Source organism: Haematobia irritans, chromosome 1 (assembly GCF_050003625.1).
Source record: "Haematobia irritans isolate KBUSLIRL chromosome 1, ASM5000362v1, whole genome shotgun sequence".
Lineage (NCBI taxonomy): Eukaryota > Metazoa > Arthropoda > Insecta > Diptera > Muscidae > Haematobia > Haematobia irritans.
Genome location: NC_134397.1, coordinates 270,853,383 through 270,997,561, shown reverse-complemented (window position 1 = coordinate 270,997,561; position 144,179 = coordinate 270,853,383). Strand labels below are relative to the sequence as shown.

At 34.0% G+C, this 144,179-nt stretch overlaps 10 protein-coding genes across 10 annotated transcripts; 5 read left to right on the top strand and 5 right to left on the bottom strand.

Annotated features, from left to right (window-relative positions):
• Window positions 1-12,525: 12,525 nt before the first annotated feature.
• LOC142224103 (uncharacterized) lies at window positions 12,526-13,915 on the bottom strand. Its single transcript, XM_075293907.1, has 3 exons — window positions 13,156-13,915; window positions 12,855-13,090; window positions 12,526-12,786 (listed from the first exon to the last, which is right to left on the bottom strand). Exons 1-3 carry the CDS (start codon window positions 13,691-13,693, stop codon window positions 12,589-12,591), a joined length of 972 nt encoding a protein of 323 aa, XP_075150022.1. The 5' UTR covers window positions 13,694-13,915; the 3' UTR covers window positions 12,526-12,588.
• Window positions 13,916-34,955: 21,040 nt separating this feature from the next.
• Window positions 34,956-35,847, bottom strand: apn (apnoia). Its single transcript, XM_075293921.1, has 2 exons — window positions 35,629-35,847; window positions 34,956-35,550 (listed from the first exon to the last, which is right to left on the bottom strand). The coding sequence occupies exons 1-2, from the start codon at window positions 35,744-35,746 to the stop codon at window positions 35,267-35,269; spliced, it is 402 nt and encodes a 133-aa protein (XP_075150036.1). The 5' UTR covers window positions 35,747-35,847; the 3' UTR covers window positions 34,956-35,266.
• A 16,084-nt stretch (window positions 35,848-51,931) lies between these two features.
• On the top strand, window positions 51,932-53,356 carry Osi22 (Osiris 22). The gene is made up of 2 exons (XM_075293890.1): window positions 51,932-52,908; window positions 52,979-53,356. The coding sequence occupies exons 1-2, from the start codon at window positions 52,152-52,154 to the stop codon at window positions 53,299-53,301; spliced, it is 1,080 nt and encodes a 359-aa protein (XP_075150005.1). The 5' UTR covers window positions 51,932-52,151; the 3' UTR covers window positions 53,302-53,356.
• Window positions 53,357-58,599: 5,243 nt separating this feature from the next.
• LOC142236528 (wnt inhibitor of Dorsal protein-like) lies at window positions 58,600-59,535 on the top strand. The gene has a single exon (XM_075307763.1). The coding sequence runs from the start codon at window positions 58,600-58,602 to the stop codon at window positions 59,533-59,535; it is 936 nt and encodes a 311-aa protein (XP_075163878.1).
• A 2,722-nt stretch (window positions 59,536-62,257) lies between these two features.
• On the bottom strand, window positions 62,258-63,284 carry LOC142224091 (wnt inhibitor of Dorsal protein-like). The gene has a single exon (XM_075293897.1). It carries the CDS (start codon window positions 63,251-63,253, stop codon window positions 62,270-62,272), a length of 984 nt encoding a protein of 327 aa, XP_075150012.1. The 5' UTR covers window positions 63,254-63,284; the 3' UTR covers window positions 62,258-62,269.
• Window positions 63,285-69,499: 6,215 nt separating this feature from the next.
• On the top strand, window positions 69,500-70,468 carry LOC142236518 (wnt inhibitor of Dorsal protein-like). The gene has a single exon (XM_075307752.1). It carries the CDS (start codon window positions 69,500-69,502, stop codon window positions 70,466-70,468), a length of 969 nt encoding a protein of 322 aa, XP_075163867.1.
• Window positions 70,469-72,385: 1,917 nt separating this feature from the next.
• Window positions 72,386-106,614, top strand: LOC142236513 (uncharacterized). The gene is made up of 23 exons (XM_075307740.1): window positions 72,386-72,514; window positions 72,583-72,875; window positions 76,057-76,427; window positions 76,622-76,769; window positions 76,960-77,224; window positions 82,122-82,390; window positions 82,451-82,887; window positions 82,959-83,044; window positions 83,117-83,244; window positions 86,863-87,140; window positions 87,209-87,487; window positions 87,712-88,102; window positions 96,439-96,723; window positions 97,353-97,723; window positions 101,393-101,540; window positions 101,608-101,869; window positions 102,524-102,694; window positions 102,758-102,855; window positions 104,396-104,685; window positions 104,762-104,908; window positions 105,285-105,779; window positions 105,848-106,129; window positions 106,202-106,614. Exons 2-23 carry the CDS (start codon window positions 72,612-72,614, stop codon window positions 106,563-106,565), a joined length of 5,829 nt encoding a protein of 1,942 aa, XP_075163855.1. The 5' UTR covers window positions 72,386-72,514; window positions 72,583-72,611; the 3' UTR covers window positions 106,566-106,614.
• A 4,455-nt stretch (window positions 106,615-111,069) lies between these two features.
• On the top strand, window positions 111,070-129,943 carry LOC142224016 (glutamyl aminopeptidase). The gene is made up of 11 exons (XM_075293831.1): window positions 111,070-111,227; window positions 116,555-116,916; window positions 124,073-124,220; window positions 124,292-124,553; window positions 125,299-125,469; window positions 125,525-125,622; window positions 125,685-125,974; window positions 126,039-126,185; window positions 128,550-129,044; window positions 129,112-129,393; window positions 129,451-129,943. Exons 1-11 carry the CDS (start codon window positions 111,120-111,122, stop codon window positions 129,812-129,814), a joined length of 2,727 nt encoding a protein of 908 aa, XP_075149946.1. The 5' UTR covers window positions 111,070-111,119; the 3' UTR covers window positions 129,815-129,943.
• A 1,992-nt stretch (window positions 129,944-131,935) lies between these two features.
• Window positions 131,936-138,237, bottom strand: LOC142224069 (uncharacterized). The gene is made up of 2 exons (XM_075293881.1): window positions 137,746-138,237; window positions 131,936-133,405 (listed from the first exon to the last, which is right to left on the bottom strand). The coding sequence occupies exon 2, from the start codon at window positions 133,169-133,171 to the stop codon at window positions 132,005-132,007; it is 1,167 nt and encodes a 388-aa protein (XP_075149996.1). The 5' UTR covers window positions 133,172-133,405; window positions 137,746-138,237; the 3' UTR covers window positions 131,936-132,004.
• Window positions 133,620-137,125, bottom strand: LOC142236512 (uncharacterized). The gene is made up of 3 exons (XM_075307728.1): window positions 135,188-137,125; window positions 133,899-135,139; window positions 133,620-133,680 (listed from the first exon to the last, which is right to left on the bottom strand). Exons 1-3 carry the CDS (start codon window positions 137,123-137,125, stop codon window positions 133,620-133,622), a joined length of 3,240 nt encoding a protein of 1,079 aa, XP_075163843.1.
• Window positions 138,238-144,179: the final 5,942 nt, after the last annotated feature.

Here is a 144,179-nt window from a genome sequence, read left to right as displayed (position 1 = left end):
TTTCAGCAGTGGTTTATAGTAATGCTGCACTGAAAAAAAATATTGAAATATTTCATGTCTTTAAAATACAAATGCAAATTTTGCTTAGCATAGAAGAAATTTGTTGTCTTTTTGCATCTTGACTACAAAGTAAGAAATCGTTCAAAAATAGGACATGTTTTTCAAAAATTTATTTTAAAGACGTTTTTTACTTGAAACATAGCATAATTTCTACTGGAAGACGAGTCCTAATTTGGAAAATAAAGTTGTCGTTAATTCGTTTTTAAAGGACTTTGATAGCATATGAAGAAAAAAATCAGAAGAAGCGAAAAATTAAAATTTGCTTCCTAGAAGCAAATACACAAAACCCACATTTAAAAGAGAATTGTGTCTTAAAAGTATCCTTACTTGTATTCTCCGCTTCTTTGGCTCGAAATCAATAGCAAAATTTTTAAAGTAAAGACAACATCTTTGGAACCGGACATGATTTTTTTAGTGTGCTGTCATTTCTGAGTGTACCAAAGCTTCTGATATATCGGGTTGCCACTATATCGAACCTATGATATGAGTGAAATTATAGACTTTTACTTTTTTAAGATGTCGTTTCTTTAAAATAGACATTCTAGGGTACGAACTAGTTTTGATCTAGGCTATACACTGAAAAAACAGTGAACCACGAGGAAGAAAACTTTTAGTTTAGAACATTTTGAATATTGTTAAAAAATTTTATCACGATATCATAAAAACAAGTATATACAGCAGTAAGTTCGGCCGGGCCGAATCTTAAATACCATGAATCAAATATAATAGTTTACTTTGAAAACTCTTCGTCGTAGCGGGTTTCTTGATAATATATACAATTTTAGGAGGTTTGATGACTAATTTTCTCCCAAGCAAATCAGTTCAACCAGATTCTACCTATGAAGGCTAGATCAGATTCTGGCTTTATGAGAACCAATTGTGTTTGAGTTTTAGAGAAATCATAAACATATCGTGTATATGATGAAATAACGCCTAGATTTGAAATCCTAAATCTGTAGATTTTTTCCGCCATTATTTAAAGGAATACGATGAGTAAAATCTGGAAATTTTACTTTCAGTTTCAAGCAATTTTCATGATCAGTGCGCCTGTTATACCCTGAAACAAGTGTTTTCTTTTCTGAGGAACGAAATTTTAGACAAGCAAAGTTTTCTTTTGACACAGATTTTAGAAACAATCGCTTATCAAAAAATCGGATTAGTTTGCTCTGAACGAAAATACTTTATACGAAAGGGGAATTTTGTTTGTCTAAAATTTCATTCCGGAAGAAAATATTTTTTCTTTGGGTGTATCCTCAAGAAGTTAAATCGGTCTATATCGATGCCTTACCAAACGGACCGGTAAAAACAAATGCGATACAGATTTTTGAGGATTAAAATTCCAGTATATTTACATTTTTGTGCAAATCGGATAAAAACTACGGTTTCTAGAAGCCCAAAGAGTTAAATCTGGAGATCGGTCTATGTGGAGGCTATACTAAAACATGGGTCGACACACACCATATTCGGCTGACCTATTTGTGGTCAGCCGAATTCCAGAAGTCCTAGAAATAAATTCGGGAGTTAGGTCTATATGGGGGCTATACCAAAACATGGACCAATACTCACCACCTCTTAATGTTCCGCAAATACCTCTAGAATTCCACTTTCAGGGCTATACCAAAACATGAACCGATACGGACCATTTTCGACACACCTCTTTATGGTCCTAAAATAGCTCTAGACTTCTAATTTCCGGCAAATTGGATAAAAACTACGGATTCTAGAAGCCCCAGAAATAAAGTCGGGAAATAGGTCTATATGGGGGTTATACCGAAATGGACCGATACACCTCAATTTCGGTTGTGGTCCTAAAATACCTCTAGATTTCCAATTTTAGACAAATCGGATAGAAAATACAGTTTCTAGACGCCCAAGAGCAAAATCGGGCGATTGGTCTATATGGGGGCTATACCAAAACATGGACCGATACGGACCATTTTCGACACACCTTTTTATGGTCCCAAAATACATCTAGATTTCCAATTGTTAGCTATCGATAAATTTCTATTCCTTTTTTTTGTACTTTTATATACCCTTTTGATACAACTGTGTTCATTCAGTCTTGTCATTATTATTAGAGTTTTGAGTAGCTAAGCAGCGTACTACTTTATATTTTGTTAACACTTATTATTACTAATTATATTTAATAAATTACTTTGAATATAATCGCGTCCGCGTTTTAATCCTGACAACAGAGAGAGGTCATCACTTATGGGAAACCATAAGTAACAAATCAGGAGTGAGATAATTCTACCAAGTGGTAATAACTTGTGTTAACAACAAGGAGTCATAAGAAAAATCAGAGGAGACGTGAAAGGCAGATTGCTAGATTTGGTGTGGTGTTGTCTGGAGCAGATCGCCAAGAGGGTGATTAAAGATTTCATCATACAGGAGTGATCCAAGAGTGGTTGCCTAGCTTGTCAGAGAGTATATTCCTTGCTGTTGTTGTTGTGTGCAAAATATGTCTTGCTGTTGCTGTTAGCGTTGTTGCCAACTTTGCTGTGTTGTTGTTGCTGTCACTCACACTATCATAGTCAGAAGAATTTGAATTTTCAACGGCCAAAATTTTGTATGAGCCTGCAAATGAGAAGAATTGACGCCGTCAGAAATAAAAGTTGTGCCGAATTACGAGGAACTAACGAAGTTTACGATTCTGATGAAGAAACTTCTTTTTTGGAAGACGAGTTGGATTCGACTATAGTACCATCTTACACTGAGAGTGAAATACGAGAAATAATTGGAGTTGAAATGGCAACTAATAATATAAGTGAGCAAACGGGAGAAGATGCAGAGTCGAACAATATGATTTCAAAATTATTGGAACAGAATGCCGCATTAATAAGAGCACTTACATTAAATAGAGAAACCCCTAAATATAACGTTGTGCCCGATTTGCAGAATACGATTAAGAAATTTAGTGGTAAAGGTTCTGAGGACGATGCAATGAAATGGATTGAATCGATTAAAGGAATGGGAGACTTGCATAACTGGTCCGATTCATTTAGGTTGGAACTGGCGCGTTCAAATCTAATTGATGGTGCTTCAGATTGGTTTCATTCCTTGCAATTGACATCATGGGCAGATTTTGAAAAGCAGTTTCGTGAAACATTTATTGGCATTGCAAGTTTAGCAGATATGTGGTCGTTAATGTTAAATTACCGACAAGGCAAAAACGACGATGTGAACGATTACTATTTCAGAAAACGCCGCATGTGTGAGGATTTGAAAATGTCTTTTGCAGAGTCAAAACTGGAAATCGTCCAAGGGTTGCACGATCGGGAATTGAAAGCATTTCTATTGTGTAAATCGCACACTGAATCAAATTCCTTACTGGCCGATATACGGAATTTTTATCGAACAATGGGTACGCCATCGAAAGAGCCACAAGCATTTAAGTTTAAAAAAGAAAAGGAAGAATTAGATAAACATGCAAATACACATATGAGAAGGAAGACTGAAGGCGAATTGATCTGTTTCAAGTGCAATGCGAAGGGACATGTTAAGCAAAATTGTACTTCGCCAGTAATATGTCTGAAATGTGGTAAACCAGGTCATATTCGAAAGGATTGTACTTCGAAGCCCAATGAAGCGAAATCTCAAAAGACAACAAATTGTGCATTAATGAGCGATGAAAAATTGTGTGCTTCACCAAACCAGAAATATTGTTTTGATGTTGATGTGGATGGAAGGTTAATAAAATCATATGTCGATTTTGGTAGTCAATGCATAATGATGAAATCGTCAACATTAGCAGAGTGTGGTTTTGAAATGTATCCTGTTCCCAGTGATGTTGTTATTAAAGGCGTAGGTGGAGGAAAAATTACACCCTTAGGAATTTTTGATGCAAAGATAAAAATTGACCAAGGTTCTGCAGATGTTAAAATATATGTCGTGGCAGATAGTGCAATTGATATTCCTATGATTATTGGACAGCCGTTTACCGAGCAGGAACACATCGTGTATTACAAGAGAGGTGATCAATTGAGAATTTTTGAGCAATTTGTGCTAAATGAAAATGATCAAGGTCAAATTGAAATTCCGGCCTTACCAGAATTGAAAACCGGCTTATGGGTTAAAGAGGCTATTGTCTTGCCGCCTAACCATGTTTGTTTTGTTGCTGTAAGGACAGACGAAAATTTGAGTGGTGCTCAAGAAATTTATATTGATTCAGCTACAAATAGAATGGGGTCGATAATACCGGCTTGTGTGATTGATTCAACAAACGATGGATTAGCTGTGCCGATTATTAATATGTCTTCTGCCGACATTATTTTTGAGGAAGGTGAGCGAATAACGAAAGGTGAGCTATGTATTTTAGATGATGAGGCTGAAAAATTTGATTTTGGAAAAGATGAGACTGCGATTGATTTTATTGATATGATTGATATTAATCCGGAGATAAATGAGGATTATCGGAAGAGACTATTGAGTGTGATTACTGACTATAGAGATTGTTTCGCCTTGACTTTGAGCGAACTAGGATGTACTACGGATACCGAGTTTTCTATTGAATTGAATGATAGTACACCCGTTACATACAAACCATATCGACTTAGCGAGTCTGAAAGACAATTTGTACGTGACGAGATGGACAAATTGAAAAGCGCCGGCATAATTGTAGACTCAAATTCTGAATACGCTAGTCCGATATTAATTGTGAAAAAGAGAAATGGCGAAAAGAGAATTTGTATAGACTATAGATCTCTCAATCGAGTAACGAAGAAGATGAAATACCCTCTACCAATGATTTCTGATCAGATTGATCGGCTGAATGGAATGAAATATTTCAACATGCTTGATATGAGAAGTGGGTACTATCAAGTGAAAATGGCAGAGAATTCGCGACATTTGACAGCTTTCGTCACGCCGGACGGGCATTATGAATTTCTGCGAATGCCTTTTGGTGTTTCAAATGGCCCTGCAGTTTTTCAGAAATTAATCAATTCAGCGTTAGGACCATTACGATTTACTATTGCGATGGGATATTTTGATGATGTCCTTATACCTGCGAAGAATATTGATGAATGCATTGATAATTTGAAAATGGTGTTGGAAGTTTTTCGAAGATCGAATTTGAAATTGAATATTAGGAAATGCAAATTTCTGATGACGAAGATTGAATATTTAGGTTATGAAATTTCAAGTGGTATGATATCACCGAGTCAGCATAAATTGAGGGCAGTTTCGGAGTTTAGACGTCCAACAAACGTACATGAGGTGCGACAATTTATAGGCCTAACGAGCTACTTCAGGAAGTTCATCGAGAAATATTCATTAATAGCCAAACCGTTAACCAGATTGACCAAAACTGAGACTAATTGGATGTGGGGTGAAGAAGAAGAAAATGCTTTTCTTAAACTGAGAGTTATTTTAACTGAGAAACCAGTCTTGGGTATTTTCTGTAAAGATGCTGAAACTGAAGTGCATACTGATGCATGCAAAGACGGATTGTCTGGAGTTTTATTACAACGACAAATTGATGGACAACTCAAACCGATAGCTTACGCTAGTCGTCAAACTACACGAGAAGAGTCACGATATCACTCAACCGAATTGGAAACATTAGCTGTTGTTTGGGTACTAGAGCGATTTCGTAATTATTTGATTGGAATTCAATTTACGATTAAAACTGATTGTAACGCCGTAAGAAGTGCTATGACTAAAAAGAATATTTTGCCCAGAATAGGGAGATGGTGGTTAAAGTTATCCGAGTTCAATTTTGATATAAAGCATACACCAGGCAAAGAAAACAGACATGCTGATGCCTTGAGCCGAAACCCTTATGAGTTACCAGAAGAGACCGAAACAGTGGCAGAGGTTTGCGCGCTTCATTCAAGTCTTGGAACTACTGACTGGATAGTACTCTTGCAGAAGACCGATGACAGAATAATTCGAATAAAGGATTCTATTGAGAGAAAGAAAGAGTTAACAAAGGACGATATGCGGATTAAATCTGAATTTAAAATAAAAGATGGTCGAGTGTACAAAGTTGAAGAGAAAAATGATCTTTTATATATACCAGATTCTGCGAGATACCGAGTGGTGCAAATGAATCATGATGAAATTGGACATACTGGATTAGACAAGACTATTGCAAAGATTAAAGAGAAATACTGGTTCCCGAAGCTACGAAACTATGTGAAGAGATATATAGGCGCTTGTTTCGAATGCTTGTACCACAAGAAACCTGCTGGCAGAAAACAAGGATATCTACATTCTATAGATAAAATAGGTGTTCCATTTCACACTATTCATGCTGATCACTTAGGACCATTTGTTCGAGGAAAATATGGAAATCTTTACATACTCGTAATTATTGATGGATTTACGAAGTTTTGTATATTGAAACCTGTAAGAAGTGTGAAAAGTGTCACAACCGTTAGAGCGATGGAGGACGTTATGACAACTTTTGGTGTTCCAAACCGTATCATAACAGACAGAGGAACAGCTTTTACTGGATCTAACTTTCAGAGTATGTGCAAAGAGAAGTCAATAGTACATGTGTTAAATGCAATTGCTACCCCAAGAGCTAATGGGCAATGCGAACGACTGAACCGTACAATAACACCTATGCTAGCGACATTGTGCAAGAAGCAAAACGGAAGCGATTGGGATCAACATATTGGTTTAGTCCAATGGAGTATAAATAATACGATCCATACTGTTTTGAAGACTACACCGTTCAAGCTACTTTTTAATTACGATCCGAGACGACTTGTGCCGAACAAATTGGATGATGCTATTGATATTGATGGCAATGAAGAAATTATGGATTTGAGGTCAAAAGCCATTGAACGTATAAGAGCTGACCAGGAAAAACAACGTTCACAGTTTAACAAGAAGCGATGTCATGCAAACACTTATTTACCAGGAGATTCTGTGATGATTCGACGTGAGCCTGTAAATACTGGAGAGTCAACTAAACTGTTAGCGCATTATAAGGGTCCATATTCTGTAACCGAAGTCTTGCCTAATGACCGATACCGAGTTTCCGACTACCCCGAGCTTCAACGAAGTCAAAGATGTTACGAGGGAGTAGTTTCTGCTGAAGATATGAAGCGAGTAGAACGACCTCCAGATACGATAGATGATTGTGAGACTACCGATGATTCCGATTCCACAGAAATGACGATGACCGATGTTCCCCGAAGATCAAGCCGAAGGAAGACTATGCCTAGTTATCTTAAGGACTATACCCCGAAGTAGGATCGAGGACGATCCTTGAGAAGGATGGCCGAATGTTAGCTATCGATAAATTTCTATTCCTTTTTTTTGTACTTTTATATACCCTTTTGATACAACTGTGTTCATTCAGTCTTGTCATTATTATTAGAGTTTTGAGTAGCTAAGCAGCGTACTACTTTATATTTTGTTAACACTTATTATTACTAATTATATTTAATAAATTACTTTGAATATAATCGCGTCCGCGTTTTAATCCTGACAACAGAGAGAGGTCATCACTTATGGGAAACCATAAGTAACACAATTTTAGGCAAATCGGATAGTAAATACAGTTTCTAGAAGCCCAAGAAATAAAATCGGGAGATCGGTCTATACACTCAAAAAAAATTGAACTCTCTATTTCACTAAAGCCAATTTAACTTTATTTTAGTTCATGGAATTATTATGTTTGGAGGAAGTTTCCTTTACTCTCATAATTTTTTGTGCACGTTAGTTAAATTAACTATAACCGAGGAAAAAATATACTCAAATAAAGCATAACGATTAACTAAATTCCTGCCTTCCACAAAATAGTTCAGAATTTCTTTAAATTTGTAAACTTTACCAAAAATGCGTCCATCATGAACTTCGTATGTCACTAAAGACATTCTTGCAATTTTGAACTCCACGTTTTTCCTTCAAACTACAAAATTTTCCTTAACAAGTGAAAAAACTTAGTTATGTCTAATAAATTTTCTTGAATTTGTCGACAAATATTTACTTATTTGTATGACATCGACGTGATACCAACGTTTGTAATACTGTTTAGTTAAAATTTTCTACAAATATTCAAAATTTTCTAAAATTAACCCAAAGTTTTCTTCCTGGTGGGTTCACTGTTTTTTCAGTGTATGGAGGCTATACCAAAACATGGACCGATATACCCCATTTTCGACACACCAAAAAGGTCCAAAAATACTTCCAGATTTTAAATTTCAGGAAATTGGATAAAAACTACGGTTTTTATCAGCCCAAGACCCCAAATCGGGAAGTGGGTTTATATGGGCACTATATCAAAACTTGGACCGAAATAGCCCATCTTCGAACTTGACCTGCCTGCAAACAAAAAACGAATCAGGACGATAGCGCCATTATTGAAGGCTGTATCGTGATTACAACAGACAGACGGACATGCTTATATCGTCTTAGAATTTCTCCCTGATCAAGAATATATATACTTTATATCGGAAATCGATATTTCGATGTGTTACACAAGGAATGCCAAACTTATTATACCCCCATCACCATTCTATGGTGGTGTGTATAATAAGTAAATATTTTTCGACAAATTCAAGAAAATTTATTAGACATAAATAATTTTTATTCACTTGTTAAATAAAATTTGGTAGTTTGAAGGAAAATGTAGAGTTCAAAATCGCAAGAATATCTTTAGTGACATACGAAGTTCATGATGAGCGCATTTGTAGTAAAATTTACAAATTTAAAGAAATAATGAACTATTTTGTGAGATATACGAATTTAGTAAATCTTTATGATTAATTTGTGCATATTTTTCCATTTTTTAGTCCATTTAACTAACGCACGCAAAAAATTATTAGAGTAAGGGAAAGTTTCTCCAAACATAATAATTCCATGAACTAAAATAAAGTTAAATTGGCTTTAGTGAAATAGAGAGTTCATTTTTTTGAGTGTATAAATGTAAAATTAGGATTAGGATCCAGGCAACAACAATGCCTACCCAGCAAAAATTGGGTAACCGGTGATCAAAAACTTACTACTTGCAGTATTACCGGGGATTTAAAAGTAATAACTTACCTGTGTAGACCAAAAGTGATTAATTTTATTAGTACCAGTAATTAAAATTATATCATGAGATCAGGGTTCGAATTCTGAAGAAAACCCCAAATTTTTTAAATTATTGTTTATTTTTTATTCTTATTAAATATTTTGGAATCCTTCAGAAAATATGTTTTCTAAATTAATTTTTTCTTGAAAACATTTTATACTCTACTAAATCTCATTTTAGAAAAAATGGTAACATATAATTGACATGATGCCAATAAAACATACCCTTGTTTCTTATGTTGTATAATACATGATTTATATTGCAAAATTACCTCATTGAATAGATCCATGTCGTGGAGTAGGGTATAGTGTGTCAGACTTTTAAAATACAAATTGTACAATTAACAGAAGGGGAAATAAAATCTATAAATAGAAATGCTCACGCTTTTTTTATATATATTTGTGGTAAAACTATTATTTTTGAAGAGATGGTATGTTGGCAACGAAGTACTTATTTTTCGACTGCAACGAAGCATTTTCCTCTAATAACATGCCCGTGTAAAATTTATATTGTGGGCATACCTATGACGAAGTGGTAACCGAATTTTGCGCAGGTATACATGTACTCATTAATGTCTAGTGATGAATTTGCTAAGCTATGGCAACAAAATCCCATTAAAACAAATATTTCATAGGCAAAAAACAAAAACTAAATAAACAAACGTTGCAAAATCCTCAAAATAAGTATTAGCCTACTTTTGAATTTTTTTATCTTTAATACAAAGATTCAATATCCTAGTTAATTTAATAATTATTTCTACAAATCAAAAATGTTTTTCTTTCCTTTAAGGAAATTTGTCTAAATTTAAAGACATACAACTTTAATTTAATATATGTTACGACCCCACACGGATCTCGTAATTTATATTCTAGTTAACATATTTTTTTATACCCTCCACCATAGGATGGGGGGTATATTAACTTTGTCATTCCGTTTGTAACACATCGAAATATTGTTCTAAGACCCCATAAAGAATATATATTCTGGGTCGTGGTGAAATTCTGAGTCGATATGACCATGTCCGTCGGCCCGTCCGTCCGTCTGTTGAAATCACGCTAACTTCCGAACGAAACAAGCTATCGACTTGAAATTTGGCACAAGTAGTTGTTATTGATGTAGGTCGGATGGTATTGAAACTGGGCCATATCGGACCACTTTTACGTATAGCCCCCATATAAACCGACGCTCAGATTTGGCTTGCGGAGCCTCTTGGAGGAGCAAAATCCAGCCGATCCGGTTGAAATTTGGTACATAGTGCTAGTATATGGTCTTTAACAAACATGCAAAAATTGGTCCACATCGGTCCACAATTATATATAGCCCCCCTATGAACCGATCCCCAGATTTGGCTTGCGGAGCCTCTAAGAGAAGCAAATTTTATCCGATCCGGCTAAAATTTGGTACATAGTGCTAGTATAAAGGGTGACACGGTCAAAATTTGATCAAGGAAAACGCATGTAAATCGGTGAAATCGTTTATTTAAAAAATCAAATTAAATTTCTTTTTCAAGTTCAATTAGTATAAAATTCAGGAAAAATATTCAGTTAGGCTTTCGCTTTTCCAAATCCGAATTGCCGGGCCTCACACTTGACACCTGCCATCAGATTTTGTACAGCCACCTTGTCCACCTTCTTCGCCGCAGAAAGCCAGTTTGCCTTGAACTGCTGCTCGTCCTTAGCAGTTTTTTGGTCTTCTTTAGGTTCCGCTTGACAATATCCCAGTATTTCTTAATTGGGCGGAGCTCTGGCGTGTTGGGAGGGTTCTTGTCCTTGGGAACCACCTGCACGTTGTTGGCGGCGTACCACTCCATGGCCTTTTTAACGTAATAGCAAGATGCCAAATCCGGCCAAAACAGTACGGAACAACCGTGTTTCTTCAGGAAAGGCAGCAGACGTTTATTCAAACACTCTTTCACGTAAATTTCTTGGCTTGCCAAACCAGATATTTCTTTGCGATCTTTGACAGTTTTATGTGCTTGAAAATATCTGCTACCTTTCCCCTTCCTTTTGCCGTATAAAACTCCTGTCCCGGAAGCTGCTTGTAGTCGGCTTTGACGTAGGTTTCGTCGTCCATTACCACGCAGTCAAACTTCTTCAGCATCGTCGTGTACAGCCTCCGGGATCGCGCTTTGGCCGTCGTATTTTGTTTATCATCGCGATTTGGAGTCACTACCTTCTTGTAAGTCGATAGTCCGGCTCGTTTTTTTGCTCGATGCACGGTTGTAGACGTCTCAGCGGCTTCCGGTTTTCGATTTCCCCCCGATCCAGACTTCCTGGCTGTCGACAAACGTTCCCCAAACACTTTAATTACATTTGTAACGGTTGATTTGGCAACTTTTAGCGATTTTGCCAGCTTTGCGTGCGAGTAGCTCGGATTTTCGCGATGCGCGAGCAAAATTTTGATACGCTGCTCTTCTTGCTTGCTCCACATCGGTCCATAATTATATATAGCCCCCATATAAACCGATCCCAAGATTTGGCTTGCGGAGCCTCTAAGAGAAGCGAATTTCATTCGATCCGGCTGAAATTTGGTTCATGGTGTAAGTATATGGTCTCTAACAACCATGCAAAAATTGGTCCATATCGGTCCTTAATTATACATAGCCCCCATATAAACCGTTCCCAAGATTTGATCTCTGGAGCCTCTTGGACAAGCAAAATTCATCCGATCCGGTTGAAATTTGGAACGTGGTGTTAGTATATGGCCGCTAATAACCATGCCAAAATTGGTCCATATCACACAAAAATTGGTACATATCGGTTCATAATCATGGTTGCCATTCCAGCCAAAAATAATCTACCAAAATTTTATTTCTATAGAAAATTTTGTCAAAATTTTATTTCTATAGAAAATTTTGTCAAAATTTTATTTCTATAGAAAATTTTGTCAAAATTTTATTTCTATAGAAAATTTTGTCAAAATTTTATTTCTATAGAAAATTTTGTCAAAATTTTATTTCTATAGAAAATTTTGTCAAAATTTATTTCTATAGAAAATTTTGTCAAAATTTTATTTTTTAGATAATTTTGTCAAAATTTTATTTCTATAAAAAATGTTGTCAAAATTTTATTTCTATAGAAAATTTTGTCAACATTTTATTTTGTCAAAATTTTATTTCTATAGAAACTTTGTCAAGATTTTATTTCTATAAAAAATTTTGTCAAACTTAATTATATACGTATTTAATCGGCCTTTTTTAGTTTAATATGTACTACGTATTTTAAGATGCCTTGCCATCGGCAAGTGTTACCGCAACCCAAGTAATTCGATTGTGGATGACAGTTTGCGGTAGAAGTTTCTACGCAATCCATGGTGGAGGGTACATAAGCTTCGGCCTGGCCGAACTTACGGCCGTATATACTTGTTTTAAATTAATTTACTCCAAAATATCGATAAAAATTGGCAAAGTTCCCCCAAAAGTTAAACAACGAATATTGTATTAATTTTTTTTATTTCTCATAATTAAACATTTTGATATGGCTCCAAATCCCAAGATATTAATGATAACCCATTGGATGACCACCATAGCTATAGTTAATAGGTTGTTCCTGTTGGGAATTCACATGCGTACGAGCAGCATAAATTAAGGCAGCCATGAAAGCTGTATTGTTCATTATCATTGTGGTAAGTGTGGCCATTTTCAAAACGGGCAAAATGAAAGGTAGGAAAGTTCCCATGAGAATGGCAGGCATCATCTGGAAAAGAACAGAAAAAATCGGCTAGCATTTATTACCCAATAATGGAAATTTGAAGCTTCAATTACCATAACCGGTACAGCCATTTGCAATATGGTAGATTTGTAGGAATGCTTATCCTTTTTAATCTTTTTATTCTTGGAACCTTTTTTCGATTTTCCATCTCCGTCTTCTTCCTCCAAACTACTAATGGCATGTGTTTCTACACTATTATCTAGGAGACCTTTATCTTTCAAGACACCTGAGAGACCAGAGGAATCGTGCCCTCGAGCCTCATTATGATGGTGATGATGGTATTTGCTTTCTGGAAATACAATTTATCATTGAGATGATAAATTCAATTCATATCACTCTAAGGGGTGGACTTACTTTTTTTTAATGACAATTTAACTTTGTTTTCCTTGCTGGGTATGATCTTCACCAATAGCCCGGGTAGAAATTGCAAACGTATATCACGATCTTTAAAGAAACGTTGTAAATTCACTACTAGCTTCTTATTTAAATCCTTGTCGGAAAGTTTACGAAAACGTTCTGTTATTAAACTGCCCATATGATCTTCCTCGCCAAAGAATTGATTAAGAAAATCTTTGGTTAAATTGCCCGTATTGGTCCAATTTTTACGCTCCAATTTTTGTAGAACGAATAATTTTGTACAACGCATTGTCGGGTAATCCCTTAAACACTCATAAATCCTCATGGGTACCGAAGAACGAAATTGTGCTACAGTCATTAACGGCTTTGAATTTCGTGATTCACCGCTAGAGGCGCTGTTGTTATAACTTCCGGTTTCGCTGTCATTTGGTAGAGTGGGTTGTGGTTCTTGCTGCTTTTCATGTTCGAATTGGTTTGAGGGCATGATTAGCAGACATGATATAATGAAAACAAGTTCCACATATGTTCTTCTCATGATAGCAAAGACGTTGGTGTTGTATTGTTTCACTAATTTTTGGTAATTGTACTTGCTAAATATGAAGAATTTGTACTAAAGGTAGGTCTCTTGCGAGTTGTGTTCGATGTTCTAATTTTTTTGCTTTCGACAATCGAAAGTCCTTATTTACGAGGCAAATGCTTTGTGCGCTTGTAACAACTGCTATACGGACGTCTTAGACGTTACTAAACGCTAACGTCCAAGATGCAACAATTTTTCTCTCGTTTGATTTCATTTGGAATAACTTTCTTTTCTTGGTGCTGCAAACCTGAGCCGAGGCGAGTTTTCAATGATGCTTTTGGCATTCTTCTGTGTTCTTTTCTATTCGTATCTTCTTCCAATGCAATCCAATTTCTTGATATTGCCATTCAAATAAGTAGGTATACTGCATTCCATGTAAAATATGTAACGTTATACAAATCACTTTAGAGATAAATGTGTCCAAAAATGTATAACGCTGTAATCTTACAAAGATATATACCGAAAATCCTATATTCTCAGATTTAAGTCGGTCATCATTGAAATGGTAACCTTTGCGTAAAAGAAATTCCCAATGTGGGAGAAATGTGTTATTTTTTAAGAACAGCTTCTAGCCAAAATCGTTCAATTAGATTTTGGCGAATGTCATCATGCGAGTACAGTCAGGCTTTCGTTCGTTGTTGTTGTAACAGTTTTTAATGTACACTCAAAAAAAAGTGAACTCTCTATTTCACTAAAGCCAATTTAACTTTATTTTAGCTCATGGAATTATTATGTTTGGAGAAAGTTTCCTTTACTCTAATAATTTTTTATGTACGTTAGTTAAATTAACTAAAACCGAGGAAAAAATATACTCAAATGAAGCATAAAGATTAACTAAAGGGTGGATAAAATTTCAAGGGCCGATGTTGATTTTGAATAAAACACAAACTATTTAGGAAATTATTGTAATTTTATTTTATTATGATATATTGGTATTACTCAATTATGTATGGAACAAAATATCGGCCAAATGGGCGCCGCGACCTCGGTGGCACACCTTCATCCGATGGTCCAAATTTTCGATGACGCTGAGGCATAATGGAGGCTCTATGCCATTAATGGGCCGAATTATCTCATCCTTTAGCTCTTGAATTTTGCTGGCTTATCGACGTAAACCTTTTCTTTCAAATAACCCAAAAAAAAAAAAGTGGCACCGTCCTGCTGAAACCACATGTCGTCCACATCCATATCTTCCAATTCGGGCCATAAAAAGTTCGTTATCATCTCACGATAGCGAACACCATTCACAGCCATTCACTGCCATTCACTGCCTGACCGGCCTCATTTTGGAAAAAATACGGCCCGATGATGCCGCCAGCCCATAAACCGCACCAAACAGTCACTCTTTGTGGGTGCATTGGTTTTTCGACAATCACTCTTGGATTCTCATTCGCCCAAATGCGGCAATTCTGTTTATTGACGAATCCACTGAGGTGAAAATGTGTCTCATAACTGAAGATGATTTTCTTCGAAAATTGATCATCCACTGTTGCCATTTCTTAGAACCAATTAACACGTTGTTGGATTGTGTATCTCTCCATGGTTCAAATTGAGTAAGTCTGAAATAGAGAAGTGTCAAATAAAATTCGAAAAAAAAACTTGGCGTTTAGGTGTGGTTCACATTCAACATCGGCCCTTACAATTTAACCACCCTTTAAATTCGTGTCTTCCACAAAATAGTTCAGAATTTCTTTAAATTTGTAAATTTTTCCAAAAATGCGTCCATCATGAACTTCTTATGTCACTAAAGACATTCTTGCATGTGTGAACTCCAAGTTTTTCCTTCAAACTACAAAATTTTCTTTAACAAGTGAAAAAACTTAGTTATGTCTAATAAATTTTTTTGAATTTGTTGAAAAATATTTACTTATTTTTAGGACATCGTCGTGATGCCAACGTTTGTAATACTGTTTAGTTAAAATTTTTTACAAATATTCAAAATTTTCTAAAATTAACCGAAAGTTTTCTTCACTGGTGGATTCACTCATCCATTTGGTTCTACACCCAGAAAGAAGTGTCTTCGAAACTAAAGGAAAAAATGTTCATCAATTTACGAGGGCAGTTCGGAAACTTCTTAGCCTAGCACAAAAAGCGCGGTATAAGCAGAAAAAAGTTAAGTGTTTTGGGAACATCCATATCTGTTATGAACACATGTTAAATTTTGTTTCGATCTGGCAACACCTTCATATAGAAACAGGTGTTCAAAAAAGACGCATCCGCAATTTTTTTACAATGGAAAAATTAGAAATGCGTGCTGTCATTAAATATTTACATAAAAAAGGTTTATCGGGACAAGAAATTCATAATGATATGGTGAATGTGTTAGGTGAAAGTGCTCCTTCATATGCAACAGTAAAAAATTGGGTTGCTGAATTTAAACGTGGTCGTACAAGCATTGAAGATGAACCACGTAGTGGACGTCCAAAAACAACAAACAACAACAGAAATTGTGGCCAAAGTGCATGATGTGATATTAAATCGACGAATAAAAGTGCGTGAAATTACCAATATCATGGGCTTCTCAAATGATCGAGTCCATTTAATTTTGCATAAAGAACTACAGATGAAAGAGCTTTCTGCAATATGGGTGCCGCATTTGTTAACAGTCGATCAAAAACGCATAAGAATGCAAATGGGTAAAACAATAAATGCAGAGTACTATTGCAACTTTTGGATTAATTAAATGTACAAATTCGAGAAAAACGTCCTGGCTTACAACACAAAAAAATAATTTTTCATTAAGACAACGCACCAGCGCACAAGAGTGTTTTAACAATGGCTAAAATCAACGAATTAAAGTACGAGTTGCTTGACCACCCCTTATTCTCCTGATTTAGCTCCCAGTGACTTTTACTTGTTCCCAAATCTAAAAAAATTACTTGCTGGCAAGCGTTTTACCTCAAATGAAGATGTAATTACAGTTGTAAACCCCTATTTTGAAGACCTTGAGGAAAACTATTTTAGTCAAGGGATAGAATTGCTAGAAAAGCGTTGGACTAAGTGTATTGAAGTTTCCGAACCGCCCTCGTAGTTTAGCCATTTTATATCCGTTAAGTTAATTTTTTGTTTGAAATAATAAAATTTACTTGTTTCAGTAAAAAAAATCCTAAAATGAAAGCAGTTAGGAATAGTTCATTAACTAGAGTTAGGCATGGAATTTTACTAATACTGTTTTCTTCGCTGGGTATAAGAATTTACTACTGAACAAGAAAATTTTATTCAGTGATAACAAAGCATTCGTAAAAATAAACAAAAACCGAACTAAACCCAAGTTTACTCAAATTTAGTAAAATTTCTTATAAAATGATAATTCTGACTTCCTTTATTATAGAAAGCTTATCATACATACTAATAACACTTGGCATAGAAAAATATTTTAGTTCATTCATACTAAGAATTATTCAATCCTTTCCAAACTTAAGGAAACACATTTGTTAGAATATAGGAGTTTTTCCTACATTTCTTTTGTTTATCTTTAGTCGATAGAATCGCGTTGTTATGATATACGGAGAGATTGTTAAAAAATAATATACTACATAACAAATAGTATATATAAAATATTTTAAATTAGTGAGTAAATTTTTCGTTTTTTGAAAATTATTAAACATAAATAACAAACAATAAGTCTATCAATGCTCGTGATGGTGTACAAAGATAGAAAACACCAACATAATAACAACCCCTTCATTCATCAGGTAACATTCAGGACGCTAACCTTTTGTGAAAAAATTGGTTTATGATTTTTTATATTTGTAGGTATTGAAATTGTAAAAGGAGAGCAAAATCGTTAGGAAGCAACATTACATGGAAATTGGAAATAGTGGAATAATAAACTAATATTTCGATGATGTTGATTCTTAATAAATATATTTAATATATTAATAAAACATGTCTTTTATTGAAGAAAAAGTTGCCTATATAAATAAATAAAATTGTATTTAAAACCGAAGATAAGCAGTTCTAATTTTGAAATAAGAGGTTTACACAAATATGTAAGATTTGTCCAAATGAATGAAAAAGTTCAATAAAATCATTCCATATATTCAAATAAGTTAAATTTTTTCATTCTGTAGTATAGTGGTACGTAAATATAGGAAAATGTTAACTAATATATGGGATGCATTCTACCTAATTTCTACCAAAATCACATCGTTCAAACAAATAAAAATGTCTTTGGCGCTATACGAAGTTCAACTTTCTTCACAATGAGTTCATTTTAACTTAAAGAAGGGGTCACTTTTTTCTGGGTGTATGCTTTGGTATTTCATTTAGTATCCAGATCAAGGAACTCTGCGACAACGATGGGTTATTTGTCCAGAGTGATCTGGTGGTGAGACGGGTAGGCTTAGCTGGGCAAGCGAAAATGTGACGATTGTCATATGGCCCTTAATTACTGATGGGACATACGTCAGCTACACTGCTATCAATAACTGCTAGGTAGGAACTGTGGGAGATCACTCTCCTACGGTTTATATGGGCGGTGGTCGAGCTCCGAGAACAGGATTAACCTTGTAACTTCTCATCCTCATGAATCCTATTCAGACCTGTCTGGTGTGCTGCCTGACCTAGAGGCTCCCTTTTATAACGCTGGATCTTGCAATCTAGAAGGTGAAGATCAACCCTTACATTCCTGGGTGGAGGTTGGTTATCCCCAAGTTGGTGATTTAGATGACAACTCCGATAGAAAACCAAGAAGTACTGCTTTGACAACATGTAATTGTGTCGACTCACTGGGATGATCTTGGTCTCCGCATGAAGGTGATCCAGGGGTATACTGCGGAGACATCTTGTCGCAGTTCTAAGGGCAGCGTTCTGACAGGTCTGTATGTTATTCCACTGCGTGTCGCTCGTTTGAGGTGTCCGCACTGGCGCTGCATAGTTTACCACTGACAAGGTTTCTTTGTCCGCAACCCAAGTGCTGCTGGCAAGCGACTTGATGACCTTGTGTCTACCGCAGAGCTTATTACAAATTTCAGTAATGGGCAGACGACTTAAAAAGGCTGTCGAATGTGATCCCGAGAATCTTGGGGTAATTTGTGGTCGGAATTATTTCGCCGTCGAAGTACGCAGACATTCAACTTCTTGCCAACCCACAAACAGGACGCGGCAAATCCTACAGTGGAAATCCAGCGACAAAACAATAGCAAAAACGCTGAAGAAACAAGAGAAGTGGCAGGTGGACACATCGGTTTATAACAGTTATTCAAATATGGCGACACAGAAAGTACGGTCAAGTAAACGATTTCATAAATCAGATACTATCTGGCGACAGCTATTCTCGGAAATATTTGACTATATGGGGAATTGAAGTACGAATACGTGCATATACGAGGAAAAACAAATTGTTGATGATGCTGAACATACTGTAGCCGATGGACAAAACGACGAAGAGAACTGGAGAAGGAGGTCAATTGTATCTCCCCCCGAAATGTAGTCAGCATGATAGTATTGAATAAGGGGTACTGGGAGGTTGTTGTAATGCGTTCTTCGCAACAAAAAGACCGACATGTATTTGGCGATATGATGAATGAAAGCGGCAGTCTGGACGCAGACTAAGAAGAAAAAGGGAATTGCTTTAGCCAATTGGACTGTTGTTTCTTCAATCCAGCTTCGAATCGGCCGAAAAATCGTCGTAGCATAGCCCTACAATCGTTTTACTCTTCTACTGTAGTTGCCAAGGTTTCTCTTTGGATTGCGCTCCGAATTAGTCTCACGGTGTGCAGAGGCATAAAACGTAGTTCGATAATATTTCGGCAGTTCACGAATATGTTTTACACGATACTAAAATGCTTTTTGCGTTACTCTTTCAAAAGAAGGTGCAAATTGGACTGAAGTTCTTGCGGAACGTGGGAAATAAATTTTCACCATTCGAAAAATCGACTCTGGCAGTACAACAATAATAAGGTTTTTTTCCTACGGCAAAAATTAAAAAAAAAAAAACATTTTTTTGGAGTTAAAAATTGTAGGATATCATATAGTCGGCTCCGCCCGAAGCTAACTCTTTCTTACCTGTTTCCTATATGATGAATGTCAATTAATGTTTATACACATGTGTTCGTTTCTTTTTTATCCCAGCTAATATAATTTCTCATTGATGTTGAGGTCTTTGCTTTGATTTTCTGCAACTGGTTTTCCTTGATTTGTCTTTCCTTCATCATGGTGAATAAAATGGTCCATGCAGTAGCCATATGGAACAAAGCTTCAGTATAAGCTAAACCAATAGTCTTTAGAAGCTAGTGAGAAAACATTATAGCAGATTGTGGCTTCAGCACCAGGAAAACTTGCTGAAAAACTATGTGGCGCACTTACTGACCCAGTTCCAGTTTTCGGCTGAACCGGCCGAAAAAGTCGTCCAGTCGTCTATGAGTGTGGCTAAGTGACTAGTAAGTGTTTTATCCGGTGTGAAATGTTTCTGGTTTTTTCCTCCTAGTCAATGTTAGATGTTTCAAGTTCATTGTTTGTATAAATGCCAATACACGCAAAGAAACAAAAGAAGTGGTATTTAAAGCATATGAACACCAGACACTATCCTATTATTGCCTCTCGAAAATCATAACTTCCCTCACCGATTCTAATGAATCAAAACATGATGAGTACTTACCGCATTGCAATGCTGCAGAGGAGCGAATATTGTAGAAATAAAATATTAACGATTTTTGGTATACCTTCATTAAATGTTGAGATATTTTTATTAAAAATAAATTATTTAACTTGAACTTAGGAAATTAAAATTTTTCTAGTGAATAACTGTTGAAAATTACAGTACCACTGAGGTGTATTGCAAGCAATTTCAGGTTGCTATAATTTTTAAACCGCTCATTTGACAATTAATGACTTCATTTCATCACAAGTTTACAAGCTTACAAAAGCATTTTGATCTTTTGCGTTCGGAAATAAAGATATGCGTGATGGAATTCAAACTATCATGTTTGTTAAAGCCCTCTAGCAATTAAATGCAAATAAATCCTTTGTTTCTTGTGTCATTGCTCTTTACCTTGATACTGACAGTGTTGTATTGCGTCCAAAAAGTAGACGAAATAAACAGTAAGAACACCAGAAATGATCACAAAAAGTGCGAAATTTTCGTGGCAAAAATACTTTTCAACAAGCTAGCCTCACAAAATTTGGTGAGTAGACTAGTAGTTACAAAAGAAAAGTATTTTTTGAAAAATGGCGGGACATGCCCGCTTTTTTCAAAGTAATGGTTATAAATTCACCAAAATATTTATGCGGACTTCTACTGAGAAAAATCTACATGAGAAAACTGGGTATGACCTATTCCTAGCTTTATTAAATTGCTTTCATACTTGTCAGCGTTTAATAAAAAAATGTCTATAATTTTCTTCCAAACTTACTTCCCTATAGCGGAAAATGATAAACGACGATTGATGATTGATTTCCCAAAATTTCGTTTAAGAGAAAAGAATTAATTTATTTTTACATGTTAAGGGTGATACGGTCAAAATTTGGTCAAGGGAAAACGCGTGTAAATCGGTGAAATCGTTTATTTAAAAAATCAAATTAAATTTCTTTTTCAAATTCAGGAAAAATATTCAGTTAGGCTTTCGCTTTTCCAAATCCGAATTGCCGGCCTCACGCTTGACACCATCCATCAGATTTTGTACAGCCACCTTGTCCACCTTCTTCACCGCAGAAAGCCAGTATGCCTTGAACTGCTGCTCGTCCTTAGCAGTTTTTTTGGTCTTCTTTAGGTTCCGCTTGACAATAGCCCAGTATTTCTCAATTGGGCGGAGCTCTGGCGTGTTGGGAGGGTTCTTTTTACCGTAATGGCAAGATGCCAAATCCGGCCAAAACAGTACGGAACAACCGTGTTTCATCAGGGAAGGCAGCAGACGTTTATTCAAACACTCTTTCACGTAAATTTCTTGGTTGACAGTCCCGGAAGCTATGAAAATGCTGCTTTTCAAGCCATAGGTACAGATGGTTTGCCAAACCAGATATTTCTTTGCGAACTTTGACAGCTTTATGTGCTTGAAAATATCTGCTACCTTTCCCCTTCCTTTTGCCGTATAAAACACCTGTCCCGGAAGCTGCTTGTAGTCGGCTTTGACGTAGGTTTCGTCGTCCATTACCACGCAGTCAAACTTCGTCAGCATCGTCGTGTACAGCCTCCGGGATCGCGCTTTGGCCGTCGTATTTTGTTTATCACCACGATTTGGAGTCACTACCTTCTTGTAAGTCGATAGTCCGGGTCGTTTTTTTGCTCGATGCACGGTTGTAGACGATACACCCAGCTTATTTGCGGCATCTCGGAGAGAGAGGTTAGGGTTTCGCTTGAAACTACCGGCAACTCTCTTTGTCGTCTCAGCGGCTTCCGGTTTTCGATTTCCCCCCGATCCAGACTTCCTGGCTGTCGACAAACGTTCCCCAAACACTTCAATTACATTTGTAACGGTTCATTTGGCAACTTTTAGCGATTTTGCCAGCTTTGCGTGCGAGTAGCTCGGATTTTCGCGATGCGCGAGCAAAATTTTGATACGCTGCTCTTCTTGCTTGGACGGCATTTTAACAACTGAAGAGTGAATTCCAAAATCAAAATAGGAGCAACATTCCAAACACACACACCTTCAAAATGAGGGGTGTTCAGGTTTTTTAAATGCAAAATTGAAAGAAATACGTCAAGTTTATATTGACCAAATTTTGACCGTATCACCCTTTACACGCAATTTTTTTTGATTCAATCATTGCATTGTCTTCAATCACAAAAATTATAGTATCAATAACAGTTTTAATTGAGCATACAAAATACTTGATTTCATGAGCAAATTTCAATTAATTTTTAATTGATTCAATTAAAAATTTAATTGATGTTGATTGCAAAATTTAATAATTTTTTTAATTTAAAGATCGATGGTTTGAAATAAATTTTTAATAAAAAAAATCTATCACTTTTTTAACTGGCTTACGGCCATTTTCATGTAACAGAAAGTAAATTGCAAATATCTTCTCTCCGGTTAACGTTAACTGAAAAATTGTTGGCAGTTAAGTTCCTAACTGGCATATGGATTATATAGTCAAGATGACAGCGATGTGGTTTAGAAGTTCATTGATTAACTTAATATTTCTATCTTGATTAAAAAGTTAATTCTATCAATTAATTTATTAATTGAAAGAAATTTTCTATTTCAATCAACTTTTTACTTGGAAATATTTTGGTGATGTTTTTTTTCTGTGTAGAATGGACGATTTATTGTTTGCAACATAGTTTATTGGCCGTTATGTTATTGCTTTCCATTTGTGTTCATCGTAAATCATTTCTTTCCCAGGAATTTTGATTCATTGGCTATTGTTATAGTTGTCTGTTGCAATGTTCTAAATCAATAAAGATAGTAAAATAATTTACGTATTTGTAATTCGTTAATCAGTTCACTGTTATATGGCTAATTGTGTTATGTGTTTTTCTTTATAATATCAATTCGTCAAGTCAAAAACTGAAAAAAAAGAAGCAGAAATTGGCGAAAAGGCCGATCTATCGCTGCTCTGTGGAGAGTAATTTTTTGGTGGGAACGATGGTTTATTTAAATTCTGAGTTTGGTTAATCAATGGGAACTATATCAGAAAGTAGGCATGGGTTTAAATTAGTTCTAGAGATATAGATCAACGCTCAAGAAAACAATCGCCTACATTTGAAATGTCTTCAATCACAGTAATGATAGTATCAATCACCAATGTCAATTATAAACATAATTGTTCCAATTAAAAAATTAATTGATCCAATTAATGTTTGTTTCAAAAAAAAAAAAAACACATTGAATATTTTTTCAAATTCAATTAAAAAATGTTTGTTGGCATAAGGTTGGCTTTGAATGGTAATTGTAATCGTCTTTGGTTTATATTAGAATTTTCGTGCTATTTTTCAATAAGGAAAAGTCGAAAACAAATGTAACTAATAAAGTCTAAATTATAAAAAATAAATAAATAAAAAGGATGAAATAAATGGTTCTAAAAACGTATATGTTACTAACAAGTTTCAATATGGTCAAAATTTTACGGAGGTTTACGACGTTTTTTGACGTATGGTAAAATATTTACGTCGTAAATGTATGTCAGATACCCTACAGTTTACGACACACCATCTCTGGTACCGTTCATCCTCTGACTGAAAAAGTTAATAAAGGGTGGTTAAAATTTCAAGGGCCGATGTTGATTTTGAATAAAACACAAACTATTTAGGAAATTATTGTAATTTTATTTTATTATGATATATTGGTAAATATTACTCAATTATGTATGAAACAAAATATCGGCCAAGTGGGCGCCGCGACCTCGGTGTCACACCTTCATCCGATGGTCCAAATTTTCGATGACGCTGAGGCATAATGGAGGTTCTATGCCGTTAATGTGCCGAATTATCTCATCCTTTAGCTCTTGAATTGTTGCTGGCTTATCGACGTACACCATTTCTTTCAAATAACCCCAAAAAAAAAAAGTCCAACGGTGTCAAATCACATGATCTTGGCGGCCAATTGACATCGGCATTACGTGAGATAACACGGCCATTGAGTTTGTTGCGCAAAAGAGCCATTGTTTCGTTAGCTGTGTGGCAAGTGGCTCCGTCCTGCTGAAACCACATATCGTCCACATACATATCTTCCAATTCGGGCCATAAAAAATCGTTATCATCTCACGATAGCGAACACCATTCACAGTAACTGCCTGATCGGCCTCATTTTGGAAAAAATACGGCCCGATGATGCCGCCAGCCCATAAACCGCACCAAACAGTCACTCTTTGTGGGTGCATTGGTTTTTCGACAATCACTCTTGGATTCTCATTCGCCCAAATGCGGCAATTCTGTGTATTGACGAATCCACTGAGGTGAAAATGTGCCTCATCACTGAAGATGAGTTTCTTCGAAAATTGATCATCCACTTTTGCCATTTCTTGGAACCATTTAACACGTTGTTGGTCTGAAATAGAGAAATGTCAAATAAAATTCGGAAAAAAACTTGGCGTTTAGGTGTGGTTCACATTCAACATCGGCCCTTACAATTTAACCAGCCTTTATTATACTTTGATTATAAGAATAAGAGGAACTAACAAGAGGAACAGATTTGTACGGGAAGTGGGCGTGGTTTTTCTCCAACACCGCCCATTTAATTATAAGTAAACAATAGAACTTTTTTAAGTAAAATACGCGCAGGGAAGGAATATAATCACTTTAAACCTGTTTCAATAACAGAAAATATGGAACATTTTTGTCGCAAAAATAAAAATCAGATACATAATATTCAAAACAAAAAACATGGTTTCCCTATGGAAAAGTAATAATATGCCCTTAAAACATGTTATTCCTTCTCTGAGTTTTGGTTAGGTTAGGTGTAGTGGCTGCCCGATATTTGAGGTTCACTTAGACTAGTCAGTCCATTGTGATACCACAGTGGTGAACTTCTCTTATCACTGAGTGCTACCCGATTCTATGTTAAGCTCAATGACAGGGACCTCCTTTTTGTAGCCGATTCCGAATGGCGTTCCACATTTCAGTGAAACCACTTTGAGAAGCTGTGAAACACTCAGAAATGTCACCATCATTACTGAGGTGGGATAATCTACCGCTGAAGTAAAACTAGGTTTGAACACACGACCCTGTGTATGCAAGGCGGGCATGCTAATCATAGCACCACGGTGGTTCTCTGAGTGTATATAGCATATTTATAATATGTGTCTTCTTTTTGCAAGAATGTTCGAATCTAATAGTAATAGAATCATTCATTTCGGCATAAAGATCATATAATGGTTAGGTTAGGTTAGGTGGCAGCCCGATGTATCAGGCTCACTTAGACTATTCAGTCCATTGTGATACCACATTGGTGAACTTCTCTCTTATCGCTGAGTGCTGCCCGATTCCATGTTAAGCTCAATGACAAGGGACCTCCTTTTTATAGCCGAGTCCGAACGGCGTTCCACATTGCAGTGAAGCCACTTAGAGAAGCTTTGAAACCCTCAGAAATGTCACCAGCATTGCTGAGGTGGGATAATCCACCGCTGAAAAAACTTTTTGGTGTTCGGTCGAAGCAGGAATCGAACCCACGACCTTGTGTATGCAAGGCGGGCATGCTAACCATTGCACCACGGTGGCTCCCAAGATCATATAATAGTTTTATTCAGAAAATATTCGATTCTCATTTATCCGGATATTGAATTTCAAATAAATTTCCCCCACATATGGAAAGTGAATATTTTCTTCTTTAGTTATGATTATATCTAGTATTTAATTGATAACATGGAATACTTTTCCAATTGAAGTAGAATGGTATTTACTCAAACGAATGTCGAGATATTAAATATTGGTAGACTTTTCTCAATGACACAATTCATTTCTTCGTTTTCTCTTGTTGCTATTAAAACGAGTTAATAACTTCAACTCCATTTTTTTAATATAAAGCGATTCGCTTTCGCCTTCTATGTCCCATCGGACACGAGCTAGTAAACTTCCCTGCTGATGTACGCTTACATTTGTAAATTCAAATTATGTGGCCGACTTGAAAGTAACTACAACATCATTCAGTTGATGAATAATTTTAAAATTGGGTGTTTTCTTGATTTTAGGTAAAATGGCAATCTACTAAGGCCAGGATTTACTCCTACATAGAAATTTGAATCCACAATTGTACTTGTTTTTAAAAAATCACAAATCTTTTCTAAATGCAAAGTTCTAGAGTATGCCATACATATTACCCATAGAATGTAGGGAATCTATAATGTGGTAATTACCTGTTTATACAGTGATTATAAATTGCTGGAAAGCCACACAAGTGTTAATCTCGTCTGCTCCAGCATAAGTTGACACGTATAAACACATTGGACCAGACAATGTTGGTGGAGAGTTTGAAATCAAATAGTGACACAAGCAAAAAATATTTTTTACTACTAAACGAAATCTTTGATAAATAACAATCGTTTAATTTAATAAAGACTAACTGAAAAAAATGTTGTTTGTTTTTAATTTTCTGGCTAAATGCATCTACCTTCACATCATTCTAAATTTTTTTTTATCTGTAATGCAAGCAATATATAAACAAATTTTCTATTTTATAATGTTAACTCTTGTCCAGATAGATAATTGAACTTCAGGCCATACAGTCTGTGAGCAAACTGTATGACCAAGTAGCTCATGTTGTTATTAACATACAATTATTGCCAAAAGGGCACATACAAGCTGACTTAAAGAAACTTTATTTATGTATTTAGTTGATCCCTTAATTACAAACGAAGTTTCAATTTTGTTAACGTAAATTTACATACATAAAAATTTCGTAAAATCTCGTCGTACATTATATTTTTACTACGAATCTTCAAGATTTTAATGTCTTATTTAAGTCATGAAGCCGAAAAATAAAAGTGATTGATGTAAATGGAATTAACTGTGATTTTTGAAACATTTTTTGTTGCAAAAATATTGTAGCAGGAAATAATGTCGTATTTAAATCTCATTTCAAATATAAATTCTGTAGATTACTCAAATGAGCAAGAGAAGTACAAAATATGGACCGATATAAATCGAAATTGACACAGGCCTTTGTGGACCTAAATTTCCTCTATATTTCGTATTTCAGCCAAAGTAGAGAAAACATCAGGTGTCTTGATGGTTAGTTGATACACACCATTTTCAGTACACCATTTTATAGACATAAAATATCTCTAGATTTTAAATACCAGACAAATCGGTGAAAATAGCGGTGTCTAGAAGCAAGAAGTCAGGTCACAAATTGGTCTAAAGTCTAATTGGGAGATCCGTTTATACACCCTAAAAAAAATCGCTTCTGTAACATATACCCCAAACACATTTTGCTTCAAGCATGTATATTTTCAGGATCGGTCCAAACAAAATATTGTTTGTATTGTTCACACATATTAAGTTTCACCTTAGGGCATACACTGGTAGAAACTAATTTTTATGAAATTTTCTTTGTGTGGATATATTTTTAAGGCGCCAATTGGTTACTTCCATTATTTTACTCTAGGTCTCTTTTTCTAAACACATATATGTTTATAGGCTATTTCCAAATTAATATATGTTTGCATATAAGCATATTATATTTGCAAACTTTTTATGTTCCAAACTTAATATGTTTTAACATATTAACATATATGTCCCAAACATGTTATGCTAGTTTATGAACATATACACAGAAAAAAATATCACCAAAATATTTCCAATTAAAAAGTTAATTGAAGTTGAAATTTTGTTCAATTAATAAATTAATTGGTACAATTAACTTTTTAATCAAGATAGAAACATTAAGTTAATTAAGCCAATGATTGAAAATTTTAAAATTTTTAATTAAAAAGTTAATTGATACAATTAACTTTTAATCAAATTCGGAAGACTATGTCAATTAAAAAAGTGATGAACATTTTTTTAAATTTTTACTTAAATTTTTTTTCAAACAATCAATTGTTAATCCAAATAAAATTTCTAAGCCAATTCAGAATGTAATTGAAAATAGTTACCTTTTTTTAATTACTAAATTAATTGAGTTTTGCAATCAATATCAATTAAATTTTTTCAATTAAAAAATTAATTGAAATTTGGTAATGAAATCAATTAATTTTTTAATCAAGAATTTTTTCTATGCCCAATTAAAACTGTGATTGATACTATCATTTTCGTGATTGAAGACATTTCAATTAAAAAATTAATTGGATCAATTAATTTCGTGATTGAATCAGAAAAAAATTTTTTTGTGTGTATGCTTGCACTTAAAAATATTGTGTTAAAAAATTTGAGTTCCAAACATATAATTTTTAGACCCAAACATATGAAAAACAGTATTTTTCGTCCGTGGACCGATACACACTATCGGTCCATGTTTCGGAGCCTTTATAGACTTGGGTTTCTTGACGGTTAGAAAAAATCTTCTAACATGGAAAACGAAATATTGTGTTTGAACGATTTTGTTTGAGAGGACGACAAGAAGGAGGTAACTTTGAGGAGATATCCGTGCAGTCCGTACTTCGGACTGGAAACGAATTCACTTGTTAGAGAAGAGAATAAAATAAAAATATGTTCATATTGGCATACCTCCCGCGGATAATGGCATATGGAGGTAGTTTAAAACCACTCTGTAATGCTGGTGATATTTTTTGACTATTTCGAAGCTTCTCTAAGAGGTTCACAAATTGTGTGATACTTCTTCCTCAAACATTTCCTTTTAAGAGCATCCCGGGATCAATTTTGTTCCACTTCCAATAAAGTTCTTTCGGGCCAGTCTTAGAAAATACATTATCTGGTGGTTTAAAGTCAAAATTTAAATTTTATACAATTGCATGTCACAAAAAGGAATAAAAAATCAACATAAAATGAAAAAATAATGAAAACTAAATTAAAAATTTCACCCCTACGGGGATTCGTGCCTGATGACTTTTTCACATCCATTGAAGTTCCTCCGAGATTTTGCAAATTAATAAAATTTTCAATTTTTTATGGAAAATTATAAATAAAGAGAAGCAAGAAAAGTCTAAAGTCGGGTGGAGCCCGACATGCATTTCCAGATACAAATACTATTAATGGAAATAATTTTTTGTACTTTTACAAAAACTCTAAAATTAAATTTAAATCGTCTAACGCCCTTGGACGAAACACAATGTTAGTAAAAAAATATGGGAAATATGAAGCGAGAGAAATTTTAATGCAATTGTACAAAATAGCATTTATGATTTATCAGGCGATACATGTATCCGAGATATAGGACAATTTTAGTAATATTTACAATTTTTGCCACTCATCAGTCGTGATTTTACAAGAATATTGATTAGATCTCGCCAAGATATGTGGTCACCTATGGGTTGTGATATATTATTTGGTTAAGTCGGGCGACTTGGAGTCTTATTTAAAACTCAACCGTTCTGTAGAAATTCTGGCATTGCAGTGTGTAGGATATGACTATGATATGGGGAAATCATCACAGAATTTGTGGGAATTTTTACCATATTTTTATAAACCGGAAAAATGAATATATGACAGCTTTGTCGAACCAAATTGGATCAAACTTGACACACTTAAATATCATATTAAATATATTCTCTATGGAAACTATCCAGTCGATTGGAGGAAAATCCCATTGAAAATGGGTTACAAATATGAAACAGTCTACGATATTTCCACAACTATGGTGTATATATGGAAGCTATATCTAAATCTGAACCGATTTTGACTAAATTTGACATGCATAGGTAGAATGATAATTCCGCTATCTCAGCAAAATTTAACGTAAATGGGAGTATAACTTTGACTATGAGTGTAAATCGGACGAAAGATATATATGGGAGCTACACGCAAAAAAATAATTCTTTCCTCCCAAACGAAATTTTAGACAAACAAAGTTCGTCTCTCATTTGCTTTTCACTGTAAGGAAGTGTATTTTGAAGAAAAGTATATACTTTTTGTGATAAACGTTTATTCTTTTCCATGATGTAAAAACAATTTCATAAAGACTAACTCAAAAAAAAAAAAAACATTGTTTTCTTACTAATTGCATTTTCCCTCACATCTTTCTCACATCCACGAGGTTTTTTAGTTCTTAACACCTTTTCCTGTAATACCAACAATGTAGAAGAAATTATACAATATTATAAATTTTTTTTTACCTTTCGCCTGGACGGAGAATCGAACATCGGACCATGCACTTTGTAAGCCAACACACTAACCACTGAGCTATGTACCTGTTATGGTCATCAATAGATAATTATCCATATAAGTTATATTTATATAGCATAGCTTGCGGCGCCCACGAACCGAATAAACAAAGTGTATTTAACAGAAACAAACATTTAGTTTGGCACCGTGGAGCAGTGGTTGCTATGTCCGACTTGCATGCCAAGGTCGTGGGTTCGATCCCTTCTTCGACCAAAGTTTTTTTTGGTTTTTTTACATATATTCCAGATATGTTCGGAAGATTCCGAAAAAATGTTCAACATTACATTGTACTATATTAAATTTTGAACTGTAAAATGTGTCTTATTAAAGACCTAAAGTCAGAAAGAACAGTGTTTGATATAAACGAAATGGACTGTGTTGTTGTTTCAAAAATAACTTTTTTTATTAAAAAAATAAAAATTTTTTAACAAACGATTTTTTTTGGTAATAAAAGTTTAAAATTTTCGAAGCAATTCAAAAAACTCTAACAAAAGAAAAATGTTTTCGGTACACGTTTTCCAAAAATTTTTTTTTCTTTGCGTGTATATCTAAAACTGAACCGATTTCAAGCAAATTTCGTACGCTTACCAACACTGTTAAACGTACTCCTTGTGCAAAATTTGAAGAAAGTCATGGCTTTTGAGGCCATATAGGTCCATATAAATCTGAACCGATTTTAACCAAATTTGGCACACATAACGATACCATTAAACGTACCCCTTGTGCAAAATTTGAAAGCCATATAAGTCCAAATCGGACGAAAGATATATATGGGAGCTACATCTAAAGCTTTTCGATGCTCATAAAATATTCGGATGTACGGAATTTGAAGAACATCGGTTTATAAGCACGCCAATTATGACCAGATCGGAGATAAATATATATCGCAGCTAAATCTAAATCTGAACCGATTTTTTTTCCAAAATCAATAGCGATTGTTTCTGTCCCACAAAACGACCCTATGCAAAATTCGAGAACAATCGGACTTAAACTGCGACCTGTACTTTGCACACAAAAATACATGAACAGACGGACGGACAGACAGACAGACGGACATCGCTAAATCGACTCAGAATTCAATTCTAAGACGATCGGTATACTAAACGATGAGTCTTAGACCTTTCCCAGCGGCGGAATCGAGAAGGACCTTGCAAATTCAGGCATGTTAAATGCCTTAAATTGGAAGGAGTTGTGTTTATAAGGCATGCATGTGTACTGATTTTACATTCATCGGAAGCCTTCTAAAATCAGACCTGTATTTAAGCATTGCGTTTCATTTACTTTTTTCATTTTATGCACACGGACATTCCCAGCGGCGAAATCGAGAAGGACCTTGCAAATTCAGGCATGTTAAATGCCTTAAATTGGAAGGAGTTGTGTTTATAAGGCATGCATGTGTACTGATTTTACATTCATCGGAAGCCTTCTAAAATCAGACCTGTATTTAAGCATTGCGTTTCATTTACTTTTTTCACTTTATGCACACGGACATTCTCTCTGCCTTCTTTATAGCAAGTTGTATAGCATGGGTGTTAAAATTATGTAGCAAGAGAGATGTCTTGTGCTCTCGTTTAAAAGAGAGCTTTAAAATTGTTTACATTCCTATTAATTTATAATTAGAATGCATTTGTAATGCCTTTGGAAGTCAAACGGTTATTTCATATTATGACAATCCCCGACTTACAAATAGAAATGAATAGGCATGTAATTACATTGCTTTCCACTTCCAAAAATAAGCTATTAGGAATGCGTAGGATTTCGTGTATGTTAGAGGAATTGTATTTTAACATTTTCTACCCCCAAACAAAAACAAAAATGAAACAAATCAACATTTGAAATTTATAACTATTTATGTCAGAAAATATTTTCATTAATGCCATGTGGATAATAATTTAGCGTACGCCAGTACATGCTATTCGTTAGTTGAATTATTGATCTGGTAAAGTACGTACGTCTTCCAAATTATAAAGTGTTTCGCATTTGCGATAGTAACCTTAAGTATAAAACTCAAACGGTAAGTCTTTAATTTTATTTTATTATTTTCATTTTTTAATGCATTTTAGTTCTTTCAGATCTTGACAATAAATTTACCAAAACGCAGAAAGAATATAGAGCCCAGACGAATCAAATATAGTGATATCTTGGGGAGTGACTTGACATTTTCTTTATGTTTTTATATATCTCTGAACGCTAATCTTTTTTAATGTTAAAAATAAATAAATTCGAAACAAAAGCATAAAAATTTAGTACCGGATTATTTATTTATCATAAAGGCATTATTTTGGGAATGTGTATGGAAGGCCTTCCTAAACGAGAACCCGTTTAGCGCTACAACATGCCTACAATAGGAAGGACGTGAGAAGTAGTTATATTATCAGTAATTATGTAGGTGTTTTATATACACTCCCGTAAGCCTCCTTCTTTTTGGAGGGCTGGTGAAGGGTCTTTTATGGAAGCTACAAATAAGGCCTTGCCCTCCAATCTCACCCTATGTTAAATGGAAAGGAAGGTGTAATGTCCTAAGCAGGCCTCTGTAATGCCTAGACAGGCCTGGAAGGAGGCCTTCCAACCACATGAACTACGCCGCTGGGTTCCTTCTTGGCGTTACATACAAATGAACAAACTTATTATACCCTGTACCACAGTATTGGTGAAGGGTATAAAAAAATAAAAACGACGTACAACATAAAAAACAATCTTTTGAAAAAATATTTGACAAAAACATTGACCGGTTAAAATCTCACTAACCTACGTTCTTTATGTTTTCATTCATACTAAAAAGGAACATCTCTCGAAGTAGTTAGAATGTTATTTCTTGGTACCATATTACGATCATATCATGAAGTTTCGAATTGACGTTTCCACACTTCATACACAATGGCGTTTGTGGCTGAGTGTGCTAAGGCGTTCTGTTAAGGTGCCAGGTACAGCCCCCCTGTCGGAGCGAAAAAGTTGATCAAATTGTAAAAATAAGATAATAAGAAAATAAAAGTGTATAAAAAATATAGATAAAATTAAAAAGTAAAATTGGTAATTTTTTTTTTAGTTTTTTACATTTCTTCATTCAAATGATCTAAAAACGAAAACCCATGTTAAATTCATTGGTGATGATCGAAGTTTGCACTACTTCCGGATCACAGATTGGAGATACAATCTACTTTTTTGGAAGCTCTTCATTTCCTATGGATAAAAAAAAATCGTTAAAGTTTCTTACTGGATATAGTTGTTGACATACCCATAACATAACTATCGGTTTGTTGGTGATTTTATACGAATTCATCTGCTTTGAACTACTACAGAAGTTACCACACGCAAAGAAAAAAAACGTTTGGAAAACGTGTACCGAAAACGTTTTTCTTTTGTTAGAGTTTTTTGAATTGCTTCCAAAATTTTAAACTTTTATCACCAAAAAAATTCGTTTGTTACAAAATTTTTATTTTTTCAATAAAAAAAGTTATTTTTGAAACAACAACACAGTCCATTTCGTTTATATCAAACACTGTTCTTTTCTCACTTTAGGTCTTTAATAAGACACATTTTACAGTTCAAAATTTAATATACTACAATGGAATGTTGAACATTTTTTCGGAATCTTCCGAACATATCTGGAATATATGTAAAAAAAAAACAAAAAAAAAAACTTTGGTCGAAGCAGGGATCGAACCCACGACCCTTGGCATGCAAGTCGGACGTAGTAACCACTGCACCACGGTGACAAACTAAATGTTTGTTTCTGTTAAATAAACTTTGTTTATTCGGTTCGTGGGCGCCGCAAGCTATGCTATATAAATATAACTTATATGGATAGTTATCTATTGATGACCATAACAGGTACATAGGCCAGTGGTTAGTGTGTTGGCTTACAAAGTGCATGGTCCGCGGTTCGATTCTCCGTCCAGGCGAAAGGTAAAAAAAATTTTAAAAATTTATAAAATCGTATAATTTCTTCTACATTGTTGGTATTACAGGAAAAGGTGTTAAGAACTAAAAAGCATCGTGGATGTGAGAAAGATGTGAGGGAAAATGCAATTAGCAAGAAAACAATGTTTTTTTTTTTTTTTTTTTTTTTTTTTTTTTTGAGTTTGTCCTTATGAAATTGTTTTTACATCCTGGAAAAGAATAAACGTTTATCACAAAAAGTATATACTTTTCTCCCAAATACACTTCCTTACAGCGAAAAGCAAATGAGAAACGAACTTTGTTTGTCTAAAATTTCGTTTGGGAGGAAAGAATTATTTTTTTGCGTGCACATCCAACTACATAATATCACATCCAATATTGCATTGCATACCTATATAGAAAAGTATTAGGTGGCTATTTTGGATACAAGAAAAATGACCAAAACGTTTAATGATCAGTGGTGTATTGGTACTTCTTTTTAGGAAAAGCAATCACGTATTTAATAGCTGACTTCTTTCTTTCGTTTTTAAAGCCACACATATTGTCAAAACAAATTTGCTTATATGGATGATGTTCTGAATACTAATCAGATTGAATTGAAAAGTGAAATTGAAGACATTCGGTGTTGTACTTTTTTACAAAAAAGATAAATATCGAATTGTTTTTATTACATTTCTTTGATGGGTTTTCTAACAGAAATTTCGTGAGCAATTTGTTGCTTCTTTTCCCTTTTTCTTCAATAAATAAATAAATTAATAGAAATAAATAATTGTAAATATAAATAACTAAATAAATAAACTAAAACTTAAAATTAGTTTTTGGTAGCATGAACATTTACACATATCAGTGAAGATCACCATCTAGATCTCAGTCTGCAGCTTGCTAGACAAAATCTCAAAGTGACATCACTCGGTGAGGTATCCAAAAATTCGGGGTTGAAGGGGATTACAATTTAAATTAGTTGAAGAGAATTACCATTCCTTTTCGAGCCAAACGGGTTGTTGGGTATGACTATGCGAGTAGACAACGGGGACTGGGGCGGGAGCATGATAGGCAGCAGCTTGGACAGTGGGAATGGCACGAGACAACATTTGACCAATGGCCAAGACCAAGAGAATGACACCAACACCCAAACCCTTCATGGAGACCACGGTCAAGGCAGCCAATAAGGTAGTGATCACACCCACCACAAAAGCACCGGGAACCACAGCAAAGCTCATACGTTTCAGGAAGTGATGGCCAAAGGTACGACCCTCTGTGTAGAGACGAAAGAGGAAACGGAAATGGTGATGAAATTTCGAGAAATCGAGCTTTTCCACTATTCAAAACTTACCAGCAACATCTCCATCGATAACTTCTCCTCCATTGTCATTGTTGGTTTCACACATTACAGCACTGATCAGGAAACATACAACCAATAGGGAGTAAACAATTTTTTGTTGAGATGCCATTTTTTTAGAGATGTTTCTGTCGAAGTTAATCCTTAGGAAAATTAAATTTGAAGGGTAGGTAATCCACAAAGTCGAACGGCGGTCGAGCTCTTTGCTGTTTGGGTGACACACTGAAGTGAATGAAATTTTGACAATGTCGTTGGTTTTTATTGTCCATGGCTTAGCGAACACCGCCCTCACCATGTTGGAGAAATGACAATAACGCACGACTTTTTCCATCAGTCCGCTATCACATTCTGCTACCTTTTGGTCATTCGGCCAGCCGTTTACCGTTTATGGCTGGGTGGTATGTATGCTCACAATGGGTACATGGAAATGTTTAAATGTTTCGAGTAATGTTCATTGCTAATTTGACCAAAATTATGAGCCATGTGTTTCTTGAACTGAGTTCGTGTGGTTCTTAAAATGGTAAATTAAATTTCTTTGTCCCATTAGCTCCATTGACTGGCCTAACTTAAATATCGCTTTAGTGGCAATAGATTCACTTTGACATGGCCAAGTTCAAAACGAATGCTTGCACGGTGTTGTGGTAGGTATGTGAAATATATTCAATGTCTTGATTGCGGAATTTTATAATTTCGATTTCCATAAAGAAATGAATCAAATTTATGAATGAAACAATGTTATTAGATATGGCAATTTGCTGAATTATTACTTATTTATTATGATTGCAAATCAATAAGAGCAATAGAATATTAGGCTCGCAAATGTACTTTGGTTCTCTTCTACTATTGATAACACTGTTTACCTTGTTTTTCTGTAAAGGTCGGTATGCACCAGTCAAAATATGACAGGTAACGTATTTATAATAATTTTGAATTAGATTTTTCAATTTCCCTAAATAGATTTAATACTATCTTAGATTTAATTTATTTTTAGAATTTCATATAATTTCGAAATTTTAAAATAAAATAAAATGATTGATAATAAAATGCTGTAGCTATTTTATTATCAAAAACATTATTCAGCAAATTATCCCCTTGGACCAAAATATAAACAATCGATAACAATACCTAACCGTATGCTCAAAGTAAAAATAGCAAATGTGCTTTGGTTCTCTTCTACTGTTGATAATACTGTTTACCTTGTTCTTCTGTAAAGGTCGGTATGCACCATTCAAAATAAGATAGGTATGTAAATTTTCCAATTATTAACTTCCGGTGACACAGGATGTATTCATAATTGACGACACCTTATCCTCTGGGACCAAAATATAAAAAAATCGATAACAATCCTCACCGTATGCTCACAAGTAAAAATAGCAAATGTACTTTGGTTCTCTTCTACTGTTGATAACACTGTTTACCTTGTTCTTCTGTAAAGGTCGGTATGCACCATTCAAAATAAGATAGGTAATGTAAATTTTCCAATTAGTTTAACTTCCGGTGACAAAGTATGTATTCATAATTGCATATATTTTCGAAATAAAAAAAAAAAACTAAAGCATTTTATTATCAAAAAAAATATTCAGCAATTTTAGGGTGACGTCTCTAAAATTATCCTTTGGGACCAAAATATAAGCAATGGATAACAATATTCACAAGTAAAAATAGCATTACCAAAATAATGTTAGTGGTGAAATACAATGATTTCGTTTGATAACTAGGGTTTAGAGTAATTTGAAATTTAGGTTTAGAGTAATTTACACTAGGACACAAATCTTATTTTATATATTATTCGGTCGGGTTTCCTCATGTTTCTAAATTCAAACCCAACTGCATATACAACGTAAGCTGTTTCAAGTAAAAGTCATCTTTAAAATAAAGGCTTAAAAGACATCTTCTATTTTTTAAAAATACATTTTAGCTTCATAGCAAAAAATCATCGAATTTAAGGAACGAAATCAATAATCTAGAAGAAGTATTTTAATGTTTAACGACAAATTTACCTCGGTTCCATAGAATTTTCTTTTATGTAAAGATTTCTATTTTTAAATTGAATTTCCTAACTTGGTTTCATTAGAAAGTTTATCCACTATTGGTCAAGGAAAAAAACATTGTATCAGAGAAATGCGTGCAGCAAGACTCGCATTGGTATTCGAAAATATTTTTTTCAGTGTATGTATTTTTAACGACAAGTATGCACCTCTAGCGAAAATCCCTAGTAAGTAATATTTTATTCATGCAGACTCACAATGAAAAAATGTTACTGGAAATTTTTTTCATATTAACCTAATATGAAAGATTCTGCAACCTCAATTTTAAGACGTAGTTCTTTAAAATAATGAAATTTTAATTAAAATCGAGTTTATAAGCACTGTTTCAAAAATTTGTTTTATTAAATTTAGGACACGCATTTTGGAAATTTGCGTCCATCCACTAAAGTCGTATTTCTTTGAACTAAGGAAAAGTTTCCTAAAAAAGTTTATCTATTTTTGGACAAGGAAAAAACTTTATAGTATTTGTATTGAAAATTTTTATAGCCAATATTTCTATTAAAAAAATGATTAAAGGTGCATGCTGATATAAGTAATGCTCGCCTTGCATAAACCAGGTAGTGGGTTCGATTCCTACATCGAAGTTTTTCCTACAAAAGTTTTTCATCGGTGGATTATCCCACTTCAGTAATGCTGGTGACATTTCTGAGGGTTTCAAAATTCCTCTAAGTGGTTTCATTGCAATGTGGAACGCCGTTCGGACTCGGCTATAAAAAGGAGGTCCCTTGTCATTGAGCTTAACATGGAATGGGGCAGCACTCAGTGATAAGGGAGAAGTTCACCAATGTGGATCACAATGGACTGAACAGTCTAAGTGGGTCTGATACTTCGGGCTGCCACCTAACCTAACCTATGTATCTATATAGGAAATTTTAATTGAATGCCACAATACAATGTTCGGGGACAAAATGAAGCAACGTCCATAACAACGTCTCAGGGAATCTCATTAGCAAATATGGCCATGCATTGTGTAAGGCTATGAAAAATGTTATATAGGTACATTCCAGGATGTATAACAAAAACTTCATTTGCGATCAGTGATTACCTTGAGTGAGCGTTTTAACATTCCATACCTGAATGGTTTCCCTAGTACGAATCATTTACCAACCTAGCAACAAAGTAAAATTAGAATTTACTATTGTAAATATGTATTACTATTAATAAATTTTGCAATCATATTTTCTCTTTGCTATACAAATTCGTACGCTCACGATAAGATTCAATAAAACTCGAGGGGTAAATTTATCATTTTTGTACGTGCATTTATTCCCAAAGAAACATATTTTCTTCAATGGCAAATAAGGTGTCGTCGTCCGCCCAAACATTAGGCTGACGGACGTATGCTCTATGTACAATGTTCCAATCCGATAGTTGTGTGAATGACGCTGATTACTGACGTCATGTCATGCCTCCATATGGTTGGAGGATCATCCGTTTGACTTATGCTTAACTGAATCACGTTTTATTTGTTTGTTTTGGAAATTGCAGTCGTTGCCTTACGCACTTTCATTTAATTTATTTTGCCGCTTCACAGTGGGATGTCTTATGGGAGTTAATGTCGGAACGCATTTTGCGTTTGAAGTAAAATATGGTATTTGATTGTAAAATATGCTATTGCAATTTCGAAAGTCTATTGTGTCGGGTTACAGTTTCCACCCTTTGTAGTGTGTTCGTTCTACCCGATTGACCTAATGTGCCCACTTCATCGAGCAGAAGCTGCCGCAGGCTCTCACTGAAAAACATATTGTGGTGAGGCTAATGATTTCACGTCCTTAATGTACGAATGCGAATTTTTCCTAGTATAGATGACGCATTTTGTTATACCCTCCACCAAAGGATTTCCGCTTGTAACACATCGAAATATTGGTCTAAGATCCCATAAAGTATATATATTCTGGGTCGTGGTTTCTCAGTCGATCTAGCTATGTCCGTCCGTCTGTCCGGCTGTCTGTCCGGCTGTCCGTCCGTCTGTGGAAATCACGCTAACTTCCGAACGAAACTAGCTATCGACTTGAAACTTGGCACAAGTAGTTGTTATTGATGTAGGTCGGATGGTATTGAAAATGGGCCATATCGGCCCACTTTTACGTATAGCCCCCATATAAACCGATCCCCAAATTTGGCTTGCGGAGCCTTCCGGAGCAGCAAAATTCATCCGATCCGGTTGAAATTTGGTACGTGGTCCAAGTATACGGTCTCTAACAACCATGCAAAAATTGGTCCATATCGGCCCATAATTATATATAGCCCCCATATAAACCGATCCCCAGATTTGACCTCCGGAGCCTCTTGGAGGGGCAAAATTCATCCGATCCGGTTGAAATTTGGTACCTGATGTTAGTATATGGTCTCTAACAACCATGCAAAAATTGGTCCATATCGGTCCATAAATACATATAGCTCCCATATAAACCGATCCCCAGATTTGAACTCTGGAGCCTCTTGGATGAGCAAAATTCATCCGATCCAATTGAAATTTAGTACGTGGTGTTAGTATATGGTCTCTAACAACCATGCAAAAATTGGTCCATATCGGTCCATAATTATATATAGCTCCCATATAAACCGATCCCCAGATTTGACCTCCGGAGCCTCTTGGAGGAGCAAAAGTCATCCGATGCGGTTCAAATTTGGTACATTTCGGTAGTATATGGCCTCTAACAGCCATGTAAAAATTGTCAAATTTTATTACTATAGAAAGTTTTGTCAAAATTTCATTTCTATAGAAAGTTTTGTAAAAAGTTTATTTCTATAGCAATGTTTGCCAACATTTTATTTCCATAGAAAATTTTGTCAAAATTTTATTTCTATAGAAAATGTTGTCAAAATTTTATTTCTATAGAAACTTTTGTCAAGATTTTATTTCTATAAAAAATATCGGTCCATAATTGTATATAGCCCCCATATAAACCGTTCCCCAGATTTGATCTCCGGAGCCTCTTGGAGAAGCAAAATTCATCCGATCCGGTTGAGATTTGGAACGTGGTGTTAGTATATGGCCGCTAATAACCATGCCAAAATTGGTCCATATCGGTCTATAGCCGATCCCCAATCACACAAAAATTGGTACATATCGGTTCATAATCATGGTTGCCACTCCAGCCAAAAATAATCTACCAAAATTTTATTTCTATAGAAAATTTTGTCAAAATTTTATTTCTATAGATAATATTGTCAAAATTTTGCCAAAATTTTATTTCTATAGAAAATTTTGTCAAAATTTTATTTCTATAGAAAATTTTGTCAAAATTTTATTTCTATAGAAAATGTCCAAATTTTACTTCTATAGAAAATGTTGTCAAAATTTTATTTCTATAGAAACTTTTGTCAAGATTTTATTTCTATAAAAAATTTTGTCAAACTTAATTATATACGTATTTAATCGGCCTTTTTTAGTTTAATATATACTACGTATTTTAAGATACCTTCACGGATGAAAAAGACTGTTTTTCATATGTTTGTCTATAAACATTATATGTTTGGAACACAAATTTTTAAACACAATATTTTTGAGTGCAAGCATATAATGTTCATAAACTAGCATAACATGTTTGAGACATATATGTTAATATGTTAGAACATATTATGTTTGGGACATAAAATGTTTGTAAATATAATATGCTTGGATGCAAACATATATTAATTTAGAAATAGCCTATAAACATATATGTGTTTAGTAGCTTGGAGCGCTATTTAACAGGGAGCGATATTGAATTAAGTTGGTGGTTGTTATTACAAAATTAACATTTTATTTTTCCTTGGCAATTGATCAGCTACTTCTTTGATCCTTACAAACTGTGTGGTCCGCTATTCGAATCCCCGTCCGGCAAAAGGTAAAATTAAAATAAAAAAAATCATACAATTGAATAATTTCTTCTACAATGTTTGTATTACAGAAAAAGGTGATAAGAACTAAAAAATCTCGTGGAAGTGAGAAAGATGTGGGGGAATATACAATTGGGCAGAAACAAAATTTTGAGCATTCAGGTCGAAAACCTATGTTGTTAGCACCTATATTACCTGTTTATTTTCATAATTCATTATGATTGTAAATATATATAAATAAATAAAATTTTGATCACAATATTGTTTGGGAGATTTTTTTTAAGCATATAATATTTTTGGGTGCAAAATGTTTCCAAACATATTATATGTTCACATAATAACATATTGTTTTTTGGAAGACAACATTATTGAATTTGGATGCAAAAATACAAAATGTTTGGAAATTGATTACCCAAACATATATTGTTTAGACCAATATGCTTTCAAACATATTATATATTGGAAGAGATCAAACATGTAAATGTTTGGGCAATAGCCAAAAATGTATATGCTTGAAGCAAAATATGTTTGGGAGTATATGTTACAGAAGCGATTTTTTGTGAGCGTGTACCCATGCAAAAATTGGTCCATATCGGTCAATAATTATATATAGTCCCTATCCTCCAGATTTTGCTTGCGGATCCTCTCGGAGGAGCAAAATTCATCCAATCTGGTTGAAATTTGGTACGTGATGTTAGTATGTGGTCTCTAACAACCATGCAAAAATTAGTCCATATCGGTCCATAATCATATAAAGCCCCCATATAAACCAATCCCAAGATTTGGTTTTGAAGCCACTTGGAGGAGCAAATTTCATCCGATACAGTTGAAATTTGGTACATTGTGCTAGTATATGCTAGTATATGAAAAACCTTGCCAAACTTGGTCCATATAAACCGATCCCCAATCACACAAAAATTAGTCCATATCGGTTCATAATTGTATATAGCCCCCATATTGTATATTTCAATTCTGGTTCTTCGGTTATCGCGCAAAAGTTCATATTAGTTCGTAGTTATTTGTAGACTACCCCATATAAGTATTTAATCTAGAGGTGTGCGCGTGACATGAAATTCTCGTGACACGCGTAATTGGCGCGTGAATCACGTGAGTCGTGAGCAAAATCCAAAGCAACTATCGTGAATGTGCGTGAATGGGACTAAAACAAATATGTCGTGCGTGAGAAATAAAGTAGGTTCCTGAATGTGCGTGAATACAATTTCTGCAAAATCACGCTCACGAAAAAATCAAGATTTAATTCACACTCGTATGATAACTGAAATTAGTTTAGCTATCGAACTACATTTTATTTTTGAAATTTGTTACCTTTGGTGATTTCCGTTTGGAAAATGTCGTGAGTCTCGTGAATTTATCGTGAATCACGTGAATTGTCGTGAATTGTCGTGAATCGTGCGTGAGCGTTAGAATTCAGAAGACGATGTTAACAAGTTTTAAGATACCTTGCCATCGGTAAGTATTACCACAATCCAAGTAATTTGATTGTAGATGATTCGGCCTGGCCGAACTTACGGCCGTATATACTTGTTGTAAAAAGTTTAGTTTAGTTTTTTCCTTGGCCAAAAGTCGATAAATTTTTCAATGAAATTGTTTTGTCCTAATAGTTAAAAGATTCGATTTAAAAATGGGTATCTTTACACGAAAGAAAATTTTGTTCGACTAAGTTCAAAATGTTTAAAAATTGTTTAAAATAATGAAAATGTCTTTATATTTCTTGAAATTTGGTATCTTGACTAGGTGTGCACGTGAGTAATATTTTGCTCACGCACACTCACGACAGAGAAATCTTATTCACGCACACTCACGCACGATATTTTTGGTAGGACTCACGCTCACGCACGCTCATGAAAAGAAAATTTGTACTCACGCACGAAAATCTTTTTAATGTCGGGAATCACGAAAAATGTCGTGACTCACAAAAAATGTCGTGACTCACGAAAAACCTCGTGACTCACGAATAATTTTATGAGTTATTTACCTATAGAACCTGACTGAAAACATGAGTATGGTTAAAATTGAGTGCGTTATAAAACTCTTACCACCTAGGATGTCACTAAAATTATAAATGAATTCAACTCGTAAGCATTTTATGTTCGTAACCGGGGTTATTTTCGTGAGCGTGTTTTTCCAAAATTCGTTACTCGCGCACACTCACGAAGATATTTTTTTCGTGACTCACGCTCACGCACGACATTTATTTGGTTAATCACGCTCACGCACACTCACGCCGTTGCGGTCAGCGTGAGTCACGAAAATTTCGTGTCACGTGCACACCTCTAATCTTGACATCAAAGAAACAAAGCATTTAAAAATAGGAAATGTTTTTTCAAAACAATGGTCATCAAGTCCCCGGTTATGGGTTCAACCCCACTTTCACGATCTCACTTCTCTCAATAGAAATCAAGACACTTGAGGTACCACGATCCAACTGCCGTTACCCAACAAGGATTCCGGAAATAAGACGGCACAATCGACCATGGCGCCTTTCACAAACGTCAACCGTCTGAGAAATTGAGATATAGGGTGATACATCGGCACCAGAGAATGAAGCCGCCGTGCAGCGCCGCCGATTTCAGTCGGCGCCGATCTTTTTTGCCAGTCGACATTGCCGCCGAATATGTCGGCTCAAATTTAGAAGTCAATTAATCAAAAATATCAATTTAAAAATAGGTCGGATACATTCTATGAATCATCCCATTGTGCATGTCGTTGTTAATTTCATTTATTATTTCTACATAATGCAGTACCATAGCCATATTCTACTATAGGTATTTCATTAAAAGTCCATTACAATCATAATTTCATTATGTCAAAAATGGTAATTTGTCGCTCGATCGATCGTTGTATTCAAATTGAAACCACTGGACTCAGTTCATTAAAAAGGGTCGAATAAATCGATAGCCATAATTATTGAAAAACACTTTCACTTTTAATTTTAAAGAACTTTGGAATCGAATAGGTGGCATGCATAGCAACTCGTTTTGTAATTTTGTAAGTCAGTCAATATAAAAGGGAAATATTAATGACAAGTCTACGTTCATTTCAATTGAGTAAGGTTTGGTAAGACATCTGGATATGCTTGAATCTATTCAGTTATTCCAATAAAAAGCCTTTTGAAAATCATAACTTCTTTCTTGGTTCTTCCTGGACTAGTTAGATAGTGGTTTTATTTTAATTTCTAAATCAAAGGAGTTTTTGTTTTCAAGGAATTTATCAACACATTTAATCGTTTGCTGTTGATTCTCAACTACTATGTCCGATTTTCGTAACTGTTGATGGATACAGTTGTTTAAAGATACTTGATAACTACTGTTCACCGGTAAAGATGACCAGACTTCAAATGATATTTTTTTATTTATACTGAAGTATTACGTTGACCCATCTTTGTGAAATGAAAAAACAAAAATATACGAATGGTGTTTTCTAAGAGCTTGCTGATTTGGAATTTTAATAAAAAACATGCTAAATTATGAAATGACAAAAAAATTATTTGTTAGATAATTCTTTGACATTTAATATTTACATATATTTTTGGACATATGGCCCCGACGACTATTTTGCATAAAGGTAAGTCTGGATCACATTTTCTAGTATTTTGGTTTACAAAGCGTCAATCGTTGCTGGCTTATCTACGTAAACCATTGACTTCGGGAATCGCCACAAAAAAAAATCGTGTCGCCATTCACCAGTCCATTTCTCGAAAGAATGTCGTTGAAATGTTCTTTGAATAGGTCCATTGTTTCGCCACATCGCGTTTACATCCATATCTTGAAGTTTTGGCAACAAAAATTCATTGATCATGATTCTGTATCGATTTCCATAAATTTCTACGATGTGGATGCGTTGTTCAGGAGATAACCTATTCATGATGATTTGACAATTAATACTGAGAAGAATCGTCACTTTAAACTGTCAAAACAGCTGTCAGACAACTGAATGATTCATATTAAAAAACTCACCTCATAAAAAATACACTTAAATATTTTTTTGTTGTACACACAAAATAATTCTTCTTTCATATAAAGTATTCTCCTGCAACAACCAATTTTCGTAGAAGCCGCATATGGGTCTTGCAGAAAAAACAACTCCATATACGTATTTTGATCAAATGAAGAGGGAGCATTATCAAAACATTTTTTCTAACGTTCTAACCCATCGAACTACACAGAAAAAAATATCACCAAAATATTTCCAATTAAAAAGTTAATTGAAGTTGAAAATTTTTTCAATTAATAAATTAATTGATACAATTAACTTTTTAATCATGATAGAAACATTAAGTTAATTAAGTCAATGATTGAAAATTTTTAAATTTTTAATTAAAAAATTAATTGATACAATTCACTTTTTAATCAAATTCGGAAGACTAATTCAGTTAACCCTTTCACTACCGAAATAAACCTAATGTTAAAAACTTTAATTTTTCTTCTGTTTTTACTTGTACTAACAGCATGTAGAACAAAAATTGCCATTTTGAAAACCTATTTCAAATACTTCAAGAGCTATATGAGCTTGTTTTGAAAATTTGATTCTTGAATTGTGACCAAGTGGCCTTACGAAAATAAGCGCTATTTGGCCTATAATGTCCTTCAAAGTGTGAGCAAAAATACAAAAAAGAACCCGAAAAAGTGTCAGCTATAGTTTTCGTATGAATGTCCATTTACTAGAAACATACATTAGAAAAATTGTCTCAAATTTTCGTATTTTTCGTTTATTTCTAAAGAAGTTTACAAAAATGTATTTTGGACCTCACCAATATGGAAAATATTTATAGGTTATTTAGATTACTTTAAAATAACATTGAGAAATAAATCAAAACTAAGTGGAAAAACACTTTTTTCAAAGCGGACATCGGTAGTGAAAGGGTTAAAAAAAGTGCCTATTTTTTAAAATTTTTAATTAAAAATGTATTTCAAACAATCATTTGTTAATCCAAATAAAAACTCTAAGCCAATTCAGAAAGTAATTAAAAATAGTTACATTTTTTAAATAATACATTAATTGAGTTTTGCAATCAACATCAATTAAATTTTTAATTGAATCAATTAAAAAATTAATTGAAATTTTCTGAAAAAATCAATTAATTTTTTAATCAAGAATTTTTTCTATGCCCAATTAAAACTGTGATTGATACTATCATTTTCGTGATTGAAGACATTTCAATTAAAAAATTAATTGGATCAATTAATTTGGTGATTGAATCAAAAAAAATTTTTTTGTGTGTATGTGACATTGTTTTCGACGGGATTTTCATGTGTTTTTGTTTTTTCGGTAAGAACGTCTCACACTGAAAAAGTGGCATTTTATTTCCTTAAAATACTAATCTCATTATACCCTCCACCATAGGATGGGGGGTATATAAACTTTGTCATTCCGTTTGTAACACATCGAAATATTGCTCTAAGACCCCATAAAGTATATATATTCTGTCGACTTGAAACTTGGCATAAGTAGTTGTTATTGATGTAGGTCGGATGGTATTGCAAATGGGCCATGTCGCACCACTTTTACGTATAGTCCCTATATAAACGGACCCAAAGATTTGGCTTGCGGAGCCTCTAAGAGAAGCATAACAGGTTGGCTGATAAGCCTAACAAAGAAAAAACACATTTTTTTTGTCAAAATTCGTTTTTATTATTCAACATAGTTCCCTTCAAGAGCGATACAACGATTATAACGACCTTCCAATTTTTTGATACCATTTTGGTAGTACTCCTTCGGTTTTGCCTCAAAATAGGCCTCAGTTTCGGCGATCATCTCTTCATTGCAGCCACGGTTCACCGGTCGCTGTCCACTCAGCCGACTGTCGATTGGACTCGGGAGTGTAGTGATGGAGCCATGTTTCATCCATTGTCACATATCGACGGAAAAACTCGGCTGTATTACGAGTTAACAGCTGCAAACACCGCACAGAATCATCAACACGTTGTTGTTTTTGTGAAATGTGAGCTCGCGCGGCACCCATTTTGATGAATGATATGACCAACACGTTCCTTTGATATCTTTAAGGCTTCTGCTATCTCGATCAAATTTAATGTTTTCGTCGGTAACCACCTCTTTTGGACGTCCACTGCGTTCACCGTCCTCCGTGCTCATTTCACCACGCTTGAATTTTGCATACCAATCAATTATTGTTGATTTCCCTAGGGCAGAGTCCGGAAACTCATTATCAAGCCAAGTTTTTACTTCCACCGTATTTTTTCCCTTCAGAAAACAGTATTTTATCTAAACACGAAATTCTTTTTTTTCCATTTTTTTCACAATAACAAAAGTTGCTTCACAAAAGACGATCTATCTCACAAACTAATTGACTTACAGACGTCAAATTTTGACACGAATCATTTGAAGGTTGGTACTATGTGTCAGAGCCAACCTGTTATTTCATCCGATCTAGCTGAAATTTGGTACATGGTGTTAGTATATGGTCTCTAACAAACATACAAAAATTGGTCCATATCGGCCCATAACTATATATAGCCCTCATATAAACCGATCCCCAGATTTGGCTTGCGGATCTTCTAAGAGAAGCAAATTTCATCCGATCCTGCTGAAATTTGGTACGTGGTGTTAGTATATGGTTTCTAACAACCATGCAAAAATTAGTCGATATCGGTCCATAATTATATATAGGCCCCATATAACCCGATCCCCAGATTTGATCTCCGGAGCCTCTTGGAAGAGCAAAATTCATCCGATCCGGTTGAGATTTGGTACGTGGTGTTATTATATGGTCTTTAACAACCATGCCAAAGTTGGTCAATATCGGTCCATAATTATATATAGCCCCCATATAAACCGATCCCCAGATTTCATCTCTGGAGCCTCTTGAAGGAGCTAAAGTATATGACCGATAACAACCATGCCAAAATTGGTCCGTATTAATCTATGGTCATATATAGCCCGACATAAACCGATCCCCAATCACAGAAAAAAAAAATTGGCCCTTTTCGGTACAAAATCACGATTGCCACTCGAGCCAAAAATAATCTAACAAAATTTTATTGCCATAGAAAATTTTGTTAACATTTTATTTCTTTAGAAAATTCTATAGGAAATGTATGAAGCACCTCTTAGTTGGAGAGGAATATTTTGCAAGATCTTCCAAAACATCAAGAATTCTACCAATCTACCAAAGAGTAAAAAATCTGCCATTTTTGGTAGAATCGTGTACATAATTTTATATATCCCCCATATAAATTGTATATAGCCCCCGCACAAAAGTTCATATCGGTTCGTAATTATTTTTTCCCTATACATACCGGTCAAGAACTGAATATGTACGTATTTAATCGGCCTTTGTTTTGTCTAATATATATCCCGCATGGACTAACTTAAAACTTAGGAGATGCTGTTAAGAAGTTTTAAGATGCCTTGCCATCGGCCGGAACCCAAGTAAATGAATTTAGTAGAAGATTCTACGCAATCCATGGTGGAGGGTACATAAGATTCGGCCTAGCCGTAAGTTCGGCCGTATATACTTGTTTTTGTCTAGTTTAGCAGTCGCATTTCACTGACACAGAGATTTTTAAATCGAGCAAAAGTCGATCAACGTTTCACTGAAAGCCTTTTGTTCTTCGAGTTAGGGGATTTGACCTTAAAATGGTAATATTTGCCATTAGAGAGTTCTGTTGAGCTGAGGTCAACTTTTCATTGACATATCTAAACCACTTCTTAGTACATGTTTTTGTTACATGACTACAAAGATACATTTATATAATAAGTGATGTGAATCAAGACACGGACGAAAAAGGACTGTTTTTCATATGATTCGGTGTAAAGATTCTAGGTTTGGAACTCAAATTTTTAGCACATTATCTTTAATTACAATGTTCATTAACAAGCATATTTATTAATATGATAGAATATATTATGTTTTCGTCTGGACGAAAAGTTTAGTATTGAATAGTTGCTCTTACATTGATTGTGTGACAGAAAAAGTGATGAAAACAAAACAAATCACGTGGAATTGAGATAGATATGAAGGAATAAACAAATAGCCAAATAGACAAAAAATGAATGTATTTCTTACAAAATTATTTTCACATCCTGTTTGTCATACGGGGTATTATGGATAACATGACACAAAATTGTAAAGTGTATTAGATAAAATTGAAGAGGACAAAGTGTTGATATCCAATTTACTATTCCTATGACTTAGTTCTGCCTTTGAACCCATATTTTACATTTCTCTGTATTTTTATCACATACAATTTCTCACGCTGAATTTTTCCGGACGTAGACGTGAATAATTTTGAAGAGAGAAATTTACCATCTGTAATAGGATTGACACTTACTTGATTAGCGGTTATAAATTGATTGTAAAAACTTTTAGAAATTTTCAGATATTTTAATATTGCACCAACCAGATTATCAGCTAAAAATGTAATTAAAAAAAATTTCAGAAATTTTCAGATATTTTAATATCAATTGCGTACATTGCATTCAACCATAACCAGATGGACGGTGAGACATACACTCCAATGGAGCAAAAGTGAATTTCTTCGATTTAAGAAACGAAAATTTCAAATATAGCCTCGAAACTATGATTCAAATTAACCTAAATGTTTGGGATTTGCTTAGAAGCTATTTGTTGGCGATTGTAGTATGGACTTGTTTGATGACTCGCATCAAGGCGACAAGGACAAGTATTGAATCAAATCGATTTCAACCAAATGATGAGCATGGTTGTGGAAATTCATACCTGTTCTAAGTGATGTCGTTTGACACAAGTAAGAAGTCTATCAATATCATCTTCATCCAACCTGTTTCTCAAATACTGTCGCACAAACATCCAAAGTCTCCGAATCCTAACTGAAAAAAAAAAAAACAAAATGAAAGGGGTCGTCTGTTTGTAAAGGCTTTGCCAGCTGGTTGTTTTTTGTTTTGCTACAGAGTGATTCTAAAATAGCTTTGGTTTGAACTCAAAATCAAAAGCATATCATGGCTTGTTTTGTCTTTTAAACTGGAACAAAAATCTTACACAAATAAACCATTTATTTTAAGTCCGCGTTTAACTCCTGCTCAACACCGATGCCAATTGAGCATGATGTGAAAACAAGATAATCATTATGCACAGAGAGAAATATAGATGAAGCAATTATCCATTCAGTGGAAGGAAAGAAAACATTTTAAAGTCACTGATCATAACAAAAACCAGAATAGAAAATAAATCGGAATATTTGCTTCTAAATTGGTTGTATTACAGAAAAAGTGCTGAGAACTATATAAAGCCTGTGGAAGTGGGAAAGATGAAAATAGACAGATTTGTTGGTTGGTCTTTATTTCGATAGGATGATAAGATTTCGAAAGGATGTTGGTAAAGTGGTAAACTATGCAGAACCAGTGTGGGCAACTCAGACAAGTGATATACAGTGGAATAATATACAGACGCAGCCTTTAGAACTGCGACACTATGTGTCCGCAGCACACCCGTAGATCACCTGAAGCTGAAGTGATGAGAAGCTACAAGGTTAATCCTGTTCTCGGAGTCCAACCACCGCCTGGAGGAAGAGACCTCCCATGACAGACTAGGGTAGTTTTGGAGCGATGAGAAGCTACATGGTTAATCCTGTTCTCGGAGTCCGACCACCGCCTGGAGAAGATACCTCCCACGGCAGACTTGGTAGCAACGTGGCTGACATGTGTCCCATCTGCAACACATGACACTCGTCATCTTTTCTCTTGCCCAGATACTCCAACCCGACTCACCACCAGATCTGGGCACATCCCACCTAAGTCGCTGAGCTTCTTGATCTGATTATGTTAGGTTAGGTATGGTGGCAGCCCGATATTTCAGGCTCACTTGGACTATTCAGTCCACTGTGATACCACAGTTGTGAACTTCTCTCTTATCACTGAGTGCTGCCCGATTCTATGTTAAGTTCAATGACATGGGGCCTCCTTTTTATAACCGAGTCCGAACGGCATTCCACATTGAAACCACTTTGAGAAGTTTTCAAACACTCAGGAATGTCACCTGAGGTGGGATAATCCAATCGCTTAAAAACTTTTTGGTGTTTGGTCGAAACTGGGTTTGATCTGGATACAAGCTGAAGTACATGAAGCTGAAGCTTATCTATGTAGCGAAAATATGTCCTGCTTGATGTAAATATTCTCGTTGTACCATTCACCATTTGTAAGATTTCTTTCAGTCTCCCCTTCTCCGTCGTCTTATGTTGCCTTTAACATACAGCCACTTGGATAGGCCACTCTTGGTGGCTTTTGTGGAAATTCAAGAACACGTCTTTCGCTTTACCACCAATCTGGGGAAAAGAAGAAAATAAACCAGATAACTTGCTGCAGTCGCTATTGCCCGCCGACTGACTAGCTGCTTACAAAAATATGTGACAGCTTAGGCTATGGATAGCGGATGGAGACTGCCAAGTTAATAAAAATCCATGGCACACATGAATACGAACGCATTTTCCCCATCGACATTCAAGTGATTGCACGTCATCAAAAGAGTTTTCCATAGTGTCTTCAGCATTATCCGAACTTTCAATTCGCGTTTATTTCCATAGATTTTATTCCTGACTATTTGAGGTTGGCTTGAAATACACCTTCGCGCTTCTTGTGCTTTAAATCTAGACTAGAAAAAGTGTTCTTCCATTGAATTATGTTATTAACATGAATAGTCTAGTGAGTGGTTTAATAGTTCTTTGTATCCTAAGTGGTTGTGCCAATCCCAGCTTCAGTGAAGAAAATGGAAAAGTCATAGATCCTCAACCTGTGACGAGTAGTGTGGAGCAACATCAACAGGAAGTAGCTTTAAGTGATTTAGGTATAAAACCCGAAAATGTGGAAAGAAGTCAAGCGGCTCAAGGTCGTAGCTTGGATGATGAGAAAAAATCCAAACCTTTACGAACCATTTTCATGGGGATCTATAAAAATTATAAAAGCACCTATTTGGGTAACAAAACCCTGACGGAGTACAAACAAACCCTGAGGGAAACGATGAAGAATAAACAGGAGAAACTAAAGGAAAATGAATCCATACAAGGAGATGAGGAGAAGTCTGCTGCAGAGGAGGATGAACAATATGAAGGAGAACAACCTTTACCAACTGTATCCGGTAATATCAATGATGCCGATGAAGCTGTGGTTACAGATGATCCTGAAATTGCAGAGGAGGATTCTGCATCACCAATTCCCTCCAGCACCTTAAGCCCTGAGAGGGAGGAGATTTCTACAGAACTGCCCACTAAACGAAAACGTAAAACCAATGCCAAGAAAAAAGATTCTCCCAACAAGGGTGAATACCATTTGGGACCTGCCCTCAATATGTCTTTGGATCTAGACAATAGCATAGTTAAAGTTAATTTAGATGGCGAAAGTCTGAAAGAGTTGGTTACAGGTCGCTGGTTAAGCGACACCAGTGAAGAAGGTAATGATCACCATAAGTGCCCCATTAGTTGAAAACAAATTTCTTAAGTGTTCTTTTCAATGGTTTTTAGGTCGTGGCAAGAAATATGAAATGGTTACCCGCATCTTACCTCTATTCATTTTGCCCTTCCTCATCCAATCTGCCATTGTTCCCTTTCTGGTAACGAAGCTGAAATTGTTGCTGATGAAGTCAATGCTGGTGGGTAAATTGGCCATATTCTTGCTGATCATTTCTGCCTTTAAGAATAGTAATAAGCCAATGCAAACCTATGAAGTGGCTCCTTCATATTGGGCTGGTGAGCCTAGTCGTAGATCGGAAATTGCTGCTGCTGCGTCAAGTATGGCATATAATGGCTATAGGGTTGAGGGTAAACCAGCTGCTTGGGTTAATTGATCTATGTCAATGAAAATGAATGGTTTTAATAAAATTTGTAGAAAAATTGTTTTAATGATTGTTTGAATTGCGGGGGTTATACACATAATATAAAATATGATCACAATTAAAAATATTGGACCAGTTTTCTTTTAATACCAGCTGTAGCATTTGTATGAACTATTCTGAACATCAGGCCTGTTTTCTTTTAGTGCTGGATGCAACATTTGAGCTATCCAGAAGATTGTTGCTCTTCTGTTCAGCCAGAATATATCGTCAGTGTAAATCCTGCTAGTGGTGTCATGCTGAATTTAGGTAAAGTGACGTTTCTTTAATTCACAATAGCTACACGCAAAAAAACATTTGAGCTATCCAGAAGATTGTTGCTCTTCTGTTCAGCCAGAATATATCGTCAGTGTAAATCCTGCTAGTGGTGTCATGCTGAATTTAGGTAAAGTGACGTTTCTTTAATTCACAATAGCTACACGCAAAAAAATAATTCTTTCCTCCCAAACGAAATTTTAGACAAACAAAGTTCGTTTCTCATTTGCTTTTCACTGTATTTGGAGGAAAAGTATATACTTTTTGTGATAAACGTTTATTCTTTTCCAGGATGTAAAGACAATTTCATAAAGACTAACTCAAAAAAGAAAACATTGTTTTCTTGCTAATTGCATTTTCCCTCACATCTTTCTCACATCCACGAGGTTTTTTAGTTCTTAACACCTTTTTCTGTAATACCAACGATGTAGAAGAAATTATACGATTTTAAAAATTTAAAAAATTTTTTTACCATGCACTTTGTAAGCCAACACACTAACCGCTGAGCTATGTACCTGTTATGGTCATCAATAGATAATTATCCATATAAGTTATATTTATATAGCATAGCTTACTGCGCCCACGAACCGAATAAACAAAGTTTATTTAACAGAAACAAACATTTAGTTTGGCACCGTGGAGTAGTGGTTGCTACGTCCGACTTGCATGCCAAGGGTCGTGGGTTCGATCCCTGCTTCGACCAAAGTTTTTTTTGTTTTTTTTTTTACATATATTCCAGATGTGTATTATTAAAGACCTAAAGTCAGAAAAGAACAGTGTTTGATATAAACGAAATGGACTGTGTTGTTGTTTCAAAAATAACTTTTTTTTATTGAAAAAATAAAAATTTTATAACAAACGAATTTTCTTGGTGATAAAAGTTTAAAATTTTCGAAGCAATTCAAAAAACTCTAACAAAAGAAAAACGTTTTCGGTACACGTTTTCCAAACGTTTTTTTCTTTGCGTGTATTTATTATGCATGATCTGTTCAATAAGACGAAATGAAAAGCTAAAATAAAGTGTCACAAATAATCGTAGCAAGTTATAGATTATAAATATAGGATTTAAATTATTTTCCATCTTCGTATTTAAACAGTAGAGTAATTATTGAGAGGGGATACTCAATAATGCCTCTCATTTCTGAGTGTATCAAAGCTTCTCTAAGTAGTATCACCGTAATAAATATGAGGTCGACCAGTACGCTTTCCACAGATAAATGTTAAGATTTTACCTATGAAGACTAGATCAGATTCTGAATTTATAAGAACCATTTTTTTATTGAGTTTTAGAGGAATCATAAACATCTCTTGTAAGTGTGCAAGAAAATGATGAAATAACGCCTTGATTTGAAATCTAAAATCTGTTGATTTTCATCCCAATTATTTATATGATTACGAGAAGTAAAATCTGGAAATTTTGCATTCAGTTTCAATAAGTGAAATTGGTCTATATGGAGGGCTTACCAAATGGACCGATAAAACTAAATCATATACACTTTGTTATGGGTCTAAAATGCCAGTATATTTTCAATTTGTGGCAAATCGGATAAAAACTAAAATTTCTAGAAACCCCAGGAGTTAAATCGGGAATTCGGTGTAATGGGGGCTATACCAAAACATGGAAGGATATACACAGTATTCAGTACATCTATTTGTAGTGCTAGAATCTAGATCTCAAATCGGAGGGCCGGTTTATAAGGGGCCTATATCAAAAACTGTACCGATACACAATATATTCGGCACACCTCTTTGTGGTCCTAGAATACCTCTAGATTTGCAATATCAGGCAAATTGGATAAAAACTACGGATTGCAGAAGCTCAAGAAGTAAAATCGGGAGATCGGTCTATATGGGGGCTATATAAAAACATTGACCGATTATCTCCATTTTCGGCTTATCTCTTTATTTTCCTAGAATACCTCTAACATACATTTCCAAGTTCAGGCAAATTGAATAAAAACTACGGATTCTAGAAGCCCAAAAAGTAAAATCGGGAGATGGGTTTATATGGTGGCTATATCAAAGCATGGTCCGATAATCATCATTTTCGGCAAATCTCTTTATTTTCTTAGAATACCTCTAGATTTCAAATTTCAGGCAAATTGGATAAAAACTACGGATTGCAGAAGCCCAAGAAGTAAAATCGGTAGATCGGTCTATATGGAGGCTATATAAAAACATGGACCGGTACTCACCCTTTTCGACACACGTCTTTATGGTCGTAGAATACCTCTAGATTTCAAATTTCAGGCAAATTGGATAAAAACTACGGATTCTAGAACCCTAAGAAGTAAAATCGGGAGATCGGTCTATATGGGGGCTATATCAAAACATGGACCGATACTCACCATTTTCGGCACACCTTTTTATGGTTCTAGAATACCTCTAGATTTCCAATTTAAGGCACATTGGGTAAAAACTACGGATTCAAGAAGCCCAAGAAGTAAAATCGGGAGATCGGTCTATATGGGAGCTATACCAAAACATGGACCGATACCCCCATTTTCGACACACCAATTTGTGGTCTTAAAATACCCCTAGATTTTCAATTTCAGGAAACTCGATCCGCATTGGCTTCACTTGTTCACTTGTCACCAATTCATTTGTATTTACGCCGTCAAACGACATAAATTACAAGTAACGTTTTATATGAAATCCCCTAGAAGTTGTATCCTGGAACAGTCCATAACTCAGGATAACTTCTTTATGATGATAGTTTGCCAAGAAATTGAACATTTTGAATTTGATTATTATTTATAAAAATTAGTTAATCTAATTAAGTTTTTAAAAATATTTTTTTCTTCACTGAAAAATCAGTGAAGCCACTATGAAAGAACTTTTTATTTAATTTTAGAAAAGTTTGAATAATTTTAGAAAATTTTAACTAAACTGTATTATAAAGTAAATAATTTTCGACAAATCCAAGAAAATTTATTAGACAATATTATTATTTTTCACTTATTAAAGAACATTTTGTAGTTTGAAGGAAAAATTTGGATTTCAAAATTGCAAAATTGTCTTTAGTGTCATACGAAATAATAAGAATATAATAAGAAGTAATAAGAAATATTTTGTGGGAGACACGAATTTAGTTAACCTTTATGCTTCATTTGTGTATAATTTTTTCTCTGTTTTAGTTACTTTAACTAAAATACTCCAAAAATTATTAAAGTCATGGAAAATTTCTTAAAACATAATAACTCCATAACTAAAGTAGAATTCACTTTTTTTGAGTGTTGAATTCAAAAATTATTAAAGTCATGGAAAATTTCTTAAAACATAATAACTCCATGAACTAAAGTAGAATTCATTTTTGTTGAGTGTTGAATAGAGGTGTGCGCGTGACACGAAATTCTCGTGACACGCGTGATTCACACGTGAATCACGTGAGTCGTGAACAAAATCCAAAGCAAGTCTCGTGAATGTACGTGAATGGGACTAAAATAAATATGTCGTGCGTGAAAAATAAAATCTGTTCGAGAATGTGCGTAAATAAAATTTCTGCAAAGTCGCGCTCATGAAAAAATCAAGATTTAATTCATACTCGTATGTTAACTGAAATTAATTTAGCTCTCGAAATATATTCTATTTTTGAAGTTTGTTACCTTTGTTGATTTCCGTTTGGAAAATGTCGTGAGGCTCGTGAATTTGTCGTGAATCGTGCGTGAACGTGAGTCTTTAAAAGTAGTTCGTGCGTGAGTACTGGTTTTAATTTCGTGAATGTGCGTGATTGGGATTGGCTACAACACGTATCGTGCGTGTGCGTGAATAAATATTTTGCTTCGTGAATGTGCGTGAGTGGGAGTAAAATTTCACGCGCACACCTCTAGTGTTGAATTCATTAAAAACAGTAATTTCCCTTTTGCTTTATAACATTATGGATATTAGCTTTATAATTGGTCTTATAAATAAATGAAATTTTAAACTCTTTAAGGAATAAGTTATGAAATGTCTGCTCTCATCGATATTTTCCCCAGGAATACTATTAAATTCCCATATTGAGATAATTGAACTGAAAACTCCCACCCATATGTTTTCGACTTGTACATATGGTTTCAAAAATCTTATTGCCATTCTAGACAAACCCATATACTACGGAAAAATTCCAATTTTCAATAAGAATTTTTGTCGTCCTTTTCCGTTGCTCGCCACACTTCTGCTCAAAAATAAAGTCAGGTATATGGCTAATTCTAGAGTGAAAATGTGGCAAACATTTGGATAGAATAAGGAAATTTTCTATGCGAAATTGTCCACTCAAAATTGAATCTCTTTTCCGGTTTCACAATTCCCCGCCTTAATTTGTTATGGGATTTTTTGTCGTTCACGATAAACCCAAAACAAAAACCGGGAGATAATTTCCATTAGTGTTTACCCAATTTAACCGATTAACTAACATTAGAGTTGAAGTGTTGAGATTAACTTTTAAAATCACGGTCACTGTTAATCTACTGAAACAGAACAGAAGAATTTTGAAATGGGACAATCCATTCCAGATTTCCACAATGTAATCTGTAACAAATAATAGTAAACATAGCATAAAAATTTTATCTACCTAGAATCGACTGGCGCCTCTGAATGATCTATAAATTTCCCAATTGATTTTTTTTATCAATGAAAACCAAAAATTTCGAATTTCCCAACGAATTTTCCCTGGCGTGAGAATATTCTCGGCAATATTACCTGTCCTGGATAGTCTTAATGAATTTACTATGTGGTTAATGTTAAAGCGTTAGTAAAGAGATTTTTCGTGGACAAAACCCAAATATAAAATTTCCGGTTTTCTTATCATGACTTCCCCACATGGGAAAATAAGTTGTCTGAAAAATGTTACCAGCAAAACTGGAACTACCTGAAGGGTATAAATATCCAAAGGCTCTTATTGGCAGTCATCATTCATCAGTCATATCATTCAAAAGATAGAGCAATACCAAAATGCATGAGAGGTTTATTTATATTCCAATTATCATATTCGTTGTTCTGGCGCCCAACGCGAAGAGCATGTCCTTGCTTGACAAATTGAATTTCATTGCCGGTCAAAGCCAATATGTCAATCAAGTTAATAATCCATTACAAATACCCTTTTCCCTGGATAATGTGATGATTGAAAGCATGGAAATTGCCATGGAAAGCTGTCAATCGTCATTCAAAGGGGATCGCTGGAATTGTCCCTCATCAGACTTTCTTCGAAGACGGAGTTCGAAATCCCCTCTAATGGATCGCGAAGATGTATATGTGAATGCTATAACTACAGCCGCCATGTTGTATACTATTACCAAAAACTGTGCCATTGGTATTATAGCCGAGTGTGGATCGTGCTCCAATAATCCCTACACAACGCAGTGTTCTGATAATCCAAAAGAAGCTGAAAAACTTTTCCATGAACATTCGAATTTGGATTTTTCGAACGATTTCTATGGTAAACTTTCATCGCACAATTACAAGGCCATAACCAATCTTTTGGAGAAATCTCTTACCAGACAATGTTTTTGTGTTGTAATGGGTCCTGGAGGTGTCTGCACCAAGGATTTATGTCTGGAGACTCTTAAGCCCTTTTCTGAAATCTCCAACGATATTCGCCAAATGTATGAAGAGGGTTTGGAGTTGAACAATACTCCTGAAAATTCTCGTATTCTTTGGGAAAATATTCCTTTGGATGCATTGGCGTACACTAAGGATTCACCAAATTATTGTGAACCTGATGCAGTGCCATTTTGGCATGGTATGCATGGACGTCAATGTTCAATGGCTCCCGATGGTGAAGAACTCTCTGAAGAAGAACGTTCCAGATGCAATCATCTTTGCCATGAATGTGGTTATCGAGTTCGAACCCAAAAAGTATTAACAGAAAGTAGCTGCAATTGCAAACTGACATGGGGTTTCCAGGTCCAATGTGAAATGTGTGTCATAATTCAAAATCAATATATTTGCTATTAAATTCTCTTTAATTTCAACATCATCCTGAGAGTGCAAACGATATGGGCTCGCAGGGCGAGCAATTATTCTTTATACAATTTTTGCTTTTTATTTATCACAATTAATTTGTCTTATATATTTTAAATTATCAAAATAAAATATTCAATTGATTTTATTAAATTACAAAATCATAAAGTTTATTTATTAACAGTGACGATTATACACGAATAGGAGGATTATGATAACCTCAAATATGTTTCGAGAGTGTAATGTTATTTTTGATTGGGGAACATGTAACATGTTTAAAGGCAACCATTGTCTCGGAAATTATTTATCTGATTTCGGCAAGCACTTTTATATTTGGTGAGAAAACAATATTTTTGCAACAAAAATGTTCCAGTTTCTCAGTCCAAAAATAAAGTTCATTCGCCCGTGTATAGATTTGTATCTGGCGTTTTCTTTTCAATGACTCTGTGAATCAAGTTCCTTCTTTGTCCATAAAGCTCGAAAAATAATTAATTGTAAATTAAAATCATGCATTCGGACGTTAATCGCCTTGTTCTAACATGAAAAATAATATGCTCCTGAAACATATTTGAGGTGATCATATTCCTTGTGATGGGGGAATAATAAATTTGTCATTCCGGTTGTAACTCATAGAAATATCGATTTCCGACTATATTAAGTATATATATTCTTGATCAGGGAGAAATTCTACAACGATATAACAATGTCTGTCTGTCAATTGTAATCATGTTACAGTCTTCAATAATGACTCTGTCGTGCTGAAATTTGGCAAAGATTCGTATTTTTGTTGGCACATCCTCAAAAAAAAATCGTTTCTGTAACATATACCCCAAACACTTTTTGCTTCAAGCATGTATATTTTCAGGATTGGTCTAAACAAAATATTGTTTGTATTGTTCTTGTTGTTTGTATGTTTTACCTTAGGCATAGACTGGTAGAAAAAAATTAAAGAAATAGTTTTTAGCCGTCAATTGGTTACTTCCATTAATTTACATATATGTTTAAAGGCTACTTCTCAATTACTATATGTTTGCATCCAAACATAGTACATTTACAAAACTGTTATGTCCCAACCATAATATGTTCTAACATATTAACATATATGTCCCAAACATGTTGTGCTAGTTTATGAACATTATATGGTTGCACTTAAAAACAATTTGTTAAAAAATGTGAGTTCCAAATATATCATTTTTACATCCAAACATATGACAGTCTTTTTCGTCCGAATAGGAAGGTCAATGGGCAATATCCAGGTCCAGGTTTTGAAATAGCCCAAGGGCCTTGGGCTTCTAGAAATCGTAGTTTTTATCCGATTTTATTTTAGGCTCACAAAGATCTGCGTCGGTTTATCGGTCCATTTTTAGTAAATCATCGATATCCAGATTTCACTTCTTGAGGGGATAATTCCGGAATCTCCATACGTAAGAACTTTACATTTAATTTCGTAAAGCGTACCAAGTTCTTTTAATTTGAACATACATTTAGCAATAGCATGACATCTTGCCATACAACCAAATTTTTTTATTAACTGGGCAAATATGGTTGCCGTAAACATTGCACATGGTTGCCACAAAAAACAACCAATCATATTATTTTGTAGAGAAGAAACTGGTTGTCGCGATCATACTCAAAGAATCGCGACAACCAGTTTCTTCTCTACATGCAGATTTGGATTTTTAAACCCCTGGGACAGACAATCTCAGCCGAAAATTTCATTTTGCTTTAGTTCATATTGAACTTATGTATACGGTCATTGAACTTTATACTCACGTTTAGTTCATACAATTTTTGAGACATACTTAAAAAAAGGAAGATTTCATTAAGCTGTGGAAAATTTCGATAAAAATAATAAAATTTAACTACAACCAAATAAATTTTTTCGAATAAAAATAAGTTACATTCAGCGTTAGTTTAACTACGGAATTTTTTTATGTGTACAATTTTATATCAGATACTTACATTTTGTAAATTTAATTGGTAGCATAATTAAATAATTTTTATGGTGTAATGAAACAAAATTAAAATTCAGTCTAAATTCCACAATTTCCACATCCTCAAATTATCCACATTGGACCAAATACTGATTCTAATTATTAGGCATATTAAAAAAATTCCATTTTTAAATATAGAGATCGACCTTTATAAACCCAACAGAGAAGCATATGATTATCCCAAGAACATGGAACAATAATGTTCGATTTGAAACGTGTTTGGTGAATTTAATTCGAACTTCGTTTTCTTTTGCGAATAAAGATTTATTTTTTATTTTACATATTTTATATTGTTTCACTTTAAATTATATAACTAACACATATGTTAAAACAATTGCTTCAATCGATTTGAGGTATCTTCTCTGGAGCGTAGCTGATTATATGATACCCTAACCAATCCTGATAAATCTATGGAAGGATTTGTGAAAATCGGGCAATAAATTTATATGGGAGATGTTTTGCAGATTGAGTGTTTGTCAATGCAAATTATTTTTGGGATATAACCTCTTCAAAATATTTTTACAAAACATAATTAAAACAAATTTTATTACAATAAAATTATATGAAAATTTATTTATTTTTTTTTGTAATAGAACCAACCATTAAAAGTTCTCTAAATGAAATAAGTAATATTATAAATAAAAAATAAATATTTGTATGCATACTTTTGTATTAAATCTTAAAACGCTTCGTCCTGCGAGTGTCGATCACCTGGACCAAAAACTAAACCATTATTAGTAACAATAGTGGATTTTTTGGACGGTTATACACATTTCACATTGGACTTGGAATCCCCAGGTGAATTTACAATTACAACGATTCTCGGTGATGACATTTTTGGTTGTCACGGTGTAACCACATTCATTGCAAAGCTGTCGACATCTTGAACTTTCCTCCGCAGAAAGTGTGTCACCATTGGCTCCCGTTGAACATTGGCGTCCTCCCATACCATTCCAAAGAGGAACTGCATCAGGTTCACAATAATTTGGAGAATCATTCATATAGACCAAAACATCTAGAGGAATATTTTCCCACATGATTCGAGAATTTTCTGGAGTGTTACTTAACTCTAAAGCCTCGTCGTACATTTGATGAATATCTTTGGCAATTTCTTCAAATGGTTTTAGGATATCCAGGCATATTTCCTTTGAACAAACTCCTCTAGGACCCATAACGGCACACATACATTGCTTGGTTAATGACTTCTCCAGTAGATTGGTAATGGCCTTGTAATTTTGGGATGAAAGTTTACCATAGAAATCTTCTGAAAATTTTATTTGGGTAAGTTGTTGGAAAAGTTTTTCAGCAAATTTGGGATTGTCCGAACATTGCGAAGAGCATGGGACACATCCCGATACAGAGCCACTAGAACAATTCTTGGCAATGGTATACAAAAGAGCTGCTGTTGAGATGGCATTGACATAAGCATCTTCACGATCCATTAGAGGCGATTTGGAACTCCGTCTTCGTATGAAATCAGATGTGGGACAATTCCAATGGTCCCATTTAAATGTCGATTGACAGCTTCCCAGGGCAATTTCCATACTTGAAGCCATCACATTGTCCAAGGGAATTGGAACTTTCATCTGACCATATACTTGATTGGCATATTGGCTCTGTCTTGCGATAAAATTTATTTTGTCCAGCAAAGCTAAACTCTCGCTGTTGGGCGCCAGAGCAACGATGATGATAGTTGTAAATATGATACTGTGATACATTTTGTCTTATCTTGTTTGGTGTTTGTGTTAAGAGATATGAGTGGTGAATGATGATGACCAATAAGACTCTGTGAGTATTTATAGTCCGCAGGTAGAAAAATGATTATTCGTTTCTTGGTTGTCCCAATTGGGGAAGTTATGATAAAAACCCGGAAATTTTATTTTGATTTTTGTGTCTTATGAATCCCGTTCTAGCCGCATACGATTAAGGTACTTAAATTCCGTACCAGGTAGTATGGCTGATTTTCCCACGAGTCAGGAAAATAAAATCCCTTGGAATTCATTGATAAAATGGATATTCCTTAACTGATATCATTAAGAGGTGTCAGAAATGAGTTTATGGGAGAATTCTTATTTTTGTGTGATCGTAACTATTTACCATCAACTTTACCAGTTGTGCTACTTCATGAATTTTATATGTAACAATTTATGCGATTAAAATGTTGTGTATTCAATGATTTTTTTAAACATTTTTTATCATTTCCTTAGTTTGATTCCAATAGAATTCACTGACAAAATGGGCAGTGTTACCATTGCCACTTTATTGCAGCGATGATACGAATGTGGATACATCATATGCAATATTTATGAGTCAATTTTATATACCGCCTGAAAGTATGCAATACTATTTTCCTTTCTCTCACTCTTAAGAGAAACTGTGTTTTTTGGAATAAATGTCATTGGGAATGTCACTTTTAGATATTAGCAACCATGATACAATGATTGTAAGGTAGCCTCTGTAGAACAAAAATAACAACAAAAACATAAAAGCAGCTCATCATAACGTCAAACTAAATGTCGGTAAAAAGTAAATAAACAAATACAAAAATGTTTGTTTTGATTTTGTGTTGCTCATGAGAAATGTTTTTTTTTTTTTTGGAATAGAAAAAAATTGACCATTTTCACCATTTACCCACTTGTTACACAGACAACACTTTCGCATTTTCCGTTTCATTTTCGAATTTCAAATACAATTTAAAATTAAGACGTTAATTCCAACAACATAATTTAAAAATGTCAACAATATTTTTGACATTATGATGAGCCGTTCAAAGTCACCTGACGGAATAAGGTACCTTATAATCATTGTATCATGTTAGCAACGATAATGCTGCAATACAGTAGGTAACGCATATAAACACATCGCATATATGAAAATAAAGTTATGCATGGACACCTTTTCAGTAGCCGTTTTGAACGGCAAGATTATAATGCATTTCTATGATTTTTCTTTGAGGTAAAACGAAATGATTAAATTTTCATTCTGTTAATATATCATTTTAATATAGTTTAAATATTTTAATATAAATTTAAAAATTTTTAAATTAGAACTTCTATTAGAATTTCTAACCCAATGGTTATGTACGTTCATATAAAATGCATATCTCCATGATTTACTATAAGAATTGGAATTTTGAATTTAATTGGGAAATTGAAAAGGTTTCTCTTATCCTGAAAATTCCAAAATTTCATTAGGGCGGGGAAACGTTCGACCGGAAAAACGAATTCAAACTTCAAAAATATGAGGTCACTCACCCATTGGTATTTTACCTGCATTGTGTTTGCGTCCTGGTTTCTTGTTGGCATAGCCAGGTATAATAAGAATGATGGATAATCTTTGGTAAAATCTTATTGAAAATTCAAAACATTGTCATCACATGACAAATAATAATTTCTGTAAACCCAATCATGTAAATCTGGATATTTGGCTCTTGGGATTTGAGAATTTTATGTTTTGGTAGGGATTTTAGTTTATGTGCGTAAATTTACGGAAGAATTCCCTTGCAGTATGGGGAGGAATGTTATAGCAATGTATAATAGGGTGAGTCGAATTGTACAATTCGAGACTAATTTCTCCAACATACCATATACAAACAAAACAACTGCTTTACTTCTGAATTGAGTTTTAGACCTAAGAAAAGTAAATTGTTTTAACGGAAAATGAACCACCTCATACGAAAATTGATATACATTTTACTCTACGTTTTGAGATTTCCAATGCATTATTAAAATAAGGAAAATGTAATGGCATGGTATGCTTGAAAACTACCATTAAAGAAATTATACTTAAGGTTAAAGGTTAAGACTAATAATATTTTTATTAAATTGGTTTTATTTTTATTTTCGTAAATATAGTATAAACAATAGTTTTAAAGATATTTTAAGAATTTATAATACCATTTTTCCGCTGAAAGTATGAACGTTTATTAAACAACAGACAAAATTTTATTATTTGAATAATTTTTTTTATTTTGACAAAACGTATTCACTTATTTGTATCATGTTGCAATTAGTAAACTATTTTTATATATCAGTAATTAATTTAGTTTATTTTTAATTGACATCCTGAGAATGCAAGCTTCAAAGACTACCTTATGTTCAAGAAAAATTCTTTAGAAGCAAATTAAAAATCGTTTAATCTCTTTCACATAATACATGATCCTTAACCGAATATAAACTTCGGATCTTACATTATCTTTATTACTGTACGTTACATTATCTTTATTACTAAGCAGTTGTATGAAGATCATCACAAGCTCTTGATGATTTTTTTATAAACAATCTTCTGTTTTGTTTTGATATAGTTTCAATATGAGTAAATCCATGTACATTTATAAGCTATTATTCCTCCCAACTGAAATTAACACAATTCATCTTTCTAACGTCAAATTACGAACATACGAATTATGTTCACAATAAAGTTCCCATTGGAAGAAATGGCCTAACATCCCATTTATCGCAGTCTTATGTTGACAATGTTTACAATTTTCAATAAGATTTTTTTAAACTTTACCTGGCGAACATTACGAAAGGATATTTCACATCAACTCAGGTAAAATATCTCAAGGGTGATTGACCACATTTTTTCCGGTCATATATCTTGCTTTTCCCGCCTTGCTTAAACAGTAGGAATTTTCCTCAGTGAGGAAACCCAAGATTAACAATTTCCCCAGACCACGCAATTTCCCCAATTAAGATAAAATTCCGATTCTATGCTACGAATTGTAGGAAAAGTATGAATATGGTGGTAAGTAACGAAGTAATTTCATAATACATAATCGAAACACAAAATATTGGAAATTCTATATGATATGAACGATCGTGATTCACGAAGTGCTATTCATGATTTCATAAACGATGGTTCGCGGTTTGGGCTATTTTTAAGCATTGGCTCTTGTCACAGCATTCATCGTGCCGAAATTTGGCCCAGATTCAGCAGGTCCATTTCGAAGACCTTAATCCATTTATATTTGGCTATTATAGACGTATTTCACACACGCAAAAAATAATTCTTTCCTCCCAAACGAAATTTTAGACAAACAAAGTTCGTTTCTCATTTGCTTTTCGTTGAAAGGAAGTGTATTTGGAAGAAAAGTATATTTTTTTGTGATAAACGTTTATTCTTTTCCAGGATGTAAAAACAATTTCATAAAGAATAACTCAAACATTTTTTTTCTGGCTAATTGCATTTTCCCTCACATCTTTCCCACTTCCACGAAGTTTTTTAGTTCTTAGCACCTTTTTCTGTAACACAAACAATGTAGAAGAAATTATACGATTTTATAAATTTTTAATTTTTTTTACCTTTCGCCTGGACGGAGAATCGAACCGCGGACCATGCAATTTGTAAGCCAACACACTATCCACTGAGCCATGTAGCCGTTATTGTCATCAATAGACAATTACCCATATAACTAAGTTATATTTATATAGCATAACTTGCGGCGCCCACGAGCCGATTAAACAAAGTTTATTTAACAGAAAAATACATTTAGTTGGGCACCGTGGAGCAGTGGTTGCTACGTCTGACTTGCATGCCAAGGGTCGTGGGTTCGATCCCTGCTTCGACCAAAGTTTTTTTTTTTTTACATATATTCCAGATATGATCGGAAGATTCCGAAAAAATATTCAACATTACATTCTACTATATTAAATTTTTACTATGAACTGTAAAATGTGTCTTATTAAAGACCTTAATTTAGAAAAGAACAGTGTTTGATATAAACGAAATGGACTGTGTTGTTGGTTCAAAAATAACTTTTTTACTGAAAAAATAAAAATTTTGTAACAAACGAATTTTTTTGGTGATAAAAGTGTATACTTTTCGAAGCAATTCAAAAAACTCTAACAAAAGAAAAACGTTTTCGGTACACGTTTTCCAAACGTTTTTTTTTCTTTGCGTGCACATAGTCTTTAAGGACCTCAAGAACGATGGTCCATATTCGTAAATATTATTTATTATTTTAGCTATTTATTTGTTTATTATATAGCTATATGGATTCATTTCCCAATTTGACGTCTTGAGTTTGTTGAAGTCGTACTTTCTCCGATAAGATAAATTTTTCTTAGCCCAACATGTATGGATATTTCGTTGAGGATATATTCGTTTACAAATGGTAAAAGATGGTGGATTGACTGAAATTTCGTTAAGTACTAAAGATTAATTTTTTCTGTGTACTATAATCACCTTCAACCATGAAAGAAAAACTTGTTTTGTTTTTAGAAATTAGAAATTGAAATATTGTAATAATTGCAGAAAAAATAAGTTAAACTTTTTGTTTAATTGAGAAAATTTCTTATTGAAAATAATACATTTTTTAGATGCTCAGGAGCTAAGTAAAATCAAGAGATACGTCTCCCCCACAATATAAAGGAAATGTAGGTTAATTTTAGAAATTTTTAACAAAACTGTAGTAGCAACGGAAATATGACAAAAATAATTAAATATATTTCGAGAAATTCAACAATTTTGGTTTGAAATTTCAAAAATGTCTTTGCGCCATGGCTCCAAGTTCATAATGATTTTAGAAAAATGTATAAATTTCAGCAAATTCTGAATTATTTTGTGGAAGATACGAATAAAGTAAATCTGTATGCTTCATTTCATTCATGAAAAGAAGTTTCCAAGTTATTTGCTTTCTGTGTGTTTGTATTCAATTAAATTTAATTCGCATCTCTATCCATACACGCAAAGAACAAAAAACGTTTGGAAAACGTGTACCGAAAACGTTTTTCTTTTGTTAGAGTTTTTTGAATTGCTTCGAAAATTTTAAACTTTTATCACCAAAAAAATTTGTTTGTTTGTTACAAAATTTTTATTTTTTCAATAAAAAAGTTATTTTTGAAACAACAACACAGTCCATTTCGTTTATAGCAAACACTGTTCTTTTCTGATTTTAGGTCTTTAATAAGACACATTTTACAGTTCAAAATTTAATATACTACAATGTAATGTTGAACATTTTTCGGAATCTTCCGAACATATCTGGAATATATGTATGTAAAAAAAAAAACAAAAAAAAAACTTTGGTCGAAGCAGGGATCGAACCCACGACCCTTGGCATGCAAGTCGGACGTAGCAACCACTGCTCCACGGTGCCAAACTAAATGTTTGTTTCTGTTAAATAAACTTTGTTTATTCGGTTCGTGGGCGCCGCAAGCTATGCTATATAAACATAACTTATATGGATATTTATCTATTGATGACCATAACAGGAACATAGCTCAGTGGTTAGTGTGTTGGCTTACAAAGTGCATGGTCCACGGTTCGATTCTCCGTCCAGGCGAAAGGTAAAAAAATTTTAAAAATTTATAAAATCGTATAATTTCTTCTACATTGTTGGTATTACAGGAAAAGGTGTTAAGAACTAAAAAACCTCGTGGATGTGAGGGAAAATGCAATTAGAAAGAAAACAACTTTTTTTTGAGTTTGTCTTTATGAAATTGTTTTTACATCCTGGAAAAGAATAAACGTTTATCACAAAAAGTATATACTTTTTTTCCAAATACACTTCCTTACAGCGAAAAGCAAATGAGAAACGAACTTTGTTTGTCTAACATTTCGTTTGGGAGGAATGTATTATTTTTTTGCTTGTATCTAGTGCCATAGTAAAATATATACATTGGAATATCCGATTCATCAATGAATTCCTGGGGAATTAATTCAATATTCCCAAGAGAATTTTTGCTCAGATCTTAGGGAATTTTATAAAAACAACTACCTGGTTAAGAAAAAAATAGGTTACTTAATCGGTAGCTTTGGGATTCTTAAAGCACAAAAACCAAAACAAAATTTCCGGTTAATGTATCACAACTTCCCCATATGGGAAAATATGTTGCATCGAATTGGGTTAAGCAATACCTTTGTCTACCTGAGTGGTATAAATATCCCATGAGTCTTATTGGCTATCATCATTTACCACTCACATCTCTTAGCACTAACATCAAAGAAAGCAACAAGCAAATATGTATCACAGTATCATAGTCATCACTGCTATTACCATCGCTCTGGCGCCCAACAGCGAGAGTTTTTTCATAGGTCAATATGGAAATCAAGTATACGGTCAACTAAAAGTTCCATTTTCTTTGGAAAATGTCATGAGTTCAAGTATGGAAATTGCCTTGGAAAGTTGTCAGTCAGCATTCAAATGGGATCGTTGGAATTGTCCCACATCTGATTTTATTCGAAGAGGGAATTCTAAATCAACTCTAATGGATCGTGAAGATGCCTATGTAAATGCCATCTCAACAGCAGCGTTATTATATACCATAGCTAAAAATTGTTCCAGTGGATCTATATCAGGATGTGGTTCATGCGCAGATAACCCTTATGCCTCGAAATGTTCGGACAATCCGAAATTAGCTGAAACGCTTTTTCGCAAACACAACAAAATTGATTTCTCTGGAGATTTTTATGGTAAACTTTCTTTGCAAAATTACAAGGCCATTACCAATCTTTTGGAGAAGTCCTTAACCAATCAATGCATGTGTGCCGTTATGGGTCCTAGAGGAGTCTGCTCTAAGGAAGTGTGCTTGGAAATCCTAAAACCATTTGAAGAAATTGCCCAAGACATTCGTCAAATGTACGACGAAGGTTTGGAGTTAAGTAACACCCCAGAAAATTCTCGAATAATGTGGGAGAATATTCCTCTAGATGTTTTGGTCTTTATGAATGATTCTCCAAACTATTGTGAACCTGATGCTGTACCTCTTTGGAATGGTATGCGGGGACGTCAATGTTCAACGGGAGCCAATGGTGAGGCGCTTTCCGAAGAGGAAAGTCTGAGATGCCGTCATCTGTGTAGTGAATGTGGATATAGCGTAGTGACGAAACAAGTTATGACAGAAAATCGTTGCAATTGTAAAATCACCTGGGGCTTCCAAGTCCAATGCGAAATGTGTATAACTGTCCAAAAACTCCACTATTGTTTTTAATAGTGGTTCTATTTTTGGAAATCACCTATGGGGTACTCGCAGGACGAACATTCTTGAGATTTAAATTTAAAACAATATTTATGTTTTTATAAATAAGATAATTTATTTAGATTTAGGAAATATAATAGTAAGACCGTTTAAGAAAATAAACTATTAAAGCGTTAAAAACCAAAATTGTCTAATTTTGTTTTAATTCTTCTAAAAAAGTAACTTAATTCTTCTAAAAAAGTAAAATGTAAGAAATATGATATGTACAGTAAAAAAAAAATAAATAATTCTTTTCCCCCGAAGGTTGTAAGGTAATCTATCTTTTTTATGGCTAATTTCATCTTCCTTCATATTTGTCTAGCTTCTACACATACAAATTTTTTCTGATTCAATCACGAAATTAATTGATCCGAAAATCACGAAAATGCAAACTTCAAATAATTTTTTAATAAACTTAACTATTTTCAAGCATTTTCTCAATTTGATTAGTGTTTTTAGTTTGATGAAATAATTGATTACTTCAAATGAATTTTTAATTACAATTTATAAAAAAATTAATAAAATAATTGATTAAATAATTGATTACTTCAAATAAATTTTTAATTACAAATTATAAAAAAATGGCTTAGTTTTCCGAGTTTGATAAAAAAATATTAGTGTGATTAGTATTTTGTTTCAATTAAAAATTTGTTTGATGTTGATTGCAAACTCCAAACAATTTTTTAATAAACTTAACAATTTTCAAGCATTTTCCCAACTTGCTTAGTGTTTTAGGTTGATGAAATAATTGATTACTTCAAATGAATTTTTAATTGCAAATTATAAAAAAATCAATAAAATAATTGATCACTTCAAATAAATTTTAACTTATTATAAAAAGTTTTCCGAGTTTGATAAAAAAAATATTAGTGTCATTAATATTTTAATTAAAAATTTTCAATCATCGATTTAATTGAGTTATTGTTTCTAGTTTGATTGAAAAGTTAATGTAATAATTATTTTTTTAATTAAAAAAGTTTTCAACATCAATCAACTTTTTAATTGGAATTATATCTGTGATATTTTTTCTGTGTACGTGGTTTATTTAGTTCTCGGCAGGTTTTTTTTTCTGTAATACATATAATGTAGATAATGGACTCAATAGTCTAAGTGAGCCTGAATTTTAATCGGGCTGCCACTTTAACCTTTAAAATAATGTAGATGAAATTATTTCATTTTATAAATTTTTCACCAGTCAGAGAATCGAACCGGCCTTTGTAAATCTTATTGTCATCAACTGATGATTAACGCACATGCAATTCTATTTGTAGGCCACATTGTTGGGTACGCACAAGTAATTGCAAAGTAACTTTATTTAAAGAAAACAAAACACTTTAGCAGGTCCTTTTTTAATAAACGATGTACCAACTACAACTTGAGGAAATTGAAATAATATTTTCGGTAGATTTATTGCAAAAAATAACAAACTTTTTTTCTTTGCGTGTATTTGCACCCATACATTATTTTCTTTACACTCTTCTGCACTCTCAACATTTTCATGATATTTAAAAAAAATGCTTTGAAAACATATGGTTTGATTATCGCCGATAAATCTAGGGCTATAAATGAGCATCTTATCGTTAGACTCATTCTTTCAGTCAATCATTTTGTTGACACATCTCAATTGGTTATGGAACTCCGATTTCTTCATTCACCATTTATGTTTTCATCATAAATGAAAGTGTTAACGAAAAAAGCTACACAGTTAATCAGATTTGTAATTTCTATACTCCTTTATCTGAGTGATATTAGCGTTAATACTGGCCCAAAATAAATAATCCTAAGGTGATTTTGCATATAGCACTATCGACACCAGGCGTGGTTAGCTTTGGACGATAAGATTAGTAATCTTTGGTGATGATAATTTTTATTAGAATCAAACTCAATTATGATAAACCATTGAACTACTGGCATTCACATTGGCTATTGATTGCACCGCGCGAGTTGGTAAATAGTCACTGGAAATTAGTTGTGTTCGGTAGTTCGTGGCGTATGGTTTACATTTTCTTTATTGGAAGAGTAAGTTAGAAACTTCATAAAAATCCTTTGAAGGTAACAAGAGACTAAAGGATTTTTTTTTAATTTAGCCACACACGCGAACGCAAACATTATAAAAATGTTGGTAGCTGGAAAATTTGTAACAATACTTTTGGGTATGGCCCTAACAGCCTTTACCGTATCTACAATAGTTTTGGCTGTGCAAAAATCAAATTTAAAATCGGAATTACAGGAGACTAAAGACAAATTGGAATTATTAGAAGAAGCTCTGAAGACAACCACAACCACTACCACCACAACCACCACCACCTCTCCAACGACATCATCATCATCAACCTCTTCTTCAACATCTTCTCCCACGACTGCAGATCCTTCGGAACCGGTAGGTTATTAATACGGTACATCCATCAAAACTCCTAGAATATTATATAATGACGCGAATCTCAAGTGATACAAGGGACGACGCTTAGAAAAACACAAGAATTGATTGGCTTTTTTATGAACCTATTTTACTCATATAAAGTAATTGTGCTATGATTTTATACTAGGTTATAAATTATTATGGCAATCTATCGGAAAATGTTCGAATAGCTTTGAAATTTATCTGCGTAACACTTCAAGGAAGGGTAATATAAATTCGTAAAAAATATCAAACCACGCAAGAGCTATACACGCAAAAAAGTTATTTACTACACGGAAACATAATTTTTGGAATAACGAGGGTTTATTTTATTTATTAGTTTGTTTTGTTAATGTAAGTAAATATTTACTTATGGCATGTGTTGCTAAGTTTATGTTTTTCCATCAACAACATTATTGATCTTCGTTCGTTCGTTCGTTTAGGAAAAAATAAATTATTTTTTAGCGTGTATATAAAACAACAAAACATAATTATATCTTCCAAGGTATTATTAGGCAGAACATAGGCTAAAATAATAGAATGTCGCTTTTATACGAGTTTGTCGATACAAGAGACAAATGATTACCATCTAGATTACTGGCGCCCAGTGCTTTGGCAAGGCTTTTGTTCTTTGACTTGGAAGAACTAGAGGAACACCGAGAAAAAATAGCATCATGCTTATTGGATCTAAAGAATTGACCTTCGTTTAGGGTTTTGGTATTTATTCTTAACCAAATATACTGCTTTTTTAAACTAAAGACATACACACAAAAAAATAATCCTTTCCTCCCAAACGAAATTTTAGACAAACAAAGTTCGTTTCTCATTTGCTTTTCGCTGTAAGGAAGTTTATTTGGAAGAAAATTATAAACTTTTTGTGATAAACGTGTATTCTTTTCCAGGATGTAAAACCAATTTCATAACGATTAACTCAAAAAAACAATCGTTTCTGGCTAATTGCATTTTCCCTCACATCTTTCTCACTTTCACAAGGTTTTTAAGTTCTTAGCAACTTTTTCTGTAATACAAACAATGTAGAAGAAATTATTCGATTTTATAACTATTTAACTTTCGCCTGGACGGAGAATCGAACCGCTGACCATGCAATTTGTAAGCCAACACACTATCCACTGAGCTATGTAGCTGTTATTGTCATCAAAAGAAAATTGTCTATATAAGTTATATTTATATAGCATAGCTTGCGGCGCCCATGAGCCGATTAAACATACTTTATTTAACAGAAACATACATTTAGTTGGGCACAGTGGAGCAGTGGTTGCTACGTACGCCTTGTATACCAAGGGTCGTGGTTTCGATCCCTGCTTCGACCGAACACCAAACAGGTTTTCTTTTTGTTTGTATTTTCATATATTCCAGATATGTTCGGAAGATTCCGAAAAAATGTTCAACATTACATACTATTATAGTACATTTTTACTAGGAACTGTAAAATGTGTCTTATTAAAGACTTAAAGTCACAAAAGAACAGTGCTTGATATAAACGAAATGGATTGTGTTGATGGTTCAACATTTTTTTTTATTTAAAAAAAAAAAAAACAAAAATTTTGTAACAAACGAAAATTTTTGGTGATAAAAGTTAAAAATTTTCGAAGTAATTCAAAAACCTCTAACAAAAGAAAAACGTTTTCAGTACACATTTTCCAAACGTTTTTTTTTGTCTTTACGTGTATTTTAGAGAACTATCAAGCTTTAAATCTAGGCTCTATATAATTCAAATTAATATTCAGATCTACCTCATTCATGAAATTTTCATTCTCTTTTTGGGATATAAAAAAAAAAATAAATTTTGGGACATAAAAATAAATGTCAGTTGAAAAATCCAAACATGGAGAGTCTAAAGTTGGGCGGGTTTATCTAATACTTTGTAAATATACATTTTCGATACCATCTCAAATCCTTCACATTTGTTGGGTGCCATATATAAAAGTGTATATTTAAATCTGAACCAATTTGGACCGAATATTTTAGACTTCTACAAAATCTCAAGACTAAAAATTAGAACACAATATTAGAAAAAACCGATGTAGCACCCGGTATGACAATATGGGAAATATTTAAATCTAAAAGCATTTTTATGTCGATAGATAGATATTCGAGATATAGACAATTTAGAGTTTAGAATTTAGAGTAATTTTTACAAGTACACCTTGTGCAATATTTAAAAATCAAATCAGGGAGTTTAAATCCGGTTTCTGGAACCATATGATACCATATTGGGCGAAAGATATATATGGGAGCATTGAAATTGGCCAAAGTCAATAGTGTTTTATACTGACACATATACATTTGTAGACAGTTGGATTAAAACTGCGACCTAGACGTTAATCACAAAAATATGTTCACAGACAGATGGACTAGATCGACCCAGTGGTCGGTCCTGAGCATTAGTGCCAAAGACACCATGTATTTATCTCGTCTCCTTCTGGATGTTGCAAACATAAGCACTAACTTATAATGCCCCGTTCCGTAATCAACAATTCCAAATAATTTTTTTCTTAATTTCAAATAATTTAAACTAAAATGCAAAATCCTCAAATTAAGTCTTGGCCTATGTATGAAGTCTTTTTACCTTTAACACACAAAATGCAATATCTTAGTTAATACAATAAAGGAGTATTATCATTAAATCAAAGTATGTTTTCTTTACTTTATGGTAATTTTTCCTTACTTCAAAGACATACGACTTTAGAGGAGGGATGCAAGTTTCAATGATTCAAGTCCTATATATAAGGAAAAAAATTCTAAAGCAAAGATTATGAATTTTCTTTAAATTTCTTTATTTTAAAGAAATTGTCATTAAATTTAGATTGCATAAACTTTCATGGTAGGTCATAATTTTTTTCAGTGCAATGAGTGAAAATTGGAGATCTAGAAACAATTGATGATGCGAATTAACTCGGGTTATTTATTATTGTTTGTGGTTTTATTTGAATATAAATTAATTGACAACAGGTGAAGCAATATATTATAAAATTGTCGACTAAAATTTCTTTCCGCGTGATTTTTATGTCAATATGGGGTTTGTTTTTAATATTGTACATTCCAATTTAATGAAAACGTCATTCTACGATTCTAGTAATAAAACATTTATATAGTTTATAAAGTATAAAATTTATAATTCTTTCTTAATCTTATCTCACAGATAGATTATCGTTTACCCGGTAATTTGGTGCCAACGAATTATCAACTCTATCTTCATCCCAATATTGAAACTGGAAATTTCTCTGGCCAAGTTGTTATTTCCATAGATTGTGTCGAGAGTACGGACAAAATTGTCCTTCACTCCTTGTATCTAAACATAAACAATGTCTATGTGACTAACGTGGGTAGTGGTACTAACTTTGTTAAGAATTACGAATTGGACAATGTTCGAGAATTCTTGATCATAGAAATGAATGAGGTTATTGCGGCACCACGAAAATTCCAATTGGGTATAATATTTGAAGGCAGTATGACAGATAAAATTGTTGGTCTCTATTCATCATCGTACACAAAACCGGATCAAACAAAGAAGTAAGTAACTCAAAGTAACTACTATAAGAAAAACATCATCCAAATGTATAGAACTGTCAAGTATACTTCGATTAAAGTTGCCATCCAAAGGCATGTTTTGTGTATTTGATGTGCTGTAAGAAGTTGGTTCTATTACATTAACATTATTTGTTTCATGATTTCTTTTTATTTTAATTAAATTCTAATATTTTTAGATGGATTGCCACATCGAAATTTGAACCCACCTATGCTCGTCAGGCATTCCCCTGTTTTGATGAACCTGCTTTGAAGGCAACCTTTGAAATTACTTTGGTTTATCCTAATGACGGTGGTTACCATGCTCTGTCGAATATGGATATTGCTGTAAGTAATTTGGATAATGAATATAAATTAATATTAAATGTAATTCAAAAGTAATTACTATTTCAACTCAGTTTATCATTTTACGAAAATTTGCACCATTTACTGAAACTTTGAAATTGAAGAACCCTAATCTATATAGGGATATATGTTTTTGTTAATTAGTATCGATTGTTCTATTATCTCATTGCAGGAGGAACAATTCCAAGATACCCACACCGAAGTTCATTTTAGCAAGAGTGTACCCATGAGTACCTATTTGGCATGTTTCATTGTTTCCGATTTCAAGAGTAAGGATGTCAAAATCGATACTAAGGGTATTGGTGAGGAGTTCGATATGCGTGTCTTTGCTACTCCCGAGCAGTTGGATAAAGTTGATTTTGCTGTGGATGTGGGCAAAGGAGTTATCGAATATTATATCGATTACTTCCAAATCCCTTATCCATTACCTAAATTGGGTAAGTATGTAGAAAAATAACTAATCGATTGTCATGTTCGCATATCCACTACATACATCGATTTTGGTATTGACCTTTGGTATTGATTCCGAGCCAAAGATTCGGTTTTAAACCAAAATCTTTAAACCAACCGTCAAAAATCATCAAAATATGTATTAGCCTATTTTTGAAGCTTTCTAACTTAATTTAGAGTTTATTTCTTTAAAGCAAAAGAGGTTTTCCTTTACATTAAGAAAATTCACAATGACAAACGGTCATTTAATGAAAAAATGTTAAAGCAAAGTTTAGGAACTGTCATTTAATTAAAATTTCTTTATTTTTAAAAAATTGTATTTAATATTGTGTAAATTGCGTAGTCCTAAAAGTTAGGTTAAATAATCTTTCATATGAAGTCAATATTTTTAATTCAAAATCTAAATCTCGACAACTTGATTAAGAGGATATGACTACACGGAAAAAACTATTTACGTGATATAAAAGATTACGCAACCTATTATTTAGGATGCACAATTTACAAAATATTAAAAACAAATTTCTTTAAAAAATGCAATTTTAATTAAAATAAAGTTTATAAAAAATTATTAAATTTAGGACAAACAAGTGAGTAAAGCAGAAAGTCGGGCGGGGCCGACTATATCATACCCTAAACCACCCTTACTGAATTAATAAACATTGTTTGTGGGGTGTCAATGGTACACTGAAAAAACAGTGAACCCACCAGGAAGAAAACTTTCGGTTAATTTTAGAAAATTTTGAATATTTGTAGAAAATTTTAACTAAACAGTATTACAAACGTTGACATCGCGCCGATGTCATAAAAATAAGTAAATATTTTTCGACAAATACAAGAAAATTTATTAGACATAACTAAGATTTTTCACTTGTTAAAGAAAATTTTGTAGTTTGAAGAAAAGACTTGGAGTTAAAAATTGCAAGAATGTCTTTAGTGACATACGAAGTTCACGATGGACGCATTTTTGGTAAAATTTACAAATTTAAAGAAATTCTGAACTATTTTGTGGAAGACACTAATTTAGTTAATCTTTATGCTTCATTTGAGTATATTTTTTCCTCGGGTTTAGTTAATTTAACTAACGTACACAAAAAAGTATTAGAGTAAAGAAAACTTTCACCAAACATAATATTTCTATGAACTAAAATAAAGTTAAATTGGCTTTAGTGAAATATTTAGAGAGTTCACTTTTTTTTGAGTGTATAGGTTTGGGGAGAACCCGTCTTTCTACATTTAAGAACATTAAGGGGCACATGGTTATGGGAGTTTTATCACAATCTGAACAGTACAGATAGTTGATTCTGAACCTACAGAGTTAGTATGCCACTAATATTGAGCTCATTATTAAAAAAGAGTAAACCGCTCAATTAGTGTGGTAATAAATCCAAAAGATTTATGTAAGAGCCATTAGCGTAGCTAGACAATTTTCCTAGGGGGGGGGGCTATAGCCCCCTAGCTAAAAATTTATAGACTGAACTTATAGGTTCAATTAATGTTTTATTTCATAAAATTGAATAAAAAATTAGACATCAAAATAACTCGATAATTAATTTATAATAAAGCAACTAAAAGTAGTTCCACACTTTTCCCAGCAAAAAAATTGTGAGTTGAGCTAAAATTTTTCTGGGGGGGTCTAAGCCCCCTCCCCAGAGGTCTTCCTACGCTTATGGTAAGAGCTACATGTAAGTCTAAATATATCGGCTAATACATATACATTTGAAAATTGAACAACATTGGTTAATAAATAAGAGTCCAAGCAACAAAAATTGGAAGTTCTTCCAAAGGCACAACTTTAATGTTCTTTATTTTAACTACCCAGGAAGTTCTTTTAATTCAATTTTTATAACTTGGTTTTTTCATACTTTTAATGGGTAATTTTAACTTTTTTTGTTTCAAATAGGTTAAAAACAGAGAAAGAATTCATAAAATGGTACAAATCATTTAAATTTTGTCGACAAAAATGCTAAATCCAATCTGAAAAAATTGTGTATTTTTTAAAATATTTGAGGTCAAACGTTTCCGACTAGCGTTAGAATCTATTAAAAATTATAAAAATTATTTATTTGACAAAATATCACAGAATTTTTTAATTTACATCCAAAACATTGATTCGGATCACACCTAAAGAAGTGATGCAAATTCAGTGCAACGGCTATTAAAATGGAGAACTTCCGTCCTATGACAAGCCCATGTTAAATCCATCGCTTCTGCGTCAATTTTGCACCACTTCCGGATCCAAAAAAAACATTTTCATTACTTTTTTGGCGACGCTTTTTTTGCTGGGGTATTATGGCCAAATTTGGGAAAACCGATCGATGCATATATATGGGAGCAATAACTAAATCTGAACCAATTTCGATCATATTTCCCAGATTTGGTTGATACCACAGAAGGTTACCTTGTGCTAACTTAGAGTAAGATCGGGTACTAAATAATGATATTATGGTCAGAAATAAATTTGTAAGGGGTAATTTTTTCAAAAATGTGCGACACATATATATGGGAGCTATATCTAAATCTGAACTGATTTAGATTATATTTGCAGGTTTTGTTGATATTACAGGGGATTACCTTGTGCTAAATTTGAGTAAAATCGGCTTATAAATGAGGCCACTACGGTCAAAAATAAGGTTATAAGGGGCAATTTTTTGAAAATTGGATAATATTTTGCACATATAGTCAGTACTATAGATTTGAGTAAGATCGGTTGATAAATAAGGGTTTTATGACCAAATTTCTGAAAATCGGGCGATACATATATATGGGAGCTATACCTAAATCTGAACCGATTTCGATGATTTTTTGCACATATAGTAAGTATAGAAAATTAGATTTGGCCAACATTTGTGAAAATCGGGCGATACAAATATATATGGGATATATCTAATTCTGAACCGATTTCGATGAAATTTGGCACACTTAAAGGGTGGTCTATTGGATTACTTTGTGGCAAATTTGACGCCGATCGGTTAGTAAATGAACGCAATCTGAACCCATTTATCGAAATCGGGCGATACATATATATGGGAGCTACATCTAAATTTGATCCGATTTTTTCCAAATTCAATAGCGTTCGTCCTCATACCAAAAAAACGCCACATACAACATTTTATCAAAATTGCGACCGGAAACCTGCGAACAACAAATACATGGACGGACGGACACCAAGCGCTAGATCGACTCAGGAGGTAATGCTGAGTCGATCGGTATGTATTTTATGGGGTCTAAAGTCAATATTTCTGGTAGGCACATTTTTTTGGCAGATCAAAGTTATTATACCTGACCACTATGTAGTTTAGGGTATAAAATGTTGGAAATTTGCGCCCCTTTATTAAAGTCGTATGCCAAATTTTCCTTAAAGTAAAGAACCACAGTTTTGATTTAAAGAAATCGTCCTTAAATTAAATATTGAATCTTATGATTTAATATAAAAACGCTTTAAATATAAGGTAAGACTTTTTTGAGGATTTAGGATTTTTATTTTGAAGTTATAATTGTTATAATTATAAATCCGTTATAATTAATTTTAAAGCTGACATTTGCTTATATGTGAATAGCGTTATTAGTATACCGCGAAAGTGAATGAAAATTCGATAAATGAGATCTGTATCTTACACGAAGAGAAGAAACATAATTGACACGATCATATTCGAAGAGCAAAATAATATGATAGAAACTATTTTTGCGGCGACCATGTACCATTTTCACCTGCTACCATGTTGGCTCAGTGAACATAGTTGTAAAAAAATAAAATTGTCCTCATCTAAAATGTTATTACATTGATAAAAAAAACAATTTTGTTTGAATCAAAAGACAATGGTCACGATTTAAAATGTTATGGTATTCGTCAAAAATGTTTTTCTTCCAGTTAAAAGAACATGGTCAACACCTAAAATGTTTTTTTTTTTTTTTTAATGAAAAAAAAACTTTTTTCGTCGTCGAAAAAAGGACGCCACTTGAGAAAAGAAACACACAAAATTAACTTTATTTAATTTTTATAAACTAATTCCTTGTTTATTTGTATTTATAATGTAGTGCAAGCAAACATCACAAATTTTTACACTATTTTGGTGCAATTTCAACACTGGACGTAGTCATTCCATATTTACGTCGTGCACACGCAGACGTCATGTAACTGCAAATAAAAATAAATTTTGCAATATAGAAAATTCAGAACAAAAACAGGTACAGTTTTTCAATTACACTTCCCTTTTTTATGCTCACATAAAACCACTTGTCACTTATGAATATATAAATTAACACAAAACACTTTAATTCCGTATCCACCGTCCACTCCAAGCAACAATCAACACAAGACTGACGCGAAGTTGAAAAATTAAATGGTCACGAAAAAATTTACATAGTTTTTATGACCATGTAATGGTTCTAGTTTTTATGACCATGTAATGGTTAGAATCATGTAATGGTTCTAAACTATAAAAAACTTTTTTCCCTGCAAATAAGTCAAAAAATTTGAATGGTCAGGTACATGATTTTCACAACCATGTAATGGTCTCAAATTCTATCATTTGAATGATAGAACATGTTTGCGGCATTCGAGAACCATTTAAATGCTTATTGCCAGCATACATTTTTCACAAAGACAAAATACATGGTTTTCGCGACAACTACATGCTCTAAATAAGCATTAAATGAATGTGGCAACCATGTCCAAACATGTTTTTTCTGTGCGTGTAATATTAATTTTATTGATACTAGACAAGGTAGGTTTCCCAAAAATGTCTTTATTTTAAAGAAGCGACAGAAGGTCAAAATAGTTGAATCCAAGTAATTTTTTTTCAGTGTAGGGTAGGACATGTATCAATACCAATTTGAACATTTCGGCATTATAAAATCTTCATCTGTGACCTTTTCCTTTTGCAGATATGGCTGCTATTCCCGATTTCGTTTCTGGTGCCATGGAACATTGGGGTTTGGTAACGTATCGTGAGACATCTTTGCTCTATGATGAAGCTGTAAGTTCGACAGCAAATAAGCAACGTATTGCTAGTGTCATTGCCCATGAATATGCTCATATGTGGTTTGGTAATTTGGTAACCATGATGTGGTGGAATGACTTATGGCTAAATGAAGGATTTGCTAGTTACATTGAAAACAAGGGTGTTGAAGCAGTCTATCCTGAATGGAAAATGGTAAGAACTTTTGAATTTTATTTCAACAAATAAAAGAAATCTTTTAATTTCATTCCTTAGAGAGATCAATTCATTACCGGAACTTTACATGGAGTTTTATCATTGGATGCCACTTTGGGTTCTCATCCCATTATTCAAACTGTAGCCAATCCAGATCAAATCACTGAGATTTTCGATACCATTACCTATTCGAAAGGATCCTCGATTATTCGTATGTTAGAAGATTTTTTGGGACCTGAAAATTTCCAACATGCCGTTACCAATTATTTGAATGAATTCAAATACAAGAACGCTGTTACCGACGATTTTCTAACCGAAATCGAAAAACTCAATTTGGGCTTTGATGTTAAGGCCATTATGCGTACATGGACAGAACAAATGGGTTTGCCAGTGGTTGAGGTGCAACAATTATCTGCCACTCAATATAAATTGACACAAAAACGTTTCTTCTCCAATCCCCAAGATTATGAAGGTACCTATAATGATTCACCTTTCGAGTAAGTATCATCTAAATACTTTCACATTGAAATTGTATTTCTCATGCATTACTCTATTTGATCCATCATAGTTACAAATGGTCCATACCAATTACCTATAAGACTAGTGCCAGCGATGAGGTTCAACGTGAATGGTTTTACTATGACCAAAATGACCGTAGGTTCCCTTTGAAGTTCGCTATGGTCATAAATTCTTATCTTTTATTATTTTCTTGGCGTTTATTTGCAGTTACCATTACTTTGCCCAGTGCTGTGGAATGGATTAAATTTAACTTTGATCAGATTGGTTACTATCGTGTTAATTATCCCATTAGTATGTGGGAAAATTTGGCTGATAAACTCATCGAAAATCCAAATGTAAGTTATAAGGGTAATGGCTCATAAATCAATTTTATGGAGAATATTATAGTAGACGTGATACGGTTGTTGTATGATACACTCTTTGGCTATAGAGACTGTGGCCGATTGTCTGATGTGTGATATTTTGATAGATCTGTCATCACAACTATAAGAGACCTCCGATCACAAAATTAATTGACCCAATTGATTTTTGAAAGAACTAACATCAACTAATTGATGCAATTAATTTTCTAATTGTATACATATATTTTTAAATACTAAAGGGTGATACGGTCAAAATTTGGTCAAGGGAAAACGCGTGTACATCGGTGAAATCGTTTATTTAAAAAATCAAATTAAATTTCTTTTTCAAGTTCAATTAGTATAAAATTCAGGAAAAATATTCAGTTAGGCTTTCGCTTTTCCAAATCCAAATTGCCGGGTCTCACGCTTGACACCTGCCATCAGATTTTGTACAGCCACCTTCTTCGCCACAGAAAGCCAGTTTGCCTTGAACTGCTGCTCGTCCTTAGCAGTTTTTTTGGTATTCTTTAGGTTCCGCTTGACAATAGCCCAGTATTTCTCAATTGGGCGGAGCTCTGGCGTGTTGGGAGGGTTCTTGTCCTTGGGAACCACCTGCACGTTGTTGGCGGCGTACCACTCCATGGCCTTTTTACCGTAATGGAAAGATGCCAAATCCGGCCAAAACAGTACGGAACAACCGTGTTTCTTCAGGAAAGGCAGCAGACGTTTATTCAAACACTCTTTCACGTAAATTTCTTGGTTGACAGTCCCGGAAACTATGAAAATGCTGCTTTTCAAGCCACAGGTACAGATGGCTTGCCAAACCAGATATTTCTTTGCGAACTTTGACAGTTTTATGTGCTTGAAAATATCTGCTACCTTTCCCCTTCCTTTTGCCGTATAAAACTCCTGTCCCGGAAGCTGCTTGTAGTCGGCTTTGACGTAGGTTTCGTCGTCCATTACCACGCAGTCAAACTTCGTCAGCATCGTCGTGTACAGCCTCCGGGATCGCGCTTTGGCCGTCGTATTTTATTTATCATAGCGATTTGGAGTCACTACCTTCTTGTAAGTCGATAGTCCGGCTCGTTTTTTGGCTCGATGCACGGTTGTAAACGATACACCCAGCTTATTTGCTGCATCTCGGAGAGAGAGGTTAAGGTTTCGCTTGAAACTACCGGCAACTCTCTTTGTCGTCTCAGCGGCTTTCGATTTCCCCCCGATCCAGACTTCCTGGCTGTCGACAAACATTTGATTTGGCAACTTTTAGCGATTTTGCCAGCTTTGCTTGCGAGTAGCTCGAATTTTCGCGATGCGCGAGCAAAATTTTGATACGCTTCTCTTCTTGCTTGGACGGCATTTTGACAACTGAAGAGTGAATTGCAAAATCAAAATAGGAGCAACATTCTACACACACACACCTTCAAAATGAGGGGTGTTCAGGGTTTTTAAATGCAAAATTGAAGGAAATACGTCAAGTTTATATTAACCAAATTTTGACCGTATCACCCTTTAAAACCTTATAGTTGGAAAAATTTGTGAAATTTTTTCTGTATAGGAAGCCATACAAATATGATTGATTACAACTCTATCGATTTTTTACTTATAGCTGACAATTCTTAGGGTTGTCCACGCTATAAGATTTACACACACAGACATTTCTTATGGATAAACATATATAAATAATCTTAGAGTGTGGCCAATCAGCAGCAGTATCGATTATGCTGTCAGACTTAACTTATAATATGGCCAACATCTGGGATATGTTCGACACAAGCACTGTCGTCCAGGTAAACTTATAGTCCGCATAAGATCCCAGCAAAAAAGCGTCACCAAAAAAGTAGTGAAAATGTTCTTTTTGGATCTGGAAGTGGTGCAAAATTGGCGCAGAAGCGATGAATTTAACATGGGCTTGTCATAGGACGGATGTCCACCATTTCAACAGCCGTTTAACTGAATATGCACCACTTTTTTAGATGTGATCCGAATTCAGTGTTTTGGATGTGAATTAAAAAATTTTGTGGTATTTTGACAAATAAATAATTTTTATAATTTTTTATGATTTTTAGTGCAATCGCCTGTCTGTCAAAATGTCGCAATTTTTCTAGATTGAATTTAGAACTTTTTTCGACAAAATTTAAATAATTTATGTCATTTTATTAATCCTTACCCTGTTTTTAACATATTTGAAACAAAAAATATTAAAATTGCCCTTTAAAAGTATGAAAAAAGCGAGTTATAAAAAATTGAATAAAAGAACTTCCTGGGTAGTTAAAATAAAGAACATCTCTGGAAGGACATTTTTGGAAGCGCTTTTAAAGTTGTGCCTTTAGAAGTACTTCCAAATTTTTTTGCTGGGATACACCATCGATTATGTCGTCGAAGATAAATTATGGTGTGGCTAACATCTGGCATTTGTCTCCAAAAGTTGGACATTTACATTGTTGTATTGATAAACTTATATTTTACACGCCTTAAAAAGAGCCTTAGTTAAAAGTGGTAAAAAGCTAAAAAATAGTCAGAATTGGTACTGTAAGTACACGCAGAGAAGGAATATGATCACCTCAACCATGTTTCAAGAGCAAAATGTTATTTTTGTATGGTGACCATGTAACATGTTTGTCACTAAAATGTTATTTTCTCGTCAAATATAACCTGCTTGCCGAAATCAGATACATGATTTCCGAGAAAATAACATGGTTGCAAAAACCATGTTACATGGTCACCACCCAAAAATAACATTTTGCTCTTAAAACATGTTTGAGGTGATCATATTCCTTCTCTGGGTCATCCACTTTTCCGAAATTATACTTTCGTGTCCCTTTTATGGTGGTATTGGTATTGTAAGACATGTGAGCCATCGCTCCTTACAAGATTATTCCCACAATTTTCACGATAAATCTCATAACTCGCTGCAATTACTCATTAGTAAGGAATATTTTCAGAACTCATAACCAGTGTTGGCAGTATTTTTCTGGTTCTTGTCCCCAAATTTGGACGCTTTCGTCCCCAAAAATCACCAATTTAAACTAAAATTCCTTAGAAGAATCCTCAATAAATTTTTGAAAAGTTTTTATGAAAAAATAGGCTCTGCTGTAGAATAATTTTAAAATAAAAAAATACAAAATTTTGTTTTACCAGCTTGTAAATTGCAATATGATCAGGATTTCGAAAATCAAAACCAAGAGACCGGTCATGGTCTTCCAAATAAAAAAAAAATACTTGGAAATACACAAGTAATAAAATTGGATGATCAATCAATATGAAGATGAACCATTTTATGGAATATCTTTTCTAAATCTGTGATGAAAACTGATGAGGGGGCAATATTTAGGCCCGATTCCCTGTTGTTGAAAACTATATTAGTTAAGCCGAGTAAAATTACAAATTAACACTTGGTCCGCCAAAATAAAATCCTGTGTGGGTTTCTATTCCAACGGCTCTATTTGAGGAGATAAGTTTCATTTTTCGAAATTTTCGATTCGCAATGTTTCTTTTATAATAATGTAGACAACAGAATAGAATTATGATTTCTCTATCTATACTGATCCCATTTCGAAAAAGTCGAAATTTTTCGTGTCCAGTTTTTATGTTTAAAATTTGTTCTGTGTTTAGATCTTTTCGATTGGCGATCGTGCTTGCCTACTCAACGATGCCTTCTCCTTGGCCGATGCTACACAAATTGAATATGATCTTGCCTTGGATATGACTAAATACCTAAGCAAAGAAGACCAATATGTTCCTTGGAGTGTAGCTGCATCCAAATTGACTTCACTCAAACGTACCCTAATGTTTACCGATGCTTTTGTCGACTACAATAGCTATTCCCGTGATTTGATTGCACCCATATACGAATCAGTTGGTTGGACTGTAGGCAGTGATCATTTGCAAAAGTATGTCTTCAAAGTAAAAAAAAAAATATTCCACAACATTTTCTAAACTTTCCGATTTTATTTTGTAGCCATTTGCGTGTCACTATATTGAGTGCTGCTTGTTCTTTGGGCTTACCCGCCTGCTTGACTAAAGCTTCGGAGGAATTCACAAAATGGTTGGAAAATCCAAGTGTACGCCCTCATCCTGATGTACGTGAAACAATTTACTACTACGGTATGTTTGATTCGGGCGATGAGAAGAATTGGAATCAAATGTGGGAATTATTTGTGACCGAAGAGGATGCCAGTGAGAAGTCTAAGTTGATGTATGGCTTGTCTGCTGTTCAGGTACCATGGATTTTAAGCAGGTAAGTGTGGTGACAAAATTTGATTTTTACTGTATAGATAAATAGGGTTGTTTTAAAGTTATAGTGGATATTGTGCATCGCTTTCGTTTAAGGGGGCATTCTCAATTACACGAGTATAGAATTCATTTTGTTGCATCCTTTTCCCTCTCTTATTCCGCAATTGGCATAACTCTGGATTCACGGTTTTTTAAGAATGCGTATCCTTTTGTTTCTTTCATTCTCAGATACATTCAACTGGCCTGGAATCCCGACTATGTACGCGGTCAAGATTACTTCACTTGCTTGCAATATATTGCCGCCAATCCTGTCGGTGAACCTCTTGTCTGGGAATATGTTCGTGAACATTGGGAGGATTTGGTCGAACGTTTTGGTTTGAATGAACGTTATTTGGGTAACATGATTCCATCGATAACCGGACGTTTCTACACCGAAACTAAATATGAAGAAATGACATATTTCTTTAATAAATATCCTGATGCTGGTGCTGGTACTGCGGCTCGTGTTCGTGCTCTGGAGACCGTCAAAAATAACATTGCATGGCTGGATAATAATCTCGCTTTAGTACGTGATTGGTTGTCGAAGAGAAATTTTCAAATGAAGATAATTAATTTTCTATAAATTGTGATTTATTTTAAAATTACAATTAGGAAAAAAAGAAATAAATACAAGACAATAAATAATATACACACTCAAAAAAAGTTTGGACCATGGATCAAATAATTTTGACTTTCTCTTAAGGATTTTGCTATTGATTCCGAGTCAAAGATGGGCTTTCTTTAAAATAAATATATTTTAGGGAGCTATCTAGATTGAAATCTAGACTTTATAAGACTAAAATTAGGATAGAGATATTATTTATGGAATTTTGATTCTCTTTTTGCGATATATTAAACGCAAATTATAACAAATGCTTTGAGATCAAAATATTTTCTTAAATTCAAAAACCCTTTAAGCCAAAAATGGAAAATCCTCAAAATACTTTTTAGCCTAAATTAAATTTAAATCAAAAATGCTTTTCTTTACTTTAAGAAGCATTTGTGTTAATTCATAGACATACGATTTTAACGGACATAAATTTCATAAATTTCAAAAATTAGTGTAAAATATACTTTAAAATATGTATGTACCTCAACCCTTTCAACTTCCTTTATTAAAATATTATCGATTCGTTATCGATAAGCTGTTTAACTAATTTTTATAACAAATTCCTACAATTTTATACAATTAATAATCTTTATCACTGCGAGATAATGACAAAAGGTTTAACATTTATTTGACAGTATTAGACATTTCATCGGTTTGATAAGTTTATTGGGTAAATAGGATTCCCATTCTGGCACACTTGTATATTCGATAAGAGCGAATTTGACAAGCCTTTCCGAAGATTTTTGTGGAGAGATTTTAAAAATTGTATAATTTACTTTATGTTATATTGTTAAATAATTACCAATCTGAAGTACTTGCACGTTTAAATCAGATGGTACTTTAGTATTTGAAACGATGAATTGAAAAAATTGGAGATCGGTTTATGCCGATATACTTTAACAAATAAAATTGTTATTACATGTTGCATATGATTTTTAGACCATGGTAACATATATAATGTTACTTGAAATTTGAAACTTATAGGCAATATAGTGGCATTTCGTATAATGAAAACGATAAATTTCGACAATGTTCTCCCTGGATAGCCCATTTCTTAGTCCCATCACAAGATAATCTGTAACATGCACGTCAAGATACTCAAAGACTGCACGGATGAAAAAGACTGTTTTTCATATGTTTGGGTGTACAAATTAAATGTTTGGAACTCAAATTTTTTAACACACTATCAAGCGGTTCACTATCAAACTGTATAATTCTACGAGGGTTGACTTTTATATTGGCAACCCTAGTATTGATTCTTACGAGGGTTCCCTTTTATATTTAGATATGGGAGCCACCGTGGTGCAATGGTTAGTATGCCCGCCTTGGATATGTTACACAAGGTCGTGGGTTCGATTCCTGCTTCGACTGAACATCAAAAAGTTTTTCAGCGGTGCATTATCCCACCTCAGTAATGCTGGTGACATTTCTGAGGGTTTCAAAGCTTCTCTAAGTGGTTTCACTGCAATGTGGAACGCCGTTCGGACTCGGCTATAAAAAGGAGGTCCCTTATCATTGAGCTTAACATGGAATCGGGCAGCACTCAGTGATAAGAGAGAAGTTCACCAATGTGGTATCACAATGGACTGAATAGTCTAAGTGAGCCTGATACATCGGGATGCCACCTAACATAACCTAACCAAACCTAACCTATATTTAGATATTATTCCTCATAAGGATCTATACACTCAGAAAATTTAACGTCGTAACTACAAGTAAATTCCATAATAAAATGAGTATTTCAAAATTTTACTCACAGTTAGTTAAATTTAACTATTGATGAATAAAATTAACTCAGTGGAAGTAAATTGAACTTACGGTCATTACCAGCAAAATGGTTAAGAACTCCCAATGAGTTCGTAAATGGACTGAAGCAAATATTATAATAGGGAATACGTATTTTCTCGAACGTACGAAGAAGATTCGCAGCGTTACTGAACTTTTACTGTGCAATATTACGAAGTCTAGTTGGACAGGAAATTTCCATTTTTAGTATAAATAAACTAACGATGAATGTCAATCCTAACTACCATTGAGTGAATCCATTTCTAGTTCGTCTCCGAAACATGTACTCGTGTGGTGTTTCTAAAAATAGACACCCTTGACTGTGTGTGCTAATGAATACATGCAACCAAGCAAGAAAAGAATAAACAAAGTCACATTTGGTTGTTGATGAGTACAAGAGCTAAGTGACCCAGTGGATAGTGTGTTTAGTTAGAAAACTGATGGTACGCGGATCGATCCTCCGTCCGGACAAAAGGTAAAATTTTATAACATGATAAAAATAAAATCTAATAAATGATTCTAAAGGATTTGTACTACAGAAGAGTAAGTGTGGTGTGTACTAAATATAATATGACATGTAGAAATGGGGATTCTCCCCCTTAAGGTATCCTTGCTCCAAGTCACCAGGTGGTCTAGGAAATCCGGAACATTGATTTTTTCGTTTTTAAAAAATGTATTATTTAGTTAATTTTTTACTTCTGAACCGTTAAATTTGAACCTGACAAAAGTTTAAACAAATTACTAACCTATAGGAAAATGTTGAACTTACTATGGGTACATGTTTCTTTAGCCTGATACATTGGGCTGCCACCTAACCTAACCGAACCTAACCTTCTTTAGCGACATACGAAGTTCAAAATTAACACTGGTTAGTTAAAAATAACTCGCTAATGGGTTCACTCTTCTCTGAGTGTAGACTTTGCATGAGTTTGAAACAATTGTCGAAGGTCGTTGGCTACTCTGATGCATTCTGTACGCATCTACCGTTTCTTCAGGTGTCGAAAAACGTCGACCTCTCTTTTTATTTTATTATCTACGGGAGCCTTTTTTTGACAAATTGTGTGTGATCTAACGGTTAAATATTCATGCAATATTGAATGTATGCTGGTCTCACTAATCCCTAAGTTCGGAGTTGTCAGTATTGGGGGTATTTTTCGCGAATGGGGACGAACATTTTGAGTTGGAACCCTGGTGATTTGTTGGGGAATTTCCATAAATTTCAGGATTTTTGTGAGAATTTTTTCGAAAATTCTCACTATTTATTGTCAAAAAAAAATTAAAATATGAGAAATACTATTGTTTGAGTTACACGACAACGAAACGGACGTATATGATCGCATGAAGTTGACGAACTTTTAACTTTTCAATAAGTCGGATTCGTTGACAACATGGAAACCAAAAAACAATCTAAAATATGGACGAGGAATTATTGAGGAAGTTAAAAGAAAATACATAAAGTCCTATACATTAACAAGTGTGTGAAATATAAAAACATAATAAAAAGTGCAAAGGTGCATACTGTCAACCTCGATTGAAGAATCGTATTCGAAACCACAGAAACTATTTTTTTATTTTATTTTTCATAAAAACTTGTGATTAATATTAATTTTGGGGACGGAAGCATCCTAATTTTATGGACAAGAACCAGAAAAATACAGGCAACACTGCCTAAGTTTGTCCTAGTCTCAGGATAGATCATATGACGATCTTGCAACATCGTTTGGCGCACAGCGTCAATGGTTTCCGAATGGCCTTCACGAAATTCGTCTTGGAATGAACTACGAGCTTGGTTGAATTCACCATACCATCGATAAACGCTGGTCGGGCGGATAAACATTTGACGGAGATTCAACGTGATTAATTCATCATGAATTAAGTTAATTAATAAGTTAATCCATTTGAAAGTTGTTACAAATAATCACTCGAAAAGGTTCACGATTTTATTCCACTTTTTTTTATGAGATAAATCTATTAAGTTGCTGTTAACAACACAAATAGCGCACGTATGTAAAAACGTTCTGGGTATGTACACTAATTGGAAAAATTTCGTTCGGAAATCGTGAATGAATGGTAACAAAATGAAACGGGAACGTGCACTAAAAATCAAAAAGAAATAAACACGGTTTCGTCCACTGACAATCACGATTTCGTGGCGTTCTTATGACAACTACGTCGAGGGTGCAATGTGTTAAGGCGAGAGATAACGCCTATAGAGCAGAAAATAAAGGTTCAAGTAATGGTAGCGATTTTTTTTATAAATTCGTAACCATTACATTTCCAGATCATGGACGCTCATTGTTGTTTTACCAACGCATGGTCTAATATTATCGTTGTCATATTGACACCGTATGTTCTCCGTTTAACAACACATGTGTTTAGATTCACTTTCATGAGTGTCACTGGGTGTTGCCCGATTCTATGTTTAGCTCAATGGCAAGGGGCTTCCTTTTTATACCCTCCACCATAGGATGGGGGTATATTAACTTTGTCATTCCGTTTGTAACACATCGAAATATTGCTCTAAGACCCCATAAAGTATATATATTCTGGGTCGTGGTGAAATTCTGAGTCGATCTGAGCATGTCCGTCCGTCCGTCTGTTGAAATCACGCTAAGTTCCGAACGAAATAAGCTATCGACTTGAAACTTGGCACAAGTAGTTGTTATTGATGTAGGCCGGATGGTATTGCAAATGGGCCATATCGGTCCACTTTTACGTATAGCCCCCATATAAACGGACCCCCAAATTTGGCTTGCGATTGCTTTAAGAGAAGCAAATTTCATCCGATCTGGTTGAAATTTGGTACATGGTGTTAGTATATGGTCTCTAACAACCATGCAAAAATTGGTCCACATCGGACCATAATTATATATAGCCCCCATATAAACCGATCCCCAGATTTGGCTTGCGGAGCCTCTAAGAGAAGCAAATTTCATCCGATCCGGCTGAAATTTGGTACATGGTGTTGGTATATGTTCTCTAATGACCATGCAAAAATTGGTCCTAGAGGAGCAAAATTCATCCGATCCGGTTGAAATTTGGTACGTGGTGTTAGTATATGGTCTCTAACAACCATGCAAGAATTGGCCCATATCGGTCCATAATTATATATAGCCCCCATATAAATCGATCCCCAGATTTGTCCTCCGGAGCCTCTTGGAGGAGCAAAATTCATCCGATCCGGTTGAAATTTGGAACATGGTGTTAGAATGTAGTCTCTAACAAACACGCAAGAATTGGTCCATATCGGTCCATAATTATATATAGCCCCCATATAAACCGTTCCCCAGATTTGTTATAGAAAATATTTATTTATTTTTATAGAAAATATTGTCAAAATGTTATTTCTATAGAAAATTTTGTCAAAATTTTAATTCTATAGAAAATTTTTTCCAAATTTTATTTCTATAAAAATTTTGTCAAAATTTTACTTCTATAGAAAATGTTGTCAACATTTTATTTCTATAGAAACTTTAAACTTAATTATATACGTATTTAATCGGCCTTTTTATACCCTCCACCATAGGATGGGGGTATATTAACTTTGTCATTCCGTTTGTAACACATCGAAATATTGCTCTAAGACCCCATAAAGTATATATATTCTGGGTCGTGGTGAAATTCTGAGTCGATCTAAGCATGTCCGTCCGTCTGTCCGTCTGTCCGGCTGTCCGTCCGTCTGTGGAAATCACGCTAACTTCCGAACGAAACTAGCTATCGACTTGAAACTTGGCACAAGTAGTTGTTATTGATGTAGGTCGGATGGTATTGAAAATGGGCCATATCGGCCCACGTTTACGTATAGCCCCCATATAAACCGATCCCCAAATTTGGCTTGCGGAGCCTTCCGGAGCAGCAAAATTCATCCGATCCGGTTGAAATTTGGTACGTGGTCTAAGTATACGGTCTCTAACAACCATGCAAAAATTGGTCCATATCGGTCCATAATTATATATAGCCCCCATATAAACCGATCCCCAGATTTGACCTCCGGAGCCTCTTGGAGGGGCAAAATTCATCCGATCCGGTTGAAATTTGGTACCTGATGTTAGTATACGGTCTCTAACAACCATGCAAAAATTGGTCCATATCGGTCCATAAATATATATAGCTCCCATATAAACCGATCCGCAGATTTGACCTCCGGAGCCTCTTGGAGGAGCAAACTTCATCCTACCCGATTGAAATTTGGTACGTGGTGTTAGTATATGGTCTCTAACAACCATGCAAAAACTGGTCCATATCGGTCCATAATTATATATAGCCCCCATATAAACCGATCCCCAGATTTGACCTCCGGAGCCTCTTGGAGGGGCAAAATTCATCCGATCCGGTTGAAATTTGGTACCTGATGTTAGTATACGGTCTCTAACAACCATGCAAAAATTGGTCCATATCGGTCCATAAATATATATAGCTCCCATATAAACCGATCCGCAGATTTGACCTCCGGAGCCTCTTGGAGGAGCAAACTTCATCCTACCCGATTGAAATTTGGTACGTGGTGTTAGTATATGGTCTCTAACAACCATGCAAAAACTGGTCCATATCGGTCCATAATTATATATAGCTCCCATATAAACCGATCCCCAGATTTGACCTCCGGAGCCTCTTGGAGGGGCAAAATTCATCCGATCCGTTTGAAATTGGGTACCTGATGTTAGTATACGGTCTCTAACAAGCATGCAAAAATTGGTCCATATCGGTCCATAATTATATATAGCTCCCATATAAACCGATCCCCAGATTTGAACTCTGGAGCCTCTTGGATGAGCAAAATTCATCCGATCCAATTGAAATTTAGTACGTGGTGTTAGTATATGGTCTCTAACAACCATGCAAAAATTGGTCCATATCGGTCCATAATTATATATAGCTCCCATATAAATCGATCCCCAGATTTGACCTCCGGAGCCTCTTGGAGGAGCAAAAGTCATCCGATGCGGTTGAAATTTGGCCATGTAAAAATTGTCAAATTTTATGTAAAAGTTTTGTAAAAAGTTTATTTTTATAGCAATATTTGACAACATTTTATTTCCATAGAAAATTTTGTCAAAATTTTATTTCTATAGAAAATTTTGTAAAAAATTTATTTCTGTAGAAAATTTTGTCAACATTTTATTTCTATAGACCATTTTGTCAACATTTTATTTCTATAGAACATTTTGTCAAAATTTTATTGCTATAGAAAATTTTGTCAACATTTTACTTCCATAGAAAATTTTGTCAACATTTTATTTCTATAGAAAATTTTGTCAAGTTTTTATTTCTATAGAAAATTTTGTCAAAATTTTATTTCTATAGAAAATTTTGTCAAACTGAATTATATACGTATTTAATCGGCCTTTTTTTTGTTTAATATATACCCCTTATGGACTAACTTACAATTTAGAAGACAGTGTTAAAAAGTTTTACGATACCTTGCCATCGGCAAGTGTTATCGCAACCCAAGTAATTCGATTGTGGATGACAGCCTTTAGTAGAAGTTCCTACGCAATCCATGGTGGAGGGTACATAAGATTCGGCCTGGCCGAACTTACGGCCGTATATACTTGTTTAGTTTAATATATACCACGTATGGACTATGTGGTATAAATTACGGTGTTAGGAAGTTTTAAGATACCTTGCCATCGGCTTCAGTAGAAGTTTCTACGCAATCCATGGTGGAGGGTACATAAGCTTCGGCCTGGCCGAACTTTCGGCCGTATATACTTGTTATAGCTGAATCCGAACGGCGTTTCACATTACGGGAAAACCACTTAGAGATGTTTGCAACACTGAGAAACTTCACCAGCATTACTGAGAGGGGATAATCTACCGCTGAAAAACTTTTTGGTATTTGGTCGAAACTTGGTTTGAACCCAGAACCCTTTGTATGTCAGAGGGTCATGCTAATATTGACACCACGGTGGCTCCCTGAGGGCTACATAAAAACCTAGACCTAGACAAAAAATTTAAGTACCGAATATCAGAACAGTTCCATCGTTAGATTGTCGTAGAATAATAATGCGATGTGTTACAAATGACAAACTTATAATCCTATCCGCATACTATCCGGTACACAGAGGTTCCAAATCGTTTTTTTGGAAATAATTCTGTAACTTTTGAACGGATAAAGATAGCAACATAATTTTTTCTGTGTGTGAAAGTTGAGACCACACTTTCACTCCGATTCACTTCAAATTGGCAAACGTAGAGGAAAACACTTCAGCTTTCACACACAGAAAAAATTATGTTGATATCTTTATCCGTTCAAAAGTTACAGAATTATTTCCAAAAAAGCGATTTGGAACCACTGTGCGGTGGTGGGTATAAAAATATTTTCTTGGGTTTATGAGATAATATTTCACAATAATTTTTCCAAGTGTATAGTTATTACTTACCCTAATCACAAATAAGCAATTGCGTTAGCTTTTTGATTTCATTGATTACAAATGGACAGGTGCTAATAAAATGATTACCATTTGACGATTGGATTTTTTCTTTTGATTAGGAACGACTATATTTTCTTATGAAAATGTTTCAGTCTTAAAAGGTCTGTCGCCCAGACCGGTAGTATTTGTGAAGTGTTTTCAAAAGACGAAACGGAAATTAATGCAAAAATGTTGGGAAATTATAAAATTACTCGTCTGCTAATGTGTTGGGCTATTTTGGCACTCACAGTTTCAACCGTGGTCTTGGGTGTACAACAGGCTCGCTTGAATGCTACTATCAAAGATTCCTATGAGAAATTGGATTACATGGAATCTTTTCTAGAGGGTGAAATAAAACCTCGTGGTGTGCGTTCCTTGGCTGATGAGGATGAGGTAAGCGATCTTTACCGAAAGTACGGAATGCTTCAATGGATAGAAACAAAAAATGTTTCGTTTATAAGAATGAATGAACTTCACTTTATAAGTCTCTGACTGGAACAGGCAGAGATGGAATATGATTACCTCAAACATATATCAAGAGCAAAATGTTATATTATATGTTATATTATATATAAATTTGTTTTCTCGTCAAACATTAAATGCTTGACGTAATTACACATATAATTTCAGAGAAAATAAAATGGTTGAGACGAACATGTTACATGTTCCCCATCCAAAAATAAAATTTTGCCTTCAAATATGTATCACCAAAAAAAAAGAAGGAATATTTTGGGTGAATGAAGCTGTCCATTCGTCTATCTGACTGCTTGATGTTTACTGTAACTGTCGACAAATTTCAATTGACAAACTGTATAATTTTTTCTATGTACTGAGAAATACGTACATGATCGTAGACCATTATTTAGTGAAATACCATTGACCATTCAATAAATATGGACCTTGACTTATATTTCTGTATACACAATTCATTCCTATCATCTAAGCCGATAAATATAATTTGGTCTTTTCCATTTCCATTTCCAGTTCTAATCTAATCTAATTTGTGGTATTCTACTTTGTAGATCAATTATCGTTTACCCAGTGCCTTGAAACCCACACTTTATGATTTATATTTAAATCCTGAATTGCAAAGCGGAAATTTCAATGGTAAAGTTGTCATAACCATAGAAGTTTTGGAAGAGACATACCAAATAATTGTACATTCACATAAACTGGATATTACCCGGGTTTATGTCACAAATCAAAATGGTCTTAATTTGGATGTGGTCGATTATAGTTTGGATTCTGTACGTGAATTTTTGATCATCAACATGAAAGATAAATTGGTTGTTGGATCTTCTGTATCTTTGGGTATTGAGTTTAAAGGAGAAATGTTTGGAAAAATCGTGGGATTGTATAGCAGTACATATAATACACCTGAAAATCAAAAGAGGTAGGTAAATGTAAATAATTGTGTTTAAAAAACTATTTGTATACACTGAAAGAAGAGTTTTCTTTACTGGGGAACGAAATTTTATACAACCAAAGTTTTCTTTTGCCGTTAAAAGGTTTTCTTTAAAAACTAAAAACAAAAATTAGGGATAACCATTCCAACCACAGTTGCTACAGTTGGTAGAATTCTTACAAAATTGGTAGATTTTTTACTATTTTTATAGATTTTGCAAGGAGGTACTTCAAAAATTTTCTACAGAAATAAAACTTTGACGAAATGTTCAATAGAAATAAAATGTTGACAAAATTTTTCTATAGAAATAAAATTTTGACAAAATTTTCTATAGAAATAAAATTTTGACAAAATTTTTTATAGAAATAAAATTTTAACAAAATTTTCTATAGAAATAAAATTTTAACAAAATTTTCTATAGAAAAAAAAATTGACAAAATTTTCAATATAAATAAAATTTTAGACAAAATTTTCTATAGAAATAAAATTTTTCAAAATAAGAATTTTATGTTTGGTAGTTTTCTTTTTGGTAAAATTTTCTCCCAATTTTGGTAGATTATTTTTAGCTCGAGTAGCAAACGTGATTCTACCGTGGTTAGCATGCCCGCCTTGAATACACAAGGTCGTGGGTTCAAATTTCTGAGTATTTCAAAGCTTCTCTAAGTGTTTTCACTGCAATGTGGAACGTCGTTCGGACTCGGCTATAAAAAGGAGGTCCCTTGTCATTGAGCTTAACATGGAATCGGGCAGCACTCAGTGATAAGAGAGAAGTTCATCGGGCTGCCACCTAACCTAACTAACCTAAGCTACCCTCCACCATAGGATGGGGGGTACATTAACTTTGCCATTCCGTTTGTAACACACCGAAATATTGCTCTAAGACCCCATGAAGTATATATATTCTGGGTCGTGGTGAAATTCTGAGTCGATCTAAGCATGTCCGTCCGTCCGTCCGTCTGGTGAAATCACGCTAACTTCCGAACGAGACAAGCTATCGACTTGAAACTTGGCAGTAGTTGTTATTGATGTAGGTCAGATGGTATTGCAAATGGGCCATAGCGGTCCATAATTATATAAAGCCCCCATATAAACCGATCCCCCGATTTGGCTTGCGGAGCCTCTAAGAGAAGCAAATTTCATTCGATCCGGCTAAAATTTGGTACATGGTGTTAGTATATGGTCTCTAACAATCCTGCAAAAATTGGTCCACATCGGTCCATAATTATATATAGCCCCCTTATAAACCGATCTCCAGATTTTATTTGCGGAGCCTCATGGATGCGGAAAATTCATCCGATTCGGTTGAAATTTGGTACGTAGTGTTAGTATATGGTCTCTAACAACGATATAAACCGATCTTCCGCTTTGGCTTCCGGAGCCTCTAAGAGAAGCAAATTTCATCCGATCCATCTAAAATTTGGTGTATGGTGTTAGTATATGGTCTCTACACAGAAAAAAATATCACAAAAATATTTCCAATTAAAAAGTTAATTGAAGTTGAAAATTTTTTCAATTAATAAATTAATTGATACAATTAACTTTTTAATCATGATAGAAACATTAAGTTAATTAAGTGAATGATTGAAAATTTTAAAAGTTTTAATTAAAAAATTAATTGATACAATTAACTTTTTAATCAAATTCGGATGACTAAGTCAGTTAAAAAAGTGATGAACATTTTTTTAAATTTTTAATTAAAATTTTTTTTCAAACAATCAATTGTTAATCCATATAAAAATTCTAAGCCAATTCAAAATGTAATTGAAAATAGTTACCTTTTTTAATTAATAAATAAATTGAGTTTTGCAATCAACATCAATTAAATTTTTAATTGAATCAATTAAAAAATTAATTGAAATTTGGTAATGAAATCAATTAATTTTTTAATCAAGAATTTTTTCTATGCCCAATTAAAACTCTGATTGATACTATCATTTTCGTGATTGAAGACAGTTCAATTAAAAAATTAATTGGATCAATTAATTTCGTGATTGAATCAGAAAAAAAATTTGTTTGTGTGTAACAACCGATCCCCAGATTTGACCTCCGGAGCCCCTTGGAAGAGCAAAATTCACCCAATCCGATTGAAATTTGGTACGTGGTGTTACTATATGGTCTCTAACAACCATGCGGAAATGGTCCATACCGGTCTTAATTATATATAACCCCTATTTAAACTGATCCCTATATTTGACCTCTGGAGCTCTTGGAGGAGCAAAATTCATCCGATACGGTTGAAATTTGATACGTGGTGAAATTTGGTACATTGCGCTTGTATATGGCCGCTAACAATCATGCCAACATTGGTCCATATCGGTCTATAGTTATATATAGCCGATCACCAAAAATAATCTACCAACATTTTATTTCTATAGATTTTTTTCTCTACAAGATTTTAGTTCTTTAGAAATACGCAGAGAAGGAATATGATCACCTCAAACATGTTTCAAGAGCAAAATGTTAATTTGGATGGTGACCATGTAACACGTTTCTCAGTAAAATGTTATTTTCTTGTCAAATATAACCTGCTTGACGAAATCAGATACATGATTTCCGTGAAAATAACATAGTTGCGAAAACCATGTTACATGGTCACCACCCAAAAATAACATTTTGCTCTTAAAACATGTTTGAGGTGATCATATTTCTTCTCTGGGTGAAAGTTTATCAAAATTTTATTTCTATAGAAAATTTTGTCAAAATTTTATATCTATAGAAAATGTTGTCACATTGAATTATATACGTATTTAATCGGCCTTTTTTGTTTAATATATACCCCGTATGGACTAACTTACAATTGAGAAGACGGTGTAAAGAAGTTTTAAGATATCTTGCCATCGGCAAGTGTTACCGCAACCCAAGTAATTCGATTGTGGATGACAGTCTTTAGTACACGTTTCTATGCAATTCATGGTGGAGGGTACATAAGATTCGGCCTGGCCGAACTTACGGCCGTATATACTTGTTTTCTCTTGGAGTTCAAAATTGCAAGAATGTCTTTAGTGACATACGAAGTTCATGATGGATGCATTTGTAGTAAAAGTTACAAATTTAAAGAAATAATAAACTATTTTGAGAGAAATACGAATTTAGTAAATCTTTATGCTTAATTTGTGTATAGTTTTTCCCCGTTTTTTAGTTAATTTAACTAATTTACGCAAAAAATTATTATAGTAAAGGAAACATTCTCCAAACATAATAATTCCATGAACTAAAATAAAATTTAAATTGGGTTTAGTGAAATAGAGAGTTCACTGTAGGAATAATTAGATTTTTTTCACTTGTTAAAGTGAAGGAAAAAAATTGGAGTGCAAAATTGCAAGAATGTCTTTAGTGCCATACGAAGTTCAAGATGAGCGCACTTTTAGTAAAATTTACAAATTTAAGAAAATAATGAACTATTTAATGATAAGCACGAATTAAGTAAATCTTTATGGTTCATTTGTGTATAATTTTTCCCGGTGTTTTAGTTCTTTTAACTAACGTACGACACAAATTATTATTAGAGTAAATGAATCTTTCTCCAAACACAATAATTCCATGAATTAAAATAAAGTTAAATTGGCTTTAGTGAAATTGAGGGTTCACTATTTTTTGAGTCCATTAATTACTTAACTCATATTTGAATTAACATTGTTTATTGTTTTAATATTTCAGAACAATTGCAACATCGAAATTTGAGCCAACCTATGCTCGCCAGGCCTTCCCCTGCTTCGATGAACCCAATATGAAGGCAAAATTCCGAGTAACTTTGGTGAGACCTACAGGCAATAATTATCATGCTCTGTCCAACATGAATGTTGAAGTAAGAAAGAAACTTTTATGAAATATATCCTTATAATATAATATCATATATTATTGTTATTTATTAGAGTACCACACCACTGGATGAATTCACAGAAGTTCATTTCGCCGAGAGTGTTGCAATGAGCACATACTTAGCTTGTTTCCTGATTTCCGATTTTGCCAGCACCACCAGACCGGTTAAAGCTGAATATGGTGATGATTTCGAAATTCAAATTTTCGCCACAGCTCATCAATTAGCGAAGACAGAGTTTGCAGCAGATACTGCAGCAGCAGTTACTGAATTCTATATTAAGAATTACAAAGTTGAATATCCATTGCCAAAATTAGGTAAGTTGAAGAAAAGTGGTGAAATATATTAGGACTTTCTTTAGAAAAAAACCTAGTTATCACAAATGTTTTGATCGCGAGGATCAAAGATGTTATGATTGCAATGACTCTGTGGTTATTGCACAAAATTGGGGCCACCGTGGTGGAATGGTTAGCATGCCCGCCTTGCATACACAAGGTCGTGGGTTCAATTCCTGCTTCGACCTAACACCAAAAAGTTCTTCAGCGGTGGATTATCCCACCTCAGTAATGTTGGTGACATTACATTACCCTTATAAACCGATCACCGATCAGATTTGACCTCCGGAGCCTCTTAGAAGACCAAAATTCATCTGATTCAGTTGAAATTTGGTACGTGGTTTTAATATGTGGTCTCAAACACCCATGCAAAAATTGGTCGAAATCAGTCCATAATTATATATAGCCCCCATATAAACCGATCCCCAGATTTGACCTCCGGAGCCTTTTGGAGAAGCAAAATTCATCCGATCTGGTTGAAATTTGGTACGTGATGTTAGTATATGGTATCCAACAACCATGCAGGAATTGGTTCATATCAGTCGTGGGTATAAAAATTACTAAACAATTTGCCGGAATTATTTCTTTTTTTATTTTAGCGAGACAATATTTTATATATATATTTTTTTTTCTCAGATATGGCCGCCATACCAGATTTCGCTTCGAATGCCATGGAACATTGGGGCTTGGTCACTTATCGTGAAACAGCCTTATTATATGACCGCAGTTTTAGCTCCACTTGGAATAAACAACGTATAGCTGCAGTAATTGCCCATGAATTGGCACATATGTGGTTTGGAAATTTAGGTGAGAATTTGAATAAAATTATAGGACATTATTTTCTATATTTAAAATTAAAAAATTTTATAGTTACCATGAATTGGTGGAATGATTTGTGGCTGAATGAGGGTTTTGCTCGATTCATGGAATATAAGGGTATCAATCAAATCTACAATGATTGGGGTTTGGTAAGTCAACATTATAATTTGTTACGTTTTCAGATCAAGAACGTCGGTTGTTGTTTTGACAACGCATGGTGTCATTTTTACGTTGTCAGATTGACCCCGTCTGTTCTCAGTTTGACAACACATGTGTGTTGATACACTTTCATGAACGGATCGTGTACGATACGTATTTAGCCAACATGGTTATGTGGATTCATTTGGTCAATAGGATAGGATTTTTTATCTGAGCTAAAAGATGCGATCTAGAGATTAAAATAATGTGTTGGTACTCCAAAGGAACATGGGGCCTAGAAGTCTATCCAGAAGAAATAAGGGAATATGGATAAGCCAACGTGGTGTAATGTTTAGTACGCCCAAAAAATCCCAGTTTCGACAAAACACCAACAAGTTTTTCTGCGGTGGCTTATCCCCCTCTCAGTAATGCTGGCAACAGTTCTGAGTTTTTCAAAGTTTCTCTTAGCGGTTTCACTGATAAGAGAAGTTCACCACTGTGGTATCACAATGGACTGAATAGGCTAAGTGTGCCTGAAATATTGGGTTGTTACTATACACAAAAAAAATTTCTGATTCAATCACGAATTTAATTGATCCAATTAATTTTTTGATTGAAATGTCTTCAATCACGAAAATGATAGTATCAATCACAGTTTTAATTGGACATAGAAAAAATTCTTGATTAAAAAATTTATTGATGTCATTAGCAATTTTCAATTAATTTTTTAATTGATTCGATTAAAAATTTAATTGATTTTGAATGCAAACCCCAATTAATTTTTTATTTAAAAAGGTAACTATTTTCAATTACTTTCTGAATTGGCTTAGAGTTTTTATTTGGATTAAGAAATGTTCATCACTTTTTTTAACTGACTTAGTCTTCCGAATTTGATTAAAAAGTGAATTGTATCAATTAATTTTTTAATTGAAAATGTTAAAATTTTTAATCATTGACTTAATTAACTTCTATCTTGATTAAAAATTTAATTGTATCAATTAATTTATTAATTGAAAAAACATTCGACTTCAATTAACTTTTTAATTGGAAATATTTTGGTGATATTTTTTCTGTGTACCTAACCTAACTATGGATAAGAAAACAAAAGAAATATTTGAGGTTGATTGACATTAATTGTCACAAATAAATTATTATCAGTTGAACAACTCGAAAGGAGGAGAAACTTCTTGACAATCGGAAGTTGTACTTATTCCATATATTTGAAGCATTTTTATCTTAAATTTAAAGATTCAATATTTCAGCGAATTTAAGTACGATTTCTTTAAATCAAAAATCAGTTTCTTTACTTTAAGGAAAAATTGTCTTAGTTCAAAGACTTTAACGTACGAGTAGGGATACGAATTTCCGAAATTTGTGTCCTAAGTTTAATAAAAAAAAATTGAAAAATTTTATTTTAATTAAAATTTCATTATTTAAAATTTGTCCTTAATATTTTGTAAATTGCGAATCCTAAAATTTAGGTAGGAGTAGTCTTTAATATAATATATTACTCGCTCAACTAACCTTAACCTAACCACAATTTCCTTACAGCCCGATCAATTCCTGATTCATGCTTTACATGGTGTTATGAAATTCGATTCGTCTGTCGCTTCACATCCCATCATTCAGACAGTAGAGAATCCAGATCAGATCACAGAAATTTTCGATACCATCAGTTATGAAAAAGGTGCCTCTGTGATTCGTATGTTAGAGGATATTGTGGGCGTTGAAAATTTTGAATTGGCAGTAACGAATTATTTAAATAGATTTAAATATCAAAATGCTGTAACCGATGATTTCCTTACTGAAGTTGCAAATACAGATCCAGGTTTCGATGTAAAGTGAGTTAGCATAAGAAAGGAGAACTATGTGCGATTTATTTTAATTAATTCAATTTATTTTTCTCCATTTATCAAGACTTATGATGCGGACTTGGACCGAACAAATGGGTTTGCCAGTGATTGATGTTAAACGAGCTTCTGCAACAACTTTTGAATTAACCCAGAAACGTTTCTTTTCGAATATTGAAGATTATGATAAAGTTTACGATGACTCTGAATTTAAGTAAGTCTATGTCTTATACTTATACTTATAGTGTACTTTCACAATGTTATGGGATATTATTCCGATTTCGACCCAATACAAATAAAGGTGCTACTAAGTGTTTCGAAGCATCTCTATGGCATATTATTGATCCAAATATAGAATCAGACATCAGTCATTGAAAAGAGAGAAATTCTTTAATAACAAACAACTTGCCTACATTTATAGAGATAGTTTACACGTTGAATGATAAAACCCTCCGTAATTATTGGTGTCTCTGTCAATCCTCTATATATTTTCTATGGTCCGGATAACCCTTCTGCCAAAAGAGGAACATATTTTTGCCTACTAATTGATTTTAATTTAGCCATAATTGATGTCCTTCTCTTCTCTTTAGCTACAAATGGACTATTCCTCTTACATATTTCTATGATAATGATGCTACTGTGCGCCGAACATGGTTCAATCATGATCAAGCATCTGTGACCGTAGCCGTTCCCATTGAAACCAAATGGTTGAAATTCAATAGCCATCAAGTAGGCTACTATCGTATCAATTATGAAGAATCGATGTGGCATGAAATCATAAATGATTTGGTAGCTACTCCCACAAAATTCGATATTGCCGATCGTGCTCATCTGCTGAATGATGTCTTTGCCTTGGCTGATGGTAGTCAAATTGCATATGGCATTGCATTGGATATGACCACGTATTTGGAAAAGGAAACTGATTTTGTACCCTGGTATGTGGCTGCCACTAAATTACAAGCTCTTCAAGTGAATCTCATGCAAACTGAATCTTATATGGATTATTTGAGCTATGCTCGTGGCCTTATTGCCAAGGTTTATGAGGAAGTTACATGGAATGTCGATGACAATAATCATTTGAAGAAGTAAGAGTATGAATCAATCTTGAAAGATTTAGGAAATAATTGGACATAAAAAATTTCTTTTTTTCAAGTCGTTTGAGGGTCAGTGTGATCACCGCTGCTTGTTCTCTTGGTTTACCAGATTGTTTGGCCCAAGCTTCTACACGTTTTACAGCCTTCTTAGCTGATCCCGTCCAGAATAAACCCGACCCAGATCTTCGTGAAATTGTTTATTTCTATGGAATGCAAACTGTGAGCAAACAACAGCAATGGGAACAAATGTGGGATCTGTTTGTGGCTGAACAGGATGCCAGTGAAAAGACAAAGATGATGTATGGTTTGTCCGCTGTTCGAGTCCCATGGTTGCTTAAGAGGTAAAAGGGTCTACACATAATATAAAAATCTGTTGCTACTAACGCATCTGTATTCTTTCAATTCCTTTTCAGATACATTGATTTAGCTGAGAATGAAGAGTACATCCGTAGTCAGGATTATTTCAATTGTATTCAGTATATTGCCGCAAATCCTGTGGGTGAACCTGTGGTCTGGGAATTCGTTCGCGAAGAATGGCCTAATTTGGTTAAGCGCTTTGGCTTGAACGATCGTTATTTGGGTCGCATGATTCCAGCGATCACGGAACGTTTCACTACAGAGACCAAATATGAGGAAATGACTGAGTTCTTTGATAAATATCCTGAAGCTGGAGCAGGCACTGCATCGCGTAAACAAGCTTTGGAAACTGTTAAATATAATATTAATTGGTTGAAGAGTAATTTGGAAGAGGTTACCAATTGGTTGCATAAACATTGATTGCTTGGCAATAAGTTGAGAAATATTAAAGATATTTGAATAAAATATATGTATGTTGTTTCTTTCAAGGATTTTAGCTATCTACACCATGGATCGCATGGATTCAATTCTTGGAAATTATGGTACTTACACGCAAAAAAGAATAATTCTTTCCTGACAAACGAAATTTTAGATCGTTTTTCATTTGCTTTTCGCTGTAAGGAATTTTTTTTGGAAGAAAAGTATATACTTTTTGTGATAAATGTTTATTCTTTTCCAGGATGTAAAACCAATTTCATAACGATTAACTCAAAAAAACAATCGTTTCTGGCTAATTGCATTTTTCCTCACACCTTTCTCACTTCCAAGATTTTTTTTTTGTTCTTAGCACCTTTTTCTGTAATACAAACAATGTAGAAGAAACTATTCGATTTTACAATTTTTTTTTAAATTTTACCTTTCGCCTGGACGGAGAATCGAACCGCGGACCATGGAATTTAAAAGCCAACACTCTATTCACTGGGCTACGTAGCTGTTATTGCCATCAAAAGACAATTATCGTTATAAGTTATATTTACACAGAAAAAAATTTCCGTAGTTAAACTAACGCTAAATTTAATTTATTTTTATTGGAAACAAATTATTTGCTTGTAGTTAAATTTTATTATTTTTATCGAAATTTTCCACAGCTTAATGAAATCTTACTTTTTTTAAGTATGTCTAAAAAATTTTATGAACTAAACGTGAGTATAAAGTTATATGACCGTACACATAAGTTCAATATGAACTAAAACAAATGAACATTTTCATACGATTCCCAAAAATAGTAAGAATGAACTACTGTATGATTAAAATGGTCTTTGATTGATTTGGCGCCAACGATTTTCTTTTTTACTTTTAGTTAATTTTTTCTTCTATGAGATGATGTAATTTTGTGAATTGCAGTTAAAAAGTACAGCAGGGCAATAAAATTTCCTGATCTTAACAACGCTTTCTGGAAATCTCAAAATGTGGAGTAAAATTTAGTTCAACTTTCGTGTGAGGTAGTTCATTCTTCCCATAAAACAGTTCACTTTTTTTCGGTGTATATAGCATAGTTTGCGGCGCCCACGAGCCGATTAAACAAATTTTATTTAACAGAAATATACATTTAGTTGGGCTCCGTGGAGCAGTGGTTGGTACGTCTGCCTAGCATACCAAGGGTCCTGGGTGCGATCCCTGCTTCGACCGAACACCAAAAAGTTTTTTTTTTTTACATATATTTCAGATTACATACTACTATATTAAATTTTTACTATGAAATTGTAAAATGTGTCTTATTAAAGACTTAAAGTCAGAAAAGAACAGTGCTTGATATAAACGAAATGGACTGTGTTATTGTAAAAAATTATTATATTGGTGAAAAATTTTAAAATTTTCGAAGCAATTCAAAAAACTCTAACAACAGAAAATGTTTTCGGTACACGTTTTCTAAACGTTTTCGTGTTTCTTTGCGTGTATGGTATCGTGAAAACAAAACATTGGTCTAATATGAAAGATTACAAAACATACAGCGATTTAAATTTATTATTTTCGATACCGACGCTAATTTTAACTTATTTTTAATGGAAAAAGAGCCCAATGAAAATTTCCTTTTGTGAAAATCTCAAAATGTGGAGTAAAAAATAGTTAAATTTTCGCACGAGCTAGTTCATTCTTGCTATAAAACAGTTTACTTTTTTCTGTGCATAATTTTTCCAAGCATTAAAGCCAAAAAGTTCAAGAGCTTACTGGTGCAAAAGTTAGACTGGAGAAAGCCAAGGAGTTGTTTGCTTGCAAGAAAATAACTGTCCAGTATTGATAGTTTTTTCTGACTCTTGTCCCCAAATTAGGACGCTTTCGTTCCCAAAACTGCCAATTTTAAATAAAAAATAGGCTCTGCAGCAAAAAACTTAGTCCAAAAAACTACCAAACAAAAAATCTTTTATTGCGAAATTTTATTTCTATAGAAAATTTGGTGTTTAAAACCATTCGTTGAGTAAACTATAAACAGAGGAAAAGTATTTCTATAGAAAATTTTGTCAGTTTTATTTAGCAATTTTTATTTCTATAGAAAATGTTGTCAAAATTTAATTTCTATAGAAAATTTTATCAAAATTTTATGTCTAAAAAAATGTGTCAAAATTGTATTTCTATAGAAAATGTTATCAAAATTTTATTTTAATAGTAAATGTTGTCAAAATTTTATTTCTATAGAAGGTTAGGTTAGGTTAAAGTGGTAGCCCGATTAAGATTGAGGCTCACTTAGACTATTCAGTCCATTGTGAAAGTTTTCTCAAAATTTTATTTTTGTAGAACATTTTGTTAAGATTTTATTTCTATAGAAAATTTTGTTAAAATTTTATTTCTGTAGAAAGTGTTGTCAATATTTTATTTCTTAGCCTTGTAAAGGAAAATTATAAATTAGCACTTAGCCCCCAAAATAAAGTACTTTGTCCTCTCCTTGCCTAAATGCTCGCATTGTACACACAGAGAATATGATTTCCTAATAATGTTTGAAGAGCAAAATATTATTTTCGAACCAGAAACATGCAACATGCTTTTCGCAACCATGTTATTTTTCAGAAATTATATATCTAATTTCGGTAACCATGTATATTTTTTTTGGGAGCCACCGTGGTGCAATGGTTAACATGCCCGCCTTGCATACACAAGGTCGCGGGTTCGATTCCTGCTTCGACCGAACACCAAATAGTTTTTCAGCGGTGGATTATCCCACCTCAGTAATGCTGGTGACATTTCTGAGAGTTTCAAAGCTTCATTTCATTGCAATGTGGAACGCCGTTCGGACTCGGCTATAAAAAGGAGGTCCCTTGTCATTGAGCTTAATATGGAATCGGGCAGCACTCAGTGATAAGAGAGAAGTTCACCAATGTGGTATCACAATGGACTGAATAGTCTAAGTGAGCCTGATATATCGGGCTGCCACCAGTGATAAGAGAGAAGTTCACCAATATGGTATCACAATGGACTGAATAGTCTAAGTGAGCCTGATATATCGGGCTGCCACCTAACCAAAACCTAAACCTATGTATATTTTTGGTGAGAAAATGGCATTTTTGAGATAAACATGTTCCAGTTTCTCCGTCTAAAAATAACATTTTGCTCTTGAAACATCTTTGGGGTGATCATATTCCTTCTCTGCGTGTACCCTTTTACAGTGTGAGCGTTTAATGAAAATTTCGAAGTTTGAAGGAAAAAGTTGGAGTTAAAAATTGCAAAAATGTCTTTAGTACCATACTAAGTTCATGATGGGCTGATTATTGGTAAAACTTACAAATTTTAAGAAATTCTGTATTATTTTGTGGGAGACACTAGTGTAGTAAATCGTTTTGCTTCATTTGTGTATAATTTCCCTCTTTTTTTGGTTAATTTAATTAACGTAAACAAAAAATTATTAAAGTCAAGAAAACTTTCTCAAAACATAACAATTCTGTGGACTAAAATCTTCATCTCAAATATTTCGTCCGAAAAAATATTTCCACTTTGGACGTTTGTTTTTGAACAATAAAATAGAACAGAAACGACAAAGCAAAGAATTGAGTACGCGGGCTCAATAAATTTTAACAATTTGCCCAATGAGATAAAATCATTAACATGTTTCTCTCTTTTCAAATCAAGGGTGAAAACATTTCTTTATAACTCTATTGATGAACTCCTCGTTTAACATATAACATGTAATGAAGATCATTTAATAGCATTGTATTTATTCTTATAATGTTGTATTAAATTTATTATTTTTTTTCTCTTGTTTCGTTATTATATTTTGTTGCCAACGAGCCTCTAAATAGCCGATAGGCGCTGAGGCCAAATTAAAATTTGAATACACGAATTTTATAACGTTTTACGTTCAAATAAATAAATAAAATAAATAAATAAAAAATAAAAAAAAACTTATCGTTTTATTTTGTTGCATTGCATATCAGCCACCCTGTAAATACAAGTAGACTATTCTAATTAATTCCCATTTCTCTGTGCTGAAATTCGTCAAAAATAAATTAAAGAATCTCTTCGCCGAAGGAGAATATTTTGAAAAATCTACCAAAAGGCTAAGAATTCTATCAATCTACCAAGCACTAAAAAATCTACAAGTTTTTGTAGAATTCTATTAACTATGGCAACCATGCTCACAATTCGCCCTAATAAGTGATATATGCTATACTCTGAATAATATGAGCAATTTCTTTGCCACCATTAATTGAAAATTAAGAATCACATCTTAATCATATTGCAAGTTAATGGCTATATAAGTACCCTCATGAAACTTATCTCAGGTTAAGATTTCGACAATTCACTTAAAATTATTCCAAAATAGCAACATGCTATCACATAACGTTCAATAAACAAATATCAAATGTTGGATATCATATCAAAAGTGAAAACAATCGAAAAAAAATATTTTATGTTCAATAGAAATTTTTATGATGATGGTGTATTGATGAAAATATTTTGGGAAATTATTTTAGTCGCATATGGTCTGCGCAACAGACCGGCAGAACATTTTAAAATTACCCCAAAAATCAACGACATTTCAAAATGGTACAATTATCCTTGTGTTGTGTCATTTTGACTATCTCAATTGGACTTTGCATTGCAAATATTGTTCCTGCTTCGAATTCACAATCTGTGGAGAATAAAAACGAGGTGAGTAAAGTGAATATAGGATCATTACTGTAAGCGTAGCGAGATTTTGTAAAGTTGGTACATTAAACATATTTATTTATGAAAGCGAACTTTTAAATATCCCTACCGGTGGAGAATATTTTAAAAAATCTATCGGGAGACTACACATTCTATCAACCTACCAAACATTAAAAAATTTTGTTTCAAACTATGGCAATCGTGCTTACAATTTACCTTAACCAGTGATATACATGTGCTATATAATATGCTGAATAATAAGAGCCATTTCATTGCCACCATTAATTTGAAATTGTGCAAATTGCCTCTTAAGGACCTATCACAGGACTCATTCCAGTTATACCGTTTGTGGCAATTTCAAAATGTTCATCTATTTTTTTATTTCTATAAACTCTTGATATTTACACGCAGAGAAGGAATATGATCACCTCAACCATGTTTCGAGAGCAAAATGTTATTTTTGGACGGTGACCATGGAACATTTTTTCGCAAAAATGTTGTTTTCTCGGCAAACATATACATGGTTGCCGAAGTCAGACATATGCTTTTTGAGAAAATAACATGGTTGCCGCAAACATGTTACATATTCTCCGTCCAAAAATAACATTTTGCTTTCGAAACATGGTTGAGGTGATCATATTCCTTCTCTAAGTGTACATCTTATTGAAAGCTCACTATCTGTAAATGAATACACAATCGTGGCATTTCTAGACATCGTCGATGGCATTCAATAACATCCATCCAAGCTCGATATTAAATGGACTGACAACTTTGAATGTTGATCCAGGCATACTTAAGCTGTTAGACGAACTTCTAATGAGGAGACGTATTTTAGCCACACTATGACAAGCAAACATACAAAGGTATGTGAACAGAGGCACTCCCCAAGGAGGTGTTCTATCACTTTTTCTTTGGAATGTTGCTATAAACAACCTTCTGGTTTCCCTAGAAAAAGAAAAGATAAAAATGGTGGCATACGCAGATGATGTGGCTCTAGCAGTCAGGGAAAAGTACCCATCCACAATCAGATATATTATACAGAGAGCCCTCCGGATGACTGAGAAATGGGCGAAAGAGAATGGTCTTGGGGTAAATCCTGCAAAGACAGAACTAGTCATGTACTGCAAAGATCGCAAAACTCCCACGGTTAAGCCCATATCCTTAGGGGGTATTGAAATTCACTTTGGTGAGTGTGAAAAATACCTTGATGTTATTTTGGACAGGAAGCTGAACTTTAAGCTAAACATTGAAGAAAGGACGAGAAAAGCCACGGTAGCTTTGTACCCGTGTAAAGAGGTAATAGGAAAAAAGTGGGGACGAAAACTGAAAATTGTGCATTGGCTATAACACGTTGGCTGATAAGTCCCCGGTCTGACACATAGATGGCGTCGCTAGTATTAAATGCATATTATTTTTATATAATACCAACCTTCAAATGATTCGTGTAATTTGACGTCTGTAAGTCAATTAGTTTTTGAGATAGAGCGTCTTTTGTGATGCAACTTTTGTTATTGTGAAAAAAATGGAAAAAAAGGAATTTCGTGTTTTGATAAAATACTGTTTTCTGAAGGGAAAAAATACGGTGGAAGCAAAAACTTGGCTTGATAATGAGTTTCCGGTGAAATGAGCACGGAGGACACAAAATGATTTTGAATGACCGTAAAATGAAGTTGATCGAGATAGCAGAGGCCTTAAAGATATCTAAGGAACGTGTTGGTCATATTATTCATCAATATTTGGATATGCGGAAGCTCTGTGCAAAATGGGTGCCGCGCGAGCTCACATTTGACCAAAAACAACAACGTGTTGATGATTCTGAGCGGTGTTTGCAGCTGTTAACTCGTAATACACCTGAGTTTTTCCGTCGATATGTGACAATGGATGAAACATAGCTCCATCACTACACTCCAGAGTCCAATCGACAGTCGGCTGAGTGGACGGCGACCGGTGAACCGACTCCGAAGCGTGGAAAGACTTAAAAGTCCGCTGGCAAAGTAATGGCCTCTGTTTTTTGGGATGAGCATGAAATAATTTTTATCGATTATCTTGAGAAGGGAAAACCCATCAACAGTAACTATTATATGGCGTTATTGGAGCGTTTGAAGGTCGAAACTGCGGCAAAAAAACAGGCCTAATTTGAGGCAAAACCGAAGGAGTACTACCAAAATGGTATCAAAAAATTGGAAGGTCGTTATAATCGTTGTATAGCTCTTGAAGGGAACTATGTTGAATAATAGAAACGAATTTTGATAAAAAAAAATGTGTTTTTCTTTGTTAGACCGGGGACTTATCAGCCAACCTGTTATATAGTATTGTAGTCTAGTGGCCGGAACTTCAGCAGCCGACAAGTTTAGACAAAGTTCATCGTATGGCGTGCTTGTGTATCTCAGGCGCATTCAGTAAGACAGAAACAGATTCCCTTAATGTCATGCTGCATGTATTGCCTTTAGACATTTTGGCCAAATAGTCAGCTGCAACAATGGCTGTGCGGTTGCGCGATCTATCGCTGTGGTCGGAAAAAAGGTAAGGCCGCAGTTCGGCCCTCAAAATAATGCCAGATGTACCTAACGTAGTGGATTACATTTTGGCGAAACCACTTTTCGACAAAAAGTTTGAAACTCTAATTCCCAACTGTGAGGTGTGGTGCACACAGACCCCGGGGAATAAACGATATATACACTCAAAAAAAAGTTTACTTGGATCCAAAGATTTTGACCTTTCCTTAAGGATTTTGGTATTGATTCCGAGCCAAAGATGCGGCTTCTTAAAAATAAAGAATTTTTTTACGGACTTCCCTGGCTTTAAATCTATGATCAATAAAATTAAAATTGGATACTGATCTCATTCATCGAGTTTTTATTTTGGTATTGATTCCGAGCCAAAGATGCAACTTCTTAAAAATAAAGAAATTTTTTACGGACCTCCCTGGCTTTAGATCTAGGATCAATAAAATTAAAATTGGATACTGATCTCATTCATAGAGTTTTTATTTTCTTTTTGCGATATACTAATAAAGGTATTTATGTACAAACAAATTCCAATTTCAAAATCCAAATGATGCCAGGTACTTCAAAGTAAAAACATTTTTCTTAATGCTAAAAAAACTTTAAACCAAAGATACAAATCCTTAAAATAAGTCTTAGCCTATATTTGAAGCGTTTTTATCTTAAATTTAAAAATTCAATATGTCAGTTGAGTTAAAGACGATTTCTTTAAATTAAAAATGTTTTTCTTTATTTTAAGGAAAATTTGCCTTACTTCAAAGATCTAAAACTTCAGCAGAGAGAGCAAAATTTCAAGATATGTGTCCTAAATTTAAAGAAAAAAAATTTTGAAGCTAGGATTATAAACTTTTTTTAATTAAAATTTCATTGTTTTAAAGAATTTTGTCCTTAGCATTGTGTAAATTTTGAGTCCTAATATTTAAGTTGCATAATATTCCATATTAGGTCAATATTTTTTTCAGTGTAGATTTCTACACTGATGGCCCCAAATTGGATGGACAAGTGGGTTTCGGAGTATATTCTAAAGATCTGGAACTTCGAATAGCGAAAAGATTAACCAATACCTGTAGTGTTTCTCATGCTGCAATATCAGCAATAAGAGGTGGCGCATTGGCTGAGAAGTAATATTCCAAAAAATGTTGGCATTAATATATATTCAGACAGTCAACCTGCAATAAAATCCTTGGACTCTGTGTTCCTTAACTCGAAAACGGCCATCGACTGCCGCAAATCTCTCAACGAGATGGCTGAGCAGCACAATATTCACCTAATATGGGTGCCTGACCATAGGAACATACCGGAGAATTGCGAAGGGGATGAGTTAGCAAGGCTAGGGACTACCTTACATATTCCAGGGGAACTTGAATCTGTTGGTGCAAGCTCTTACTGCGTGAGAAGGCTGTTATGATGGTAAATGTTCGATGGGAGAATTGCAAGGGTTGTAACGACACCAAGAAAATATGGCCCCATTTAAACTTAAACCGCACACTAGTGTTCTCGAGACGTCAGATATCACTCCTGATATCTGCTATAACGGGTCGCTGCCAGATAGGGGATTTTGTAATGAAGTATAATGACTGTTTTATGAGCTGTCATGATGCGGAGGAATAGGAATCAATTAAACACCTCTTGTGTGAGTGTCCTGCATTTTGTGTAAGGCGTAAGCGAATTTTAGGGGCATATAGCGGACCTGAAAAACGTTAACTTAAGCAGTCTGCTAATGTTTTTGGAACAATCTGGTTGGTTCGACAGAAGAAAATAACCGAGAAGGTTCAGCGGTTAAAACTAGAAGTGTCCATATGTACGTAATAGGTACTTTTAGTTAATGTGGTATCACAATGGACTGAATAGTCTAAGTGAGCCTGAAACTTAATCGGGGTGTCACTTTAACCTAACCTAAAATTTTATTGCATGTTTACTGAAATACAATTATCAAATTCGTCTTGAAGCGAACTACGATCTCGGTTGTATTCACTATACCATCGATAAAAACTGGTAAAATAAATTACTAAGAATGAGTTTCATCACACAATCTTGAATTATTAAGAAAATAATCTGGAAAATGAGTTATAAAAGTGAGAACATAACATCATGATCAATCATCCTAAGACACGCAGAATGTTTGGAGGGGTTTATTTTAAAACTGTAGTCCAAATGAAATTATTAATATTGTCCCCTATTATGCCACATTGCTTCACTCTAACTATCATATCATAAACTGGATATAAAGCAATATATTCTGGCCAGTTACAAATAAGTCTACGACTTTATTTATTACTGCATATTTAATGGTCTAAAAAACATCTACATATTCCTCTAAAATATCCGCCCTAAAATTGCTTTTGTAAATGTTATTCTTCTTTAGGAGTCAACCTTCTTTCTTTGCTGATATCATAAAACCATTAAAAAATCGACATTGATTGCCACCTCATTAAATATATCCCAAGAATGGCAAAATATTTAGGTGATAAGATATCAATCAATTACTCGTATTGATTTATCGAAACCATATCCAAGAGCCATAAACTAAGAATTTTATTTCAAATCGGTAACTGTTACACAATTCCCTAATAACAAAAAATATTGATAAATTTCCAATAATAACCATATTAAACATCAATTTTAAATTTTCTCGAGTTTCAAAAAATGTTTTAATAAAATTAATGCAAAGGCCCATATTGACAAATTTTGAATTTTGGAATAGGTGACCCATACCATCATAGCCACTTAAGCACTTATAGCAATTTAAGTTTTTTTGGTAATAAAATTATTTGATATCACTATGTTCTGTTATTATTTCATTTTGTTTTGTTTCTTAACTTTTAGATTAACTATCGTTTGCCTGGTGATGTGAAACCAACATATTATGATTTGTACTTGCACCCCGATGTCAGTACTGGTAAATTTTCAGGACAAGAAATCATTACGATTCGCGTCCTGGAGGAAACACAACAAATCATTTTGCACTCACATAAATTGAAAATAACCAGTGTCTATGTTGCGAGTGGAAGTGCCAAAGTTGACAGCTATGATTTTGATGTGGATCGAGATTTCCTTGTGATTAATATGAGTGAAAAACTTACCACCAATGCCAGTTTTCGATTGGGCATTATATTTGAAGGAGAGATGACTGGTAAAATTGTCGGTTTATACAGTAGTTCTTACACAAATCCCAGCGGTCAAAAAAGGTAAGCTAAATATTAATGATAATAATATAATACAGTGAAACCTCTTAGTAGCGGACACCAACTGTCGCCTGTGTTGTGTCCACATTTGGGAGGTGTCCAATTTTGAGAAGTATCCATACCAAAGTAGAGGTTTCTCTGTTTATAATTTTGTCGGAACGGTGTGCAATATTCCTCGTAATGTAGCTTGTAATTTGCAACAAGTTTTTAACATAAGTTTAGATCAATTTCCAAGAAAATTATGAAAATCAGGTGAAAATTATTATTTTGAACTCTTCTATAATTCATGCCTCTACATAAAATTAGTTAAACATTTTTCTTAAACTAGGATTAATGATTTGTTTACCAACGCAAATTCACGTGGTGATGCATATAAAAATGTAAAGTTGCAGTAATTTGATTATTTAACGATTAGCCTAACTGAAAAAACGCACCATATCATAGCTAAACTTGTAAACAAACTATCAAGAAGAGATGGAAAAAGAATGAAATCAACACAATTTGATTTTTGTATATTAAAACCAGTAAGGAAAGTCTAAAGTCGGGCGGGGCCGACTATATTATACCCTGCACCACTTTGTAGATCTAAATTTTCGATACCATATCACATCCGTCAAATGTGTTGGGGGCTATATATAAAGGTCTGTCCCAAATACATACATTTAAATATCACTCGATCTGGAAGAATTTGATAGACTTCTACAAAATCTATAGACTCAAAATTTAAGTCGGCTAATGCACTAGGGTGGAACACAATGTTAGTAAAAAAAAAAATATGGGAAACGTTTAAATCTGAAGCAATTTTAAGGAAACTTCGAAAAAGTTTATTTATGATTTATCGCTCGATATATATGTATTAGAAGTTTAGGAAAATTAGAGTAATTTTTACAACTTTTCGACTAAGCATTGGCGATTTTACAAGGAAAATGTTGGTATTTTGACCATTTTTGTCGAAATCAAAAAAACATATATATGGGAGCTATATCTAAATCTGAACCGATTTCAACCAAATTTGGCACGCATAGCTACAATGCTAATTCTACTCCCTGTGCAAAATTTCAACTAAATCGGAGTTAAAAATTGGCCTCTGTGGTCATATGAGTGTAAATCGGGCGAAAGCTTTATATGGGAGATATATCCAAATCTGAACCGATTTCAAGCAAATTTGGCATGCATAGTTACAACGCTAAATCTACTCCCTATGCAAAATTTCAACTAAATCGGTGCAAAAAATTGGCCTCTGTGGGCAAATGAGTGTAAATCGGGCGAAAGCTGTATATGGGAGCTATATCTAAATCTGAACCGATTTTGCTGATATTTTGCAAGTTTTTCGAGACTCATAAAATATTCGGATGTACGGAATTTGAGGAAGATCGGTTGATATACACGCCAATTATGACCAGATCGGTGAAAAATATATATGGCAGCTATATCTAAATCTGAACCGATTTTTTCCAAAATCAATAGGGATCGTCTTTGAGCCGAAACAGGACCCTATACCAAATTTTAGGACAATCGGACTAAAACTGCGAGCTGTACTTTGCACACAAAAATACATCAACAGACAGACAGACGGACAGACAGACGGACAGACAGACGGACAGACAGACGGACAGATAGACGGACAGACAGACGGACAGACAGACAGACGGACATCGCTAAATCGACTCAGAATTTAATTCTAAGCCGATCCGTATACTAAAAGGTTGGTCTATGATTACTCCTTCTTGGCGTTACATACAAATGCACAAACTTATTATACCCTGTACCACAGTAGTGGTGAAGGGTATAAAAAACAGACAGTTGACACATAATGAGCCATTTTTGATGCATAACCTACACCGAAAAAAGTGAACTGTTTTATAGGAAGAATGTACTACCACGCACGAAAATTGAACTAAATTTTACTCCACATTTTGAGATTTCCACAAAGCGTTGTTAAAACCAGGGAATTTTAATACCCTGTTGTACTTTTTAACTGCAGTTCACGAAATTACCTCATCTCATAAAAGAAAAAAATTAACTAAAAGTAAAGAAGAAAAAAGACCATTTTAACCATACAGTAGTTCATTCTTACTATTTTTGGGAATCGTATGAAAATTTTCATTTGTTTTAGTTCATATTGAACTTATGTGTACGATCATTGAACTTTATACTTACGTTTAGTTCATAAAATTTTTGAGACATACTTAAAAAAAGTAAGATTTCATTGAGCTGTGGAAAATTTCGGTAAAAATAATAAAATGTAACTACAAGCAAATAGATTTTTTCCAATAAAAATAAGTTAAATTTAGCGTTAGTTTAACTACGGAAATATTTTAACTACAAGCAAATAAATTTTTTCCAATAAAAATAAGTTAAATTTAGCGTTAGTTTAACTACGGAAATATTTTTTCTGTGTATCTTTTTTATACCTCATACACATTACACTTCTAAAATCCACTTTTACTAGATTTCAACTGTCATTTGCCTTATAAAAAGTAGATTTCAAATCTCGAAATTGTAGATTTTGATAGTAATGTGTAGAGCCTATTAATTCAAATCAGAACATGAATAGATTTCACCTCTTTTCACCAAGCTTATCTGGGGAAGAAATTTTTTTGCCTAAAAGTATGGGAATCATAAAATGATTGTCCACCACATGCGTTAATAGCTCATTTATAATGTTTGCCTAAAAGTAGGCACTGTTGTCTAAAAACAAACAACAAAGAAGGCTCTTAGAGAATGTGTACCAAACGGCAATAGCTTTTTGTGCCTATAATGGGCTTTACAGAATATCAGTTATTCCGGACGGAATGTCGGTGTTTGTAAAGAATCTTACAGTGTGTCGGATCGATACGACTTGTCGGCGATGACTAAATAATCGGTAAATGTGTTATCGATCCCACAAACATGCAGCAGTATCGATTATGCCTTCGGACTTAACTTATAATGTGCACAATATATGAGATATGTTCGACACGAGCACTGTCGTCCGGAATAACTGATAGTCTGTAAAGCGCATAACAGATGAAGAGAAGTGTTTTGTCAGATTAGGGGATGACAGGTTGGCTGATAAGTCCCCGGTCTGACACATAGATGGCGTCGCTAGTATTAAATGCATATTATTTTTATATAGTACCAACCTTCAAATGATTCGTGTCAAAATTTAACGTCTGTAAGTCAATTAGTTTGTGAGATAGAGCGTCTTTTGTGAAGCAACTTTTGTTATTGTGAACAAAAAAAATGGAAAAAAAGGAATTTCGTGTTTTGATAAAATACTGTTTTCTGAAGGGGAAAAAATACGGTGGAAGCAAAAACTTGGCTTGATAATGAGTTTCCGGACTCTGCCCCCACGGAAATCAAAAATAATTGATTGGTATGCAAAATTTAAGCGTGTTGAAATGAGCACGGAGGACGGTGAACGCAGTGGACACCCGAAAGAGGTGGTTACCGACGAAAACATCAAAAAATGATTTTGAATGACCGTAAAGTGAAGTTGATCGAGATAGCAGAGGCCTTAAAGATATCAAAGGAACGTCTTGGTCATATCATTCATCAATATTTGGATATGTGGAAACTCTGAGCAAAATGGGTGCCGCGCGAGCTCACATTTGACCAATAACAACAACGTGTTGATGATTCTGAGCGGTGTTTGCAGCTGTTAACTCGTAATACACCCGAGTTTTTCCATCGATATGTGACAATGGATGAAACATAGCTCCATCACTACACTGCTGAGTCTAATCGATAGTCGGCTGAGTGGACAGTGACCGGTGAACCGTCTCCGAAGCGTGGAAAGACTCAAAAGTCCGCTGGCAAAGTAATGACCTCTGTTTTTTTGGAATGAGCATGGAATAATTTTTATCGATTATCTTGAGAAGGGAAAAACCATCAACAGTGACTATTATATGGCATTATTGGAGCGTTTGAAGGTCGAAATCGCGACAAAACGGCCCCATATGAAGGAGAAAAAAGTGTTGTTCAACCAAGACAACGCACCGTGCCACAAGTCATTGAGAACGATGGGAAAAATTCATGAATTGGGCTTCGAATTGCTTGCCCACCCACCGTATTCTCCAGATCTGGCCCCCAGCGACTTTTTCTTGGTCTCAGACCTCAAAAGGATGCTCGCAGGGAAAAAATTTGGCTGCAATGAAGAGGTGAAGAGGTTAATAACATGTATTTTGTACTTGAATCAATTACCTATATTATAAATCTATGTAACTACTTCTTCACCTAGGTGTATTATTTCTATAATGCAGTTTCTTATTTTACATATTTTACTTTTCATTACAAATGTATGTATCGATATAAAAAAAGAATAATAAAAAATATTTTAAAAATATATGAACAAATTTTTACTTTATGGGAATTAAGCGCACATTGAGATTAAAACAAGTACAAAGCACACTAAAATAAAGCGCATATAAAATAACATCGAATACGGTTCGGGATTAAATCAAGAACAGATCGTTCCTGAATCAAGAATAGTAGGATTATATTCAAGAATAAAAAAGATTAATCCAAGCCTTCAATCCGCTTAAAACAAGTTCATTTTGGCTCAAGTTAAGCGCTATTGGCTTTAATGTAAGCTTAAATGCGGATTGAATCAAGTACAGATGAGGATTAAATAGAGTTTCACTATGCTTAAATCAAGCACTTCCCGTACTTAAAACAAGCACAAACACGATTGAAAATTTCTAAAATTAAGAAATCTGGACTTAATATTTTCGGGATTAAATTAAGAATTTTCTTCTTGGATTTAGAAAATCCGTACTTACCGTACTTTTGACACCGCTACGGCTTGAATCAAGTAAACTTTTCTCTATTAATTTTGTGGGTGTATATAAATTGATATGCATACAATTATTATATGTATTTTTTTTTTGTCATGTTTATTTATTCAAAATTTACTATATAATATATAACTACAATAAACAATAGTATATAATATTTAGTCTCTTAATACTTAGTACCCTAGTCGGGCTCTCGAGTACAATAATTATGGTTGAAATTTTTATTTGAAAATTTTTGATATTAGTTTTATTCTTTCATGTTTGTAAATCTATTGCAAATTTTTTGTAATGAAAAATAATTGCAAAAAACATCACGTTTAGATTTATTTTTAAAGGTTAAGTCAGAAGTTTAAAAGCAAAGGATTTAAAATATAAATTTTAATTCATTAGCCACCAGTACTGTTTTGGTACAGGTTTATTAGAGGAAAGTAGGTCTCTATTTGATATGCTAGTGCTGAATCTTAAGTTATTGTCTGAATAGTTTGTACAATCAATAGCTTTGATATTGGCCCTTCTATAACAGTGATAAAACACAGGAAAGGCACTTTCTTTCTGAATGACCTTTTTTTTTATCGAGGTATAAAAAAGCCTCAGGCGGGACCCATCCTTTACTTGACGTGTCTACAATATATCTTTCATCCGCATAATATGGCGCCAATATCAAATTATAATCACCAAATAAATTGATCCAATTAATTTTTTAATTGAAATGTCTTCAATCACGAAAATGATAGTATCAATCACAGTTTTAATTGGGCATAGAAAAAATTCTTGATTAAAAAATTAATTGATTTTTTCAGCAAATTTCAATTAATTTTTTAATTGATTCAATTAAAAATTTAATTGATGTTGATTGCAAAACTCAATTAAATTATCAATTAAAAAAGGTAACTATTTTTAATTACTTTCTGAATTGGCTTAGAGTTTTTATTTGGATTAACAAATGATTGTTTGAAATACATTTTTAATTAAAAATTTAAAAAAAAAATCAGCACTTTTTTTAACTGAATTAGTCTTCCGAATTTGATTATTTTTTTAATTAAAAATTTTTAAATTTTCCATCATTGACTTAATTAACTTAATGTTTCTATCATGATTAAAAAGTTAATTGTATCAATTAATTTATTAATTGAAAAAATTTTTCAACTTCAATTAACTTTTTAATTGGAAATATTTTGGTGATTTTTGTTTCTGTGTACGAAATGTTGGGAATATCTCTCAAAAATCTGGTCGCCTTCATTAAGATCGCCATAGTTAGGCTTTTATAGGTAAATTAACCCATTAATACACTGAACAAAAAAGCATACCCAAAGATTTTGTCTTTACTTTAAAAAATTTGGTATTGATTCCGAGCCAAAGAAGCGGAGAATACAAGTAAGGATACTTTTAAGACACAATTCTTTTTTAAAGTCGGGTTTTGTGTACTTGCTTCTAGGAAGCAAATTTGAATTTTTCGCTTTTTCAGCTTTTTTTCTTCATATGCTATCAAAGTCCTTTAAAAACAAGTTAACGACGACTTTATTTTCCAAATTCGACTTCTAGTAGAAATTATGCTGTGTTTCAAGTAAAAAGCGTCTTTAAAATAAAGTGTTGAAAAACATGTCCTATATTTGAACGATTTTTTGCTTTGTAGTCAAGATGCAAAAAGACAACAAATTTAAAGACAATTTCATTAAATTTAGAGATTTTTTCTAAATTATTCAAGTCAAGTTGACCTTAGCCCAAACATTTTTTCTTTCATGTTATGATATCCATTTTTAAATCAAATCACTTAATTATAAGGACAATACGACTTCATTGAAAAGTTTATCGACATTTGGTCAAGGAAAAAAACTTTATACTAGAGAAATGCATCTTCTATGCTAAGCAAAATTTGCATTCGTATTTTAAAGACATGAAATCTTTGACCTCACGACAATATTTTTTTCAGTGTATGGTATTACTAGTAAAATTACATAAGTAAATTTTAATTTTAAAATGACAGGCAAAAAATTATCGTTTAATGTTGTTCAGCTACCACCAAATACGAAAAATTTCACGCGTTTTAGCAGAGATATTTTCGGTAGACCACAGTTCAAAATAATCAAAACTTTAGAAACCATCGTGATCATGAAAATTAAACAAATTCTCAAATTACAACTAGAAAAATTGTGAAGGAGCTCAATGCAAATAGTGGTGTTGTTATTTCCCGTAGTTGCTATCTTTTTGTTTTAAATCTTTGAAGATACTGTCCGTTGTCATATTAAATACAAGAACATATAATGAAATTACAAGTCGTATCTACATTCTATTGAAACAAAAAACTTTGTATAATAGCCGTGTTCCCAAAGCTACTACTCGTATAAGGATGTATCATATATGTATTCTATATTTTTTTTCAGAAATATTGCAACTACTCAATTTGAACCCAGCTATGCTCGTCAGGCATTCCCTTGTTTTGATGAGCCCAATATGAAAGCTAAGTTCCGTATAACTTTGGTATCTCCAAGCGGTGACAATTATCATGCATTGTCGAATATGAATGTTGAGGTATAATTTATTAAGAATGAAATAAATTTGATAAATGATAAATAATTTAACTTTTTTCCTAATTTTTTTAGAGTACAGGCTTAGCGGGTGATTATATTGAAGTTAATTTTGCAGAGAGTGTTGAAATGAGCACCTATTTGGCATGTTTCATAATATCGGATTTCGTTAGCACCAAACGCCCAGTTAATGCTGAATATGGTGAAGATTTCGAAATACAAATTTTTGCCACAGCCCATCAATTGGATAAGACGGTATTTGCTGCAGATACGGCAGCAGCAGTAACGGAATATTTCATCCAGAATTATAAGGTGGCATACCCTCTACCAAAATTAGGTAAGAAGAGTATTCAAATAATAGGGTTCGAGGATGATTTAAAATTACGTTTGTTTGTTTAAATACGAATTATACTAAAACATTCAATGCTAATCTATCTACACTGAAAAAACAGTGAACCCACCAGGAAGAAAACTTTCGGTTAACTTTAGACAATTCTGAATATTTGTAGAAAATTTTAACTAAACATTATTACAAACGTTGGCATCACGCCGATGTCATAAAAATAAGTAAATATTTTTCGACAAATTCAAGAAAATTTATTAGACATAACTAAGTTTTTTCACTTGTTAAAGAAAATTTTGTAGTTTGAAAGAAAAACTTGGAGTTAAAAATTGCAAGAATGTCATTAGTGATATACGAAGTTCATGATTAACAAATTTTTGGTAAAATTTACAAATTTAAAGAAATTCTGAACTATTTTGTAGAAGACACGAATTTAGTTAATCTTTATACTTCATTTGAGTATATTTTTTTCCTCGGTTTTAGTTAATTTAACTAACGGACACAAAAAATTATTAGAGTAAAGGAAACTTTCTCCAAACATAATAATTCCATGAACTAAAATAAAGTTAAATTGGCTTTAGTGAAATAGAGGGTTCACTTTTTTTTTTGAGTGTAATCGCAACAAGTCTGACAGTTCGATGTACTTGGACATTGTTTATGCAATAATTCTTTTAACTTTGTAGGTGTATCATGGATTGTTTAATGATCGTCATAAAGAAAGTTTATTTGTGAATTTCAGATATGGCAGCTATTCCGGATTTCTCTTCAAATGCAATGGAAAATTGGGGTTTAATTACTTATCGTGAATCAGCTTTACTTTACGATCGTAGCTACAGTTCCACCTGGAATAAACAACGTATTGCCCTTGTCATAGCCCATGAATTGGCCCATATGTGGTTTGGAAACTTAGGTAAATAAATAATTAAAACTATTCTGGATTAGAAACTAATTTATTGGTTTTGCAGTAACTATGAATTGGTGGAATGATTTATGGCTAAATGAAGGTTTCGCCCGATTTATGCAGTACAAGGGTATCGATGCCATTTATAATGATTGGGGTTTGGTAAGTTATACATCAAGCTTCTATATATTTAGAATTAAAGTAGTTTCCCCTTTTTCATTTAGATGGATCAATTTTTGGTAACAGCTTTACACTCAGTGATGAATTTCGATTCAACTCCAGCATCTCATCCTATTATTCAAACAGTAGAAACTCCAGCTCAAATAAGTGAAATATTTGATACTATCAGTTATGATAAAGGTGCTTCATTAATTCGTATGTTGGAAGATATTGTGGGTGTTGAAAGATTCGAAGAAGCTGTTACAAACTATTTAATCAAATTCCAATATCAAAATGCTATAACCGATGATTTCCTAACGGAAGTACAAAATACTGATCCTGGATTTGATGTGAAGTGAGATAAAATTTCGCTATTACTATTATTCCATAATGATAATGTATGATTTCTTAATTCATAGACTTATGATGCGTACTTGGACTGAGCAAATGGGTTTCCCAGTAATCAATGTTAAAAGAGCTTCAGCTACAACTTTTGAATTGACACAAAAGCGATTCTTCTCCAACTTTGAGGATTACTATAAGGTTTTCGATGATTCTGAGTTTAAGTAAGTATTGGAAATTGGATAAAAAGTTGATCTTAGGAGTATTATAACTGCTGCCATATGTTATTGATGTAATACCAAGTATCTCCTAGTTACACAGAAATTTTTAGCGATCACAGGTCGAACACTTAGAATTCGAAGTCTCTCTTGTTGAACTACACATGGAATTTTCAGTGTTTGAATTGCATACTGTAGTCTCATCTACGTGATCTGATCAAAGTTTCAAAGCTGGCACTGAAAAAAATATTTACGTGATATTAAAGATTACGTAACCTAAATTTTAGGATGCGCATTTTACAAAACATTTGGGACAAATTTCTTTAAAATAATGACATTTTAATTAAAATAAAGTTTATAATCTTTACTTCAAAATTTTTTTTCATTAAATTTTGGATACAAATTTTGTAAATTTGCGTCCCTCCCTTAAAGTCACATGTCTTTGAGCTAGAGCTAATTTTCCTTAAAGTAAAGAAACACATTTTTGATTTAAAGAAATTGTCCTTACATTAACTGAAATATTGAAACTTTAGATTTAAGATAAAAACGCTTCAAATATAGGCTAGGACTTATTTTGAGGATTTAGCGTCTTTGGTGTAAAGTTTTGTTGGAATTAAGAAAACATTTTTTACTTTGAAGTACCCGTTACAATTTGGATTTTTAAACTGGCATTTGTTTGTACTAGAGTATCTTTAGTAATAAACCACGAAAAGAGATTGAAAATTTGATAAATGAGATTTGTATCCTAATTTTATTGGTCCTAGATTTAAAGCCAGATAGGTCGCTAAAAATTTCTTTATTTTTCTTTATATTCAAAATCCTTGGATCCAAGTAAACTTTTTTTAGTTGCGAAAAAAATATTTTCTCTGTCTGTTTTAATGTTGACAGTGCGCAGTTCAAACACATCAATCATTTTCTTCAGATTCTAGTGGATATCGTGGGTGCCACAGGGGTGCAATGGTTAGTTTGCCCAACTTTCATACAAAGGGGCATGGGTTCAACCTCAGTTTAGGCCAAACACCAAACATTGTTTTATCGGTGGATTATCCCCTCTCAGTAATGTTGGAGATTGAGTGTTTCACCATAATGTGAAACGCCGTTCGGACTCGGCTTTTAAAGGGAGCTAAACATAGAATCGGGCAGCATTCAGTGATAAGAGAGGAGTTCACCACTGCGGTGCACAATGGACTTAATAGTCAAAGTGAGCCTGAAATAGCTTGTAGCTATTTGAGCTCGGCCGAAGCCGATTATTTTCCTCAAATTTATAATTAAAGAAATTTTGTCTGTTTTAGTTCAATGAATGCTCTAGTGGCTATATAACGAATTTCATGAATTTTAGTATTTTATGATGGGATGCTATCCTATGATTGCAAATAAAGGGTGATTTGTTAAGAGCTTGATAACTTTTTTAAAAAAAAAAAACGCATAAAATTTGCAAAATCTCATCGGTTCTTTATTTGAAACGTTAGATTGGTCCATGACATTTACTTTTTGAAGATAATTTCATTTAAATGTTGACCGCGGCTGCGTCTTAGGTGGTCCATTCGGAAAGTCCAATTTTGGGCAACTTTTTCGAGCATTTCGGCCGGAATAGCCCGAATTTCTTCGGAAATGTTGTCTTCCAAAGCTGGAATAGTTGCTGGCTTATTTCTGTAGACTTTAGACTTGACGTAGCCCCACAAAAAATAGTCTAAAGGCGTCAAATCGCATGATCTTGGTGGCCAACTTACCGGTCCATTTCTTGAGATGAATTGTTCTCCGAAGTTTTCCCTCAAAATGGCCATAGAATCGCGAGCTGTGTGGCATGTAGCGCCATCTTGTTGAAACCACATGTCAACCAAGTTCAGTTCTTCCATTTTTGGCAACAAAAAGTTTGTTAGCATCGAACGATAGCGATCGCCATTCACCGTAACGTTGCGTCCAACAGCATCTTTGAAAAAATACGGTCCAATGATTCCACCAGCGTACAAACCTCACCAAACAGTGCATTTTTCGGGATGCATGGGCAGTTCTTGAACGGCTTCTGGTTGCTCTTCACTCCAAATGCGGCAATTTTGCTTATTTACGTAGCCATTCAACCAGAAATGAGCCTCATCGCTGAACAAAATTTGTCGATAAAAAAGCGGATTTTCTGCCAACTTTTCTAGGGCCCATTCACTGAAAATTCGACGTTGTGGCAGATCGTTCGTCTATTCACGATGAAATGTCAAAGCATACTGAGCATCTTTCTCTTTGACACCATGTCTGAAATCCCACGTGATCTGTCAAATACTAATGCATGAAAATCCTAACCTCAAAAGAATCACCCTTTAATTAGGGAAGCCATCTTAACTCAGTTTCCATCACTCAATCACTTTTTCTGTCTTCTAGCTACAAATGGTCTATTCCCTTAACCTATTTCTACGATGAAGATGCAACTGTGAGACGTACATGGTTCAACTCTGAGCAACAATCGATTACAGTAGCCGTTCCAATTAGTACAAAATGGTTGAAGTTCAATAGCCATCAGGTTGGTTATTATCGTGTCAATTACGAAACGGAAATGTGGCAAGAAATCATTACCGAAATGGTCACAAATCCAGCAAAATTCCAAATTGCAGATCGTGCTCATTTGCTGAATGATGTATTCGCTTTGGCCGATGCTAATCAAGTCTCATATGAAATTGCATTGAATATGACCAAATATTTGGAAAATGAAGAAGATTTTGTTCCTTGGTATGTGGCTGCCACAAAATTACAAGCCCTTCAAGACAATCTCATGAGAACAGATATCTATATGGATTATTTGTTGTATGCTCGCCAACTTATTAGTAAGATATACCAAGAGGTTAGCTGGAATGTTGATGAGAATAACCATTTAAAGAAGTAAGTAAGAAAATAAAAAGATGTCAAAGAGAATGTTGAAATTTGAACTATTAAATATTTCTTGTAGCCGTCTACGGGTCAGTGTTATAACAGCTGCTTGTTCTTTGGGCATGTCAGATTGTTTAGATCAAGCATCTAGCCTTTTCACCGCTTTCTTAGAAAATCCCTCCACCAATAAACCTGATCCAGATCTACGTGAAATTGTCTATTACTATGGTATGCATAGTATAGGCAAACAGAAACATTGGGATCAATTATGGGAGATTCTATTGGCTGAAAGTGATGCCAGTGAGAAACTTAAATTGATGTATGGTTTATCGGGTGTCAAGGAACCATGGCTATTGAAGAGGTAAACATAAATAACTTCAAAGACTCCATTCATACTACTGATTTTCTGTTCCTTTAGATTTATTATGTTGGCTGAAAACGAGGACTACGTACGCTCCCAAGATTATTTCACTTGCCTCCAATATATCGGAGCTAATGCTGTGGGACATCCAATTGTTTGGGAATTCATTCGTGAAAATTGGGTAGCTTTGGAGCAGCGTTTCGGTTTGAATGACCGCTACTTTGGTAATATGGTTAAGGCCATTACAGAAAAATTCACCACCACCACAATGTTGGAGGAGATGCATGAATTTTTCACTAAATATCCCGAAGCTGGAGCTGGTACTATTGCTCGCAATCAAGCTTTGGAAAGTGTTAAAAGCAATATAAATTGGTTGACAAATAATTTGGACGATATTAAAAACTGGTTGCAAAAGCAATAAATTTTAATTTTAGACATTTCGTTTATAATTTTAATGTCAAAAATTTATTTTGGATTGAATAAACAAGTGGTAAATTAAGGAATGTTACCAAAATAATAAAATAAATAATACTTTAATAGAAAAATGAAATACATTCCATGAAAAAGTCAAATATTCTTGGATTGATGAAGGGACGTTATGATTTCATGCCTGTTAAGCAAGAAACTAGACTTTTTGGCGCCATTATTAATTGTTCATTTATATTGGACTTATTTTTTATTTGTTGAGAATAAGTTTTGGGTTGTAAATAGAATTTTTTCTTTACTTTTTTTCAATCCGGGAAAGAAATTTTTCGCAAAACTTCCCATGATCCACCAGACCATTTCGTGTTGCACTGTTGGTACATCAGCTTGTATCCAGATCGAGCAACACTGCGACAAAAATGGGATGCGTCCAGACTGGTCTGGTAGTGAGGCGAGACAAACGAAAAGATGACGCGTGTCATGAGGCCCCTGATTACACATGGAACACACGTCAGCTACGCTGCTATCGATCACTGCATGATTTTAGTTGGGTCAAAACTACACCAGCCTGCCATTATATTCCCGGGTGGTTAAGATTTAAGTAATAATTGTAACTTTAATAAGTAATAAGTATAAAAAAAATCCTCCTCTTTATTCCACGGCATTTATTAGGGGCCCAACAACTAATTTAGAATTTACTCTGCTTGCCTAAGAAATTTTTCTTCTATTGCGAAATTATTTCGTAAAGAAACTAAATCCCACATCACAGAAAGAATCACAGAAACTAAATTCCATACTTATAGAATACTAGCGGACCCAGTTGCACTTTGTTGCAACCAACCAAAGAATTAATGAAATATTATAGTTTATTTTGTGAATATGAAATTTAATATTGTCAATCCAAAACATTTTGATGTACAATGTTTTTCGTTTGGCCATTTGAAGCCAGCACAAACAAACAATTTGGAGATCCAACTCCAACATCCTCCAAATGTAATCCACATATTTGAAGCGTTTGTCCTTGCGCCTTATTGGTGGACATGGCAAATGATAGACGCACTGGGAATTGTAAACGCTTAAATTCAAATGGCATGTCTGTTGGAATCAGTGGAATACGTGGTATAAGCACAATTTCACCTTTCGCAGTTGTTTAAGGACTGCCTGTTTTGACAGCCCTGGAATTTGTCCAATATGTAATGGGACAAATTCCTAACCCAATGGTTCGGTTTGGGTATGCAAATTGTAATGATATATAAAACAAAACGTTACCTTGTATTTGGGCCAACTTCCAACTTACAAGCTTCCACAATTTCAGGTAACAAACAAATGGATTACGTCTCCCTGTTGAAACACCACAGGTAATAGAGCCAGCTTCCAGGTTTTCCAAAAATTTAATTTTATAATGGAACACTATGAATTGCCACACTGCACTTGATTTGTATTAAAAATGTCTAAAGAAATCTTTAAAGGTTCTAGAAATGTGGTTCAGTTCACTTTAATAATTTCCCTTATGGTTTATTTTTATGTCACAAATGTTTTCTTTACTTTACTTGTTATTTGACCCACAGATATGTCACTTTCCAATAAGTTAATGTCTCTTTTTTACCACAACTGACTGGCTCAATATTTAACCAATTTTAGAATAATTTCCATATTATTTTCACTGTCTCGATTCATTTGTAATTTGCTCCAACTACATAGAATGTCTCTATGTGAACAATGTCTTCAACACACTTTTTATTCCACTGTAATAAAACACGATCGTTTCACTTTCAACACCTTTCAATAATGATTTATTATTTGCCAAACTTCAAACTTCTAATGAAATAAAAAATGGGACAGTTATAATATATGTACATACGTATGTATATTAGCTATTGTTTACATTATTTACATGTTGATCGTTGCCCCAAAGTGTTGCAACAACAAAAACGAAAATACTGTGAGTAAAGAATCGAGAATGACATTTACGATATTGGTAGTAGGGATGCCAGTATGTGATACAAAAAATAGAGATTCAATATCAAGACTTGAATTCAAAGCAATTTCAAACAAGTTTCAAATTGAATTAAACTAAAATAAATATTAGTAAATTGAATTCATGTATACTATTTGAAACAAACAAACATAATCAAAAACAATAAATCATGGTGATTTAACATGCCGGGCCCCATTGAAACCCTTGGTTTCAATCAATTGGTAATTTCGCCAACTTTGCCACTGGACGTCTGAGTAGATTAGTTGGAGTTCGCACATCAGCAACTCTAGCATAACCATCAGCACCTGGGACAATGTTTGTTACACGGCCAGTGATCCACTTCATCGGTGGGACATTATCTTCATGGACGATTACCATATCATTGACATTTAGCTCTTGCTGCGGGGTTTGCCATTTATGACGATGTTGAAGTTGAGCCAAATATTCTTTATGCCACCTGCGCCAGAAATGTGATTTCACTGCAGAAATTCTTTGCCATGATTGCAAATGGGAGATATCTGAGTCAAAATTTGTTCTTTCTGGTAAACTGAGTAAAGGGCAACCAATTAAAAAATGTCCCGGTGTAAGGGCTTGAAGATCATTCGGGTCAGTTGAAGCTGGAGAAATTGGGCGAGAATTCATAACGGCCTCTATTTCCACTAAGGCTGTGGATAATTCTTCAAATGTGAGTCGTGCATTTGGAAGAGTGCGAAACAAGTGACCCTTAGCCGATTTGACCGCCGCCTCCCATAACCCGCCAAAATGTGGTGCTCTTGGAGGGATAAATATAAATTGAATATGTTTCGAGACAGAAAATGATTCAATTTTGGATTTTGTTTCTTCTAAGTGGAATTGTTTGTGGAATTCCTTTAATTTTGACTCAGCGCCAATAAAGTTTGTAGCATTATCGCAATATATTTTGGATGGGAGACCTCTTCGACCAATAAACCGCTTGAGAGCTGCTATGAAAGCATCACTTGAAAGGTCGGAAACGGCTTCGAGGTGGACTGCTTTTGTCGCAAAACAGACAAAAACAGCTATATACGATTTGTACGGCGTTTTTCCTCTAATTCTGAGATACGTTGCAATCGGACCAGCAAAGTCAACACCAACAACCTGGAATGGGCGAGAGCCAGATACACGATCCTTTGGCAAATTTCCCATCACCTGAGTCAAAAGCTTTGGCTTATATTTAGTGCAATGTATACAGCTATAAACCACTTGTCTTGCTAACGAGCGACAATTGATGATCCAGAATTGTTGTTGTATTAACGACACCAGAGCTCTAGGGCCAGCGTGGTAATTTGATTGGTGAAAATGGTTTATCATAACTTTAACAAATGGGTCAGATTTAGGCAGGAGGAATGGAAACTTCATATCTTCAGGTAAGTCGGAATTTAGAAGTCGACCTCCAACACGAACTAATTCGACTCCATCAACTTCTTGTATGAAGAGAGCCAAAGACGATAAATGGTTGTGTAAAGTCCCAGAATTGTTTATTTGCTTAATTTCATTCGAAAAATAGTGACGTTGAATCGCCCAAATAATACGGTGAAGTGAATGATTCAGTTCATCAGGAGATATAGTGAGGCAGTTTCTAAGTTTTTTCGACTGAAATCGGAAAATATATGAGAAAATTCTGAGGCATTTCAAATAGTTGCTAAATTTGTGAACCGCTTGAACTATATATGGCACATCTTCTTCTTGCGCGAGTAAAATTGTTTTCCTTTTTTCTATCGTCATTTCTTCTTCGCTGACATTCGGTCCATCAAACGGTGGCCATTCAGATTCGGAAGATCGTAGAAACGATGGGCCATAAAACCAATTAGAATTCTCCAGTTCGATAACTGAGCAACCTCGTGACACTAAGTCTGCAGGATTTTGGTCTGTAGGTATATATCGCCAATATATATCATTTGATAAATTTTGGATTTCAGAAACTCTATTACCGACGAAAGTTGATAAAGTTGATGAATGAGTTCTGATCCAATGTAATGTAATTTGCGAGTCAGACCAAAAATTTATTGTTGAAATTGAAAAATTGAAATGATCTTTTAGTTGATTCCAAAAATTTGCAAGTAAATGTGATGCGCACAATTCTAACCGGGGCAAAGATCTTGTTTTTAGTGAGGCAACTCTAGATTTTGAAGCTACCAGATTTGTAACAACATTGCCGAATGAATCGATGCATCGGAAATAGAGACAACAACCATACGCTTTAGTAGAGGCATCTCCAAATCCATGTACTTGAAGATCAATCAAATTGGTTAAACGAATGAATCGAGAAATTTTTAATTGGGGTAGATTATGGTAATCAGCCAAAATATTAGTCCAAGCACTATCAATTTCTTGAGGCACAGATTCATCCCAATCACATTTTAAAATCCAAAGCTTCTGTAGCAAAATTTTTGATTTAATGATTAGAGGGCTGATTAACCCCATTGGGTCAAAAAGCGTAGATGTAAGAGACAGAATTGTTCTTTTCGTATTATGCGAATACGATTTTGATGGGCGAAATTCAAAGCGGAAAGTATCATCTGAGGTGTACCACGATATTCCTAATGTGCTAGTATAATCATCGTCAATTCGAACCTCTTTTATACCAGTATCAATCAAGTTTAAATTGGGACAGTTACTATGCCATTTTGAGAGAGAGAAATTTGAATGAGTCAATATTTCTGTTACCTCCTTTTTGATGAGTTGCAATGTATGCAAATCATCAGCACCAGTAATCATATCATCAACATAGAAATCTTTTGTGACAACAGCCTTGCCACATTCGTGAGAATTGGGAAATTGTTCTGCGGCATAATGAAGACTTCGTATTGCTAAATATGGGGCAGATGCAGTTCCATATGTGACAGTATTCAGGGTATATGTTTTAATCGGACTGGTAGAATGATCACGCCATAAAATCAGTTGCAAATGTCTATCATCAGGATGGACCAATACCTGCCGATACATTTTTTCAATATCGGCTGTAAGGCCATACCTATGACATCTGAAGCGCAGCAAAGTTATTAGTAACTGATTTTGAATTGTGGGACCAACCATCATGATATCGTTAAGAGACAATTGAGATGAGGATTTGCATGATGCGTCAAAAACCACACGAAGTTTGGTCGAGACACTTTGAGGTCGTAAAACACAATGATGGGGAATGTAATAGTTTGGAGAAGAAATCGATTTTTCTTCTATTGGAGACATATGTCCTAGCTCTTCATATTCTTTCATAAACTTTGAGTACTGTTCCTTCAATTCAGAATTTTTATTTAATTTTCGTTCAATAGAAAGAAAACGACGAAGAGCTATGTCTCTTGAATCACCAAGAACCATTGGGTCTTCCTTAAGAGGCAATCTCACAATGATTCTTCTATCATTTTGGACCGATACATTTTTAATGAAATGATTTTCGCATTCCTGTTGTTCCAATGAAAATGGTTGGCGTTTGCCTTCAACAGATTCTAATTTCCATAACATTTCAACATTATTATTGATTTTTGAAAATATATCTTCTGAGACAACATAACTTGTTTTTGAAGGTCGATTCAAATGATTACTTGTATATTTTCCGGAAACAATCCACCCTAACAGTGTCTTCTGTAAAGTCGGTAGATTTTCCCCAAGACGAATTTGTCCCACAGAAAGAAGTGAGAAAAATGACTCGGCACCAAGTAACATATCGATACCACGCCTACGATGGAATTCAGGGTCAGCTAATTCAATGTTGTTGGGTAGATTGAAATCCGTTATCGATAAATTCTCATCAGGATGATACCCAGTTATCTTTGGGGAAATTAAGAAATCGAGGGACAATTCGAAATTATTTAATCGAGATCGGACAGTACTTTGTGTTTTGTATGAAACTTTTACACCAGAAGCACCAATTCCCAAAATATCTATAGGATTTTTCGATTTCCGTAAATTGAGTGAATTTGAGAAAGATTCCGTTATGAAATTTACTTGAGAGCAAGAATCAAGAAGTGCTCTCCCCATTCTAAAATTCCCCTCAGAATCTCGAATTAAAACCAAAGCAGTCGCTAAAATAACATTACTTATTTGTGAGTCAGAATTTTGTCGAAATGTACCGTGAGTTGAGGCAGATGACGTAGTCGGAGTTTCTTCTTGCTCCTCTTGCTTATGTAAAAGCGAGTGATGTTTTTGTTTACAAAATCTGCATGAATATCGAGATGGACACTGCATATACATGTGTCCCTTTGCAAGACAGTTGAGACAAAGTTTTTGTTGTTTTGCTTGCTCCATTCGTTGATTTGGAGTCAAAACAATGAATCGTTGACAAGTTGTTATAAAATGACCAGATTTTGAGCAATGATTGCAAATTATTTCTTGAGTCATATTTTTCGCCAGCAATGAGTGTTGCTTCGATGGTTGATTATTATGTGAATAATTCGATGAGGTAGATGGGTTTTGTTGTTTAGATGTTCTTCGGCACTGTGCATCGAGTTGTTGACAACGTCTGTCCAACATAGAGCAGCAATCAGTCCACGAAGGTAATTTCGAGTAATCAATAAACTCATCCCATTTCTGTTTTGTTTCAGGGTCAACTTTGCTCATTGCCAAATGAATTATGAATGCGTCACAAATTTGTTCATATGAGCCAAGTGATTTCAGAGAACTATAAAGGGCTGATATAGTGTCTACAATATTTCTTAATTGCTTTGGGACAGGTTTACTTGATTTAGAAATTTCAAACATTGATGTTACGTTTTCCAAAAATATCAGTGTGTCATTATCGTACCTCTCTTTGAGTCTGTCGAGGGCACCCTGATAGTTTTCATCTGTGACTTGAAACGCTTTAATTGTTGATAAGGCCTCACCACTGAGACACGAAAGTAAATGGTTGAATTTTTCCGTCACTGGAATATTTGGGTCCTTATGGACTAAATTGTTGAAAGTATTTATAAAATTTTTGTATTCTAAATACTTTCCATCAAACTTGGGAAGTTTCAAGTTAGGAAGACGACTTGATGAGTGTTGAGGGACAGAAAAAGATTGTTCAGTAACACTATGCCGTCTACCACTACCAATCAGATCTAAAATTTTGGTCTTAATAGTGATGTAAAGTTCATCTATATCAGCCCTACCATCGTCTAGAGGAGACAGCCTTTCAATTTGGTTCTGATAATACGAAGCCTGTTTGTAGTATGACTCAATAATGCCTAATCGACCTTCTAACTCAGTATGAGACAATATATTTTTTCCTTCGACAACATTTTTGATTCGGGTCATACTACCTTTCGATGAGGCACGACGCTGTTTTAATTCTTCAAGCGATGGGCTTGGCTGTGTTATTTCTTCACCGTTTGGCATTGTATATTTTTTTTTTAGTTCAAAATTATGTATACAAAAACTCCGAAAATATACTTCCCAATAAATTTAAATTTCGAGATAGAATCAATATAATATGATTTATAATTTGAATGTTGTTGTAAAAAAATTCACCGAGGCAATTTATTTCCTATGTGAGGATTCCAATGTATGCGATGTGATTGCCCTTTGAAATTCCAACAACAATCCAATATGTGAAAAATCAAACTTAAGAAAATGGTGGAAATTCGATGTGGGCCAATAACATAAATGATTTTATTCGCGGCACAAAATATTACCGAATGCAATTTAAAAATGGCGTAAAATTTCCAGGGGCAAAAACAAATGTATTCCAATAACGTTGTCAGTGATTATGTAACCGCACGAATTATACAAATGGGTTTTCGTGGTACTGAGACACTCGCTACTGAATTTTATTAAATTCAGAATATTAAAAAATGTTACAATGCCACTGAATATTTGTCCTGTCACGGTCGCCAATGTTTAAGGACTGCCTGTTTTGACAGCCCTGGAATTTGTCCAATATGTAATGGGACAAATTCCTAACCCAATGGTTCGGTTTGGGTATGCAAATTGTAATGATATATAAAACAAAACGTTACCTTGTATTTGGGCCAACTTCCAACTTACAAGCTTCCACAATTTCAGGTAACAAACAAATGGATTACGTCTCCCTGTTGAAACACCACAGGTAATAGAGCCAGCTTCCAGGTTTTCCAAAAATTTAATTTTATAATGGAACACTATGAATTGCCACACTGCACTTGATTTGTATTAAAAATGTCTAAAGAAATCTTTAAAGGTTCTAGAAATGTGGTTCAGTTCACTTTAATAATTTCCCTTATGGTTTATTTTTATGTCACAAATGTTTTCTTTACTTTACTTGTTATTTGACCCACAGATATGTCACTTTCCAATAAGTTAATGTCTCTTTTTTACCACAACTGACTGGCTCAATATTTAACCAATTTTAGAATAATTTCCATATTATTTTCACTGTCTCGATTCATTTGTAATTTGCTCCAACTACATAGAATGTCTCTATGTGAACAATGTCTTCAACACACTTTTTATTCCACTGTAATAAAACACGATCGTTTCACTTTCAACACCTTTCAATAATGATTTATTATTTGCCAAACTTCAAACTTCTAATGAAATAAAAAATGGGACAGTTATAATATATGTACATACGTATGTATATTAGCTATTGTTTACATTATTTACATGTTGATCGTTGCCCCAAAGTGTTGCAACAACAAAAACGAAAATACTGTGAGTAAAGAATCGAGAATGACATTTACGATATTGGTAGTAGGGATGCCAGTATGTGATACAAAAAATAGAGATTCAATATCAAGACTTGAATTCAAAGCAATTTCAAACAAGTTTCAAATTGAATTAAACTAAAATAAATATTAGTAAATTGAATTCATGTATACTATTTGAAACAAACAAACATAATCAAAAACAATAAATCATGGTGATTTAACAGCAGTTCCAGTCAATATTGTGGCTTCAATTAAATTTGACATCAATTTTCGTACAGCTAATCTTGTGCCATTACACAGTTTTGGTGCATTTAAATTTCGCAGTAAAATAATTGATGAGCCAACCTTTAAATTCAAACAATACGGTGGCACCTGGTATGCCACCGTATCCAATGAATTTAAAAATTCAATAGGATAATTTACTGCATTCATTGGTCGGCAATGTCATTAATCCATTTGTAATATTGAGGCGAACTTTGCCATTTCAAATATCTAACAATTGCTTCGAGAACCGATCGGCAGATTGGTCGTTGTGCATTTGAACGCACATATTTATGTCTAATGTCAATTTTTGCACATGTCGCCACAGAAAAGAAGCCTTTAAACATGCGTTGATCTCTTCCGCCGACGAAAATCGCCTGACAATAATATTAAAGCACAACCAAAAATGGCTTGGTTCTGACGTAGATCTTGCATTGTAGGGTTTAATGCTTCCAGTGATTTTTTATGAGTCATTGTACATTCATCCAATAAAATAATTTCTGCTTGTTGCAAAACTTTTGCTATCGCAGAATTTCTTGAAATATTGAACGTGGGATTATCAATCACCTGTTAATTTGAGAATAATTTTATTTTAATTAATTTCGAATCAATTTTAAAGTGATCAATAAATATATGTAAGCAAACCGGCATATTCAACGGCAATTTCAATGCAGAGTGCGCTGTTCGTCCACCATCCAATAGAGTAGCAGCGATTCCCGAGTTTTATTTCTCGAGCATTTAGAAGGCAATTTGCCTACACTCAAAAAAAAGTGAACTCTTTATTTCACTAAAGCCAATTTAACTTTGTTTTAGTTCATGGAATTATTATGTTTGGAGAAAGTTTCCTTCACTCCAATAATTTTCTGTGTACGATAGTTAAATGAACTAAAATGCAGGAAAAAATTATACGAATTAAGCATAAAGATTTACTAAATTCGTGTTTCTCACAAAATATTTCATTATTTCTTTAAATTTGCAAAGTTTACTACAAATGAGTCCATCCGAAACTTCGTATGTCACTAAAGACATTCTTGCAATTTTGAACTCCAATTTTTTCCTTCAAACTACAAAATTTTCTTAAACAAGTGAAAAAAATTAATTATGTCTAATAAACTTTCTTGAATTTGTCAAAAAATATTTACTTTTTTTTGTGACATCGGCTTGATGCCAGCGTTTGTAATAGTGTTTAGTTAAAATTTTCTACAAATTTTCTAAAATTAACCTGGTGGGTTTACTGTTTTTTTCAGTGTAGTTCATATCAGGCCAACAACACCAAATTGATCGATCACCCAATTTTATTTCTTTCCTATTTAGAAGTAAATTTTAATTCATAAATACATATGTTGACCGAACCCCGAGTTTTATTTCTCGAGCATTTAGAAGGCAATTTGCCTAAAAGAAAAATTCGATGACTATACCCATACTTCTGATGAGGACTGCATAGGATGATATTTTGAACACTCTTGTCCTTGTTTATGTGTTTTGAAATTAGCATGTTATTGGGACTCGTAAGCAGACATAACCAAAATTGCATATTTTTGAATTTTTAAATTGTTACGGATTTGTTACAGCACAGCCTATTCCTTTACACTTTTAAAAAATTTATTGGGAATTTTTGTAAGAAATTTCAATTTAAATTGGGATTTTTGGGAACCAAAACGTCCCAATTTGGGGACAAGAGCCAAGAAATTACTGGCAACAATGGGCGTCACAGAAAACTTTCGCGAATCGATATGTTTTGTTTACTCAGTCAAATAAAATGGTTAAAAATTGAATTACAGGGTACATCATAGCAAATATTTTTTTTTATTAAATTGATTGACTAAAAGTATGCTTTGTTTTAATTGAATATAATAGTTTCGTCGCAACGTAATGCAGCGTTAATGCTTTTGGATCAGGGTTGATAAAGTTGACACTTTTGTGCTTTTTATACCCTTCACCACTACTGTGGTACAGGGTATAATAAGTTTGTGCATTTGTATGTAACGCCAAGAAATAAAGGGTGATTTGTTAAGAGCTTGATAACTTTTTTTAAAAAAAAAACGCATAAAATTTGCAAAATCTCATCGGTTCTTTATTTGAAACGTTAGATTGGTCCATGACATTTACTTTTTGAAGATAATTTCATTTAAATGTTGACCGCGGCTGCGTCTTAGGTGGTCCATTCGGAAAGTCCAATTTTGGGCAACTTTTTCGAGCATTTCGGCCGGAATAGCCCGAATTTCTTCGGAAATGTTGTCTTCCAAAGCTGGAATAGTTGCTGGCTTATTTCTGTAGACTTTAAACTTGACGTAGCCCCACAAAAAATAGTCTAAAGGCGTCAAATCGCATGATCTTGGTGGCCAACTTACCGGTCCATTTCTTGAGATGAATTGTTCTCCGAAGTTTTCCCTCAAAATGGCCATAGAATCGCGAGCTGTGTGGCATGTAGCGCCATCTTGTTGAAACCACATGTCAACCAAGTTCAGTTCTTCCATTTTTGGCAACAAAAAGTTTGTTAGCATCGAACGATAGCGATCGCCATTCACCGTAACGTTGCGTCCAACAGCATCTTTGAAAAAATACGGTCCAATGATTCCACCAGCGTACAAACCACACCAAACAGTGCATTTTTCGGGATGCATGGGCAGTTCTTGAACGGCTTCTGGTTGCTCTTCACTCCAAATGCGGCAATTTTGCTTATTTACGTAGCCATTCAACCAGAAATGAGCCTCATCGCCATTGGCGTAGCTAGGGGGGTGCTGGGGGGGGCTATGCCCCCCCTAGAATAGTTCTTGCCCCCCCCAGAATAATCAAAGCTACAGTTGTTTTATATTTTAATTCAATCTTTGCGATGTGTTTAATCCAATTAAGATTGTGGCAGAGAGAGTATGTTAAGCATATTTTTTAGTATTGATATTTACATTACAACTAAAAACACGTAATAAAAACACTAAAAGGAAACTTGAGACGCACATTTTCAAAAATAGTCAATTTATAACTACGTTGATTAGAATCATGAATCGTCACATGCCCAATTTACCATCTAAAATCGTCAAAATCACGAAAAATCCACAGAGTTGGCACCGCTGCTCTCAACAGTTGCTTCGTTGTATTCTGTTCTCACAGAATTTTTAAAAACTAATCGAAGATAGACGTTTTATAATATTCAATTTATTTTTTGCCTTTTATTTAATTTTTTATTCTTAGTATTTTTTATACACGATGAATATGTTAAGTTTATGTTTTGCTTTATGATTTCTAGTCCTGTTTTAAAACACACATTTTAAATAAAATATTTTTCAAACACATACTTAAAGCAATGCTTTTATTTTTTGTTATATTAAATAATGGTAAGTTGCTATTTGATTATTTATAGCGGTGTCGTGGAACCGGCTCCCACACACAATAAAATATTTTTTGTCTTCAACCATGAAATTAATTGATCTAATTAATTATACCCTTCACCACTACTGTGGTACAGGGTATAATAAGTTTGTGCATTTGTATATAACGCCAAGAAATAGTGGTCATAAACCCATCTTTTAGTATACCGATCGGGTAAGAATTAAAATCTGAGTCGATTTAGCGATGTCCGTCTGTCTGTCTGTCTGTCCGTCCGTCTGTCTGTATATGTAATTTTGTGCACAAAGTACAGCTCGCAATTTAAGTCCGATCGTCCTCAAATTTGGCATAGGGCCGTTTCTTGAGACAGAGACAATTGCTATTGGTTTTGGAAAAAAATCGGTTCAGATTTAGATATAGCTGCCATATACATATAATTATCTACGATGTGGTCATAGTTAGCGTGTTTATCAACCGATTTTCTTGAAATACTGTACATCCAAATATTTAATGAATCTCGCAAATCTTGCAAAATATCAGCCAAATCGGTTCAGATTTAGATATAGCTACCATATATATCTTTCGTCCGATTTAGACTCATATGACCACAGAGCCCAAAGTTTACTACCGATCTTCATGAAATTTTGCACAGAGGGTAGAATTGGCATTCTACCAATGCTTGGTACACTTGATTGAAATCGGTTCACATTTAGATATAGCTCCCATATATATCTTTCGTCCGATTTGAACTTATATGGCCTCAAAATCCAGGGTTTTGCCGTGATTTGCTTCAAATTTCGCACAAGGAGTACGTTTAGTAGTATAGGTAATTGTGCCAAATTTGGTTGAAATCGATTCAGATTTAGATATGGCTCCCATATATATCTCCCGTCCGATTTGCACTCATATGACCAGGGGGCCCAAAGTTATACTCCCATTTACGTGAAATTTCGCATAGATAGCAGAATTATTATTCTAACTATGCATGCCAAATTAAGTCAAAATTGGTTCAGGTTGTATATAGCTCCCATATATACGTACACCAGAGTTGGGGAAATATGGTCGACTGTTTCATATTTTAGACCCATTTTCAATGGGATTTTCCTCCAATTGACTGGATAGTTTCCACAGAGAATACAAATATGGCCAAAATTCTCACAGTTTACACAAAATTCTGTGATGATTTCCCCATATCTTAGCCATATCCTACACACTGCAATGCCAAAATTTCCACAGAACGGATGAGTTTTAAATAAGGCTCCAAGTCGCCCTACACATATCTTGGCGAGATCTAACCAATATCCTTGTAAAATCGCCACTGCTGAGTAGCAAAAATTGTAAATATTACTCTAATTGTCCTATATCTCGAATACATATGTATCGCCTGAAAAATCATAAATCTCTTTTGTACAATTGCATTAAAATTTCTCTCGCTTCATATTTCCCATATTTTTTACTAACATTGTGTATCATCCCAGGGCGTTAGCCGATTTAAATTTTAATTCTAGAGTTTTTGTAGAAGTACAAAAAATTGTTTCCATTAAAAGTATTTGTATCTGGAAATGCAAACCTTTATATAGCTCCCAGCAAATTTTAAGTAGTTGAGATGGTAACACAAATGTTTGTCTACATAGTGTTGAAGGGTATAATATAGTCGGTTCCGCCCGACTTTAGACTTTACTTACTTGTTTTTAATTGAAATGTATTCAATAAAAAAAATGATAGTATCAATCATCAAAGCCAATTAAAAAATTAATTGATACAACTAATTTTTGTGATTGAGTTTTTTTTTGTTTTTGATTGATTTTGCTGCATATTGCCTTTAACACCGCAATAAAATTGAGGATGTATAGTTTTATCAATAGGCGTAATTTATCGCTTCGGAAATTTCGACAAAATTTTGAAGGGTGTCTGGGGGGCATAGCCCCCCCCAGAGAAAATTTCTAGCTCCGCCAATGCTCATCGCTGAACAAAATTTGTCGATAAAAAAGCGCGAAACACATTTCGAACCGAACACTGATTTTGGTAATAAAATTCAATGATTTGCAAGTGTTGCTCGTTAGTAAGTCTATTCATTATGAAATGTCAAAGCATACTGAGCATCTTTCTCTTTGACACCATGTCTGAAATCCCACGTGATCTGTCAAATACTAATGCATGAAAATCCTAACCTCAAAAGA

Excerpts from the sequence above, each read along its gene's own strand:
- LOC142236512 (XM_075307728.1), bottom strand. The coding sequence starts at position 137,125 with ATGCCAAACGGTGAAGAAATAACACAGCCAAGCCCATCGCTTGAAGAA. Across the intron at positions 135,140-135,187 it reads AAAATCATTTCATTAAAAAT|GAAGACCCAATGGTTCTTGG; the intron begins GTATCGGTCCAA and ends TTGCCTCTTAAG. Across the intron at positions 133,681-133,898 it reads AAAACAAGATCTTTGCCCCG|ACCAAAATCCTGCAGACTTA; the intron begins GTTAGAATTGTG and ends ATATACCTACAG.
- LOC142224016 (XM_075293831.1), top strand. The coding sequence starts at position 111,120 with ATGGTACAATTATCCTTGTGTTGTGTCATTTTGACTATCTCAATTGGA. Across the intron at positions 125,623-125,684 it reads TTTATAATGATTGGGGTTTG|ATGGATCAATTTTTGGTAAC; the intron begins GTAAGTTATACA and ends TTTTTCATTTAG. Across the intron at positions 129,394-129,450 it reads GAACCATGGCTATTGAAGAG|ATTTATTATGTTGGCTGAAA; the intron begins GTAAACATAAAT and ends CTGTTCCTTTAG.
- LOC142224069 (XM_075293881.1), bottom strand. The coding sequence starts at position 133,171 with ATGAAGTTTCCATTCCTCCTGCCTAAATCTGACCCATTTGTTAAAGTT.
- LOC142236528 (XM_075307763.1), top strand. The coding sequence starts at position 58,600 with ATGTCCTTGCTTGACAAATTGAATTTCATTGCCGGTCAAAGCCAATAT.
- apn (XM_075293921.1), bottom strand. The coding sequence starts at position 35,746 with ATGGCATCTCAACAAAAAATTGTTTACTCCCTATTGGTTGTATGTTTC. Across the intron at positions 35,551-35,628 it reads TATCGATGGAGATGTTGCTG|AGGGTCGTACCTTTGGCCAT; the intron begins GTAAGTTTTGAA and ends GTCTCTACACAG.
- LOC142224091 (XM_075293897.1), bottom strand. The coding sequence starts at position 63,253 with ATGTATCACAGTATCATATTTACAACTATCATCATCGTTGCTCTGGCG.
- LOC142236518 (XM_075307752.1), top strand. The coding sequence starts at position 69,500 with ATGTATCACAGTATCATAGTCATCACTGCTATTACCATCGCTCTGGCG.
- Osi22 (XM_075293890.1), top strand. The coding sequence starts at position 52,152 with ATGAATAGTCTAGTGAGTGGTTTAATAGTTCTTTGTATCCTAAGTGGT. Across the intron at positions 52,909-52,978 it reads AAGCGACACCAGTGAAGAAG|GTCGTGGCAAGAAATATGAA; the intron begins GTAATGATCACC and ends AATGGTTTTTAG.
- LOC142236513 (XM_075307740.1), top strand. The coding sequence starts at position 72,612 with ATGTTGGTAGCTGGAAAATTTGTAACAATACTTTTGGGTATGGCCCTA. Across the intron at positions 72,876-76,056 it reads CTGCAGATCCTTCGGAACCG|ATAGATTATCGTTTACCCGG; the intron begins GTAGGTTATTAA and ends CTTATCTCACAG. Across the intron at positions 97,724-101,392 it reads ACACCTGAAAATCAAAAGAG|AACAATTGCAACATCGAAAT; the intron begins GTAGGTAAATGT and ends TTAATATTTCAG.
- LOC142224103 (XM_075293907.1), bottom strand. The coding sequence starts at position 13,693 with ATGAGAAGAACATATGTGGAACTTGTTTTCATTATATCATGTCTGCTA. Across the intron at positions 13,091-13,155 it reads TAAATTGTCATTAAAAAAAA|AAAGCAAATACCATCATCAC; the intron begins GTAAGTCCACCC and ends TTGTATTTCCAG. Across the intron at positions 12,787-12,854 it reads AAATGGCTGTACCGGTTATG|ATGATGCCTGCCATTCTCAT; the intron begins GTAATTGAAGCT and ends GTTCTTTTCCAG.